This window comes from Labeo rohita, chromosome 18, assembly GCF_022985175.1.
Source record: "Labeo rohita strain BAU-BD-2019 chromosome 18, IGBB_LRoh.1.0, whole genome shotgun sequence".
Lineage (NCBI taxonomy): Eukaryota > Metazoa > Chordata > Actinopteri > Cypriniformes > Cyprinidae > Labeo > Labeo rohita.
In genome coordinates this window covers 11,122,444-11,266,622 of record NC_066886.1, presented here as the reverse complement: position 1 = coordinate 11,266,622, position 144,179 = coordinate 11,122,444, and the positions used below count along the sequence as shown (strand labels likewise).

The window sequence follows — 144,179 nt, the reverse complement described above, 5'->3', positions numbered from 1 at the left end:
ATTACTCACCCCAATGTCGACGTTCGTTCATCTTCGGAACACAAATTAAGATATTTTTGATTAAATACAAGAGCTTTCTGATGCTGCATAGACACCAACGTAACTACTTCAAGCTCAAGGCCCAGAAAGGTAGTAAGGATATTGTTAAAATAGGGCCCGTCCACACAAAGCCTCATTTTTACACTATTAATCTGTTAATGTTAGTTAATGAAAATACAGTAATTCATTGTTTGTTCATGTTGTTGTTGCTGTTATGTGACGTAGCGGTGTCTGACTAGGGTTGAGACGTGGGGTGATGACATAATCGTTTCACAAAATATACAGATTGCCTGTACACACGAAAACGCAAGGGTGTTGTTTTCAGTTTAAATAAAATAGCGGTTTCAGGCTCCCAAAATGCCGGATCCTTCTGGACGAAATGCCTATAAGATACAAAATTTTTACGTATACAGCTAAACGCGTCTCCGTGTGGGCGGGGTCCATGTGACGTCAGTGGTTCAACCCAAAATACCAACTTCATTCACCAATTTTGTTTCTTTTGTTTCAGTCTTCGACGTGCGTTCATGAGAATACCACCACGCGTGAGCTGACGTTCTGGTACTGTCTGAACATGTGTCGAAGACTGACACGGAAGAGAAGAAATTGTTGAATAAAGTTGTTATTTTTGTTTTCTATGCACACAAAAATTATTCTCATAGCTTAATAAAATTAAGGTTGAACCACTGATGTCACAAGGACTATTTTAATGATGTGGTAATTACATTGCTATCTATGCAGGGTCTCGGATTTCATCAAAAATATATTAATTCGTGTTGCGAAGATGAAAGAAGGTCTTACGTGTTTGGAACGACACAAGGGTGAGTAATTAATGACAGAATTTTCTTTTTTTGCACACATGCGCTACAAAAGTAGAAAAAAACAGCGTAAAGCCCGTTCACACCAGGAACGGTAACTTAACTTTAACTATAATAGAGTCTACACAAAGTTCTTTATCTCTGACGTCTGTGCTGCAGTTATGTCGTCCGGGACTTTAAGTTCGAGTGGATTCTGTTTGACGTTTAACGTTATTATCTAGTAACGAACGTTCTAAAAATCGTTCTTCCTACCAATCACTCACCTTCAGAACGCGTTCTGTGTATAGCTTTAGTGTTTCTCATTTCCCGCCTTCAACAGTGGAAAGCGGCAGCGCGCTGTTGAATCTCAACCGCCACAGAAAAGAAAACATACTTTACCCGAGGTTTTATTATTGTGAGTTTGCAATCTGTTTTGAATATGAAGCGGTGTACCCCAAAATAACGGCAAGGCACGTCGTTCTGACGAGCTGTTCTCGCAGGGTTCAAGAAAACATACAGCACTTCATGAAACGATTCCCGAACAAACGACTCCTTTGAGCTCTTTCTTTGAAAGAACAGTTCCAAAGATGGTTTGAATCAGTCGTATGAACCCTTCGATGATTTAATCGACGTGTCATTGTTTCGTTTGTATGTATACATTTATATGTGTGTGTGTATGTGTGTAACGTTACAGTATATACAGTGAACTAGTAAGTCAGCAGGTTGTACGACATTAGCGCCATTTTGTTGCATTGAACTATCAAACTATCAAAGCCCTGCTTTTATTCATATCAAAAAATTGATTTTTCATGATGGAACAGCTGACATAATCAGCAGTGGCCTTTCTCTTCTGCCAATCAGGTATGACTGTAGATAGAAGGTTGGAGGATGCGTTGTCGTGGCAACTGAAACCTTTCTCAGGGTTTGATAACTGCATCTAAAAGCACTGCTGAGAGCCATGATCTGCAGCATAATACAGTAATGTGCCCTAATTCCACTGAATTTGCCTCTGGTGGAGGCACTAAATTGTCTACCTGTAAGTATGTCGCCTTTTTAGGCCATCTGTGAGTGAAAGGAAGTAGGTTTGATTTTTTGTGGCGACTCCTGTGGTGACTTTGACTTTTAAAAGCGGCTGCCCTCTTTATTTGAGCTTCCTCATCTGTCTGTGGCTTTTGCTTTGTTTGCAAGCTGTTAAAGTTAAGGTCCTTCCAGAAGTTATATTTAAAGATTAAGTATAAAAGGAAAAACTGCATTTGTCAAGTGGCTTACCACAACAGCAGTGCCAAGAAGTAGGTTGTCAAGTGTTTCTGTGAAGTTTTTACACGGTTTAATTGTATGTCAGTGATTTTTTTTTTTCCTTAACCGATGAACTTCACAGTGCTCTGCAGAAGCTTGCAGCCACTGATAGCCAAAAGAAAGACACAGAGAAAAAGGCAGTACCCAAACCCTCAGAGCACAGGACCAGTCACCTGTCTCAGGCCCACCTGCTGGCTGGGGCAGTCAAAAGACGCAGGTACAAACAGGACAAACTCACCTCGTTGTGTTTATTGAAATGATTAGGTTTTATCTATTTAAACATGAGGATGCATAATCTTTTTGTATAATTATTTGTGATTCATTTTACTTTGTACAGCTCGTCTCAGTCCTCAGAGGGGAGTAAAAAGCAGAAAGCAGAGGAGTCTGTAGCCGGCAATGGCAGTCAGACAGGTGAGCAATGTAGTATAATGCTGGCTTTACATAATATAATTATGTAAAGTGAGTTTCAGATCATTATTAGATCTGTAATTATGTGGTATACTGTTTTAATTGCTTTTAAAATGTATCAGATTATATTTGATATAAAAACGTAGGGAAGTATTCATAAAAATCTCAGTGTGAAACATTTTTAAAATGTTTAAGGAGTCTAACAATGAAAGTTAAGACAGAACGCTGACTTTTATGGCAGAAATTTATGACTAAAAGAAAAAGAAAGTACAAATTTTTAATGAAGTCTCTTATGCTCATCAAGGCTGTTTGATTTATTTGATCAGAAATACAGGAAAGACAGTGATATTGTGGAATGTTATAATTTCCTAATATTGGTTTCCTATTTTAATATTTTTAAAATAGAACTTATTTCTGTGATGCAGAGCTGAATTTTCTTCAAGCAAATTATTCCAGTTTGTTGATCGTCATGATCCTTCAGAGATTGTTGTAATATGCTGATTTATTTTCAGTGTTGAAACTGTTGTGCTGCTTAATATTTTTTTGGAATCTGTGATACTTTTTTCTTTGATTATTCGATGTATAAAAAGTTTAAAACAGCATTTATTCAAAATAGAAATCTGTTCTAACAATGTAAGTCTTTACAATCACTTTTTATCCATTTAACACATCCTTGCTGAATAAAAGAAAAAAAAAAGAAAAAAATGTACTGACCCCAAACTTTTAAATAGCATTGTGTACTGTAACACAAAATTTCTATTTTGAATAAACACTGTTCTTTTTAACTTTTTATTTATCAAAGAAAACTGAAAAAAAGTATCAAAGGCCCCAAAAAAATATTAAGCAACTGCTTAAACTGCTTTCAACATTGATAATAAATCAGCATATTAGAATGATTTCTTAAGGATTATGTAACACTGAAAACGGGAGTAATGATGCTGAAAATTCAGCTTTGCAACACAGGAATAAATTATATTTTAAAATATAATAAAGTAGAAAACTTTATTTATTTATGTTATTTTAAATTGCAATAATTTTTCACAAAATTACATTTTTTTGTATTTTTGATTAAATTGATACAGACTTGATGAGCATAAGAAACTTGAAAATTAAAACTTTTTTAAAGAATGAATGCTTTTGTTCTGCAACAACGCATTACAGTTACAAAATCTTTTGTTGTTGTTTTTCAAAAAAAAAAGTTTCCACAAAAATATTAAGCAGCACAACTGCTTTTAACATTGATAATGAGAAGTGTTTTCTTGAGCACAAAATCAGCATATTAGAATAATTTCTGAAGGATCATGTGACCCTGAAAACTGTAGTAATGTCTGCTGAAAATGTAGCTTGCATCACAGGAATTTAAAATATATTAAAATAGAAAACAGTTATTTTAAATTGTAGTAATATTTCACAATATTACTGTATTTTTATTAAATAAATACTGTCTTATTGAGCATAACAGAATGCTTTCATAAATGCTAAAACATTTTACTGACCCCAAACAGTAGTGTACAATGGTTTCCCCATAGACATTCGTTATAAATGTGCACTTTTCGAGAAACTCTTGTATTTAACCTGGAATATTCCTGTACTTAAAGGAGAAGTTCACTTCCAAAACAAAAATTTACAGGTAATGTACTCACCCCCTTGTCATCCAAGATGTTTATCTCTTTCTTTCTTCAGTCGTAAAGAAATTATGTTTTTTGAGGAAAACATATCAGGATTTATCTCTATGTATGGACTTCTATGGTGCCCCCACATTTGAACTTCCAAAATGCAGTTTAAATGCAGCTTCAAAGGGCTCTAAACAATCCCAGCCGAGGGGCACCATACAAGTTTATTACATGGAAAGAAATCCTCAAATGTTTTCCTCAAAAAACATAATTTCTTTATGAGTGAAGAAAGAAAGATCTTGTTTGCCTTTGCATATTAACCTGCCGCGTTAAATGTGAAATGCATCAGAGACTGCGTGCGCTCTATGTGCGTGTATTGTTTTGTGTTCTCAGATCAGGAGGCGGCGGAGCCCAAGTCCCCCGGTGCGGGCGTGACTCGCTCGGGCGTCCTCCACCTGCCCTCGGCCGCCGTATGCGTGGGCATCCTGCCAGGGCTCGGCGCTTACTCGGGCAGCAGCGACTCAGAATCCAGCAGCGACAGCGAAGGTAGCGTGGACGAGATTGGCTCTCCCATAAAGCGCCACAGGCTCTTCAGATAGACACACTGACAGATCACACTCACTCACTATTACGCTGCCCGAGGCTTGGGTGCCGCCCCCCTCGCCTTCTCAGCGGCGCATTACCTAAAACGATTTAGCTCTAGGTATCCGTTATTTCAGTGTTTGACTTTTGGATAAGTTTGCTTGATGTTTATTAAAGGCTGTAATGTTAACTTCTATTGTGGTTGTTGATGTCTTGTGCTCTCAAAACATGACACTTCCCCCATCCTCCTCATATTACGTTCCATACAGTTTAAACCCCTGGCAGCTTAACCTGGTGACGCACCTTCCCATCTACCCACCCTTGCGGTTTCTGCAGAGCTCTAAGTGGCCAAGGGGACACTGACTGACTGACTGACAGCTGTGGATCAAGAAGACATGAAACATTTAGTCCAAATCTCAGACACCATCACAGGACAAAGCAGATGTTCTGGGCTCGTTTCAATAAGTTTAAATGCCAGTTTTACATTTGTTTGTTTGACGTTTATTTTTTAAATCAAAATGCTGCAGTGCTGCTGAATGCTGGAATTTTCATGAACTTTGTCCTGTTAGGACATGTGTGACTGTTCGCTGGAAAATAACCAGTGATGACAGAATGGAAAATAAAGGTGTTTCTCATGAATATGTGCTTTTTCTTTCTTTTTATCATTTCTTATCAATGTGAAACAGCATTCACAACCCATTTTAGTTCAGTAATGCAGGTTTCTGAGGGAAACGTAACTGAATATTCATTGAGGAAAAATTAATGGATTGTGAAAAATTTCCATAAGAGAATGGAGCCAGACTTGAATAATTTTATAGTTAATTGTGGAGAATTGCTTCTTAAAACAGGAGGCTTTTTGAGGCTGAAGGTTAATTTTGACCCTTGAAATAATCTCTTTTTCTTTTTCAAATTTAGCATTATTTTTCCTTTGTGAATGTGTATGTGATTTTTAATTGTTTATTGTGTTGACTAGGACTAAATTGCTATTTGGCCTCTGGTTAAAGGGATACCAAAAATGAAATTTAATTGTTTATTCACCCTGGTGTCACTTTAAAGCATTAAGACTTTAAATCATCTTCAAAACAGAAATTAAGATATTTTTAAAATTCTCTCATCGATTTCTCTCAAACATTTTCACACCTCACAAAGTTCATAAAGACACTGAAAATTTTAAGATACAACCCATCTGAATCAAGCCGCTTAATCCAAGTCTTTACAGATAGAAATTTCGTATATGAAGCAGCACTTATTTACCGTTTTGAATATGTTATGTTTATAACTTTATTCATTTTAAGTGGCTCATGTTGTTACGAAATTATTCACATACTGTAATACTTGGGTAAGATCATGTAACATTAGAACAGTCTTCTGTCTGTGTCGCCTTCATTTACTAACGCATGCGCATAGCAGAGGCGAAACAAGACGAGCATTTGAAGTTAAAAAGTATATAAATTGTCAATTTGTTTCAAAAATGACCGATCGTTTCGCTAAATAAGACCCTTCTTCCTCGGCTGGGATGGTTTATAGCCCTTTGAAGCTGCATTTAAAAACTGCATTTTGGAAGTTCAAACTTGGGGGCACCATTGGTACCTGAGAAGTTTTCCTCAAGAAACAATTTCTTACTGACTTAAGAAAGAAAGACATGAACATCTTGTATGACAAGGGGGTAAATTATCTGTAAATTTTCCTTCTGGAAGTGGACTTCTCTTTTAATTCACTAAATTGAACATCCAATCAGAGGACATGTTGAATCTGGCAAAATTCTCAGGTACTCTGGTTCAAAAAGGTAGGGTAATGCAAAAAACTCCATCTCATTTTCTCCTCCAACTTCGAAATCATTCGTCGTTTTACTTTTTTTGTAACGGGTGCTTGACTTTCTTTGCACATTTGTTTTGTAAACACTGGATCGGTACTTCTGCCTACGGCACGTGTGTCCTTTCCAACATGATTATGCAATACATGAAGCTGATCTAGTACAAGATGAGCATTTGTGGTTAAAAAGTACATACATTTTTATATATATATTTTTTAAATGGCAGATTGCTTCACTAGATAAGACCCTTATTCCTCAGCTGGGATCATATAGAGCCCTTTGATTTGATTTATTTTTCTTAATTTTGCTTCTTAAATGTATCTTTAATTTATGAACTTTCAGATGTTTGTAATGGAATACAAGAAAGTAAGACAAACATCTGTCCATAACATAAATGCACTCACAAAAATAATACCAGAAAAAGGAAATATGGTCTTTGAATTTTTTTGTCCTTCAATTTGTCTCATGACTTCAAATCAAAATCAAAAGTAGCACCCTGCTCAAAGTGATCAATGCAAAGTGTTCAAAGAAGCACAACATTGCTTGATCACTTGTTATTTGAAGGTGTTGTTTGTGACTCACTACCAACCTGCAGCAATTTTCACAACTAGAGCGCTAATCAGATCTAGAGCCTCAGTTCTTAAATCAGTATGTTTGTGCGACGTGTGCAGCAGTCATGATTTTCTCAAATGAAATTTATTGACCTGAGTGGAACATAAACAACCGATAAAACTGTACAAAATCAACAACACCACCTTGACCATGGCACCATACGATTAGCACTAAATACAAATCACTACATAAAGTACTCTTTATCTTTCACTTCTCTTAAAACACAGAAAATGGTAGTATAAAGTTACATTCAGCCGAATACTGTTACATGTTTTGTTATAAGACACACAGATGGCTGTTGCATTTAGATCGACGAGTCATCATATATACCGTCTATATATAAACCAATAAATAAAAACATTTACTAAAAACACTTCTGTACAGAAAAAAACATGCACTTTGTCCATTGAATTGGTCAAGGGGGGTCTGTAAACAGTTAGCAGGTTTTGGCAACATGCAGTGTGAACTCCGGGCCTCCGGCGCTTATTCCGGCATCGTGTTGCTAGGCGACAGGTTCCTCTGTTTGAAATACTGTGTGACCTGTTGCGGCAGCTCTGCCAATACGGATTTGGCTAAAGTTTCCTTCGGAGCCTGCGAGAACAACAAACACACGCAACGACATCATTGAGGATGCACATGTTGGCAGTGGCCACTTGTTAGATTGTTAAATCCACTTCCATGTAATAAAACGAAGAAACGGTAGACAGTTGGCACAGTTTCCTTCCATATTCTCTCTAAGCTAAATGAATTTTAATTTCCTCTGAATGGAGCCCAAATGAGGGAGTGCTGCCCGTTCCCTCCTGCTGTTGAGGAAATCACATGGCCCACAGACCGCCCACTCGCACTCCTACTGAAGATTCTGTTTACATTCGTGATCCAGGATTGGATTCACTTCAGAACAACAAGAAACTATCCAGAGGTCTGTGGCAACAGAAATATTGATTATATGCGTAAGCTAAAGCCTGCGGGTCAATTCATCTGCATAATATTGAGAATTTATTGCGGCTCTGGAACGACTTTTTAACCTGGCACTGAAATTACCATTTTAACAACATAGCATCATGTACCCTATGACAACACACTTACATAACTGAAGCAGTGTAGAATCGAGAGAGGAAATCAGGATAAGAAACACTCACGTTGCGAAAGTCCCTGAATGGGACAAACTGCACGATGTCTCGGACCGCCTCTTCTCCCGTGTAGGATCTGAGCGCGCTGCTGTCGCCGTCCAGAAACTCCATGGCGGTGAAATCGGCGTTGCCCACCCCGATGATAATGATGGACATGGGCAGCTTGGCGGCTTGAACTATAGCGTGACGTGTCTCGTCCATGTCGCTGATCACGCCGTCAGTAATGATGAGTAGCGTGAAGTATTGCTGCAAAAGAGGAAAGGGAAATTATAAAAGGAGTCTATGGAAGGTTACATGCTCACATGTCACTTTATTACAGTGATAAACTCTTCAAATATTGCATACACTAAATTTGATGCAGTTCCTGAAAACATCTTGTTAAATCAAATAAGTTAAAGAAGCAGAAAATTGAGTTTGCCCATGTAAAACCCACCAATGCAAAGCTAGGGTGGTTGTTAGGGTGCTGTTATACAATTGAGGCAGTTGCTAGGGTGTCTCTAAGGTATTCTGGGTGGAGTTGCTAGTGTGTGTCTTAGGTTTAAGACAGAAGGGCCATTTCTATGATTTTTTAGGTCTTGGATATGGGGTATACAACGTTGGGGTGCCCTGGGTGGTTGTTAGGGTGCTATTATACAAATGAGGTAGTTGCTAGGGTGTTGCTAAGGTATTATGGGTGGTTGCTAGGGCATTGCTATGCAGTTGCTGTCTTGGGTTTAAGTCAGAAGAGCCATTTCTATGATATGGGGTCAACAAGGCTAGGGTGCTTTGAGTAGTTGTTAAGGTGCTGTTATACAAGTATAGTAGTTGCTAGGGTGTCGCTAAGGTATTCTGGGTGGTTTCTAGGGCATTGCTATGCAGTTGCTAGGGTGTGTGTTGGGTTTAAGTCAGAAGAGCCATTTCTGTGATTTTCTAGGCCTTATATATGGGGTCAACAATGTTAGGGTGCTCTGGGTGATTGTTAGGGTGCTGTTATACAATAAAGGTAGTTGCTAAGGTGTCGCTAAGGTATTCTGGGTGCAGTTGCTAGTGTGTGTCTTAGGTTTAAGACAGAAGGGCCATTTCTATGATTTTCTAGGTTTGGATATGGGGTGATTGTTAGGGTGCTATTATACAAATGAGGTAGTTGCTAGGGTGTTGCTAAGGTATTATGAGTGGTTGCTAGGGCATTGCTATGCAGTTGCTGTCTTGGGTTTAAGTCAGAAGAGCCATTTCTATGATATGGGGTCAACAAGGCTAGGGTGCTTTGAGTGGTTGTTAGGGTGCTGTTATACAATTACAGTAGTTGCTAGGGTGTCGCTAAGGTATTCTGGGTGGTTGCTAGGCCATTGCTATGTAGTTGCTAGGGTGTGTATTAGGTTTAAGTCAGAAGAGCCATTTCTATGATTTTCTAGGCCTTATATATGGGGTCAACAATGTTAAGGTGCTCTGGGTGATTGTTAGGGTGCTGTTATACAATAAAGGTAGTTGCTAAGGTGTCGCTAAGGTATTCTGGGTGCAGTTGCTAGTGTGTGTCTTAGGTTTAAGACAGAAGGGCCATTTCTATGATTTTCTAGGTTTGGATATGAGGTAAACAATGTTGGGGTGCCCTGGGTGATTGTTAGAGTGCTATTATACAAATGAGGTAGTTGCTAGGGTGTTGCTAAGGTATTATGGGTGGTTGCATTGGGTGTTGCTATGCAGTTGCTAGGGTGTGTCTTGGCTTTAATCAGAACAGCCATTTCTATGATTTTCTAGGCCTTAGATATGGGCTCAACAATGTTAGGGTGCTCTGGGTGGTTGTTAGGGTACTATTATACATATGAGGTAGTTGCTAGGGTGTCGTTAAGGTATCCTGTGTGGTTGCTAGGGCATGGCTATGCAGTTGCTAGGGTGTGTCTTAGCTTTAAGTCAGAAGAGCCATTTCTATGGTTTTCTAGGCCTTAGATATGGGGTCAATGATGTTAGGGTGCTCTGGGTGGTTGTTAGGGTGCTGTTATACATATGAGGTAGTTGCTAGGGTGTCGTTAAGGTATCCTGTGTGGTTGCTAGGGCATGGCTATGCAGTTGCTAGGGTGTGTCTTAGCTTTAAGTCAGAAGAGCCATTTCTATGGTTTTCTAGGCCTTAGATATGGGGTCAATGATGTTAGAGTGCTCTGGGTGGTTGTTAGGGAGCTGTTATACAATTGAGATAGTTTCTAGGGTGTCGCTAAAGTATTCTGGGTGGTTTCTAGGGCATTGCTATGCACCTGCTAACATGTGTCTTGGGTTTAACAATGTTAGGGTCATCTGAGGTAGGTGCTAGGGTGTCGCTAAGGTATTCTGTGTGGTTGCTATGCAGTTACTAAAACATATGGGGTAGTTGCTAGGATATTGCTCTAATGATGCTAGCATGCTAGCTCTAATGATGCTAGCATGTTCCAATATTGTGAACATATGAGGTAGTTGCTAGGATATTGCTCTAATGATGCTAGCATGTTCCAGATGGTTGCTAGGGCATTGCTAAAGTGTTCTGGTGGTTGTTAGGACATAGCTAAAATTTTATAAGATGTTTCTTGGGTGTTGCTATGCAGATGCAAAGATGTCTTCAGGGTTTACATACCCAAGTCCCAAGTAAAAACAACATGCAGTTGCCAGTCAAAAAAAGAAATTTCTTTGATTTTCTAAGCTTGGACTTTCTGGTTGCTGGGGCATTGCTAAAGTATTTGGTTGTTGGAGTGTCCTGGGTGGTTTCTAGGGTGTTGCTACAGGGTGTTTTGGGGGTTTAATTACCAAAGTCCCAAGTAAAAATAGCCATTTCTATTCTTTTCTAGGCATTAGATATGGAGTCTACAATGCTAGGGTGTTGCTAGGGTGTTGCTAGGGCATTGCTAAGGCTTGTTTCTAGGTTGTTGCAATGCTGTTGCAAAGACATTTGGGATAATTCTTATGCTTTAATAGGGCGGTCACTAGGGTGTTTCTAAGGTGTTTGTAGTAGTTGCTAAGATGCAGCTAGGGTGTTCTAAGTGGTTGTTAAGGCATTGCTATGCGGTTGCTGTGGTGTTTGAGGGTTTATTTACCCAAGCCCAAGTAAAAAGTGCAATTTGATGATTTTCAAGGCTTGGAGTTTAAACTTGGAGTTTTTTGCCCTTTTTATCATCCACCTGGTGAAAATCGTACATATAATCACTTAGAAAACCAGAAGCTCCACGATTTGACGTTTTGAAAAACCTCTAACCCTTAATTATGAACAGTATTTAGCAAGCGCTGATAATGACAGATATTTCATCTAGCCCCAAATCCGACGGTTTACTCAAGATACAAAGACAGGGTGAAGGAAAAATAAGACATGTTGATGTGCTGAATGTCTTGTTAAAGCAGCCACACCGCCCTCCCCCCACACACAACAGGCAGACAGACGGGGAGCTGGAGTAAATGTGTGGAGGGATTTACGCTGTCACTTTCCCTTCCTCCCTCTCTCCGTGGCAGCTCCTCTCTGACAGTAACACTTAGCATGGAGCGCTGCCTGTCTCTCCAGCCCTAATTCATAGACACCATACTTCAATACTTCCTCCAGGAGTCCAGCCCTACCGCACACACAGAAAGAAGAAAGTTGGATCTGCCACAGCAGAAATTAGACATAAGAACTAGGGATTTAGAGGCTGGTGTGAAAGCTAATTGGCCTTAAATTTAGCTGGTGATGTGACCTAAATAGGCAAATAGTACAAGAAACTGTTCCACTGTGGTGAGATTAGACAGAAATCAAGTATTTACCACAGTATACACTCTTGTGGACAGCTAATCTTTGAGTCAAGTGCCTCCAAAAAGCATTGCATAATAAAACACCATTCTAAAGTGTTCCCTTGCCTGCTCTACAAAAATATTTCATCACTTATGCAGTCTATGGCTTATTAGTGGTGTTTACTTAGGCAAGCACTTTAGTTCTTTTCTAAGGGATCAGACTTACAATTTTCACACAGAGGATGACAAAAACAGGCACAGACTTTTATTAAAGGAGGGACCTGATTCAAATCTAGACAGAATTTATAGTCTTGTGGGGTGGACTCAACACCATAGCAACTACTCTTTTAAACAAATTGATCTACAATTTTCACCTGGTGAGCAATAAAATGGCAAAAAATCTCACATTTCACCAACATTCAAAAGTTTGGAGTTGGTAAGGTTTTTTAATGTTTATGAAAGTCTCTTATACTCAGCAAGGCTGCATTTGTTTAATAAAAATGCAGTAAAAGCAGTAATATTGTGAAATATTATTGCAATTTAAAAAATGTTCAGTCTTCAGTGTCACATGATCCTTTAGAAATCATTCTATATGCTGATTTGCTACTCAAACATTTCTTATTGTTATCAGTTTTAAAAAACATTTGTGCTTAATATTGTTGCGTAAACCTATGCATTTTTTTTAGGATTCTTTAAATAGAAAGTTCAAAAGAACAGCATTTATTTGATTTTTTTTTTTTGACAAATTTAATGTATCCTCATTTAATAAAATTATAATTTTAAAAAAGTCATAATTAGAGATTAGAATGCCCAGAACACCCTAGCAACCATGTAGCAATAACCCAGAGCACATTAGCATCATAGTGGCAATATAATATTTTCCTGAAAGTGCCAAAAAACAGATTATTATGGAACCCTGTTTCCACCACTGTACAAAAAAAAAAAGTTATTGTGACTTTTTATCTCACAATTCCGACTTTTTTCTCAGAATTGTGAGATATAAACTTTATAATAATATTTAATTTTTACTTTTTTCACAGAATTACATGACATAAGTTATATTTGCGAGAAATAGTCAGAATTTTGAGATATATACTTGCACTTGCAAGTTATAAAGTCAGAATCACAAGATATAAACACAATTTTGACTTTTTTTCTCAGAATTGCTTGATATAAATTCATAATTGTGAGAAATAGTCAGAATTGCAAGATATAAACTTTCAACTGCAAGTTACAGAGTCAGAATTGCAAAATATAAACTTGCAATTGTGAGTTCTAAAGTCAGAATTGCAAAATAGAAACTCATCACTGACTTTTTTTCTCAGAATAGCTTGATATAAACGTGCAATTCTAATGTTTTTTCTCAACTGTGAGATAAAAACTTCCAACTGCAAGTAATAAAGTCAGAATTGCGATATATAAACTAGCAATTTTAACATCTTTTTTCTCAATTGCGAGATATAAACTTGCAATTGCAAGTTATAAAGTCAGAATCGCAAGATACAAACTCACAGTTTTTTACTTTTTTCACAAAATTGCGTGATATAAGCTCATAATTGCGGGAAATAGTCAGAAGTGCGAGATATAAACTTGCAATTGCAAGTTAGAAAGTCATAACTGCAAGATATAAACTCACAGTTTTTTACGTTTTTCACAAAATTGCGTGATATAAGCTCATAATTGCGAGAAATAGTCAGAAGTGCGAGATATAAACTTGCATTTGCGAGTTATAAAGTCAGAATTGCAAGATATAAACTCACAATTTTTATTTATTTCTAAATATTGCATGATATAAACTTGATATAATTGCAAGAAATAGTCAGAATTGTGATATAAACTTGAAATTCTGACGTTTTTTCTCAAAATTGCATTATATAAACTCAAGTTATAAACTGCAAATTATAAAGTCAGAATTTCAAGACATAAACTCACAATTCTGAATTTTTTCACAGAATTCCATGACAAGCTCACAACTGTGAGAAATAAACTCATTTGTGACTTATAAAGTCCAATTCTGAGTTGAAAAAAGACTGATATGTTCTTAGAATTGTGAGTTTATACCTCACAATTCTGACTTAACTCTCAACTGATTGTTATAAAGGAAAAAGTCACAGATGCAAGATATAAGCTTGCAATTCTGAGGAAAAAAAAAGAGTTTTTATCTTGCAACTGTGACTTCATTTCCCAGAATTGCTATTTTATTTCTCAGAATTGTGAGTTTGTCTTGCAATTCTGACTTTATAACTCACAATTTCGAGTTTATATCTCACAATTCTGTGAAAAAAAAAAAATTCAGAATTGCAAGTTTGTATCACACACTTCTGCGTAGAAGTCAGAATTGTGAGATGAAAAAGTCACAGTTACCTTATTTTATTTTTATCCAGTGGGGGAAATGGGCTTACATAGATTATGCAAGAGATCACTGAAAATTATTATCAAGAAGGCAACAGTGGACATTTACACAAATAACATCCAAAGCCATGCCCTCTTCCCTTAGGTGTATTATGACCAAATGAACAGTACAGTCATGCATAACAGAACAAGGAACGAGGCTGTGCCCCCCCTGCCCTAACCGCCATACTGTATTGCTGAGACACTGTGGGTAACACTTCCTGTAGGCACTGTGTTAACCTTCCTAAATATACACACTCAGAACATAACGAAGTCACACAAGCTGTCTTATCACTTACCATCCAAATGACCAACATTTAACAAACTGAAACCCACAAGATACTGCAGGAAGCATGTTGACCAACAACTCTAATTCGTTCAGATTCCCTAACCTTTACACAGACACTGTTTGGACAGGCATAAACTCAGTTTAGCTGCTGGGTTACTTGCGGTACCTGCCCAGGGTCACTAACGGTGGACTGTGTATGACAGCGACCTCTTCTTCCCTGCTGTGGCCTCTGAAGTCTGGGCTTTTGATGTGCGAACAGATAGGCTCATTAGCGTCTCATTACCCAGAGCAGAGACGCTGCTAAACTGAATATTTACAGACACATAAAACTGATTGATTACCTCATAAAGTGTTCCAGTGCAAAATTCAGCAACTCTTATGAAACCACATTGAAACCTTCCTCTGGGAGTTTCTTCTTCAGCTTCAAATGGTCTGTATATATATACGTATAAAATATTCCCAGTGACCTCTTGGCCATTCAGTTGTAGTGGAAACAAATAATGACTATGGCACACTTGAGGATTTCACAAAGCCCCTTCTGCTTTAAGAAAAGCTGTGAGCCCGCAGCACTATCTTCCTCCTACTGCATTAAGACTCTATTCTTCTCTATCTCTCTTCACTACCCATTTTTATCTTTTAGAGGTGACAGGGTGCAATTAGGGATAGAAAGCGCTCTAGGCTCTCCTGAAGGAGGTTAAATAATAACTAACTATTAAGTTTTCCTTCCAGGCCTAGCATGTTTGGTTATGAAGTGTGAGTTCAGCACTGTGCTCTGCTCATGATCCACCACCAGAGGAACTGCTTACATCATCCAGGTTATAGTTTTGATTGACATGATGTTTTTTAATGAGTGCCAGGAGAGATGGAGCTATGTAAATTATGTATTCATTGCCTTTCATTGTTGTATTTTCAGTTATTTTAACCATTTAAGCAGGAGATGTGTAGAGGCTCAGTCAAATGTAGTTCATTACAGAACACATTTCATAAAAATCATGTCCAGGTCTTAATTTGCCCCAAGCTCAAATGAGAAAAATAATTGTTTTGCTGAAAGACAATGAACCCTTTTTTTTCTCAAATTCTCAGCATTTGGACACTAAGCTTGTATTATTATTATATTAAATTATTATACTAAATATGATTGTATTAAATATTACATTATTATTTTTCATTACTCCAATCAATTATACAATAAAATAATTGATAATAGTTCATAATAATAATTTATAAATTATTATAAAATAATGTTATTAATATACTTTGTAAAAATGTATAATTTTTATATTTTTAAATATATGTATTGTATTTATAATATAATATAATATAAATATAAACATTTTATCATTTTAAATATATGCATTTATATATATTTTTGCTAATACGCATATAAAAATCTGTATTTACTATATATAATATTAATAATTTATATTTTATACTATAAGTTATATTAATATTAAAATATAAATCTTACATAACAAAATTACATATATATAATGTAATTCATAAAATATAATAATTTATGATAATTTGTATCTAAACTGTTTGCATTATATTTAAAATGTAATATATAATTCATTATATTTATGTATAATATTTATAATAAGTTTTAAATATAATAATTTATTTATTATTTATGTATACTTTTTATACTATAATAGTTATATTAATATTTAAATATAAATATATAACAGTTACATAGTAATAATTTATAACAATGTAATATAATATATATATATATAATTTAGAATGTAATAATTTGACAATTTGTATCTTTTTAAATATATGTATTTTATTTAAAATATAATATGTAACATATTTATATATAATATTTTATACTATAACAGTTATATAAATTTTCTAATATTACATAATTAACTTATATAATTATAATAATACTGTAATAATACTAAATAATAAATACTGTATATATACTATATACTGTATAAATACTGTGTGTGTATATATAAATACATATATAATGTATATATACTGTGTGTGTGTGTGTGTATATATATATATATATATATATATATATATATATCATGCCATATAATATAATAATAATTTTATGTAATATTAATATATTATTCAGTTTTTTATATTTTTCTAGTTTTATTTTATTATTTATTGTATTATATTATATTATATTACAGTTTTTATATATCAAATATCAATAATGTTATATATCAAAATTATTATTCATTTTTGTTTAAAAATATTATATAATGATACATTAATCACAATGCAAAAGTGTTATTTGTAAACATAATAAAAAATAAAAAAGCTTAATTATCTTTATGCACTATATAATTTAATTGTGCTGCAGTTTGACTTGAATATGTACTTAACAGGCTTCATGCAAGTCACCTTTTAATTTTACGTAATATCTAATTTCAACTTTCATAAGGATTTCAATTCAATGTAAAAATGTTCTAATCAAACTGTGCCTTGCCATTCGGCGCTATGATGTCTGCACTTGCATTCTGTGTAGCCTTGTTCCCTCGCAACAACAAAAAAGCGTCACTCCGCTCTCCTTCTCCTCTGAAGCTGGCCTTGCTGCTGGCCTGTACACAAAACGGACCTGAGGGTGCAGCCTCATTAGTCATTAAAACCCAAGAACAACTGGGGGAAAAGAGAGAACATTTGTTCGCTGAATCATCTTCTATAAATAGCTATAATTGAAAAGGGATTTTAATGGTTGTTTTCCACTGGGTTGATAATAAGAGCGGGAGAAATTGTGCGCACTGTGCTGTTCAAAGCCCCTCAGCAGACTTTGAACTAACAACCGGAGGCACATTTTGTGAGTGGCTTATGGAGCAATTAGGCTCTGCTGAGCCAGGGTCAGTCCTATTGTCTATTACAACTGCAAACAACCACACAGGCACACCCATACTACACACACAACACCAGCTAGACTGATAACTGACTTCTGCATATACAGTCATGGGCAAAAATATCAGCACCCTTGCAGTTCTGTCAGAAAATGCAACACTTCTTGTTTTGGTATTCACGTGGTTATCATTTTTGTTTGCAATGCAACAAAAAAAACAGAGAAGAAAAGTCAAACTTGATAAAATTTCACACAGAACTCAAAAACTGACCTTTGGCGCCTTGTCAAAATGGTAGGAAATAATTGCTTTTCAAGTATGTTATGCTCCTGTAATCTGTATTTAGACACACCTGTGGCAAGTAACAGGTGTGGGCAATAATATCACACATGCAACCAGTTAAAATGGAGAAAAGTTGACTCGACCTTTTTGTTGTGTTTCACACTGAGCATGGAGAAAAGAAAGAAGTTTAAAGACTTTTCTGTGGATTTGAAAGAAAAAATTGTGGAAAAACATGGACAATCTCAAAGCTACAAGTCCATCTCCAGAGATCTTAAAGTTCCTGTGTCCACTGTGCACAATATCATCAAGAGGTTTACAGCCCATGGTACTGTAGCTAACCTCCCTGGACATGGATGGAAGAGCAAAATTAATGAAAAATTGGTGGATAAAGAACCCTGATTAACCTGATTTCCAAACAAATTCGAGCTGATCTGCAGACACAGGGTACAACAGTGTCAGCTCGCACTATCAGTCGCCATCTGAATGAAAAGGGACGCTATGGTAGGAGACCCAGGAGGACACCACTGCTGATACAAAGGCATAAAAAAGCAAGACTGGAGTTTGCCAAAACTTCTGTGACAAAACCACAATCCTTCGGACAGAACGTACTGTGGACAGATGAGACAAAAGTAGAGCTTTTCGGTAAAGGACATCATGGCACTGTTTACAGAAAAAGAAATGAGGCCTTCAAAGAAAAGAACACAGTCCCTACAATCAAACATGTGGAGGTTCAAAGATGTTTTGGGGGTTGCTTTGCTGCTTCTGGCACTGGATGCCTTAACTGTGTGAACGGCATCATGAAATCTGATGATTGCCAAATAATTTTGGGGCGCAACGTAGTGGCCAGTGTCAGAAAGCTGCGTCTCCACCAGAGGTCGCAGGTCTTCCAGCAGGTCAATGACCCAAAACACACATCAAAAAGCATTTAGAAATGACTACAAACAAAGCTCTGGAGAGTTGTGAAATGGCCAGCAATGAGTCCAGATCTGAATCCCATAGAACACCTGTGGAGAGATCTCAAAACAGCAGTTGGGAGAAGGCATCCTTCAAATCTGAATGACCTGGAGCAGGTTCCAAAAGAAGAGTGGTCCAAAATTCCAGTAGAGAGGTGTAAGAATCTCATTCAAGGTTACAGGAAGCGACTGATTTCAGTTATTTTTCCAAAGGGGGTGCTACCAAATATTAAGTTAAAGGTGCCAATAATTTTGTCCAGTGCATTTTTTGGATTCTTCTCTGTTTTCTCACAAGAAGAGATAACCTTGCCGTTTTTTTTAACACTGTTCAAAATTTTGGAGTGGATTTTTTTGGAAGAAGTCTCATATGCTCACCAAGGCTGCATTCATCTGATCAAAAATAGTTAAAACAGTAATATTTCTGAAATATTAAAATTTTAAATAACAACAAACTCACAATTGTGAGAAAAAAGAAATTACAAGATAAAAACTCGCAATTCTGACTTGTTTCTTTCAGAATTTTGTGATATAAACTCATAATTGCGAGTTACAAAGTCAGAATTGCATGATATAAACTCGCAATTGTGAGTTATAAAGTCAGAATTGCAAGATATAAACTCACAGTTCTGACTTTTTTCTCAGAATTGCGTGATATAAACACAATTATGAGTTAAAAAGTCAGGATAGCAAGATAAAAACTTGCAATTATGACTTTTTTCTCATAATTTCGTGATTTAAACTCGCAGTTGAAATATAAAGTCAGAATTGCAAGATATAAACTCACAGTTCTGACTTTTTTTTCTCAGAATTGCATGATACCATCTTAAATTGCGAGAAATATAGTCAGAATTGCAAGATAAAAACTCCTAATTCTGACTTTTTTTCTCACAAATGTGAGTTTGTATCTCACAATTCTGTAGGTTTTTTTTTTCACAAATCTGACTTTATATCTAGCAATTTTTTATTTTTTATTTAGTAGCATAGGCTTCCAAATGAAATAGCTGTGGAAACTGATACATTTTTTTCCAGGATTCTTTGATGAACAGAGTGTTCAAAACAACAGTGTTTATTTAAAAAATAATTGTAACATTATAAACATCTTTACTGTCTCTTTTCATCAATATGATTCCAAACTTTTGAACGGTACTGTAATGAATGTAAGATATGAGTGCTGAGATGGAAGGTTTGCGTTTCTAAAATTGTTTTCCTCCCACAAAGGTATTACAGCACATATGTCATGTAGATTATTTTTAAGGTACTTCTATGGTGCATGTTCTGAACTTGATACTCACCACCCCCTTTATTTCACTGTATTAAAAAAAACAGCCAGTACATTCAGTTTAACTTCTCCTTTTGTGCTCCCAAAAGAAAGAAGTCATATAATTTTGGATCAACATGAGGGGGAGTAAATGGTGATGACAGAATATTGTATGTACTTCTCCTTGAATACAATGAAGCAAACAGTCATTTTAATACTGAAAGCGTCTCTGCCACAAATAAAGTGAGACAAAATTTAAAGTATTTTGAATTTAAAACATTTCAGAAAGAAAGAAATTGGTTGACAGTTGATTAGGTTAACAATTAATTCAAAATTGCTATCTTAGAATTGGCTATAGCCAACAGGCACTTAGAGCCACATGCTTTTTTAGAAGCAAATTTTGCTCACGCTAACAGGAAGTTAACAGAGCGAGCTAAACTTCACAAGTGGAAAGCTGCAGGAACACCCTGCCTGATGAAACACAGACACATTGTGCTATCACGGAAGAGAGTGAGCCCCGCATGTGCCTTGCTCAAATATTACACATATCTAGGAAACCGAGAAGCTTTTACAGTTTCCACTCAACGTCTGAGGGAAACACAGAGTGATACTGTTCTTCCCTCAGCGGAGAGATTTGCGCAAGCAATGTGGGTGTGGATCCACTCCAGCCTTTCCTCTTAGTCTTAAAGACCAAGTTGACAAAAGTAATAGGATGTGATATGACTAATAAAGCTTTTAAATGAAGACTTGCTGTTTAGCATTGAGCTGAGACACACACATCAGTCTGTAACTTGAGGATGAGCCTTTCTGTCCATTTAATGAGTGGTCGCTAACTGTTAAACTGCTAAATAGTGACAGGAGGTAAAATGCATGAGACAGTCGTTTGTTTTTGCATTTAAAACATTTAGCAGATGCTCTCATCCAGAGGGACCTCCAAAGTGCTTTAGCTTCAGATCTGATACTGCCATGGCCAACAGATGGCAAGCGTTTCAGTTATCTGCTAAATCCATCAATTTATCAGTGTACAAGCTATCATACAATCTGAACAAGCTAAATGTACTTCTGAAACAGGTTTGGCTTACTATCCAAAGCATTAGACTGTTCCTAGTGCAAGACTAGATTAACAAACTAGACTTCCTTCCTACTTTTCCTCAAGAAAACCCATGGTCCCTGTTGAATAAACCAGCATATGCTGGTTAGGTATGTTTTGAAGCATGGCAGCTGGTTTAAGCTGGTCCTTAGTTGGTCCTTGGCTGGTCATGACCAACTAAGGACCAGTTTAAACCAGCTGCCATGCTTCAAAACATACCTAACCAGCATATGCTGGTTTTTCTCAACAGGGGTTATCTTGAATGTTCAGGAACTTACTGCTGCAGTGTCCTGTTGGAGAGCCTGGGTAGCAAAGCGGGCCACGTGGTTGATGATGGGGGCGAAGTTGGTTGGTCCATAGAAGCGGATGTGAGGCAGGCAGTTGGAATAAGCTTGAATGATCCCCTCCACACCTGCATGCACATAAAACACCTTCATAAATACTAACTTAACCTTATCTGTGGATGCTAGGGAAAATGTTTTTGAGCCTCACCTGAGCAGAAAGGGTTGGTGGGGTTAAAGTTGATTGCGAATTCATGGGATACCTGGAATATAAATAGAAAAAAGAACAATAACACTAAAGCTAAAAAAACAACAAAAACAGGGCTAATGCATTTTTAATGCGCATCAGTGGCACAACAGATGGTGATCGTGACATTTAGTATATTTATGACACATACTACTGTTTAAAAGTTTGGGGTCTGGTTTGTTGCTCAGGAAATATTTTGTATTTTTAATGTTGAAAACAGCTGTGCTGCTTAATTTCTTGTAGAAACTGTGATGCATTTTTCCAGGTTTCTTTGATTTGTAGAAAGTTTGAATAGTATTTATTTAAAAAATGAATCCTTTGACATCATAAATGTTTTTATGGTCACTTTTACTCCATTTAAAGGAACACGCCACTATTTTTGAAAATAGGCTCAACTCCCCTGGAGTTAAACAGTTGAGTTTTACCGTTTTTGAATCCATTCAGCCAATCTCCAGATCTGGCGGTAGCACTTTTAGCATAGCCTAGCATAGATCATTGAATCATTGCATCTCGCTCAAAAATGACCAAAGAGGTTCAATATTTTTCCTATTTAAAACTTGACTCTTCTGTAGTTACATTGTGTAAAAAAGTGGCAATTTTCTAGGCCAACATGGCTGTCTTTGTAAATAGTGTGTTTTTACCATAAACTTGTGCGTATTTGACAGTTTAAGCGCAATAAGACATGAAAGAGAACTTAGTTTAGTACTAACATGCTGCGTGAGAGCCGCTTTCTGTGTGTGCTCAGAAAATTTGAAGTTTAAACCAATATGGCTTTTAACGCCCAATTTCTGCACGATAGACATGATAATCAAAACCAAACAGATGTTTTTTAGCAGAGTATTCGAGGTACAAGCTGTAAAGGCACAGCCCTATTCTGGAAAAGGGGGTGGGGAGCAGCAGCTCATTTGCATTTAAAGAGACATGCGTGAAAACACTGTGTTTTTTAAAACAGGCATTTTCAAAATTATATAATAAATGATCTGTGGGGTATTTGTAACTGAAACTTCACAGACACATTCTGGGGACAGCCGAGACTTATATTACATATTTGCAAAAAAAGGTATAATAGGTCTCCTTTAAGATGTTTGTATACAATTTGATAGAGAAGATAGAGAAGAACACTATAACTGGGCGTATATAACACAGAAAAGTGGCACAGATAAGTGCTAAAAGAAACGCAATGCATGCAAAAAACAGCGTTATCTGCGGGTGCAATTCTTTCCTTGTGAAATCCCCCCCTCAGACTTCCTTGTATTCACTCCAGCGCCATGGCAACGCAGATGGGATGACAGTTGCATAATCATTGGGATATGTGAGTATTATTCATTTTCTTTATCTGCCTCTTCTCTGTCTTGCACTTCAAATTCTCGTTTTCATTTCACACTTCCGAAAGCTTTAGCAGCCTTTTGCATTCAGTTCCATTTGATTGTTTCAACTAGTATGAGATGCACAAAAATAAACATACGAAAATAAATTTACGTGGACACAAATGCACGCAGTTACGGATGCTTTTCTCACCTTCCAGTCGGGTGGGAGTTGAGCCCCAAATCCAAGTGCAGGAAACATTTTGTCCCTGTGGACATGAAGTGTGAATAAGAAGGAGTGTGATTTTATCAGACACTGCTTTTGTGGCCATATGCAGACCTTTAAATTGTGTTTTTATTAAAAACACTGTTACATACGTGTCATAGTCTTGGATGATCTGGCCTACAGCCCAGATGGCGGACAGATATTCATTGCTGCCCATTGGGTTGATATAATGCAGAGACGATGGCTCCCTGGGGTTCCCATTGGACGCTGTGAAATCGATGCCAACCTGGAGAAACACACATTCACAATGTAATACGCTAATGCGTGCCAATTGGACTGGTGTATAAAAAAATACAAGCAGCTGTTCGTACGATGCATTTCATAAGCTTTTCCCTCAGTTAGTGGGGCATCAAAGCTCATAGCTGAAGGCGATGTTGTTAACACCCAGGGAGGTTGAACCGTCAGATCCGCTCAAGCTGTGATCTGATAGCTCTGTCCTATGGCAGTCATGAACTAGGAGACATGTTCTCCGACTACATCCTTACAACAAAACATGTTTACCAATGCAGGGAGACCTGTGTCTAACCTTCACACTTGCTAGAGCACACCTAAACACTGGATGCTCACTCCCCCGAGGCTGAGAACAGATTAATGATGGGGAAGGAAAGGGAAGAGGGTGGAAATGATGGGACGAGGGGAATAGGAGGTGACAGAATGAGGGTGCCCTTTATTGTAGTCATCCTCACATTGCCCGTCATGGCCTCCGGGTGACCGAGCTGTGAAGTTTAGCGCATGAGTATAAACCGAAGTGATGTCTACTATATTTTCTCTGGAGTGGTTGTTACAACTGTTTCTTAATGAGAGTATCTGCTCTGCAGTAGATAAATATGTATTCATGGAATATACACTACGGCCCTCACACTGTATTAAAGAGAGTTTAGCTATAAATTAAAATTCTGTCATCGTCATTTTTCTGTTGAACCAATAATCCACTAATCCTCCACCATGGCACTATAAATGATGACAGAATATTCATTTTCATGTGAACTGTTTCTTTAAGAAGTACAGTTTAAATGGAGATAACACAAGGGTTTTTAACTTAAAATGAAATAACCTACAGACCTTGCCCCATTCTCTTCTCCAGACGTTTGCAATGTCCTTTGCTACAGTGATGAAAAATCCTAAAAGCCCATTCAATATAAAGAGAAAGCATCTCTTTTGAATGCTGCATTCATGAGTCTGTTTGCCCACTGTTGAACCCTGAGCTCGACTGGCTTTATAAAGATGCTGTGAGCATTTGGTAAACAGCTGTACTGAAGATGCATGAAGACTGAGAACTGAGATCACAGCTGAAGAAGATACTAGAAGAAGAAGAGCTACCAGCACACGACAAAAGCAGTAATATTTTGAAATATTTTTACTATTTAAAATATCTGCTTTCTATATAGTTTAAAATATAGTTTATTCATGTGATCAAAGCTAAATTTTCAGCATCATTACTCCAGTCTTCAGTATCACACAAACCTTAGAAATCATTCTAATATGCTGATTTGCTGTTCAAGAAACATTTATTATTATTATTAATAATAATATTTAAAACTGTTGAGTACATTTTTTTCATGATTCTTTAATGAATAGAAAGATCCAAAGATCAGAATTTATCTTAAATAAAAAGCTTAAATTATACACTATACCATTCAAAAGCTTGGAGTCAGTATATTTATATTTTTTGTCTTGGGAAAGAAATTATAGATACTAATAATTTTTTAGCAAGGAAGCTTGATCAAAAGTGATAATAAAGACATGCATAATGTTCTAAAACATTTCTATTTCAGATAAATGCCATTCTTCCAAACTTTCTACTCATCAAAGAAACCTGACAAAATTCTACTCAGCTATTTTCAAAATAATAATAATATTAAATGTTTTCTGAGCAGCAAATCAGAATATTAGAATGATTTCTGAAGCATCATGTGACTGTAGTAATGATGATAAAAATTCAGATTTAAAATCGCAGGAATAAATTACATTTTAAATCATATTTACATAAAAAACTGTGCTTTGGATCAAACTGTGCTTTGGATCAAATAAATGCAGCCTTGGTGAGCAGAAGAGACTTCTTTAATAAAAACAATTAAAATCTTACAGTTCAAAAACATGCTGAAGAAATTCAGATATTTTCCAGTGTTTTCACAAATACTGTCAACAACTTTCAAGCTTAAAGAGCATCTAAAAATAAAAATTCTAACATCATTTATTCACTCAAGAGAAGTGGTGATATCAGATTAATGAATCAATAATTCTTTTGAGTCAAGTTTTAAGTGAATCAGTTCATTAAACTTGAATAATTCTGAATGATTCATTCATGAATCAAACTGATCCGGTTCAACTCAATGACTCAATTATCCACTCACAGCAGTTAACAACTCACTTGAAGGTTGAGTGAGCTAAGAAAACGTCAGAAGAGAATAACGGTCATACGGACCACTGTTAGGATACTTTTATGATTCATAGGCTTCCTTTTCAAATCAAAAATGACCAGTTCCTGTTTACTGCAACTGAATAGAAAAGAGCATGGACAACAATCTTCAAAATGTCTTCTTTTGTGTTTGTTGCAAAAGACAAAAAACAGATTTAGAACAACATGAGAATTAATAAATGCTATTTTTGGATAAATGAATCCTTCATCAGCTGGCAACAAACATGCATGCATCATAAGGTGGCATCATGCAAACAAGATACCAAAATTGCTTTCCTTTGTTCACACAGATTCTCTTGCTCTCTCCCTCTCTCTTTTTTGCATCCCTGTGTCTCTCTGTCTTTAGTTTCAAATGAGAGACATGGACCTCTACACTGCAGCACACTGTAACTATAGCAACCTGTGAATTTCACTCACTTTCTGTATCATTTCTTACCAATCACACTGGTGAAGGCAATTGAGTCACATAAAGGAACCATATATAGAGCCTGCTCAACTGGACAGCGTACGGAAAGAAAGCTTTTAGAGTAGCGGATTGAACAAATTTGACTTTAACCATAATCCGCGCAATATTCAATGAGGTAACCCATTCAAATCTGATGTTTTAAACCCAGCTTGATTGAATTCTGTCATTGTGGGTTTCACAAATCTTTCTCAGTGACAGAATATATTTCAAAATCATCTGCATACAAATGATGTTTTTGCATTTTGCATGCACGAACCCTCCTACCCTCAAATTACTGACAAAAAAAACAGAGATTCAATTCAAGAGGTGACGTTATCATACTCACAGTAAACATGAGCTGACAGCCGCCCAGAATGTAGTCCAGAAAGGAGTAGTCTCTCGCAATCTAACAAAGGAACAACATTTTATATTCACACAGACAGATCACAAAACCACCTTTTCATATTCCACCAAGCTAAAAATTGTAAAATGGTTGTTAATGTGAGATTCAGTGAGAATAACCGAGTCATGTTGTTTTTAATGCTTAAATCCATCAGTAGAGGTGATTAAATGGTGACGGTGCAGGAGTGACAGGTGTTTGTGCTGATATTAATACACGCTATTTAAAAGGGATTTAGCACTATTAAAATAATCTGTCCTTACAGCGAAGCCACAATTAAAAGCCTTTTATTTGTAATATAAATTTAATTAAATAAGCCCAGAACATGGAAGGTGCTTTAATGTGTATACAGAACGTATTTAACACTGTGTTTTGTTGCAAATGCGTCACCATTTTCTGTTTTATTTCCTTACCTTGCATGACTTCAATATTATGACCCCAGAGTTTTTGTAGCTCTTTTTCTTCTGTTTTTTAGGATTAATGCATTCAAACTCAACCTGTAAACAGAGAACACTGTGTTATTGTCCAATGAATTACATTTTTATAATAATAATTGAATAAAGTCACTATTTTTGTTTTCTTTCCACACAAAAAGTATTTTCGTAACTTCATAAAATTACAGTTAAGCCACTGATGTCACATTTTAAGGACACTATTTTAATGATGTCCTTACTACCTTTTTGGGCCTGAACGTAGTAGTAGTTTTGCTGTCTATGCTGGGTCAGAAAGCTATCAGATTTCATCAAAAATATATTAATTTGTGTTCAGAAGATGAGCGAAGGTCTTACGGGTTTGGAACAACATGAGGGTGAGTAATTAATGACAGAATTTTCATTTTTGGGTGAGCTATGCCTTTAAGCAAATATAAAAAGATACAAGCATCAGCATCATCTGTGCATTCTAGTGTGAGCATTGGAGTGAAATGTGAACACAGAACATTCATTTACAACATGACACAAATACATCCTATCTCCTAGCTAAGGCTGTGCAACAGAATGTCAGCACCTGAAAAGGAGCGAAAGGGTGTTTATTAGTACACTAACTCTTTCAGCAGACGAACATTGACACATGTTCTGCCTAAGTGTGACTGGCGACACACAATGCCTGTTCTGGTAAACAAGGCAGCGGTAAAATAAGAGCGATTTGCATCTCAAAAGAGCCAGTTACTCTCTCTCCGTTTCTCCCTCCCACCTCTTTTCTCTTTCTCTCTCTGTCTCTCTCCCTCTCTCACTCACTAATTCTCGGCTTCATTATGCCAGATAATGAGGCATAGCTAGTACTCACATAGTATTCTGGCGCAAGAGTGGCAGGCATTAGTGTGAGCCAAGCTTTACTTCACGCATTTAGTTCCTAGTTTCTGGAAATTATGAATCTCTACAGTGTTAATTGAAGGCAAGCCCACCTCCACTCCGTTCTGTGCTTCGCTCATCTTGTTAACGCTCGTCTGAAACTCGCCGATGAAGTCGTGACCTCCGTCGTTGTCGTAATCGTAGCACAGCACCTGTGACATCACATGTTTAACGTGATTTGTGGCATGTATGAACATGTTAAAGGAAATGGATGCTGATAAACTTGTACAATTCATTCTGGGTCATCAGGAGGAGATGAGATATGAGTAAAAAAAAACTAAAGTTAAGTTATTAGTAGTTCTTAAATAGGTGTAAGATGGAGTAAAGTAATGATACAGTTTTTGTTTAGCTTGAAAGAGTTTGAATTTTTGTTTTAAGAAAAATAGCATCTTTAGAATCTTTAGATCTTAAGAAGCTGCAACCTGATTGGACGTGTACACTACCATGTAAACGTTTTAACTTTAGAAGAATGCATTTATTTGATCAAACTGTATTAGAGTGAATTATTTTAATCTACTGTTTTCTATTTTAATTAGAGCTGGTCAATGTTAAATCGTGATTAATCGCCGTTTTTGTGTACATAATAGATGTATGTGTATTTATTATGTATATATAAATACACACACACGTATATATTTAAGAAATGTTATGTTTATATATTAAATATATTTATATATAATATAAATTATGTGAATGTTATAAATATATACATGTAAATACATGTAAATATTTTCAAAATATACACTGTATGTGTGTATCTTTATATATACATGATAAATATACACAGTACACACGCATATATTATATAAACAAAAACTTTTATTTTTGATGCAAATAATCGTTTGAATTGCACTAATTTTTATATACTCTAAAATGTAATTTATTCATGTGAAGGCAAAGCAAATTTTTCAGTAGCTATTACTCCATTCTTAAGGGTCACATGATTCCTCAAAAATCATTCTAATATGTTGATTTGATTATTATCAATGTTGAAAACAGTGCTGATTAATATTTTTTCTGGATAGAAGGTTCAGTCTTAAATTTAGAATAAAATCTTTTAGAATTCAGAATAATTAGAATGGAATAATCTTTTAGAATTTATAATTCTCTTAGAATTTTTGTAGCATTATAAAAGTCTTTACATTATCAATTTGATGCATTTTTTTAATAAAGCATTTAGATTTTTTATTAAAAATCTTATTTTGAATTGCAGTCAACATGCATGATTTCTACCAATGACAAATATCTTTTTTCACCTAAAATAATAAACTAATTTGTAAAGCTACAAATCCTTTTTTGGCATTTTTATTTCATGAATATGTTTTCATGTTTTTATTAAATGACCTAGTCGAAATTCTACTGGGAATCTTCGCACACATAGATAGAGATGCACACCTTGATGTTTCTGTCCACATCTCCATTACAAAGTGAGATTAGAGGCACTGTGAATGGCTTCCATACAGGATCCAAAGTGTTCTTAATGACCTGAAGTCACACACACAAATGGTTATTATTCCCTGTCCTGATCTTCATTAAATCAATGAATACAGCCTGAAACACAAGCTTAACAGCTGATAAAACCCTAGGAACAGAAGTGTACATACATGAGAATATCAGCAACATAGTTTCTGTTTATCATCTCACCTCTGTTCTGTGAACCATCATCCATTTCCCATCATCCCCTTGTTTGTGGAATTCTAAATAGGGATCTGATTTGCCAAAAAAGTCCTGAAAAACAGGCACAAACAAAAACATCATTCTCTATCACTAAGCGCTTTTGAAAATGCTTGAATGGTTTTCACAACCTCTTAACTCACCTTTTTATCCAGCTTCCTCCCACACATGGTTAGGGTGATTATTCTGTTGTCTGATAACTCCTGGGCTGTTATCTAGACCAAGCGGGGCATATCATGATGCTCTAGTACATCCATCAATGCATATGTCTGTTATAGTGTATTATGTTGTGTCTTACTGTGATGGCCCCCTTCCCTGCTGGCTTGCCATTAGCCAGAATCAGTGGTCGATGTAGCTTCTTATTTGACACAATCTGAAACAGAACAGATGGCCCTTTAAATGCACGAGTGGAGGTGATACGGACAGCTAATTTATCATAACTAAGATAATAAAAGTGTTAATTACTTAAGATTATCTAATTACAGTGATGCGAAAAAGCATACAGCCAATTGATCTGAAAGCAAGTAAAATATAAAAATGCTACTGTACCACTCCCAGCGTGCAGGTGAACTCGCCCAGAAAGTCGTGTTCGTAAAGTTGGGAGCTGCATTTGTCCTCATCAAACATGGCAAACTTCAGCTTCTGAACCTCTTCAAAGTGGTAATCTACTTGGAATTTCACACCAAATACTGGATTCAGGTTGTTCACAGCAGTCTCTGTTCGAGCCAGCTGAAATTAGATACAAACAGAGGACGTGATTAACAGGATTTACAGCACTCATGGTGCAACTTCCTGCACTCATTTGTCTTTCAGTAGTGTAATACAAAGTAAATGCAAAATAACTTTAGCAAATAAAATAAAAAGTGAATGTAAAAGTTAAAGGGGACATAAGATGCTCGTTTTCCACAAGTTGATTCTGTAGGGTCTTTATGAAACGTATGCTGAATACTTTAGTTAAAATTCCTCAATGGTCATGTGAAACAACACCCTTTTTACCTTGTCAAAAACAGCTCTGTTCACAGCGAGCCGTTTCAGTGCATGTCTCTTTAAATGATAATGAGCTACTGCTCACTCCACCCGTTTTTTGTTTATTCGGTGGCATGTTACCATCGAAAACAAAACTAATCCACTGCGTCCTCAGTGGCTCTGATGTGGGAGAAAATGAAAACTCTTATGTTCACTTTTACATACAATTACAAAACACCTGCATTGCTTACACGACATTGTTTTCATCACAGCCGCTCGAGTGTGGAGAAAATGGCGGACAGCGTACTGGCTGAGGGCGGGAATATACGAATATAGGATAGTCCATCAGTGGTTGTGGGTGGGGCCTGAGCAGTATGACATCATACTGTTCATAAAATCAAAACGACTTGATAATTGAGACTGTTTAGGTTTTTTGGGAATTCAAAAAAAATGAGTGAATGGATTTTTATCATTGTAGGGTGATTGTGTACACAAACTGCTAAGACATTTATATGTCAACACCATGCAAACAAGTGAATTTTTCATCCAATGTCTCCTTTAAGCTAATAGATAGCTTAACATACCACGCTGGCATATTAACTTAGTAATATTATAAGTCACATCTTGCCGTAAAATCAAATCTAGAGTAAATAAATCAGAATTTTTTTTTTGTTTAAAAAATAAAGCATATTATTAGGAAAATAATGATTATTACAGATATAAATAATGATTACAGTACCACTGAACACATCATTTGTAGTTTTTTTTTTTTTTTTTTGTCCTTTTCTAATTTGTAATGTCTGTTGCTCAATATATTCTTATTACTGTAATAAAGTAATAAAATATTAGTGAAATAAATTATGAAAAAAGCATAACTTCAACAAATCACAAATGAAAGGTATCACAACAGTAAATCTTTATACACCTCTTTCTTTACTGTAAGAACAGGCGCGGCCATTTCTAAATTTTATGGGTCTGACTTCCTGTCTCATCCGCATCCAGCTATTTTTAGCTGTACAAAGCAGCTCATTCTGCTGTTTGATATTGTAAATTGTTGTGTCTTAACATATTAGTTTAATGCATTATCTTAATTATGAACACTGGTTTGAAGTGCAAATAGTTTTACCATTTACTGCACAATGTTATTCTTTTTGTTATTTCCCTATAGCGGAACATGAACTGGAAGTCTCATTCATATAATAATGGATTTTTATCATTGTAGGGTGATTGTGTACACAAACTGCTAAGACATTTATATGTCAACACCATGCAAACAAGTGAATTTTTCATTCAATGTCTCCTTTAAGCTAATAGATAGCTTAACATACCACGCTGGCATATTAACTTAGTAATATTATAAGTCACATCTTGCCGTAAAATCAAATCTAGAGTAAATAAATCAGAATTTTTTTTTTGTTTAAAAAATAAAGCATATTATTAGGAAAATAATGATTATTTCGCATTGTAGCATTATCTTTATGGCACAAATTCATAAAGTTTTATAAATTCCTGTCAGGTTAGACACCAAACTGAATTTAATATGGATGAAAACGAAGCTGTTACAGTTACAGTTACAGTGTTTAACATACCATACATTGTATGAAGGTCCAAAATGACATAACTTTTGCAACTTTTCGCAAACAATTTTTAAAACTGTTTTATGGAGTTTAATTAAAGTTTTTTTTTTTTTTTTTTGGGGGGGGGCATTTTGTCAGCTCAACAACTTGGGTTGTTAAATGCATAAATGTTACCGTACAATTACAGTACCACTGAACACATCATTTGTAGTTTTTTTTTTGTCCTTTTCTAATTTGTAATGTCTGTTGCTCAATATATTCTTATTACTGTAATAAAGTAATAAAATATTAGTGAAATAAATTATGAAAAAAGCATAACTTCAAGGTATCACAAATGAAAGGTATCACAACAGTAAATCTTTATACACCTCTTTCTTTACCGTAAGAACAGGCGCGGCCATTTCTAAATTTTATGGCTCTGACTTCCTGTCTCATCCGCATCCAGCTATTTTTAGCTGTACAAAGCAGCTCATTCTGCTGTTTGATATTGTAAATTGTTGTGTCTTAACATATTAGTTTAATGCATTATCTTAATTATGAACACTGGTTTGAAGTGCAAATAGTTTTACCATTTACTGCACAATGTTATTCTTTTTGTTATTTCCCTATAGCGGAACATGAACTGGAAGTCTCATTCATGGACTTACTTCCATGTTGAAGAAAACCATGGATACACAAAAATATATTTAATACATTATTAACAATTACAGTAATGAGAATGAAATTACTTTGCATTACCCACAATCACTACCATACTGGTGTAAGATCATAAGAACATGAATACGAGCTTGAGCAGAATCTGAGCGTTCTGAATTCCTAAACACATCATGTTCTAAAATGCATTTAACCATGCATTTTTATACTACGAACACATTCCTTTGTTTGTCCCTTGGTGTTTCCATGGTTACAGTGTGCTGTGGAAGAGTGATTTCATGTGCCGGCTTGCCCTACTGACCAGCAGCACTGGCCTGTGATGATTGGACCGGTGAGGGCACAGTCCCATAGAGACTGTACAGACACGTGTGTGCTCGCACCGCAACCTATTTTGATCCTCGGTTCATTTTTTTATTCGGCGTACAAAGAGATTAAAACCTGTTTTCCTCAGATTTTGCTTCCTACATGCCAGCTATTTTAGCTTTCTATGTTTGCAGCTTGTGCTTTTTTATCCTCAAAGATCTGTTTTCTTACAATCCCAATTCCATCTTCAATCTGCTTTCTCCATTTTATCTCTAACTATCACTAACCTGTGTTATCCGCAATAACTCCACTAATCTGTGAAGGTAAGGTGGAAAGTGAACACTTTTTATCACTTCTCACCTCCACCCAGTTGCCATCCACATCATGGAAAAGAACACAGAAGGGGTCAGACTTGGACGCCACGTCGCGGTCCAGCAGGTTGGAGCCACAGACGGAGAGCTCTACCTTTGTGACGCAGTGCTGGGGCCCAATGGCAGGACCCGCGTCGGGGCCCGAGGCCAGAGTATAGGCCATGGAGAAGGGAGTACCTCCTCTCCTAAACCCTGGGGGCAACAAAAGAGTTGTTAAATTCTCAGTATAACTTCTCAGTTATACTTTGCAAATATACTCATTTGCAAAGTATTACTCATTCAGTAAAAAACCTGCATAGACAGCAATGCAACTAACAAGTTCAAGGCCCCGAAAGGTAGTGAGAACATCATTAAAACAGTCAATGTGACATCAGTGGCTCAACCTTAATTTTAGTAGTTGTGTTTCTTTCTTTGCAAGGTCAGGAAGCTCTCGGATTTGATCAAAAATATCTTAATTTGTGTTTTAAAGATTAACGAAGGTCTTACAGGTTTGGAACGACATGAGAGTGAGTAATCAGTAACAGAATTTTCATTTTTAGGTGAACTATCCCTGCAAAAAAAACAGATTTTTAGACTTATTTCATATGTCAGGCTTTGCAAGGTTATAAAAAGGACAATCTGAAAAGGTAAAACAGACAAAAGGCATATTTATTTATTATTAGCACACATTTTAAACTGGAACCTTGTCAAGAAATGACTTATACTGTACATCATTGTTTGACCTTTTCTCACAAAAATGACTGGGCCACATGTGTGAGACTGGGATGCTTGGGTTCATGGTCCCCTGACTAACTCATCCTCAGAAACATGTAAACAACCTATGATTTCCACACGCATCAGAGCCCGTAGACACACGCGCGCACACAGAACATGAGCGTCACACCAGGACATGAGGAATACAGCGAGGGCTCTTGTTGCTTAGATACTGATGTACCACTATCTCTTTCTGTGTTAATGTCACAAACCACAATTAGGCTGTGACCACCATAGACAAAGCATGATGGAAAATGACTTCACAGAATCACAATGCATCATCATTAGCATTACAACTTATCATGTAAACAAGAGGAAGTCAATCGGAGTCAATCCGATTAGGAACTGTGTATAATTTCCAGTGGTACTGATGTCAACTTGTCAACTTTTAAAAATCTGGGTTACAGTGAGGTACTTGCTGTACAGTGGAAGTAAATAGGGTAAATTCTTAAATATTAAAATACTGTTTAACACAATAACAAACAATATGTGTAAATATTATTATAGTGTGAAATTTAGCTTACTAACCTTTTCTATGTAAAGTTATATTCATTTTGACTTTGTCACCATGGTATAACTAGGGCTCTATGATTTCCGCGATGTGGAAAATGTACACGGAATCGCAGAATCCTTTTATAAAAATGGAATTAGCTGTATGAAGTCACGGAAATTGCCCAGTGTGGGATGAATAAATCAAAAGTAGGTCAGTACACTTACATCAAAACGCGATATAGACTAGTGTCTGTGAATATAAAGCGCAAACCTTGAATCTTGCATGCTCTGCGTGTCTCTGTGTTTTTAGCCTCAGCCGCATTAATATATGAACACATGAACGCGCAAACATAATCTCTAGAACTGCTCTGAAAGTCACTTCATGAGCATTTTACCACTTCTTTTGAGAAAAACTATCCTCATATCATATACAAACAGAAACTTAAAGGTCTTTACAGCAACCCGTCAAAATAAAAGTTGGGTTTAACTTGAAGAAACTGTGACAGAAATGTATGATTTAATGTAATACTACTACTACTAATAATAATAAAATTAAACATTATTTTTTAAGGAATATTTACTAGAAAAGTAAGAATTTTTTACCAGAAAAATAAACACACAACACAGTATTTCCGGAGAAAAAAAAAAGAAAAAATAAAATAAGAAGAAATTAATTCTTTTATAAAATCAATTAATTAGACATGCTTTTGTTTATTAAAATTTAATGAAACCATTAAAATGAAATAAAACATAGGGCTTTAAAAATGAAATTTCATAGGGCTTTAAAATGTCATTTTTTTTAAACTTTCACTAAATTCCTGTTCAACTTTGTTCAATTGTGTTCAAATGTTTCATGATTTAAACTAAGCAGACATGTTTTTGATTAAGCAGACATTTTTTATTAATATTTTTAATTTAACCATTAAAATATAAAAGGAAAAAAAAAAAACAGAAACCAGAAAAATTAAAACAGATTTCATAGTGCCTCTTACATAACAAAGCCATTAAATTTAAAAGGACTTTGGTGATTTAAACTTAAACAATACACAAATTTTGACGGAAGAATTAATGTATGTGTTTTTCTGCATTTATAAGATTCACATTTCATCTTACAAAACTCTACCCCATCCATTTACATTGTAAATGCCTCACTGTAACCTCAAAGTTTGATTCTGAGAAAATTAGGGCCAAAAAATAATAATTTTGGACAAACTTGTTACACTAAATTATAAATGACAGAAATGTTTTCTGATCAGTTACTAAATTAGACGAAAACTCACCCGAGTTTCCATCCCAAAACGGCATCTTTGTAACCTCTAGGATTGTTCGGATTCTAACTGAACTCTGTATCTAAATAAGCATTATATAGTGCAGCGGTGTTGCTAACCATTCCCAGAATAATCACATATTCCACACGACTGTGATGTCATGGAAAACAGGATACACAGTCTCAAAAGTGTACGCTTAAATCTTACTCAAGAACACGCACACCCAGATGAGACACGTGTAATTCATGCAATGTCAAAACACACTCCACAAATGAGTAATCCTCCACCTAACCTTGCTTCCTAGTTTAATCGTTGTTTGGGAATATGTCCATAAAATCATTCAGTGTCTTATCCCGCCCATTTTGAGGTCAAAATGGCAACACGTATCCGACAAGACTTAACCTAAGTGATCATCAACTCAGCACTTCATTACTTATCTCCAAGGTTCATTGCCAGATAGCACATAGCTACACATTAGTGAGTGGAAAACAAGTGGATGGCTGTAATCAAATATGGAGTATACTGTTATGATCTTATTAACCATTGAAATGATAGTATTGTTACATGCAATGATGTAGTCATAAAAAAATTGCAGCCATATTTCATTGTCGTACCATAAAAAACAGCATAAACATTTATACTATATATATATATATATATATATATATATTTTTGTTTTTTTTTTGCATGCAACAATAAGCCAAATGCTAAAAAAGATGACTACTGCTAAAATAATTTTTTTCCAAAATAATAATGATTTTATTTGACGTCCTGTGTTTGTGTGCATAAACACAAGAACATAAACCACCAAAAATCAAACATCTAGAGACTTTCCATTTAAGGGACTTTAACAATTGCGACATAATTACATCATTTCCCCGTCATACTGTTGTGCTTTATCTCCATGGTACAATTAAAAAGTGTTCAAACTAGCAGCAAAGAGCAAGATTTAAAGCATCTGATATCAATTCACACTTTAATTTGCTTTTTAATGTCAAACGGTGCAGTATATACTCTGCTGTTAATATTAACAGCAAGTCTGATGTTTTTCGTGAATAATTTGTTTAACTCTAGTTAGCTGGGTTATGTGCTCAACTACTGAAAATCAAGAAAATATTTTTAAAAAGTCCACAATGTGACCACTATTCAAACACCTATGCATCTCAATGCTGCAGTTTAAGCATCACTTTTTTGCTCAAGCGTCAAACCACATTTTCACTCAAATATTACAAAGCGCAACATCCTGTTGACTCTATGATAAGGTGTTGAGACATACAGTGTTGAAAAGTTTATAATGGCTGACTGTAAAACAACATGAATGGACGTTGTGGTGGTTTACGTGCAGTTAAATATTGTCCAACTGCAAAAAAAAACAAGTGGGTCAATGAACGCGGAATGACTTTTTGCCTTGATCTATATTCAGAATTACTTTAAAATGAAATCACAATACAATTCACACCTCCCTTTTATGATAAGCACATTTTTAATGTGCTTGCATTGATATTTTTTGTCAAGCATGAAGTCAAAAATAGGTGGTGTAGTTTTTCAGAGATTTAGAATAAAATCTAAATGCATAGGTAGTTTTATTATTATTTCTTTAAAACAAACCACCAAGTTTGTTTAAAAAAAAATGATTAGCATTTTAAAAATGCATATATACCAACATGTCTTCAAGGTGCAGGAAAAGTAGCACTTTATGCTTAGTTACACCACTTGACAGTTTTTAATTTATTAAATCCACAATTTTTAGTTTACACAACATTCAGGTAAACAGGACGAGTTCTTGACATTGAATGGATGGTCCTTTTAACCTGAATTCATCCTTTATTGATGACATATCTAAAAACTTAGCACGTAGGGCAAGTGTATTTATAAAAGATTTCTCATTTGTATCATTTTAAACACGATTATATGACGCAATTATCTTAAAACGTCCAGAGGTCTCGTTGCTTGTTGTGATGCTTTGGTTAACGCAGAATTGTTTTGGCTCAGTTTGTTGTTTTCTTAATCGTCCACGCCGGAACTCTTTATGCTAATGTTACTTCCTTTCAGACGTTAACATGTAACAAACCCTGCATGTTTGTGAATGGGAGTGATTACTTCATGAAGTCACTGTATAACTCAATAATAACTCACCTTTCGAAGCTTTCGCGCAATACGCAGCCTACTTTCCCCTCAGCGTCTTCTGTCGTTATTTCTAGTGCTGGTGGCAGCAACTCTGCGTTTCAGAAAGATGGTTTGTTGGCATTATCCAGCAAAAAAGGTGCCAGTGTATGATATATTAGAAGGTAAACGCCGTTTAAGAAGAAAGCGCTTCGCTGTGGTTAAAGCGCGAACAGACTCAATAGTGGAGCCAACAGTTGTGTAGTTTTCACAGCTCTGAACTCCGCCCGTGTCCACATCTGTCATTACATTTCCATGAGCTAGTCTCTCTTCTGAGCCGTGCCACCATCGAAAAGAGGTTTAAAAGAAAGGGAAGAACAGCAGTGAAAGTAACACACTTGCGTTTCATACATTTCATTTGCGCCTGTTGTAGCAGGGTGGGAATGCGAACGCATTGTTCTGAAGAACTTGTGAGGAAAATATTTTATAGAAATTAAATTAAACATATGCACTGTCTACTGTTTTATTCAAGCTAATTTAACCAATGTTGGTATTAAAAAAAAAAAAAAAAAAAAAAAAAAGCAGTGCAACAGATACTTGAATTGATATGCTCTTATCGTCATTATTGTTGACAGCTATAAACTGGACGTATGGACGTAAAATGTGTTGTTTGTCTTCTTCTTCTTGATTATGTTGTACATCGTGACATCATAGGGCATGTGTGATTTAATACAGATGAACAGAATTTTCTGATAAAACACTGAAGAGAACATCGGTTCACATCGGTACAAGATTTACCGTGTTGCTTTACTGCCATCTAGCAGAAATGCTGTATCGTACAAGAGAACGATATTTTTGATATATATTTGTAATTTTTCAGTGACAGACTACCATAATCTACCTGCCATTTCGAAATATTTTAACAAAATATATTATTTTTAATAATAATAATAATAATAATATATTAAAAATAATAATTAAAAAAATATATAAATAATGATTTATAATATTAATTTATTGTTAATATTATTAATTAATAATACATAGCATTAATTTAATTAAATAATATTAATCATATTATTATTATTTTTAGACACTATAACTCACTATATCAGCCTAAATGTTTTTTGTGTCTCTATCTATATTCTGATTTGAGATTAAATAACAGAATAACTATAAAAAAGGATTTTTATGATGAATTACTTTTATTTAAATTTAAAGTGCACGTAACAACCTACCTTCCATTTTGATATATTTTAAATATATTATTTAAATAAATGTATTAATATAATAATAAATATAAGAATGATTTAATAATAATATCAATAATAAAATAAGACTAATGATTTAATAATAAAAATAATATATAAACAATATTATTATTCATAATATTAATTTGTTAATTTATTTCATAAATAATATTATTAATTAATAATTAATGCATAATATTAATTTAATTAAATAGTATCATTATTATTGTTATTAAAGACACTATAACTCACTATATCTGCCTAAATGTTGTTTTTTTGTCTATCTATATTTCAATTTGAGATGTGATTATTACATTAAAATATAAATAATAATAAAACATTTTTGTTAACTTATAATTAATAAAGAATATTAGTATTTAATAACTGATACATAATATTAATTGTATTATTTCTTTTTCTTCTTATTATTATTAAAGACACTGTAACTTACTATATCGGCCTAAATATTTTTTGTGTTTCTATCTTTATTTTCATTTGAGATGTGATTAAATAACAGAATAACTATTGTCCAAAATATCATAAAAATGGATTTTTATAACAAATTACCTTTATTTAAATGTAAAGTGCACATAAAAACAATCTACCTGCCATTTTGATATGTATTTTAATTAAATATATTCTTTTAATAAAACGAATGATAATTATTATTATTAAAATTAATAAATAATATTTTAATGAATAACTGATATATATAATATTAATTAAATTAAATAATAATAATAATCATTATTATTATTAAAGAAACTATAACTCACAATATAGGCCTAAATATTTTTTGTGTTTCTATCTATATTCTAATTTGAGATGTGATTAAATAACATAATAACTATTGTCCAAAATATCATTAAAAAAAAGCATTGTATGGTGAATTATCTTTATTTAAATTTAAAGTGCACATAAAAAACTGTACCTGAATAGAAAGCAAATTTATCAGTGCAACTGTCAGAAAGGATGTTTGTGCATTTACCAGCAAGACAAGCAGTGAGCCAAAGTAAAGCACATCACAAAATATAACGTAAAAAAAAAAAATAAAACAACGTATAGCTAAAAGCTGAACAGATCAAGTAAAATACGGCCATAAATACGTAATTTAAAGGAGAACACAACATGGTGGTGGTTCAGGGTTGATCAGTGCATAAATGCCTCTAATGGAAGTCAGTGTATAAGCAAAAAGCATGACTGTGCTGAACTTTACAAGAAAGCTGTCTGCTTCAGTGTGCTTATTAGTCACATTTTCATTGTTACTAATTTTTGCAATGTAGAAAATCCACAGAAAATGTAAATCTCTTGTAAACCTAATGCAGTTGGCTTTTTTGTGCCATAGCATGTGTTGCCTGCTCTTCCTCTGTTTTGACCAGAGCCTACTGTTTCCATTAGATGGTCATTAAATGATTCAAGTCCCTGAACAGCTGGAAACTGTGATGTCTGGTGTAATGAATTGCTCTAATGAGGTAATGTGTTCTCCGATTAAATAACTCAACCTCAAAATCCAATAATAGCACTACAACAATATTATTTACAACATAAAAAATGAAAGAGAAAATGATTTGAAAACATAAATCATTAAACTGATGAAAAATTCAGTCTTTGATCTTTCAGATTCTCATCATCTTTGGCAATTGGGTTCCTCCAGAGTCTGTGTAAAAGACAAAGAAGCTCAGCTCTTTATGTGCATGTCATGCAGTTCTACTAGTTGATTTTATTACTCACGAATCTGATCAAGAGTGTATGTGTTAGTCTTACCTTATTACTTCAATGAAGGGGCATAATGGGAGGCATTTGGCTATCACTGTGGCTCCTGCTGTGCTTATATTATTGGCCTCCAGGCTGCAATCATTAGTTTTAATAACATCAGCATATTGTAATCACACTAATAGCTAAACCTTCATGGCAAGCGCTCAAGTACTTACTCAAGTCTTCTCAGCTTTGTACATAAGGGTAGAATCTCAGCCAGTGTCTGTGCCAGGCTGTCACTGCATCCATTCCATGACAAGCTGATGAAAACATTAATTCATAAACTAATGGCTTTGCAATCACACACAAACACAGGAACTGACTGGGTCCATGTATTTATCAGTCAAACTGCAACGTTAAAAGAAGTCTGAAATGTCTTATCCCACCTGATGTCCTCTATGGATGGACAGTTTTTGAGGGATGAGGCCACACCAACCAGATCTGAACTCCCAATCGATGTCAAACTGACAGACAAGAAGTTACACTGGTTTATGCAGCAATATATAATAACCAGTCATGTTACATACCTTTCAAATGACTGCATTTATTTAAACAAAAATGCAAAACAAAAGCAGTAACATTGTGAAGTGTTATTACAATTTATACAACAGTTCTTCATGGTTCTTGAATCTGATTGGCTGAGAGGAGTGTGATATTCAAGTGATATCAGAGCTCCAACTGTTTCACCGTTCGTATCACTCCGCTTGCGGTATTTTTAATGGCGAGTGTCATGGTGGACACCAAAATCCACTGTGATTTTATAAGTAATACTGTTTTTGTGTCATGCAATGGATTTTTTAGGCGAGAATGTACTTGTTTAGGCTTTAAATATGTGCTTTGTTAATAAAGATAATGTATATTTGAAAATTTGATTCAATGTTTTCAGAGCTCCAAGGCGTCAGCGGGCATTCAGTGCTCATGAACCCGCCGAGAGCAGCCTTACCTCACCCAGATCTTCTGGAATTTGCCGCTAGCTCTGATGTCTCTATAGTGGTTAATAGGGGTGTAACGATACATGTATTCGTACCGAACCGTCACGGTACGGACATGAAGGCTTGAGTATACTTTAAGGTTTTGTACTTCAGTCACGTTCCAAGGGTGACACAGAGGCGGACGCGCTTGTTTGGTTCACTGTATTTTATTTTGATAAAGTACCAACTGCGCTGTTAAGTTAGCAGTGCTGGAACTAATTTTTGTGTGTATTTGTCCTCGTTTTGTGTGTGTGTGTGTGTGTATGTGTGCGCCGGTGCGATCACTTCAGCTGTTTCCTTATACCAACAGAATCAAATTAAACCACTCCATTTATTGCCTTATTAATAGGGATGCACGATATTATCGGACTGATATCGGAATCGGCCGATAATGACTTTAAATGTAAATATCGGCATCGGCCAGATATGAAAAATTATGCCTATATGTCTTGCCGATAAGATGAATATGTTAACTCACATGTGCTAAGGGTGTGCTAGGGATTAGATCATGTCAGCAGTGTGGCTCATTCTTGAAGCAAAGTTTTGACTGAATGAGTAGATTCACTGTTTTGGATCGCTGCATTTAAACTGAGAATGCACATACAGAATGATGCATAGCAATAGCACGTGCAGTGGCAGCAGTGGCTATAGGAGAAAGCGCGCCGTTGTTATATATGGGATCATTTACTGTTGCCTGTTTCATATTTAGTCACTAGATCGCTAAATGCACATTTTAAATGGTTTTATGGCGCTCTTTGTTGTATTTTGAAACCCAATGGCTATGTTTGCACATAACATGATCTGCATTTAAAATAAAAAGTAATTACGGCGCGCGGTCAGTGAATTCTCTTTCTCCGGCGGCGCAACGGCAAAACACACTGTTGCTCATATGAAACATTTTTCGTGAATATTATGACACAAGTGAGGTACAAAGCATTCTTTATAAGTTAAATAATTGGTTAGCAGGGAAATGTTAGTAGCAACCATGCTTTTGGATTCATGCCGTTCGAGCCAATACATTTAAAGCCATGAGCTGCTATGTGTCCTGTTGTCCCGGTTGGTCACGAATTGCCACAAACTTAATAATATTTGTAGTTTCTTTTCACAAATCATCACCGTCTTACCCTTTAATTTCGCAGGGTTTTTTTCTTGTCATTTACTTTTAATCCATGTTGTCGTATCTTTTATGGTGGTAAACTGCGGGTGGGAAATAAAAGATTTCGTGGCAATAAATTAAGAATTCGTTAATACGACTTTTTAATTCGTTCCCTTATTTTACAAATTAATAAATTAATAAATCGTAGGAACGAATTAACAAGTTGTAGGAAATAATTATGTCCTGTTCGTGTCCCGCAACCCTGTCAAAGCACAGTGCACGGTATAAAATTATAGAAATTATAATTAAACATGACTTAGTGGCTACATTTCTATTACTTACTTTCCATGTTGAATGCCTTTGTATTGCAGGGCTCTAGTCTAGACTGATCAAAACTGTCACATTTTGAATTTTTTTTTTTAATGTGCAAGTTAAAATTTGACGTGGTCGCATTTGTGCGAGTGCCCGCTCTGCAGTGCTGAAGCGTCTGCTCCATACAACGGGAGTTACAGAGTTACAAAGCCGTTGCATATTCAGGATTTCACTGATGACGCTAAGAGTAGTTTTCGTTGTGAGGGCTTGGGGAGTAGAGCCTGGTTTGTATTTGTAGTGTCAGCACGAGCAAGGTGGTGAAGGCAAAAATGACGCGACTATTCTGGAAACGATGGCGGACGGAGGATTTGGTTTTCGAGTAAAAGACCGCTTGTTAAACCGGAGAAGGTAAACATGTTTGTCTTCTTGTGCAAAAAAACAAACAAACAAACAAACAAACAAACAAAAACTGTGTACTGTTTTGCCAGTTGGTCACGAATTGCGACATAACTTAATAATATTTTTATTTTCCCAAATCCTCACCGTCTAGGTTTATTTTCTTGTCATTCACTTTTAATCCATGTTTTTGTATCTCTTACTGTGATAAATTGCCAGTGGGAAATAAAATATTTCGTGTGAATAAATTAACAATTCGTTAATACTACATATGAATTTGTTCCCTCATTTTACAAATTAATAAATTAATAAATCGTAGGAACGAATTAAGAAGTTGTAGCAATGAATTATGTCCTGTTCATGTCCCGCAAAGCACCCTCACAGTCACCCAGGGGTGCGTTTCCCAAAACCAACTATGGTCGCAAGTTCCGTCGTTACCAATAGAGTTCAATGGATCTAACCACCAAAGTTAGCTAACGATGCTTTTGGGAAACGCACCCCAGTTTAGTTCTACTTTTCTGTTTTCGTTTTGAAATGTATTCAGATTGCGAATTCGAAGTTGGCTTATAACATAGCAAAAGTGATCTCAATTCACAAAATTCAGATCATAAATAATGCTAGCCTACTGATGAAAAAGAAGGGATTGAATGTAAACCACTCATTACTATTTATTTAATCCTAACAAATAAGTTATTGTTAAAAACTAACTTTCCAAACAAAATGATACATATCGGTATCGGCCAAAATGAGATGAAAAAATATCGACATATCGGATATCGGCAAAAATCCAATATCGCGCATCTCTACTTATTAATAATGCAAAACTGTAAAAGGTATACTTTTATTTGTGTACATCCACAATGAAAACAATACGTGATTTTGTAAAATAAAGAAAACAAATAGGATGCAGCTTTCTGCCATTTGATTTTCCTTTCTGTGAACAAATTAAGCATGTCACAAAAATGAACTGAACCTCAGCATATATAGGCTACATCACGTGTTGCACAGTTTTTTTCCTTGTTTATCTGTTAACTAAATCAAGTATGTTTCAAGTATTTATTCTTTGTACGCATGTACTGCACATTTTATATATATAACATTATAATTTAATATAATATTCAGTATTTCACATGTAGGTCGGAAAAAGTTGTAATTTGTAGTTCTCTGTTTAAAATAAATGAAAAGAATCTAGCATAGTAGATTTGTTGCTTTTTCCCGCTGTACCGAAATCGTATCGATTTGTGACCCCCGAACCGAGGTATGTACCGAAATGTGACATCTGTGTACCGTTACACCCTACTGGTTAAACATGAGATGTAACTTGTTTTGGGTTAATCTAAGGGACAACCTTTGTTCTCATTAATCTATTATTTGTTCCAGAGCAAATCATTTTGGCTGAGGGCAAAATCTCATCACGTTATATTTTATGTCAATTTAATGCTGTATATTAGAGCGCTGCTTTTGTATTTTTGACTGAACTGCCTAGCAGCTTTTATGATGGCTGTTGTTTATTAAATATTATTATTTAATTAAAAATACTTTATATAAACAATAGTATATGATAATAGCATTTAGTATTCGAAAATGGTGTGTGTGTTTGTGATGGTGATTTTAGTTTATTTATTATTCCACCATTAGATAATGAGATGGTTTTTATAAGTGAATCGGCAAAATAGACTTTTATTTTGAAAGAGACTGAAATGGTTGTAAACAAGGAAGTTATTTTCACTTTTAACAACAGCTTGAAAGACGCAGCCAACAAATGCACTGAGTAGTGCTGTCATCAGAAATCACCTTTAATGGATGAAAGGATACTACGTCAAAGATATCGCTTTCCACAGCGGACATTCAAACTAATGTTTTATGCTGAATATGAGCAAAGACTATAGAATACGCAACACATGTCAATCGTACAGCTATGAATTGGGAAAAATGCAATGCTCATTATGGCCACAAAGCCCCGCCTTCAGAATAAATGAGCCATTTGCTAATCGGTAAAGTCACGCATGACTGCAGCTGTTGTTGGAGCAAATGAAACAACATTTACGGTACAGTTGGTGAACAGTTTTGGTGAATTTGATGTTTGCCCATTCAAAGAGATAGGAGATCCACTTCAAAGATGCCTTATCTTAAAGGGACTTTGATATGAGTTGAAGAGCTGAAGAATGTATCAGATGCAGGTAATCACACTCGCTCAGTCCATCTCTGATGTTTTATAGTGTCGTTATTGAATTAGTAATGGAAGCTTGGGCTCAGCTGTTAAACTGTCAACTTGAGATTTAGTAGTTCTGCACAAAAGGGGGTTTTTAAAGACAATCCGTTTTTGTTTCTTATGTATTTAAACACTCGTGCCATCAAACTGTTGTATAAATGTAGTATCACACCCGTAGGTGTGCGATATGGCTGTATATCGCACTGCTACTCATGTGATATTGCTCATTTAAGATGAATTTTTAGCAGCAATTACTTTTGACAATTACGCCACTTCATATATGTGGCTCTGTAATGTATCTAGTGTCTTACTGTAGTATTTTTAGTGCCTTCATGCTCATCAGACCATCACAAAGAGCCAAGGATCCTTGTGGGCCAAGCTGATTCTCTGACAAACTAAATAAAAACAAAAACAATTTTATTCCCTGTCAGTGACATTTTTTTAAAGAATTCTGTTATTACTCACTGTGAAAAGACAACAATGCACAAGACTTACTTGAGTTCTGAAAGTTGGGGCAGCAACGGAAGGACTTGAGCTAGTTTAGCAGCACTGGACAGGCCAAGCTGGTTTTTGGACAGCCTGTGAAAACAAAATAATGAAGAATGGTCAGCTATTGATTTTGCAACATCACATGTTGATAAAATAAAATAAATGTTTTACTGTAGTTTCTGAAGAAGTCTGCAGTGAGATAGTGCCATCAGTAGCTTCTCTCCTGCCTGGTCAGTCACATTGTTGTCAGACAGACTGCAAAAATTTCATCAAGGAAAATTAATAATGATGCAGTGATTCAGATGATGTTAATGTAATAATAAATCTAGACAAAAACACTACTGTCCAAGAGTTTGGGGTCAGTATGTCTTTTTAAAGTTTTTAAAGAATATATTATTATTTAATTGTGTCCACTAGAGGGAGCACTAACATAATATAAGTTGCTCAGTCACATGTAAGGAATAATCTTATTCTCAATGCAGCTGCCATACCTTAGTTTTACTAGTTCAGTCCATGAAGGAATGCATTTCACAAGCTCATGAATACCACTGTCTCCCATTCGCCAGCTTTCCAACCTGTAAACAGCATAGAAATTTTCACATACACTACCAGTCAAAAGTTTTTGAACAGTAAGATTTATAACATACAATTTTGAAATATTTTTACTCTTTAAAATAACTTTTTTCTATTTGAATATTTTTTAAGATGTTATTTATTCATGTGATCAAAGCTAAATTTTCAGCAAAATTACTCCAGTCTTTAGTGTCACATAATCCTTCAGAAATCATTCTAATATGCTGATTTACTGTTCAAGAAACATTATTATTATTATTATTATCATCAATATTTTGATGAATGGAAAGATCCAAGATTAGCATTTATCTGAATAGAGGAGGAAATTATAAAAATTACTTTGATTAGCAAGGATGCTTTAAATTGATCATAAGTGATGATAAAGACATTTATGTTACAAAAGATTTTTATTTCAGATAAAAACTGTTCTTAATAATATGTTTTTAAGCAGCAAATCAGAATATTAGAATGATTTCTGAAGGATCATGTGACTGGAGTAATGATAAAATTTCAGCTTTGAAATCACAGGAATAAATTACATTTTATAATATATATTTAAATAGAAAACAATTTTTTAAATAATAAATTATTTCAAAATTTGACTGTAATTTGGATCAAATAAATGCAGGCTTGGTGAGCAGAAGAGGCTTCTTTAAAAAACATTTGAAAATTTACTGTTCAAAAACTTAGTACTGTATTACCAAACACTTAGCATTTGTGTACATCTGCTTTTTACTGACTGGAATACTTACTCAATCTCTTCCATCTGTCTAAAACTCTTAAAAGAGGCCAGAAGACAGAGTATGCCAGTGCCATTCACAAATGTCTCTGATGTCACCACTCTAATGTTGTTCAAGCTGAGGAAAACAACCAACCAAAGTAGGTAAGAAAAAACTGAATGGGCTCTTTTCAGTTTATTAAGTATTTGCTAATCTACCAATGGACATTTCAGGGTGTAAAAGCCTTACCTGAGCCTCCTAAGTGAGGTCAAACGGCTGAAGCCTTGAGCTAGGATGGTTACACCCTCCTCATCGAGCACCACAGAGTCCAGTCTATGATTGAGAGCATTATATTGAATATAATATATCTTGTCCAGTGTTTGAAAGCTGAGACTATAACATGTGTTACCGTATCTCTGCCAGCGAGAGGCACTGCATCAGACCTCTGACCAGGTCACGTCCTCTAGCTTCTGTCCAACCAGAGCACTGAGACAGACTGGACAAAAAGACATGGGACAATTAGCATTGTTGCATTCTGCTACACTGAGAAATAATGAAGAAAATCAAATACTTACTTGATCAGCTCTAGATTTGGCACACTTTGAAGTGCTCTGCCAAGTACTGCAGCACCACGGTCACTTAAAACAAGCTGGGACAAACTGGAAGACCAGAGGCAAATGTTGAAATTATGGGAAGGAAATGCAATTACACAAAATTATTCTCTGTAAAGATGCAACGTTAAACTTTATTTGGATAAAAGGGTAATGAGGAAGACAACACACCCCAGACTCTCAAATGTTGTAGTGTCTGGTAATGCTTCAGCAAGTGTTTCCACCTCATCCTCAGCTGCTCCTTTCAAATCAAGACTATAAAAACAATACTTATTATAACACCAAGAATGTTGCATGCACTGTGTATAGGTGTTTATACAACTTCAGACAGTTTTAAGTCTCAGGGGCTTATTTCTTTTCAAACAAACACAATCTCTTTACCATGCATTATATTTAATGTAGATTTTATTAAAGTAAAAATGTTACATGTGAAATTACAATTATTAAATGTTTCAAAAGGATTTCTATCAATTAAAAAAAAAAATCAGTTGCGGCATCATTTCTACCAGCTTGAGAAAAAATATTAGACACATGATAAATAATATAAAACAAGATCAATCACAATTGTCAATCAAATTAAGCAAATAGTATGAAAAAATTGATTTAACTGTGTATATTTAGAATACGCAGATGCTATGAATTTACCCCCAGCAACAAAAAAAGTTGGACATTTTATTACAAAATTTTTTTTTACAAAGTTTTTAAAAAGTTTTTGAACTGTAAGATTTTGATTTTTTAAAGAAGTATCTTTAAAAAATCTCACCAAGCCTGTATTTATTTAATCACCGCACAGTAACAGCGACATTTTGAAATATTTTTACTATTTAAAATAACTAATTTTCTTAAAATAATTCCCACCACTATTATTTTTATGACAATATTTATTTTATTTTATATTATTTTTATTCTTTTAAATAGTATTTTATTTAAAATGTGTAAATGACACAGTGTAGCAAAATTACGTAACTGTTCTGTGATGCATGTTCACCGCTAGACATTATGTAAAATGTTTTAAAAGAAACACCCATACATGTAAAACAATCTTCTTAATTATGATACACTTACGTGAGGTTCCTGAGATTCTGCAAAAATGGAATTACAGCAGAAAAAAAATCTGCACATTTTCTGTCCACTTTGAGCTGGGAAAACCTGGACATAAAATGGAGTAAGTACAATTCATACTGAAAAAAAAAACATGGTTGCACTTTATTTTACAGTATGTACTTACAGTGTACCTACCTAAGAAATTTCTGGTAATATAAGGTAACTACAAGGTAGGGTTAGATTTAAGGGAAGGTTCAGGGTTAGTACCTAGTTATTGTAATTACTATAATAAGTACATAGTATGTACATGAGGAACAGGACTGTAAAATAAAGTGCTACCACAAACATCTAATACACCAAAATCAGCATAAACTCTCATTGGCGTACCTTAAATCCTGTAAGGCATTACATTTCTGAATGGGAAGTGTCAGAGCAGCGAGATGCTGTCCTTCTATGTCACAGTCATCAAAGCTAAAGAATATGACAAAAGTTTTGTTGAACATCAAATACAGAAAATATAACACAACATACAACATACAACAAAAAGCACAAAACACACAACAAGCTTAAAATCAAACAAAAAAACACACACACACCTGATGGACTGCAAAGCAGGTGAGAATTTTTCAGAATGAGCTCTGTCAGAAAGAAAGAAAAAAGCAAATTAGTTCTGCGTAGGTAATATTGTAAACTAAATTTACTCACAATATTTACAGCATTCCAGTCATAAGTAGCATGGGTATATTTATAACAATAGCCAAAAATACATTGTATGGGTCAAAATTATCAATTTTTTTAAATGCCAAAAATCATTAGGATATTAAGATCATGTTCCATGAAGACATTTTGCAAATTTCCTACCATAAATATATCAAAACTTAATTTTTGATTAGTAATATGCATTATTTGGACAACTTCAAAGGCAATTTTCTCAGTATTTTGATTTTTTTTTGCACCCTCTAATTTCAGATTTTCAAATGGTTGTATCTCAGCCAAATATTGTCCTATCATAACAAACCATACATCAGTGAAAAGCTTATTTATTGCAAAAAAAAAAGACCCTTATGACTGGTTTTGTGGTTTTGTGGGTCACATACAGAATAATTAAACTTACACAAAAGTGGAGCTGAGACCGGAATTGCCCTCTGTAATGATGTTTATGGATGCACGTCTGACCCTGCAAATATTGGGTAAAAGATGTTTTTTTTTTATCTCTATAGCAATATTTTCCTCTAAATGTTTCATCACTTGGCAAAACATTATCAAGATGTAAAGTTAAATCTGCAAGGCAACTGAAGGTGTGAGTTGGGATGAAATGAGAGTAACGTTGCCACACAGGAAATCATTTGGTATAAACCCCCAACCAACATACAACTATTACACAGATGCATTTTGGTTACAAGTGACTTCAAAGAACAGGTCAAATGTTAATACTATTAATATCACGGTTTCTGTCACTACATGTGCAAACATTTCCAGTTTTGTACACCTGTTACTACAAACATTGTGGTGTACTGGCAGGGTTGTAATAAATGGTGCTTTCATAACAGCCATAAAGCAATCAGGGGTCACAAGATGTGTGTTGACTGTGGGTCAAGAACTGCACCTGATTTCTTTGATGTGTGGCTGCAGAGTTAAGCATTTGGCAACAAGACTGACGACAGCACTTCCTGTCAGCCACGGCTCTTCAATCCTAATAAAAACATTCCAAACACATTAATATCCTCACTTTGTATCTGCTACATAAAAGTAGCAATTGATCAAAGAAATGATTACCATGATTACATCTGTCCTTTGTTGTTTCTTCAGCTTAAAGGGTTAGTTTACCCAAACCACTGATGTCACATGGACTGTTTGAACAATATCCTTGCTACCTTTCTGGGCCTTGAGCGAGATTGCGTTGCTGTCTATTCAGGGTCAGAAAGCTCTCGGATTTAATAAAAAATATCTTAATTTGTGTTTTGAAGATGAACGAGGGTCTTACGGGTTTGGAACGACATGAGGATGAGTAATGACAGATTTTTCATTTTTGGGTGAACTATCACTTGAAGGCATTTAGAACCTTAAAGATTTCTTTGGAAAATAAACTCATTAAAACAATCTGTATACTAACAACAGTGTATAAACATGTCTTAAAGGTGAATTGTCATTTTCCCCACATATCCACTACAGTGTAATTTCCAACAAATCTCAAATCATGTATTGTATTCAACATTTTGTGTTGGAATAAATGAAATAGGTCTTGCTAAGGCTAATTTAACAGCTAGCATTTTATATATATGTATTAAATAAAATAATTACATTCAATTACACTTTTTACCTAATTTGCCGAAACTTGATTTGTGCTTTATTTTCTATTTTTCATTTTTTATATCACTGTTGTTTCAGGCAAGGCTGTTTCTTTGGTAAACAAATGCACTAACCTTTGCAAAACTTTAATTAGGCAACAATGTTAGTCATGATGCAAATGATGGATGAAAGATGGTCATAATTTGTGTAAAACTGATGCAAATCGATTTACATAATAAATACTGAAACTGTTTATTACACTCTTTGTTTAGGTTATTATTTTATTACTTACATTATTTTTGCAATTTACACTGGCATTCAAAAACTTGGGATCAGTAAGATTTTTTATGTTTTTTAATGAAGTTGCTTATGCTCATAAAAGTTCCATTTATTTGATAAAAAATGCAGAAAAAGCCATTTTATGAAATAGTATTGCAATTAAAAATAATACTTTCAATTTTAATATACTTTTAGAATATAATTTATTTCTGTGATGCAAAGCTGAATTTTCAGCATCATTACTCCAAATACATACATAATAAATATATTAAAAATATATACAAATAAGCAGGACAACCGTTTCTAATATTGATAATAAATCAGCACATTAGAATGATTTCTGTAGGATCATGTGACACTGAAGACTAGAGTAATGATGCTGAAAATTCAGCTTTGCATCAGGAAAAAAATCTATTGCAATAATATTTCACATTACTTTTTCTTCTAGTTTTTATAAAATAAATGCAGCCTTGATGAGCAGAAAAGACGTCTATAAAAAACATTAAAAATCTAACTGATCCCAAACTTTTGAACGGCAGTGTAAATATTTATAATATTTTTATAGTGGAATTTCCTATTTCCTATTCCTTTCACTTGATAGTCTGGGTTTGAAACAAGAGTAAAAAAAATAAAACCTACAAAGAAATACATATTACAAAGTTTAAAATGCCAGATGTTGCAGAAACACTCCTAAATTAACAGATTCTTACCTGATGTCTCTGGGTTGGTGACAGCTGCCAAATTGTTTAACAAAATACTCAATCTGCTCAGAACTCAGACAATTGTTTCCTAGTCTGAGAGGAATAGAAAAATGTGCATTAAAAATGTGCCAAACATGCCGTTTTAAAAATACTGAAGATAATAGATAATAAGCCATTGAGATCAATCCTTAAAAATGAACAATCTTTGTAAAATCTTACTTGACAGTTTGGATTGTGGAGAGCTCAACCAGGCTGTCCAGTAAAAGGCCTTGACTTTGCAGTGAATTAGAGGACAATCTAAAGAATAGAGGAACAGTCAAACAGTCATGAAACCTGAAAACATATTTTTTAGATGTTAACAGATATGCACAGTTTGCACATCCCTGAAAACACAGATAGTACTCATTATCTTTGTTAATAAGGGGATGAATCTATAAGATGCTCAAATACTCACTCTAATGTAAGTAGCCTAGGGCATCTGTTCAGTATTTCCACAAGCTTCTTCAAATGTATGACCTCAAAACTGCAATCCCTTAGCCTGTAGATAAGACAGCTGTAAGAGGAAGCTAAACACCACACTACTTTCACTTTTGACTTGAGTGAATAAATCATGCTATAATTCGCGTGACTCTCTGATTGTTTTTTTTTCGACTGTGACACCACACGTGTATTCTTGGAAATTACCTAAGAGTTTTGCCATTGACATGCTCCTGCACAAACTTAATCAGAGACTGATCTTCCACTCCAAGACTAAACGAGAAAAGCATATACCTTCAGACTTAAACAGTCAATCCAGTAAACACACATTTAATGCATAAGCCAATCATTGTTCATGTCAGTGAAAAGTGTAAGGAATGAATAGAAGTGATAGTGTTTTAGCCTTTACCTGACTTCAACAGCAACAACCTTCTCACAGGTGTTCATTGAGTTGACCAAATGTAGTGCCCCTATTTGAGTTATTCGGTTGCCGGTGAGGCTGTAAATTAGCACAGCAAGTAAACTTTACAAGGTAAATTAATCCATAATTTCATTACAAGCACAATCTTCTTACTAAACTCTTACCTCACTGAGCTGGAGATCTTTAGTTTGGGCAAATAGTCAACAAAACATTTCACCCCATCATCACGGAGAAGGTTATGAGACAAACTACAGTGGAGGAAGGTGATAATAATTAACTTTTTGTAATTACAGGATAGTAAAATGTCCCGACTTTTATTAAGATGAGAAAATGGAGGTAAAAGAACAAAGGAACACTCACTCCAATTCAGATAAGCGAGGACAGTTCTCCAGTATCTTTGAGAGCTTCTCAACACTGCTTTTGCACAGTTTATACTCTGTGAGCCTGATAACATCACAAAGAGAGTCAAAACCTCCAGTTTCCAAAAGCACTAGAGCCACAAAATTAATTGCAGCATTCGGTTTAAGATGTACTGCATCAAAGGCAGTCTTATTTTATTTTATTTTATTTTTTTCTTCCCGTAAAGGTGGCTGTGGCCATTTGTAAATTTTATGGGTTTGGCTTCTGGTCTCATTCGCGTCCAGCTATTTTTAGCTGTATAAAACAGCTCATTTTGTCTTACCATATTATTTTAATGGTTTCGGGTTTCTTTTTAACTTCAGTTGAAGTTTTAGTCATTTTTTATGTGCTTTTGTCATTTTTTTACTTTTTGTTTTTTGCCATAATCATGCCACCACTATATTAATCGTGAGTAGGGCTGCACGATTCAGGAAAAATCACAATTTTTTTTGTTTCAAATAGAGATCACGATTCTCCTACGATTCTGAACTAAGCAAAATAACACGTAATTTACCTAGAAGCTGTGATAAAATTTAACTGCCTCATTCTATAGTTTTTTTTTAAATGTTCTGAATGAATGATTCAATGACTTGCTCATACATTCACTTGTTCCATTATTGAATGAATGTTTTTTGTGTTTGAATGAATCTCTTGAACTAATGATTCAATGACAAATACATTGTTATTTGAAGTGTCAATTTAAAGGATAAGTTTACTTCCAGAACAAAAATTTACAGATAATGTATTCACCCTTGTCATCCAAGATGTTCATGTCTTTCTTTCTTCAGTCGTAAAGAAATTATGTTTTTTGAGGAAAACATTTCAGGATTTCTCTCCATATACTGGAGTTCTATGGTGCCCCCAAGTTTGAACTTCCAAAATGCAGTTTAAATGCAGTTTCAAAGGGCTCTTAATGATCCCAACCAAAAAAGAAGGGTCTTATCTAGCGAAATGATTATTTTCTAAAAAAAATCAACCATTTATATACTTTTTAACCTCAACTGCTCGTCATGTCTAGCTCTGCGTGAACTCTCTGTATTCCGGTTAATGATAGTTAGGGTATGTTTTCTCTCCAACTTCAACATTGTCCTACATTGTTGCAGAAGTACCAATCCAGTGTTTACAAAGTGAACATACAAAGAAGATCAAACGCCCTTTACAAACAAAAGGTAAAACAGTGATGTAGGATGATTTTGAAGTTGGAGAAGAAAATGAGATGGGAGTTTTTCGACATACCCTAACTGTCTTAAACCGGAATACACAGAGTTCATGCAGAGCTAGACGAGCATTTGAGGTTAAAAATATATATAAACTGTAATTTTTTTTAGAAGATGAGGCCCTTCTTCCTCAGCTGGGATCATTTAGAGCCCTTTGAAGCCGCATTTAAACTGCATTTTGGAAGTTTAAACTCGGGGGCACCATAGAAGTCCACTATATTGAGAGAAATCCTGAAATGTTTTCCTCAAAAAACGTAATTTCTTTACGACTGAAAACAGAAAGACATGAACATCTTGGAAGACAAGTGGGGGTGAGTAAACTATCTAAAAATATTTGTTCTGGAAGTGAACTTCTCCTTTAAAGCAAAAATTACTTTCACAAGATGATTTGCCCCATTTTGATCGCTACCATAGACATCAGTGTTTATATTCGAAATATAAACTTTTATCCCAGTATTTCTGTGATAATATAAATGTTTGTAAGACAGAAATAATACTGTGTGATTAAAGGAGAAGTCCACTTCCAGAACAACAATTTACATATAATTTACTCACCCCCTTGTCATCCAAGATTTTCAATGTCTTTCTTTCTTCAGTCGTAAAGAAATTATGTTTTTTGAGGAAAACATTTCAGCATTTTTGTTTATATAATGGACTGCTATGGTGCCCCGATTATGAACTTCCAAAATGCAGTTTAAATGCGGCTTTAAACGGTTCCAAATGCAGTTGTAAATGATCCTAGCCGAGGAAGAAGGATCTTTTCTAGCGCAACGATCGGTTATTTTCATTTTAAAAAATACAATTTATATACTTTTTAATGCCAAACGCTTGTCTTGTCTTACTCTGGTCGGACTGTTTTTGTTCCGGTTTGTGACAGTTAGGGTATGTCGAAAAACTCCCATCTCATGTTCTCCCTCAACTTCGAAATCACCCTATATCGTTGTTTTACCTTTTTTGTGTTTGATCTTCTTTGCATGTTCACGTTGCAAAGACTGGGTCGGAACTTCTGCAGGGAGGTAGAATGATTTTGAAATGATTTTTGAAGTTGAGGGAGAAAATACGATTGGAGTTTTTCGACATACCCTAACTGTCTTGAGCCAGAATACACAGAGTTCATGGAGAGAAAGGCAAGATGAGCGTTTGAGATTAAAAAGTATTTAAATTGTATTTTTTCATGAAAATTCTTTCTTCTTCCTCGGCTGGAATCATTTACAACCGCATTTGGGATCGTTTGAAGCCGCATTTAAACTGCCTTTTGAAAAATTCAAAATCGGGGCACCATATCAGTCCATTATATGGAGAAAAATGCAGAAATGTTTTCCTCAAAAAACTATTTCTTTATGACTGAAGAAAGAAAGACATGAACATCTTGGATGACAAGGGGGTGAGTACATTATATGTGAATCTTTGTTTCGGAAATGGACTTAACTTGGCTAACACAGATCTGAATGTTCCGATATGACTTTTCATACGTTTAATAGACACAGACGAATCGTTGTCATTTAGAAATGATATCACTTGGGTGTTTGAATCAAGATTGTGATTTTTTAACAATTTTTTTTAACAATCATGCAGATCTAATGGTGAGCAAACAGAACATACTTGCAAATTGCTGCCTCTGCTTTTTCAGGAACAAACTTGATGAATGCTTCTGCCTGGTGCCTGGGAATCATGTTAAAAGCAAGTTTAAATATTCAAATATTCGATATTCGTGATATTAAAAGTCTTTTAAAAAACGTAACCCTAGTTAAATATCTGACATAAACTGAAATAAGATACCTCAGTTCTACAGCCGTGACACGCTGGCAGTCAGCAAGAGATCTGACCAATAACAAAGCCCCATTTGTAGACAGGTCAACATGACTTAAACTGGAAAACAAGGACATCGTTGATAAATAGTCATATCAGGTAATTTATGATAGAGATAAACCGCAACTGTACTGCAGGAACCACTTACTTCAGTAGCTGAAGAGAAGACATTTCAGGAAGAATCAGCATCAACTTCTCGACAGACTCATTTGATAATTTTAGATGGGAGAACCTGTAACACAAACAAACAATGAGGACTAGCTAAATACAGATAATACAAGTAGCATCTGTTTTGTCTACCCTAAATATTCACAAAAGGTCTACTCACTCAATGTCCAGTAGGTTTTCACATTTTACCAGTTGCTTACACAGCTTGGTCATGTAGACAGGTTTGATATCACTGTGGGTTAAACTGGAAAGACAAAAGCACATAAATTACTCTCAATTGTAATGTAGAAACATTAATTTTCCATGAAGCTTGCAACACTGTTATACAATAAACATAGGTAATAGAGATGTACCTGAGTTTTTTATGCAAATGTACCCGGGTTACATTTGGAGCCAGCTGTCTTGAATTATGTCTGCATTCATAAAGCACATTTGTTATTTGAAACCAACATTTACGTATTCAACATTTTATATATTAAGCAGAAATGTTTGCAACTGTTTCAGTACCGTCTGCTGGTGTCAAACCAAAGAGCCAACTGTTTCTTTCCATTTTCACTGGTGAGAAAAAGCACAGCATTTTCAGACAGGCAGTCAAACTGTCATTAACTCAATAATGCTGCATCCAGTATAAATACCTTGCATCCACTCTCTTCAGGTTCTTCTGGTTACAGAGGGCAGAAGCAAGCATCACCACTCCATCCATATCAACACCATTTTCTCCAACTCTGTGTGAGTGTTCAGAAAAAAACATACATACGTTGAAAACAGGAATGCACTACAACAACATGAGGAAGTTATTTTGCTATTTAAAAAAAAAAAAAAAGTGTGTCACTGGCAAAATGTCAAAACCAAATGACGTTGCAAAGAAAACATTGACCTACTTGATCTCCTGAATCATTCCAAGTTTAGGCAGAAGATCCAGAATCTTCTTTAGGCCCTTGTTACCAAGTGAGTTTTTGGACAAACTGAGAGATGAGAAAAACATGTTGCATTAGAAGAACTGTGGAGGTGTCAACTGAATCTGCTAAAATGTAATTGACTTTTGAAGTGAAGAAGGTGAGATTTATGATGCATTTCAATACTTACTCTAAAAGGGTTATGTGGGAGAAGCCCCTGAGTTTATTACACAGGCTGACGACATTAGATACATTGATGTTAGACTGCTTTATCCTATAAAGAAACAATTAAACAGGTTATTCCTGTCGGTTCAGCATGTTTGTTTTGGAAAATTTTACCAAATGAAACAATGGTAGTGACATGGCAGGTAATTTCATTTTTAAAAAGCTAGAACACAAAGGTGCATCATTCAACTGCTGGAGGAAAAACATGGTTATGTAAAGTGTTTAAATGTAATTGTGGTATTATTACACACTGTCAGAACATCTGTGAATGGCCTTTCATATTTTATTCTTGATTAAAATAGCTTGGACCCTAGACCACAAAACCAGTCTTAAGTAGCAAAGGTATATTTGTAGCAACAGTCAACAATACATTGTATGGGTCAAAATTCTTGATTTTTCTTTTATGCCAAAAATCATTAAGATATTAAGTAAAGATCATGTTCCATGAAGATATTTTTCAAATTTCCTACTGTAAATATATCAGATCTTAATTTAATTAGTAATATGCATTGCTAAGGACAACTTTCTCAAGATTTTCTCAATATTTTTGCACCCTCAGATTGCAGATATTCAAATTGTTGTATCTAAGTCAAATATTGTCTTGTCCTAACAAACCATACATCAATGGAAAGCTTTCAGATGAGGCATAAATAAATTTATGACTGGTTTTGTGATCCAGGGTCTGCCCTCTAACTCTCCTGAAATGCTGCCCAGGGCTGAACACTTGGACTTTATAGACGCCACCTTATCAAACAAAACAAGATGAAAGCATGGCTCATTCAATATTTTATAAATCTACCCCAATAAAGTCTAAAGTTCAGTATTAACTTTAAGGACTTTGTAACTAAGGATTAATTTGTTTTCCTTTGTCTAAAAAGAAATAACACATTAAAGGATTCAGTACTTACGTTACACTCTTTGGCTCTTCTTTGTTATTTAAGTCTGTGTTTTCACTAAAGAAGAGAAAGTGAGAAAAAATATTGATATTTATTGTATTTGGATGACCACCAATCTGTGCAGTCACTTTAGATTGTACTCAATCTGGGTATAAGCTACAGACTTACCACCAAATTAAAATAAAGCCCATGCACATTATCTATCATCTAACATCTACTTTACTTGATCGCTTTACACAGCGAGCATTACACAGCAGTACCTAGTTAAATGCAGAATGCATAGACAAAGTAACCACAACAGATGCGCAAACAGGAAATCAGAAATATAAAATACACGTTTTGGATTACTGGGGGTTTACCCACCCTGTAACTCGTCTAATAGCGTTCTAACACATTGGTCAACACTCACCAGACTGTGTCAGAGCTTTGTGAGAAGAAAAGGCTGATCTCTTTATTGGCCCTGTATAGAATGAAACAACTGTAAACACCACTTGGAAATCCCTTAAAAACCATGCACAAAACTACACAAGGTTAAAGAAAATACAACGTAGAGTACAATAAATACAGGTCAAAATGTAGAAAATTCAATATTCTTTAAACTTAATAGTATATTAAAGCACCCATGAAATGTAAAAAAAAAATTGGCTTTTAATATAAATACATTAGCCTCAAGGTTATCTGTAAGTTAGTGAGCTCCAAAACAATGACAAAATTTGCATTTACAAAATAAAAGCATTCAAATCTTAGAGACTCTAACTTCTTCCAATAAGGATCAGCGATTTTGATGACATCACCCTGCACTTCAGCTTCTCATAAAACTTTTTATCCAATTAAATGCACTATAGAACTCAAAGCACCCTGCCCCATACACTATAAATACACGCATTGGCTTCAGCTGAAATCGGTCATTTGTTCACAGAATTTGTATTTTTGGAACAGTAAATGGGTACTATATGGGGGATAGGGAACGATTCAGACAGTGCAAATATGCATTCTGTTTGGGCGAAGTCTGGTTTCGCTTTGTGTCACACGAACCACTGCAGTTCACACACAGTCTGCTGTGATCCAGAGGCTCGATGGCACAGAGTGGCGTACGCCACAAAACATATCGGACACATTTGAATTCTACACAGAATGCTATTTTATATGTAGATAATGTAATATGAATTGAAGATCGTGGCACGTCAAATGCGGCTATACCGAGCTCAGCGGTTCTGGCCCAAGCTGTGATATCAACGAAAACCTTGGGGGCGGGACTGCTGGATATGTTCCGCCCTGTCTTCCTGTTTCAGTTGAAATTACGTCAACACACAGAATAATGGTGCGTTTCAAAGCACTTCAGTGAACCTTTAAAATTATGATTTTAAACAGATATTAAGTCACAACTTAATATCACTCAAGAATCAAGGATCTAAATTGTATGGAAAACGTTTTCCTTTTTCATTAAAAATGTATTTGACAAGCCAACAAATCAACATACTCAACACGGACTTCCTGAACAGAAGGGCAGGCAGCCATTCTCTCAATGAGTGTGATAATTCCATCTGTGGAGATGCTGTTCTTCCCCATCCTGAATACAAGTGTAAGAATGCAGACTTAATATATACTTTTATTGATTTTTTTAAGCAGCAAATATCGAAATAAATGAAAAAAGTTAAAGGGGTCATCGGATGCCCATTTTCCACAAGTTGATATGATTATTTAGGGTCTTAATGAAAAGCCTATAATATAGTTTGGTTAAAAATTCTCAATGGTTGTGTAAAACAACACCCTTTTTACCTTGTCACAATGAGCTCTGCAAAAATCATCCCATTCTGAGGGATTGTTCCTTTAAATTCTAATGAGCTCTGAGTGACGAGCTCTGAGAGATTGTTTACTTTAGCTGCATATAGCGTGTTATGAGGAAAGGTGATTGCAGAGATTCATAAAAAAAATCCTTATACTCACTTCTGCTGTATGTGAAGCTGGATCACAAATGATTTGTGCAAACATAGATGCATTTATGTAGATCGGGAGGCGCATTCCCTTAACAAACAAAGGTAATCCACTGCATCTTTAGTGGCTCAGATGTCGGGAGTAAATGACGACCACTGTGTTTATTATTACATCCAGCAACACAACACCTCAATCGCTCAATCAGAGATATTCTTGTCTAACTTACATCCCTGCTCCGGCATCGAAACAATGGAGGTCGGACTGTTACAGCTGATCTGAGGTAAGACGCTCATGTCAATCAACTATCTGTGTGACGCCACAGGCATGTGAGTATGGCTTGATTTGAAAAAGGGGATATTATTTTTACAGATTAATTAAAAACCACTGCATGGATTTTTATCATTATAGGGTAGATGTGTACATACACTGCCAACACACATTAATGTTCAAACAACATGTAAAAGTCAACTTTGCATCCGATGACCCTTTTGAAATCCAAAACACACTACTTACAAAACAGAGGAGATGTTGGGCAGTTTGGATAGTGTTTCTGCAATCTCTCTTATGCCTTCATCTTTCAAAGAGTTATCACTGACACTGTTAGATAAACAGAACACATCGAATGACACAGACGGAAATGCGTGACAGATCATTAAAACCACTTACTATAACCTTTTTAGAAACAAGCGGAAACAAACGATGCGTTCCAATTTAAAAAATAAACAGAATACTTTAAAGCAATCATGTCAGGCCAAATCACTAGATTGCTTGAAATTTCAATCTAGGAAATGCATGCCTTAAATCATATTACTTTAGGTGTGTGATGTTTGGACAGTCCTCCAAAGCCCTGGCAAGTTTAGCAGCTCCAACATCAGTAAGACCTCCACTGATAAAACTGTAAATCATAGGCAAAAATTAACCAATGGAAAATACACTGCAAGGCAATATTGGGACAAAACGCATAAAGGACATTTTGCTGCATCAAAGACTTACTCCAATTGCCGCAAAGCCTGGAGTTTACACAGGATACCACACAAAGCCTCTGCAAACTTGTCATCATATTTCCGGCTACGGAAACTTGAATAAAAAAATGCATTTAACAAATTCAATACATCAATATGACCAGATTTACGACTACAGCATAAAACATGTGCTTTCACCAAAATCATGTATTACTGTTAAAATTATGTCAGAAACCCCTAAACTTATAATTATTTTGACATTATTATGGCTGATGTTTGAAAAATGGTTGATATTGAAAATCTATACTATTTTGTACAGCTGAAATCAAAAGTTTACATACACCTTGCAGAATCTAATCACTCTTATTTTGGCAAAATAATTAACATTTTGCATATGTATAGTGTGTGTAAACGTTTGACTTCAACTATAAATTTAAAATAAAACATCATTTTTTAATGAAAGTTCAGGCAGACGTATGAAAAATGGATATACATTTTGAGATTTGCTAAAGATCAGATTTAACTGTGTTTTTTAAATGTTAGTGTTTTAAAAGATTAACTTAAGCGTGCATTAGAGAATTGCCAAGGTTATCAAAATATAAAAACAGGAGAAATGAGCATACACAATTAAAAATCCAATATTGACCAGTGTTATCTGATACAGGTATATTAACAGTCGGCTATCAGCAAGAATCAATATGGTATCACTATATCACGCGTCAACACTTATAGTCCATGGGATAGTCCACCCAAAAATTTAAATTCCGTCATTAATAACTCACCCTCATGTCCTTCCAAACCAGACCTTCATTCATCTTCAAAACACAAATTAAGATATTTTTGATTAAATCTGAGCGCTTCATAACATTACGGTTGAACCACTGATGTCACATGGACTATTTTCACAATGTCCTTACAACATTTCTGGGACTTGAATGTGTCAGTTGTGCTGCTGTCTATGCAGGGTCAGAAAGCTCTCAGATTTCATTAAAAATATCTTAATTTGTGTTCCGAAGATGAACGAAGGTCTTACAGGTTTGGAACGACATGAAAGTGAGTGATTAATGACAGAATTTTCTTTTTTGGGTGAACTGTTCCTTTAAAGCTGCCATGTGGGCTCCAATTTACTACACATAAAGCATTTGTTTATAAAGAAGAATTTTACAGAAACTCACATGAGATGATCCACAGTCTTAAAACTAGGGAGGATTTCCAAACAATCCAGGTCAATTGAACAGCCACCGAAGTCCAGACATACATTCTGATCAGCAGCCGCTGTTACAAATGCCAAGGAATCCATGTCAACAGTGTTGAGTCTGATATTTCGCATTTCAAACTGTGGTCTTGAACCAATAGCCCTTGCCAACTTAGCATCTCGTGTCTCATAAGCACATCGACACAGCTCCACAATTTTGGGGCCTGTTTGACTGGTACTTCCTGAGAAACCTAGCAAAACATTACGGACGGCTGCTTGCCGCTTTTGTACCCAAGCTTTGGTGCTTTCGGCTCCTTTAAGTTGGATCAAACTGTACGTGCAGGCCTCCGCCGCAAGCCCACATACGTAAAGATGGAGAGAGTCTGTAAAGACAGTTTTTGGATCAATCTTGGTGGTCCAGCGGGTTTTCAAGTTAAGCTTCTTCTTAAGTTGACTCTCAGTGATGCTCTGACTGGTCATGAGGTGGAGAGCAGCGAGAAACTCCTGCATTGTAAGGTGCATGAAGGTGAAACCACGACCTGAAGATCCATCCTCAAAAGTCAGTTTCACACAAGACAGTATTCCACTTTTGATGCCAAAATTCTGGAGTTCTGGAGACACATCTGTATCCATGAAGACTATAGTGCTTTCATCAAGTCCTTTGAGGGCTAACTGGCTCATCTCATCAATTTTTGTTCTGTGTCTCTGCAGTGGAGATGTACCAGACACCACACCTTCATCAATGCGTTTGAGGAACGCCAAGAGGATCTGCATGTAGATTTGGGTTAAGGACGTTGGTAGCTGTAGATGAGTTCCATCACTGGAGAACAGATGATCCATACATACACAGCAAATATGACAGAGTCCAGGTATGTGAGACATCGACAAGAGGTGTCGGTTGTCCATTAACAAGTTTACAGCCTTCTTTTTGAGTTCATCTCCTTTTTTATGGAAGTACTGCTCTGCGTATTCCTTCACACCCAATCGGTCAAACCCTTGAAGCTCACAGGTTATGAAACCAGGGCTTCCAAACATGTCAGTCACATCTCGTGGTCTGCAGGTGACCAAAACAGTGCAACCTTGAAGAAATTTACGATTGCACAGTCCTGAGAGGAGATCTGTCATTGGGAGAAGTTTGCTTGGGTCAATGTTGCTCTCCAGCCTTTCAGGATGCGTAAGCTTGGCACGAAACTCATCATACCCGTCGATTATGAAGCAGACCTTCTCAGGTTTGGAGAGGATGAATTCAAACACTGCATCGCTTTGCTCCTTGTCATCACCACAAGCAGGGTAGTACAGAAAGAGCAGCTCTTTCAAGGACAGGTTACGTGAGATAAGATTAAGCTGCCGGAACTCCAGCAGGAACAGCAGGTCAATAGACGGGAAGGAGCCTTCAGCCCAGCTACGGCCGAGGCAGTGCACCAGTAGTGTCTTACCAGATCCAGCCTGGCCCAGCAGCATGACAACCCTGCTGGTGGTTTTCAAAAGAGACTCAACAGACACTTTATGCTCTGATTCTTCACCTTCATGGTTGTCTAGAGAGGCTTGAGGCTGGATGTTCCTGTCTTTCCCTCGTGGAAGGTTCCTGTGTCTTAAATACACCCATGTGTCATCCAGACGGATGTCTTTTACTACAGCTTGTGCCACTGACTTGTGTTTTTGCAGCACCATGTCTTTAAGAGCATCTGTGTAGCTCTGTAAATGATCTAGGTAAGAAAATCAAAGCATTATTAAGATTTATCATAAAATTAACTTTTTAACAACTTTTTAACTTTTTAACAACTTTTTAAAACTTTTTAACAGTTTATACAAAAGCCTCAAAAAAGACTTTTGGCACATTTAAAATCTATACATGTTACTATTTTAAAAATAAAATATTAAGCCATGTGCCATCTGCAAAAATACAATAGCAGACATTTTCTAAAAACTAATTTTTCATTTTCTCCACTTTGCTCACTCCCTTGTCATCTAAGATGTTCATGTCTTTCTTTCCTCAGTCGTAAAAAAAAAATTGTTTTTTGAGGAAAACATTTCAGACTTCTATGGTGCCCCGAGTTTGAACTTCTAAAATGCAGTTTAAATGCAACTTCAAAGGGCTCTAAACAATCCCAGCCGAAGAAGAAGGGTCTTAACTAGCGAAACGATTTGTTATTTAAAAAAAACAAAAATGACCATTTATACACTTTCTAGCTCTGCGTGAACTCAGTGTATTCTGGTTCAAGACAGTTAGGGTATGCTGAAAAACTCCTATCTAGGGATGGGCGATATCTTATCGTTTGCAATATTCTGGTAAAAATTTTCCCACGATAAGAATTAATCATCCTGGGATAATAACGATAAAGTCTACAGTAGCACGTGTGCGATACAGTTTTGCATGTGAGTGAGTCTGTTTACAAACCTGTTGTGCATCAAAGATATCATTTATTGACATGCTTTTTCTCTAAATCAACTTCATAACATAGTCAAGTGTTCAAAATAACCTTTTGTGATCAGACGTGGATTTATATCACAGAATGAGGCAGAAATCATACTATTTTATAGTATTATAAAAGCTATGTCGTTTAGCATTGCATTATAAATATACTTTATCCTTATAAAAAAACCCAAGATTGCTTGAAGAACACAAACAAACCATATATTGCAGCAAACGTATGTTTATTGTCAAGTTTCCTCAGTTAAAATTTCTCTATCTGCATTCTATTCAGCTACAGCGATAACTGGATTAGAGGTTCATGGAGTGTTATCAGTACTATTACTTCTGCTATAAAGTAAAAGTAGAGTTTCTGCGCAAGGACGCCCTCCGGCTTCCAGTAAATTAAACAGACAAAACTTTGTAGGTGTCAACTCAGTTATGCTCTATTTTGGGTAAAAATAGGAAAGATAATACTTTTCTTTAAAGAAACAGGATTCCCTGCTTTATCGTCATTGATATCATTATCGCAATAATACCAGAAATTATCGTGATAAATTTTTAAGCCGATATCGCCCACTCCTACTCCCATCTCATTTTCTTCTCCAAAATCAAAATTGTCCTACATCACTGCAGAAGTACCGACCCAATGTTTACAAAGTGAACATGCAAAGATCAAACACCCTTTACAAAAAAAGCTAAAACAGCGATGCAGGATGATTTTAAAGTTGGAGAAGAAAATGAGCTGGGAGTTTTTCGAACTACCCTAAATGTCATGAACCAGAGTTCACGCTGAGCTAGACAACATGAGCATTTGAGGTTAAAAAGTATATAAATTGTAATTTTTGTTGAGAAAATAACCAATCGTTTTGCTAGATAAGACCCTTATTCCTTGGCTGGGAACATTAGAGCCCTTTGAAGCTGCGTTTAAACTGCATTTCGGAAATTTAAACTCAGGGGCACCATAGAAGTCCACTATTTGGAGAGAAATCCTGAAATGTTTTCCTCAAAAAAATAATAATAATTTCTTTACAACTGAAGAGAGAAAGACATGAACATCTTGGATGACAAGGGGGTGAGTAAATTATCTGTAAATTTCTGTTCTGGAAGTGAACTTCTCCTTTAAAGGGGACATCAGATGTGTATTTTTCACAAGTTGGTATGATCCTTTTGGGTCTTCATGAAATGTCCGCAACATGCTTTAATTAAAATTCCTCAAATGTCATGTAAAACACCCTTTTTCTCTTATCAAAAACAGCTCTCAGTTCACAGCGACCCCTTTCGGTGCTTGTCTCTTTAAATGATAAAGTGCTACTGCTCACCCCGCCCCTCTCTTCTGTTTTTTTGTGTAATTGGTGACGTTACCATCAAAAAATAAATGAATTCAATGCGTCCAACTACAAAATGTTGTTGCTACAGCTCCTCGAGCGTGGAGAAAATAGCGGACTGCTGACACAGACAGTCCGTCAGCGGTCGTGGACCGCTGTTACTTTGGAAATGTTACTTTGGAAATGTAATAGGTTACAAATTACAAGTTACTTGATTTAAAATGTAATAAGTAGTGTAACTTTTTAATTACTTTAATAAAGTAATGTAACATTACTTTTAATTACTTTTTGATTACTTTTCTAAATTTCTAATATTTTCAACCGTTAATCATTTTGAAACATTTAAACCAGGCAGAATTAACCTTACAGTAGCACTCAACACTGATTACTGTCAGACTTTATCACTTGAATTAAGATTATAATAAGTAAGGGATAACATACAACTTTATTTTGCGATAACAACTGGCTGGATGTACATTATCCCACTTACTACACAGCTGCTTGATAGATTATTTAGATGTTTCGTGTCAAAGTAATTAGACACGAAACACTGATCTGAGTTGAAATATCTGAACGGAAAGCTTCCATAAAAAAATCAGTTGCTAGCAAACGGCAAGTTCAAACTAGACATTTTAGGGATACAGTGCAGTCATACCACTTTTCTTACACAACATTTCACCACATAAATAATTAAGTAGTAGTACTAGTTTGTTAGTTATCTTAAAATCCATTACAGTGTACAAAAAAAATGGCAGCAGCTGCGTTTGTATGAAACAATAGAGCGAGTCCACAATACCAGGATGACAGAATTAAGAAATTGTCTACATAATATTGAATTAAGCTTTAATATTTTATTAGCTAACCAAACGCAAAGCTATCAAGCATATAGCACTGACCTAAGTTGCCCCGACTGAGTCTGAGTTATTAGTTTTTACCAGTTGTTATCAGGGAATAACATACCTTGGAATGTCATGACTGACCAATCAGAATTTAATTTAAAGCACAGCCACCACAAATTCAGACTTTTTTTTAACTTATTTTTTAAGTATTAATTTTTCTTATTTTTAAAGAGAGGGATCAGCAAAGGGCCTCAAGACGGGAATCAAAACTAACTACGAGGCTATTGGCACCAACGCCCCAAATTCAGACTTAACAGCTCTTATTTACTTTGAGATCATTGCGAGGTTAAATACAGATTTGAAATCATAACAAGAAATTGCTTAATAGCTATGATACTGGGTTTGAAATCAAATGTTTGCATAGTTATGACAGAAGACACTAGCATCTAACAATGCCCTGGAAAAAACAATCTTAAAAAATAGTTTATGCATAAACCCAAATAGGAAATAAAACAGTTATCAAATTAGCATGTGTCCTATTCTGTGTCCTAAACTCCTGAAACATTCGTGTCTCATTTTAGAGCACTCAATGAAATTTATGAAAGAGGTCAATTGAATCTGTAAGTGGGGGTGGGTGTGTGAAAAAATTCAGATGTAATCCCCTTTGTAATCACTGGCATTTTTCAAAAGTAACTAATTTAATTACACATTTTTTTCTCAGTAACTGTAACTAATTACAATTACATTTATTTTGTAATTAAATTACTTAATTCTGTTACATGTAACTAGTTACTCCCCAACACTGCCCATTAACACAGCTTGAAAAAGATTTCTCTGAAAAGTGTGTTTAAGCTATAATTCTTAAACCACTTGGTTGGATATTTTGCTATATATTGATTCCAAAGATAGTTTTAAATATGGCATAAGTGTTCTAAAGATGAAGAAATTCTAAGGATGATTAAGTATTATAATACTATCATTGTCAATATTAACATTAATCTCAAAGTTCAGTTTTCAAATTAACTTTCGATTTGTCTACTGCTCTTGCTGGGTTTAGAAACCACATTGTGGAGCAACATTGCAGCAGAAGTAATGCTACAGTTTTTTTTTTTATCAGCAGACCTTTTTATCAAATTAAAAATGTAAATATGTTAACTATTTTTTTAGGATCAAAATAAAAAATTATACAAATGCAGCATTCTCGTTGAATAGCCAATGGGTCGCAATCATCCAAGTCAAAGTAAATTTAACAGTTGGGTCGCTCAGAGAGACTGCTTTCACAATGAATCAAAATTCAAAATGGGTGTGTCCCTTTAAGAATAAAACATACCTAGCCTTGGACGCTTCACATGTGGTGAAGGTGAAGATTGATCGGTCTCACATGTATGATTGCAGTTTGCTCCTTAAAAGCATAGAAAATAAAAAACGGCCTGAATAATTATAACCAAGGAATAATATCCGTATTTGACAAAACATCTCCTTTTTTAATGTCTACAGGACACTTTCACTTTCACTTCAAAGCTTATATTAAAAAATTGTGTCGAGATGAAATTGTAAACCTATCATAATATAAACTGTACAGAATGTGTTGTTAAATTAAATTGTGATTAAGACTAAAATTACATGTATGCTTTAATCTGAATTGTAAATACATACAATATGCTATGAGCTACAGTATATCTCAAAGGTTTAACTAAAAAAAAGTTCAGAACATGACTTACCATGTGTGTAACCTGCTATGGACACCAGTGTTGTTTCAAGAAGAAAGGGAATGTTTTCACTGTACTGATATACAGTGGAGAGAAACTGAGTACATAAGTTTCGGTCTGAATTCCTAAAGTATTCTACAATGGCGGAGACACGGTCTCTGTTGTTGGTCAGTGACTGTATCTGATCCAATCTTTTAGGTTCCACTAAGGCAAAGATCCGATCCAGAACATCACTGTTTTGTCTGCAGAGCAATTCCACCAGTTCGCTACCCGCCTGGTCCACCTGTGTCCGGACGTCCACCGGCCAGTCCATCCTCTCCATCCTCATCCATTAGCTGGGGAGAAGAATGTGTTAATTTTAAGTTAAATTTAACTTTTTAGTTCGAACAAAACATTCACGACACTACATTTAATAGTGTTGAGTGCTGATTTACACGAAGACAAAGCATCAGGTTTATAATGTCGGTGCACGTAGTCTAACAACACATCCTTTGTTTGGCAATGCTAAAAGCATGTGCTTTCCTACAAGTCAATGATGCAAACTGAAGAAACTGATTACTCCTAATACTAACAAGACAAAATGATACAGTAACTACAGTTTTGTTTAAACTAAAGAGAAAATATAAAGTTAGTTGAGTTAGCTAGAGACAAGCTATGCCAAATTATTGTTCACAAGTTATTCTGTAGCAAATGTTTCAGCACTTGTTATCACTTAGACTATATTCCAAAGTAATGTTTTGGGGAAAAAAAACAGTATGTGGCTCATGCAAAGGTTTTGCTGAAAAGGTTTCTGTCTATGCAATTAATTCCTTAAATATAATCAAATAAAGAGCTGTTTTAGTCCATACGTAGCAGCTCCTGCCCATTTATTGACCAGCAGGAAACGACAATCCCACTGCAGTCCAAGATAGCAGTTGTGTGAAGGCTGAGCTAATGAATGACACAACGTGCCAACAACGTGCTTTGTTCAACATATGAACTCGAAGACATTTAAAGTTCTTCATGTTTATAAAATGAATTTATATGACGCACTTACCGCTGGTGGCATAACGCATCAGTCCAGTTTAATGGAGCAAAATGAAACTAAAGTATCCCTCCGGTTTGGTTTCGTTTTCTTCTTTCTGCGTAATAAATACGGATCCTGCAGTGAGACAGACGTTGCGCGCTTACTATTGAACCGAACCCGCCAAACGGCGCTAACTGCGTCATATAACGTAAAGTGTGTTTATGTATATATATATATATATATAAATATCCATCTATCGACGACTGAGCATGTTTTATTTTTCGAATAATTTTCTATATAATTAACAACCGAAAGCGCTTTATAACGAATTCACAGATTTTAAAATTAAGGAAACATACATTTGAATTCAATAAATTTAGCGTTTTTGTTGTTAATTAAAACTACCGTGGTTATACAGCGGCACAATCGATTTTAAAGCGTCCGTGACGCTTAAAAACACCGTTATTTGAAGTTCTTCAGGAACGTTTGTCGTTAAAATGCAAAATGAGAGAGGGCATTTGAGGACAGAGTGAAATGTCATGTTGTGGTGCACAGAAGCCGCCTAGTGGTAAATAAATCAAATTTTGGAAAAGTGGTTTGTATACTATTAAAATTAATTTTAGTGAAGAGAAGATAAAATGTTTTAGTATTACGTCAACATACCCTTACGAGAACTAACCAGTGGTTATTATAGTTAAACTATGGTAACCACAAATTAACCATGGTCTTGCTACACAAACCGTAGTTTAACCATGGTATTTGTAGTAAAAACATAGTTATATGTAAGGGTTAAGGGATAGCTCGCCTAACTCAAATCGCACATGGGTCGCATTCCACATCTTGGGCTTTATTCTCCTGGCAACAGCGCTACTTATTAAAAGAACTTAACTTAAATTAGCAACAGAAATTAAAAGTAAAACCATCGCACCCGCACACATGCGCTACTCGTGGCATACAGCTGCTGACTGTGCACAGAACAGAACTCAGGACGTTAAAGGAGCCACAACATTTTCACCCGTTACATATACAAATAGTAAACAATGCGCCAAAAAAACATGGTTACTATTTTACTATAATAAAACCATTGTAAATTTTAATACACTTGAAAACAATAAATGCAGCGTTTATGTTGTTAATTAAAAACATCTTAGTTATACTGATTCAGTAAGCAGCACAACTGATTTTTAAAGCGTCCGTGACGCGTCAAAAACATCTTTATATAACGTTTTTCAGTGGCGTTTGTCATTAAAATGCGTTTTAAGTCGTGAGAAAGTGCATTTGAGGACACGGTTGTTGATATGTATAGAATGTTTATAGTCTGCACACTGACGCCGCTTTGTGGTGATATCAAATCATTGACATCAGTATGTAGTCAGGGGGAATTTGTATGCAATTTCATTTAATTTAATTACAATAGATTATAATAGAAGTCAGATAAAAGCAACTAATGCTTAGTTTTCATTTTTTTGAGTTTTAAAATGTAACTTAAAAAAAGGCAGCCTATGACATTTGAAAGAAAAAACAGGTTTAACCAGAAATGTGAAACACATAATTATGTGACAGAATCAGGAAACGTTTAATTATGGTAATACAATCTCTACATTGCATGGAAGTCATGAGATCATATAACTGAAGGACATAAAACTACATCATTGTGATTCACAATTGCATATGTACAACATTTTGAACACTGAACAGCTAAACAAAACATCAAAGCTCTTTACATACAGCCATACTGGCAGTTATGATATAGTCATTCATATTTTCATGTTTATGAGATATAAGTGTTTTTTGTGTGAGAAATAGTACATTTATGAGAACAAGATTGTCAATTCAGCGTCTTTTTGAGGAATTCCACCAGCAGATGGTGTGGAAATCCAAAATCCAGCTGGACTATCACATATCCCTGTACATGCACAAAGAAATAAAACAACAATGTAACCATTCAAAGTGTTGAAATGATTTTTTGACACTGTGCTATATCATATAGTGTGATGTCTATGATGACTGTTACAGAGACAGTCCACCCAAAAATGAAAATTCTGTCATCAATTACTCAACCTCATGTCGTTCCAAACTTGTAAAACCTTCGTTCATCTTCAGAACACAAATTAAGATATTTTTATGAAATCTGAGAGCTTTCTGACCCTGCATAGACAGTAATTTGTGTTCTGAAGATGAACGAAGGTCTTACAGGTTTGGGTGAGTAACTGATTCATTTTTGGGTGAACTATCCTTTTGAATACAGATTGGTAGTTATGATTGATAATATTCTGATAGTGTAATATACTCACATCCTGAGGTATAACTTCAGGATTGATGAGGTCAAAGAGACTGAGTCCCTGTTCATCCATCAAAGCGGTTAAGTCTGGCTCCAGGTCTGAAAGGAGAGATCAAATATGAAGAAAAAACATAAAATTGACATGCTCACTGCTTGGCTATGGTGGCCACACTTACATGATATGACTTTGGGGATTCCCATTTTTTCCACAGCCTCCTGAAGATAACTTCTCAAGCTCTCCTCCATCTTTGAGGAGATAATATATAATTTATGAATAAAAATACATTTTAAATAATAAAAAAGAAATATAATATAATTGATTTTATTCTCACCTCAGTGGGTCCTTCTGATGTGGAATTTTTTGTTATATGAATACTATGATGGTCACAAAACAGGAAAAAAAAAAAAACTTTAAATCAGGCACTGAAATTTGAATTTTTTTAATGTACACTACCAGCCAAAAGTTTTTGAACAGTAAGATTTTTAATGTTTTTAAAGAAGTCCCTTCTGCTCACCTGCATTTATTTGATCCAAAGTACAGCAAAAGCAGTACAATTCTGAAGTATTGTATTATTTAAAATAACTGTTTTCTATTTGAATTTATTTAAAAATGCAGTTTATTCCTGTTATTTCAAAGCTAAATTTTTAGCATCATTACTCCAGTCACACAATCCTTCAGAAATCATTCTAATATTCTGATTTGCTGCTCAAAAAACATTATTTATTATTATGCTGAAAACAGCTGAATAGAATTTTTTCAGGTTTCTTTGATGAATAAAAAGTTCAGAACAGCATTTATCTGAAATAGAAATCTTTCGTAACATTATACATGTCTTTACCATCACTTTTAATCAATTTAAAGCATCCTTGCTAAATAAAAGTTTATAATGTTACACTAGATTTTTATTTCAGATAAATGCTGATCTTTGGATCTTATTCATCAAAGAATCTTCAAAAAAATGTTTCTTGAACAGCACATCAGAATATTTGAATGATTTCTGAAGAATCGTGACACTGAAGACTGCAGTAATGATGCTGAAAATTTAGCTTTGATCACAGAAATAAATTACATTTTAAAACATATTCAAATAGAATATTTTAAATAGTAAAAATATTTTAAAGTTTTACTGTTGGCTTGGTGAGCAGAAAAGACTTCTTTAAAAAATAAAAACATTAAAAATCTTACTGTTCAAAAACTTTTGACTGGTAGTGTAATTCTGTAGAATTCATCTTTTTACAAACTTACCGCTCTGCAGTGGCCTTCAGAAATAGTTTCTTCTCTGCATATGAGGCATTCACAACAACTGTCACATCCTATAATCACAGAACCCATAAAAATAATTTATTATTTATAAAACTCCAAAGACAAGTTATGAAGTGCATCTATCTATCATCTCATGTGCTCCTGATGTGTTTTAGCTTACTGTCTCAAAATAAAGTGCTGGCATGTCTTGACCGTCCAATAAGAGTTCGACTCCTGCCACAGCTCTGACAGATGTGCCCACTGTGGTGGTCCACAAGTGTGGAACTGACACACTCCTTGCCTTTAACATCGGACCCTCAGAGGACAGCCACTGAAGAGTAGGGAAAAAACCATCACAAACCATCCCACAAACACACAGGTGCAGTCCTAGTTAAATGACAGTTTAAATGCAAACATTTATTTGCATGTCATTTCCTCCCCTTTCTGCGGTTTGAATATTATAATGAGTGTTGCCGCACCTTGCTCAACAATTCAGGCCTGGCTGAGGACAGTTCTGTCTGAAACAGTTCCTGCAACACACAGACAAATGCAAGAGAATAAGCCTCAAAACAATTCATATAGCTTTATATGAGGATTATTATAGTTAACTAAAACTAAAATAATAATAATAAAAAAAAAACGCATTACTTAAAATAACAAAAAAAAAACAGATATCTATCTATCTATATATCTATATCTATATAAAAAAACCGGCACCCTTGCAATTCTGTCAGAAAATGCAACACTTCTCTCAGAAAATTGTTTCAATTGCAAGTGTTTTGGTATTCATGTGCTTATTGTTTTTGTTTGCACTGCAATAACACAAAACAAAACAGAGAAGAAAAGTCAAACTTGATCAAATTTCAACACGGAACTCGAAAATGGACCGGACAAAATTATGGCACCTTGTCAAAATTGTAAGAAATAATTGCTTTTCAAGCATGTGATGCTCCTGTAATTTGTATTTAGACACACATGTGGCCAGTAACAGGTGTGGGCAATATAGTAATCACACTTGCAACCAGTTAAAACTGAGAAAAGTTGACTCAACCTTTGTGTTGTGTGTCACAATGAGCATGGAGAAAAGAAAGAAGAGTAAAGAGTTGTCTGTGGATTTGAGAGAAAAAATTGTGGAAAAACATGGACAATCTCAAGGCTACAAGTCCATCTCCAGAGATCTTAATGTTCCTGTGTCCACTGTGCACAATATCATAAAGTGGTTTACAGCCTACAGCACTGTAGCTAACCTCCCTGGACATGGATGGAAGAGCAAAATTAATTAAAAATTGCAACGAAGAATTGTTCGAATGGTGGATAAAGAACCCAGATTAACTTCCAAACAAATTCAAGCTGATCTGCAGACATCAGTCGCCATCTGAATGAAAAGGGACGCTATGGTAGGAGAGCCGGGGGGACACCACTGCTGACACAAAGGCATAAAAAAGCAAGACTGGAGTTTGCAAAAACGTATGTGACTTTTTGGTAAAGGACATCATGGCACTGTTTACAGAAAAAGTAATGAGGCCTTCAAAGAAAAGAACACAGTCCCTACAGTCAAACATGGTGGAGGTTCAAAGATGTATTGGGGTTGCTTTGCTGCTTCTGGCACTGGTTGCCTTAACTGTGTGAACGGTATCATAAAATCTGATGATTACCAAAGAACGTTGAGTGGCAACGTAGTGGCCAGTTTCAGAAAGCGACGTCTCCACCAGAGGTAACAGGTCTTCCAGTGGGACAATGACCCAAAACACACTTCAAAAACACTCAGAAATGACTACAAACAAAGCTCTGGAGAGTTCTGAATTGACCAGCAATGAGTCCAGATCTGAATCCCATAGAACACCTGTGGAGAGATCTCAAAACAGCAGTTGGGAGAAGGCATCCTTCAAATCTGAATGACCTGGAGCAGTTTGCAAAAGAAGAGTGGTCCAAAATTCCAGTAGAGAGGTGCAAGAAACTCATTCATGGTTACAGGAAGCGACTGATCTGAGTTATTTTTCAAAGGGGGTGCTACCAAATATATTCTAAATATTTATTCCAATAATTCTGTCCAGTAAATTTTTTGGGTTTTGTGTGGAATTGTATCAGATTTTACTTTTTTTTTTTTTTTTTTTTTTTTTTCTTGTTCCAATGCAAACAAAAAATAAACATTTGAGTACTAAAAACATTTGCAACTGCAACAATTTTCTGTGAGAAGGGTCGCATTTTATGACAGAATTGCAAGGGTGCCGATATTTTTGGCCATGACTGTATATATATATGTTTGTTTCTCTTCACTTTTGTATGTAGATGCAATTGCAATATGTTCACTTGTTCTTCAAAAGCACCACCTACAGTTAAAAAGAAACATATTACACCTAGACAAATCACAAAAAACTAATATAAATGGTCTAATTGTATCATACCGTGAGTTCTGTTCCAGAGATATTGCGAATAAATCGTCCATCATGGTGTGCAGCGCTCATTAGCGAGTCTAGAAGCCCATCAGCAAGCCAGAAGTGCAGCATACGGTTCTCAGTTAGTTGGGATGGGTTAAACACAGATGTGCTGAGGTCTGATTTTGTATTATTGTAAATAACCAAACCCTGTACATCAGAAAAACAACAGTAACCACATCAAAGAATTTGAAAAATGGATTTGCATTTGTCTGAATGCAGTTTTTAAATATGCTATCTTTATAATCAGACCTTATGGTATGATTCAATATAATTAGATTTGATGATGGGAGAAGAAGTCACAGAGATATCCACACCAATTTCACCATCACTAAGAAACTGTTCTGCTCGGAGACAGAGAGAGGTTACGTTAGCACAGACCAGAAGCAACCACAAACCACTTAAGGCAGTTATACAAAGCTGTGAATTTTACCTGCTTGCTCTTGTATGAAGTCTGCTAGTATGTTAGCCACATTGTTTATTTCCTTGCAGATCTGCAGATCGAAAGGAAACCCAAACATTCTAATGTTCTGTTTTTTCACAGTATGTTTATTTAAATAGAATCACCATTTATATACACTCACCTGTGACTTCACCACTAACTTCACAGTGAAAGTCACAATATCTGTGAACATTCTTTTCAGCCAGCCAGGCCTGCACACAGTTAGAATGAGAGTCATTTCAAAGCTCTAGCAAATGAGCAAGCGCATACGGGTGGAAAATATGACAACTGATCTACAGGAAGTGTTTTTTATTTATAGGAAGACAATTGACTTTGACCTAGATATAAATCAAAACCTATGTTATAAAAAGGTCAATTAAAAATGTTGAACTCACTCTCTGTCTCCTTGCAGAAGCAGCTTCAGTTTGTGAAATGTAAGGTAACAGTCTGATGTGTCTGCAGCCACTTTGCCTTTTCCACAGTCTGACACACAAATACATATTTTTTTTAGATAATAGTGGAGCCAATTTCAAGATGTCAAACAAATTAAGATTCACTCACATAGTTTTGGATTAATGACCAAGTCAATTTGTGAATCAACTTCAAAATCCACTGACTGTTTCAGGTCAAGTCTGTGTAAAAAATAATATGGCAATGTTACTTTGATGCAAACTGACATTGGTTTTACTGTTATGGTAAAAAAAAAAAAAAAAATATATATATATATATATATAGCACACGTTGTCTCATAAAGCATTAGAGGCACAAATTCCATGTTAAAACTATATTTAAGAAGGTCACAATTTGGACATTTATACAACATAACTTCTCTCATTACATGTTCTCAATTTTTAAAAAATGTTTAGTTTAACCAATTTACCTAAACAGATCAAATAAATATTTTCTTACCAAGTTAAACAGCAATTAAGCTTGACAATATTTACAAATTAGCATTTGTGCTTAACAAGGTAGTTTAAATTGATTGACAGCTACTGTAGATCGAATGACAATTTGAAAATCTGGTAGTTAGACTATTTGAATTTTGGTTTTATTTATATATTTATTTATTTATTTATTTATTGTATTATTTTTGGACACTAGTTTTTGATGTGTGTTTAATGCATATTTTTCAAAAATTGCAATAAATAAAAAAATATCTCTAAAGGCCAAGCACTACTTTTCAAAAACTATTTGTTGACTATTTGTTTACCATTTTGATTGAATAAATAAATAACATAATTGTGTTGCTGTAACTGAAATACACTGCCAGTCAAAAGTTTTTGAACAGTAAGATTTTCAATGTTTTTTTTAAAGAAGTTAATATTATTATGTTGCACACAGCTGAGTATAATTTTTTTCAGGTTTCTTTGATGAATAGAAAGTTCAAAAGAACAGCATTTATCTGAAATAGAAATTTTTTTGTAACATTAAATGTCTTTATCATCACTTTTGGTCAATTTAAAGCATCCTTGCTAAATAAAAGTATTAATTTCTATAATTTCTTTCCCCCCCCCCAAAAAAAAATATACTAACCAAGCTTTTTTTTTTGGTATCGTGTATAATGTCACAAAAGCTTTTTATTTAAGATAAATGCTGATTTTGGATCTTTCTATTCTTCAAAGAATCCTGAAAAAATGTACTCAACTGTTGTAAATATTTATAATAATAATGATAAAAATGTTTCTTTAACAGCACATCAGCATATTAGAATGATTTCTGACGGATCATGTGACAGGAGAAATTATGCTAAAAATCAGCTTTGAAAACACAGGAATAAATTACATTTTAAAATATATTAAAAAAGAAAACAGTTCTTTTAAATAGTAAAAATATTCAGAATTGTACTGTTTTTGCTGTACTTTGGATCAAATAAAAGCAGGCTTGGTGAGCAGAAGAGACTACTTTAAAAACATTATAAATCTTACGGTTCAAAAACTTTTGACTGGTTCATAAGTTCATAAGTTCGTACTATACCAGACAAAAGATCATAACTTCATTACCCATATGTAGAGCACGTGGTTAAACCACAGCTGTGTTATTGCAGTAACCTGACCCTGATTTGTGGTAATAAATAGAAACACTCACAGCCAGCTGCCATATCCATAGTTCATAGTCCCTTTGAATACAGCAGACACGTTTGAAATGGAGATCCCAACTCCTTCATTCTCCCTTAGCTCAAACTCACTCTTTCCAATGGAAAGGTTATGGATCTCTAAGCTGTGGGTGATGTGAAAAGAAGAGCGTGATAAGATACAAGATGTAACACAGACGTGAACACATAGCATGTAAACAAATTCAGTAGTTCCTTACTTGTGGAATCCATATTTCACCGTCCCAAATCCTATTGATCGCTTTCCCTCGACGGTGGGATACCTGGCATGCTGAAAAGCGGCCTGGATCACTTCAGTAGTCTTTTCATTCACTGAGAAATCAAAGAAAGGGGATATTTATTCTCAAGTTCAGTGTTTCCCAGACTCAGGAGAGAAGAGAGTTGATGAGAAGCTAATAATTAAATAATTAAAACATAAAACAATAAAATTCATTAATTTTAAATCGAAAAACAATCAAAACAAAACACTTACTAAAATGTGTTTACATGAATATTTTATTCATTAATCAGCATCAGTACTCAGTACTATGTGACTGAGTTATTAAATGATTGAAATATTAGATTAAAATCTTCACTTCAAGTAAATATTTTAGGTTAAATAAGTTCACTGACAAAAAAAAAATTAAAAATCCATGCTCAAGTTTTTACTTGTAGAACTTGTTATAGTTGTTATATTCTAGGTGTTGTAAGTGATCACTTGATTATTGTTTTTCATAATTTTATTGACATTTTAGCTTATATGCAATCATTTGTATGCACTTAAATAGCCCTGCAATGTTTTATATTTCACAATCTTTACATATGTCATAAATATTATGTGCTTTATATGAAAAACTAACTTTAGAAGTTTAAATTGTACATTTACATTGTTTTAGATGGACTTTAATTTAATGGACTGTGTATTTTTATTAACCTCATGCTTGGTATTGACTAAAAACCCTAGCCAGGTTATTATACTAATAATTTGCACTTTAGCTGCTTTGAATGAATTATGTTGCGATGAACATCAAAACATACTCGGTTACAAGAAATGTACGACTAGATAGTACAGCAATCAATGAGAGCATACTTACAAACTACAGCGGCAGGATAGGTAAGCCTGCAAACTGCTCCTGTAAACTTGTAGGCAGCGGGAGGATCCAGACAACACCTATTACTGTTGACCAGAGCAAGAACCAGAAGCACCACTGCACTCCTCTCCATCTTAAAGTCTAAAAAACAGACTAGCCTCTGTCTTTTACAATTATTCGGGATTCTCTTTCAAAAGGGCTCTGTTTCCATTCAGCAAGTATCTGAGGGGGAGGGACACATCCAGAGGTAGCCTCAGAGGATGGGGGGGGTGGACAGGCCCTGTAATGTCTGATTTGCCATGTCTCTTTTCTGGAGAAAAAGAGAGAGAACATGCAACTGCCCCTGGGGTCAACTAGCATATGTTGCTCAAGGTTACTGGAGGACAGTAAACAGTACACAGGGACATTTTTTGTGTTTTTCCGAGCATTCTGCTGTACAGAACAAATAAAAGATACAGCCACAGGACAGAGTGGACAGGAGCAGGCCAAAGTCCATGTAGGTGAACAAGCTCACCAGGAGGTGTAAAGTGCAGACAGAGTATCCTTTATTTACTGTTCTGGAGTAGTCCACAGGAAGTAGCTTTTGTAAAGGAACATGATGCTGACAAGCTACACAAAACAAGGTCTGACGCTTACCACATAGGAGTCCGTAAATAGATCATTCGCAAAGACCCGCCCCCTTGGTTACAAAAATACATCGCAGAACACAGAGAAACAATGACAGACAAAAGAACAGGTTACGTTTGCTGTGAAACAAAGTCTCAGTTCAAGCGGTATGTGAACCGATTATTTCTTCCTCTTTATTAAACATGAGTAGACATCATTAGGTATTTTGAAGGGTCAGAGTGCATTGAGATACACATTTGTGACCCGGGACTACAAAACCAGTCATAAGTAGCATGGCCACGGGTATATTTGTAGCAGTAGCCAACAATACACTGTGAGCCAAAATTATCACTTTTTAGGTTTTTAGATATTAGGTAAAGATCATGTTCCATTAGGATATTTTGTAAATTTCCTACCATAAATATATCAAAACTTAATTTTTGATTAGTAATATGCATTGCTAAGAACCAAATATTGTCCTATCCTAACAAACCATACATCAATGGAAAGCTTATTTATTTAACTTTTTATATGATGTATAAATTTCAATTTCAAAAAATTGACCCTTAAGACTGGTTTTGCAGTCCAAGGCAGGGTTGCCAACTTCTAAGTTCAGCTTGGAGTGAGATTTTTTGTTTGTTTGTTTTGGAGTGGGGGGTTGGGTTGGGGGGAGGAGTGGCAATCTCAATTCTATATCTATTTATATGTATATACTGTACATATAAGGGGATAAAAATGCAGCTGAACGTTTTTTTTTTAAGCACCATTTAAACTTGGTTTAAGTATTTGCTTGCATTCATTGCGTGAAAAGGATGTAAGTTATTAACTTCTTAAATTTCACATTTAAAAATATAGTGTTTAATCATTTCTAAATATTTATTCAAATGAAAAACTTAAAAATAAGTATGCAGGTATGACCTGCAATATTCTAGATACATGTATATTTAGTAAAATCCATACAGGTACCTAGTGGGTAAACCATGGCATTACAAATGAAAATGATTTTTTTTTTTTTTCTGACCACAAAATGACTATAATTTGTCTCTTTGCTTTGGAATTTAAAACCATTTTCTCTATTTAACCTTAAATACTACACTAATTATAATATAAGTAATAGAAATATAAAAAATAATATATATATATATATTTTAAGTCATTAATGGACCATAATTATTGGACAAACAGTATTTAGTACTAAATGATCTCCTTAAAATATTACAAATTATTGAACTAAAATATAGAACATTTATTTAACTTAAAAATAGTTAAGCTGTATGGTCACATTATAAGTAAGCAATACCTGAGGGTTAAATACAAGAAAATCATATTAACCCTTACGAAAATTAACCATGGTTTTATTATAATAAAAGTGTAGTAACCATGTTTGGTGCATTGATTACCATTTGTATAACCATAGTTATACTATAAATACCATGGTTAAACTATGCTTAGTGTAGCAAGATCATGGTTAATTTGTGGTTACCATGGTTTAACTATAGGAACCATGTTTTTTTGGTTCTATTTGTAGTAAAACCATGTTCAGTTTTCGTAAGGGTTGCCTCCATCACTCTCCCGAATAAAATTATACTGTAAATGTTATTGATGTAAAAATCAATGCATAATATGCTGTAATGTTTACCAAAAATTGCTGCAAATACCTGTACAGTGAAGCTGTCGTCTCTATCCTTAAATATAATTAAAACGGTAGAGAAAACAAAAGCTACACAAACAGAATTCAACACATTTATATCATACTTTTCAAAGAATTAAGTGAGATTGAAACAGAAAGTAAGTGTGTTTAATTGTTCATTTTCTGGTACAAAGAGGCTTATCTTAATAATGTTATAAAACAAAGCTGTTTTTACATGAAATGAAATGACAGATGCTACAGTGTTGATAAATACCAGATCAAAAACATATTTTTAAGTCTCTCCGAACTATTACTCTTAATTTCTGTTCTCAGGTTGCAGGTACCAAAGTGCAGTTCCTTCATGTAAAGAAGATGCTAAATCACTCGCCTTCGTTTTATCCCGAGGTCAACAAACCAACTCTTCGGTGCTCATTGAATTGCAAATTCTGCTTACAATACTTGAACGCATACCAAACCTCCTTCATAAATATTAACATTACTCATCTCACAGGTGGAGCACAATTAAAAAAATAACATGTAAGCACATTTTACTTGCATAAACACCATTAGCTTCAAAGTGCCACAAATGCATTCTCCCAAGCACCCTCCATCTATTCATGCACTTAGAACAAAATCAATATATGGCCTTCGTTGTCCATTTTACTAGAACCTTAATAGGATAATCCCATGAGTTTAATCCTTGGATCACTCATCGTAGAGCACTTCAAGAAAATGAAGCCCTGTTGACTGGAGCCTATATAAGAGGATCAGGCCAGGAGACCCATATCATTGATTCCAGCCATTGCGGTTATCTAAAGTGCTGTGCAAAAAATGTCCAGCAGTATTTACAACTTCAAGTCCGAGAGCATCTCTATACACAATGTGCAACCATTGGTCACATAGCCAAAGGACTGGAAAGTGCTACCGTTTCTAGGACTTGTAGCCGTCGTTTATAATGGAGTTCAATTTTGTCCGACATTTTCTGGATCAGTTTGCAACGCCCTGTGGAGCCTCAGGTATCAGAGAAGCAAAAAAGGCTTTGAAAAACACCCAGGCTGTCCATAGGATGGGTGGTCTAACTTGCGGAACAGGCACTGCCGTCAAGGGGGGTTCAACATCACCGGCACCCTCCACTTCAGCAGGGGGCGGCACCTTCAAGACAAAATGAGAATAAATAAGCACATTCATGCCTTAAGTAATACTCATTCTCTTGCATTTGCAAAAACAAAAAACTATGACTCACAGGTTCTGGATGTCTGTCCTCATTTTGGTTTTGTTGGTTCTGAACGACCTCTGGTGCTGGCTGATTGTGAGGCCTGGCTTGGGGTCTCCGTCTAAAAGGAAACCAGCCTGCTGTGTGTCTGAAAGACAGAAAAAGACCATTAGAATAGTTACAAAAAGGCATTCAGGCCTTCATGGACTTCATTTACATTAAAATGACACCACTTAGTTTAAAATAGCCTATTGTTAGTACCTCAACTCTACTCATTTATACATTACTAACTAAGGAGACGTGGCCTAGACTGTTTTTATGGCAAGTTGGGTCAAGTTTGTGACATGGAGGAGATAAAAATCACACTGCACACCCTCAGATCAAGCTAATGATTGCTGAAGTGCTACGCACTAGACTGCAGTGCAGTCAAACTTCCACGTTTGCGGAGATAAAGTATCAGAAGTTCATTTTTAGCCAGTCTGAAACCCTTAGTTATAACAGCTGGAGATTAACAAAATGAATCCCAGAAGGCAGATGATCAGAGAACTCTGTGTCCTTCTGCTCATTTCTGCTTGCATAAACTACTCATTCCTTTCAAATTGCTCAGGAATGCATGTGAGTGAGTTTGTACGCTGACAAAATAACTCAGAGCTTGATGTTACATAACTGTAACATTTACAGGAAGCCATTTACAGACACCACACCTACATTCTTCCAACGACGTGGACAAAACAATATATTAAAACACTTATACAGAGGTATCTGATCTATTATTCAGTGGGGCCACAACACAAAACATACAGCAAAACCAAATAGTCTAAATCCTGACTGAATTACTCTTAAGAGGTGCTTCATTTTTGTGAAATCACAAATGTACAGCACAACCAGTTTAGTCCAGTTCCCTAAACAAATGATTCTTACGAACTGGTTCTTTTATAGGGAATCACAAACATACAGCACGTCCAGTGCAGTCCAATTCCCCAGCAAATGACTCTTTAAACTGGTTCTTTTTTTAGGGAATCACAAATATACAGCACATCCAGTGCAGTCCAATTCCCCAGCAAATGACTCTTTAAACTGGTTCTTTTATAGGAAATCAAAATCATACAGCACAACCTGTGCAGTCCAATTCCCCACCAAAATGACTCTTATGAATTGGTTCTTTTTTTAGGAAATCACAAACATAGAGCACATCCAGTATAGTCCAATTCCCAGCAAATGACTCTTATGAACTGGTTCTTTTTTAGGAAATCACAAACATAGAGCACAACCTGTGCAGTCCAATTCCCAGCAAATGACTCTTGTGAACTGGTTCTTTTTTTTAGGAAATCACAAACATAAAGCACAACCAGCACAGTCCAGTTCCCCAACAAATGACTCTTATGAACTGGTTCTTTTTTTTAGGGAATCACAAGTATACAACACAACCAGTGCAGTCCAGTTCCCCAGGAAATGACTCTTATGAACTGGTTCTTTTTTATAGAAAATCACAAACATACAGTGTGACCAGTGTAGTCCAAATCCTCAGCAAATGACCCTTATGAACTGGTTCTTTTTCAGGAAATCTCAAACATACAGCACAACCATTGCAGTCCAATTCCTCAGCAAATGACTCTTATGAACTGGTTCTTTTTTAGGAAATCACAAACATACAGCACATTCAGTGCAGTTCAATTCCCTAAAAATGATTCTTATGAACTAATTCTTTTCAGAGAATTAAAACCATACAGCATGACCAGTGTAGTCCATTTTTCAAACAAATGACTCTTGTTCATTTTTAGGAAATCACAAACATACAGCACAACCTGTGCAGGCCAATTCCCAAACAAATGAACTAGTTCTTTTTAGGAATCAAAAACACACAGCGCAACCACTGTAACCGAAAACCCAAAAAATAACTCATAAACCTGAGTTACTGAATATTTGGCGCTTGGTGTAGACTTACAGGTACATAATAATCAGGCTGCTCATGACCAGGACGAAGCGGCTCACGCTGGAATAGAAGTACACAATGCTCAAGAAGACACCCAATCGGGATGCGGTGTACACCCAATCCAGCCAATCCCGGTTCATGTCCTCCTCGTCTTCCATCACAGGCCCACCCTGGGCATTCATTCGCAGATTCTGATTGGCTCCCTCTGGGTTGATGAATGCAGGACCTGGGGCATTCTGATTGGCCGGCATGTCGTTGATAGGGCCTTGATTGGGTAAAGCTGCAGGTACAGTAGCTTGATGAGGAGCAACAGGGAGTGAAGAAGCAGGGGCGGCCACTGGAGCGGATGCAGCGGCTGCCATGGCAGCGTGACTGAAATACACATCACAACATTTGCCAGCAGTTAGGGAAATATTACTTCTGTTTAGTAATAACACAGTTAAAGCAAATTGTGCAGCCCTCTACTATAGTTTGTCTATGTAGGGTGTACTCACTATTGCATGTAGTACTGGCGTGCATACATCTGCTGCAACCACAGAAGCTGTTGTGGACTGTAAAGGGAGTATGTTGGAAAGGCTGGGTGGGTCATCGCTGCAGTTGCAGGCCTGCAAACGAAGGCAAACGTTTAATTAACTAGTACAAAACACTACACACAATTTACACATTAACATTCATACACTTTTTATACTGCACTGGATTTTAATTTGAAGTAAAAAGACAGGAACTCACGTAGACGTGTTAGCGCTAGTGCCAGGCCAGGCGGGATGACCTCGCTGTCTAAGGCCATCTGTGGAGGGTACAGGGGTCACAGATGGTCCTGGAGACACTGAGCTTTGGCTAGCACTTAGTGGAGAGGGCTGGGAACTCTGCTGCTGTGCCGATGTCATCTACACCAAAGATTTGAGAAGGAAACATATTTGATTTTTGAGTAGGAAGACCAGAACAGATGCAAAAGACACTATGAAACTTCATTAGAAAATGACAGCAGCGTTTATGCAAACAAGGATGCAGAAAGGAACAGGAAATAAGCAGCTGTGATATCTCCACCCATCTGAAACAAGCACAGCCTTCCTGTAAGCTGATCAAATATACTGCCTTGAAGCTAAAATCAGGATGTGAAACTATTAATAAAGTGAATGTCTGTTTTTACATGCATTACTAAGAAGTCTGCAACATGCTGAAAGCCTAAAATAAATAGTAGATGAGAATAACATACCTTGGGTCTCGCTCCAAGTTGAGCAGCAGGCTGGGGTCTCACAGCACACACCAGGTGAAGAGTGGGCTTGGTCTCTGAAGGAGCCTGTAGAAAAAAACATTTTTTTTTTTTTTTTTGGCCAGAAGCATGTGGTAAAAAGCTTTTTAAGGTGGCAAAGACATTAACAAAGGGAGCCGTCATTTGTGAAAGAGAAAGATTTGACAGATCATCACGTAAATCATGTGACTGTCGTATTGTTTTGATTTCCGTGCAAATCTGTGTCACTCTTTGATAGCATGCAAGTCTATCAGCTGACAGGTTTTTTTCAACACGTAACAATAAATGTCCTACTTTCAAATAAAAATCTTACATGAAAGTGTCACTTCTCTAAACAGGTTTGAAATCGAACCGACTACACCACATGGTAAGAGGATCAGAATGAGGATACATAAGACCTGTCTGTGGATCCACACAATTTACTTTGGTTTTTGTTTTGCTTTGACAATGAAAATAAAAGCAATGTTGTGCCAACAACATTTCAGTATACCTGAATTCATACACATCAGGGGTTTTTTTCTAACCTTGAATTACGTTCCCGGGACACAAATGCTTTATTGCTATTGTAAATGCAGCCAAAAGTGACAATCAATCCAAAAAAAGGGTGCATGATTATTTTTGAATGGTGCTACTGGTTTACCTCATTTTAATTTTATTTAATAATTTAATTTAATAAATCCTATATGTCTAAGAAATGAATAGCATCATTTGTTTAATGATAAAATAAATAATATATTATTCTAACATACAATAAATTATATATATTTCATATATAATTTACTGCATATAATATTTATATTTTTTAAACATTTAAAAATTATATTTCTAATCAAATTAAAATGATAAGATCATTGTAGATACACAATTCTCTGTTTGTTTTTAAGAAATTAATTGATTTTTTTATATAAAAATGTAAATAAGTAAACTAACAGCTAAAAGGCAAATGTTTATTAGTAATTCATTGTTGAAAGCAGGTAAAGATAAAATACTGCAGCAAGTAAACAAGTATAAGATATTTCGTCATTGCAAACAATGTTTACAGGTCTGTTGTTTAAGTCAATGCTGAAATAAACAGAAAGTATCCCCACAGATGGTAAAGACCCTCACCTTTGAGAAAACATCTCTCAGGAGCAGGTTGTCCTGAAGCAGCTTGCCTGAGTAAATGAGTCTTTGGTCTTTCTCAGCCTGTGAAAATGAGTTCAAATGTCAAACATGGCCTAGAAAGTCAGTTTGCACCATGGTATTTACTCTATGTTCGTGAGAAGTAAAGATTTTTAGAGAAAATGCATTCTGTTTCCACACGTCCCTACTGAATTTTCGTCCATGTGATGCAAATAGCGACACGGTAGAGGAATGATGTCATAAATTACTAATGAACTAACAATATGAAAGCAGTCTAGACTTATGGTGTGGAAACTTATCTTGTTTATATAGGTCAAATGATTGACAGTCAGTTATGTCCTACAGCAGCGTTCAGCCATACTGGCTTTGTGTTGTCTGTTGAGGAATGCTGACGGCTCGCTACATGTAAACCGATATCTTTAAGATAAGAAACCAATCCAAACCTACCGGGTTGGTGGGATAAACCTTGGAGAGGTGACATTTGAGATCTTTCACGGTCCAGTCCACCCGAACTCCCTCGATTAGCTGATCGCCGTGAAACTGATTAGGCGTTTTAATGACCAGCGAGATCGTCTCTATATCCGAGACCTGAGAATTTTCCATTTTCTTTCTTAGTCAAGCCAACTAAAAATATATTAAGAAACGCATAAATTTTCGAAGGCTTCGCGACTCGAACAGTCAACGGGACAAAACACGATAGTGAAAGATAGAAAGGCTCCTTCCTGATTCAAGAAGTTTCGGGCTGGTCATAAACCCGTGAAGTATTTGCGTGTGTTGTTTCCAAACACACTGTGGCCGCCTGTGATTGGCTGAGAGGAGCTCATGTTCAGACGTGGAACCTGTCCTGAAGCCCCACGCACTGCGCATGCGCACTAAGAAAAAGCCTTTGGACTTTTTTTTAGGTTTGCTGTAAATGTTGTGATTGCATCAGATGGCTATTATGACAGTGTCCTATGGTGTTACAGTTTTACAGTAATATTAGGGGATGTTTCATGCTTCTAATGTGGGTTATAAGGCACTTTTCACGAATACGGTAGTCTTTGTTGTCCCAAGGCGTTTTAGAGGCTCAAATCCCATGTTTTTTTGGTGTTGAGAACTATTAGCTAAACTGTTATGTAACAGTTACATTAAAGTAGCTAGTTTACACACATAAAATGTATGCTTTCTCCTTAAAATGATGATTTTGGTCTGTCCCACCACCTTTTTGTTCCAGAAAGAGTGGGTGCGGCCATTTGTAAATTTTATGGGTCTGGCTCATGGTCTCTCATCCGCGTCCAGCTGTTTTTAGCTGTACAAAACAGCTTGTTTTGCTGCTTAATACTGCAAATTGGTGTGTTTTACCATATTATTAAGTTGGCTTAAATTTGGGAAAAATCCCATAGACTTACATTGACGGAATGTTCAAATGAGCCAACACTTTTCAAATTCCAACTGTCAAAACTCCCAGAATCCTTTGAGACTCAATCAAACTTCCCTTGTATGTACTGTATTTCTAATCCATTGAAACTCATTGAAACTCATCTATCTATCTATCTAACCATTACTATCTGTCAATGCCTAGCAACCAGAATCATGCTAGTAACTTGCTAATCATGCAAGCAAAATGCTAGTAACTTGCTAATCATTCTAATAACATGATAACGACATGCTAATCACGCTACAATCATGTTAGCGACATGCTACTAACTTGCTAATCTAGCTAGAAACATGCTAGCAACTTGCTAATCATGCTAGTAACTTGCTAATCATGCTAACAACATGCTATTAACTTGCTAATTATGTTAGCACCATGCTATTAGAATGCTAGTAACTTGCTAATAATCCTATAAGCATGCTAACAACATGCTAGTACCCTGCTAATCATTATAACATCATGCTAGTCACATGTTAATCATGTTAATAACATGCTAACAACATTATATCTATCTATCTATCTATCTCTGACAGACTGTATTGCCTTCAAAACATCTAAACGTTAACCTTTTAAAACTACTTTAGAATTCAAACTATTTCAGACTGAAACCATCAAACTTAAAACTTTTTAAAACTTCTTAAACTTTTTAAACTTTATAAACTTTTTTAAACTTTTTAAAATTTTCTGTTCCGGCTTTCTCAAGCCAACTTAAAGTTTGTCTTGACATTGAAATTATGAACACTGGTTTTTAGTGCAAACAGTTTTACTGTTTACCGCACGTTGTTATTCTTCAGTTTTTTTTGCTGTAGGGTGTTTTCATGACACGTCATCAATCGGCCATATTGGCGGCACTGAACGTAAACAATGCCACTGAACTGAATGAAACTCACATATTTTGCTGAGTATTACTGCTGAAAATTATCAATTATTGTCATGTTTTGGGCTGTACTAATTGGTAAGACTATAAAAAACATTTGGAGTACTACAGACCGCCAAAAGTTATAACAAATCAAGGAGAAGAGTACAAAAAACTGTCTGATGAACAAAAGGCATTTGTGGTTGGCCAAACTGAACCAGGATTTCCAGGACACAAATCTTCGGACAACATTCGTGTTTGTTCTTATCATTTCCAATCAGGTAGGTGAAATAGGCTAGAGTCTTAATTAATACTGCTTGTATGTATCTTTACCTCCATTAACTTTATATTGTCAAAATATTGCGCCCTTTCCTGCTTACTACTGTAAGTCCTTCTCTATATGATTTAACTGCTTCCACATTTTATTTCCATGGTTTAGACAGCATAATTTGGCAGAGCAATAGGTTCAGTAGTACATTAACCGTGCAATCCATTCAGCTTTTTATATCCGAGTATTGCCAGTATGGCCGAAAATTGTGACTTAAGTGCAAACCCTCTGTCGCGGCTAATGAACCGGAAGTCTCACCCAAAGGTTTCCGTCCACGTTAATGAAATAAAACTGAGTTGATTTTGATTAATTGCAGGTTAAACATATCATTTCAATGACTAAACAAATTATTTAGGGTTACCTAAGTGCCATAAAGTAAAATAAGAGTGTGAGAATTAACAGATGCAGTACATAAGTAGTAATTTATTAAATATATTCAGTAATATTGCCATTAAAAAGGAAAAAATCTATACATATGCAAATCGTTCAATCACTGAACTAAGATAATCAGAATAAATAAAGATTCTTGTAACTTAATTTGTGGTTTTGAGAGGAAATTGTTTGAATACAGTCTTTTGTTTGAATTATTACTTCTGGAGAAAGCACATAATATATAAATCAGCAAAAATGAATATTTTTGAATATATAGACCTACCAATTATAACAAACACCCTATTAACATCAAAACAAGTATGAAACACAATATGAAAGTATGTAAATCTGTCATCATTTTAACATGTCATTAACAAGAGTTTCTTTTCATCTGACGTATGTGTGTGAACAGTTATGTCAGGAAAAGGTGGTGTTCACTGGCAGTACATCGTCAGCACATTCTCCTGATTGCCTCGGACAAGAAGAACTGGAGGTCGAAGGTCACGTGACACAATCTCTAGCCAAGCCATGTAAAGGGGACTGGGACATGTCTCTCTTCGCCCCACGGGCATCGTTCTGCCAAACAAAACAATACAAAAAAATTACAGGTGATGTCAGAAACTCAGAACTTGAACTGGTTGATCACAGTTTTTATGTTATCTAAATGACACCATGGCACCACATCCTGTATGAATAACACTTACACAATGATCAGTGCAGCATCTCTTGAGTAATCTTGAATAACTTCATTCAGGCGTATTTGTCGGAGGGACTGCAGAAACATGAGACAAAAATGTTTTAAAAGATGATGCATGGTTTACAAAGAAAGCAGGCTACGTATTTGAACACCATCATTTGAAAAACCTTAGTTCTGAACGTTTCCATTTCCTCATCAGTCACCATCCAGGAGAATTCCTTTGTGGTCTCATCAGCTTCTTGACCATCCTTTTGGACTGAACTTATTCTGTATGGTGCTATGAGATCTTCAAACCTTTTAATGCTGTTGCAGTAATTTGGGGACAGAAATACAGATTAGTTTTCATAAGAATATACTTTCTATTAGTTTATTAGGTAAGTGCAGAAAGTTTATAACATGAGTAGAATGAATCAAAAACTATACTGCTCAGATTGTGGTTTTCCATTGATGTCCGGAAGAACCTGAATATCATGGAAACCCAGACGGAACCTGCTGATTAGAGCTTTGAGCCTGTAAATCGACAAATGCAAGCACTTCTTAATGAACTTCGGAATTTTGAGAACCAGTTAAATACATTAAGTAAAAATACATTAAATAAATTAAAATATTTAGATATGTATTTTTTAAAATATATTTTAATTAACATGTATAGTTTTGTATAGGTATATATTAATGAATAAAATAAATAAAAATATTTTATTAATATATTGTATGTATTATATAAAATATTAGTAAACAATTATGTCGATATACCATTAAAATTAAACACATACATATACACACTATTGTTCAAAAAATATATAATAAATTATGCATTAAATTTGCATTCATTTATCAAATGGGAGGAAAGACTTTTACTTTGTAAAAATGCTGTTCTTTTGAACTTTAAGTTCATCAGAGAAAAAAAATGCATTATAGTTTTGACAAATATATTAAGCAGCACTGTTTTCAATATTGATAATAATAAGAAATATTTCTTGAGCACCAAATCAGCATATGAGAATGATTTCTAAAGGATCATGTGATGTAAAACCAGAGTAATGACTGCTGAAAATTCAGCTTTGCTATCACAAGAATGAATTACATTTTAAAATAGATTACAATAGAAAATAATTATTTTAAATTGTACTATTATATATGCACAATATTACTGTTTTTACTTTATTTTTGATTAAAAAATGTAGCCTTGGTGAGCATAAGAGACTTCTCTTAAAACATTTTTTGGTTGCATATATGTGACCCTGGATCACAAAACCAGTCATAAGATTAGATATAGATTTAAGGATTTTTTTAATAAGCTGAATAAATAAGCTTTCCATTGATGTATGGTTTGTTAGGATAGGACAATATTTGGTCGAGATACAACTATTTTAAAACCTGGAATCTGAGGGTGCAAACAAATTAAAATATTGAGAAAATTGCCTTTAAAGTTGTCCAAATAACGTTCTTAACGTATATTACTAATCAAAAATTAAGTTTTCATATATTTACAGTAGGAATTTTACAAAATATCTTCATGGAACATCCTAATGATTTTTGCCATAAAAGAAAAATCTATAATTTTGACCCATACAATGTATTTTTGGCTATTGCTACAAATATACCCCGCGACTTAAGACTGGTTTTGTGGTCCAGGGTCACATATGCACATGTAATATGTGTAATTTGGACATAGTATTATAAAGTATTACCACTAAAAGTATCAAAATTAAGGTTATGCATACTCTTGTTTCTGCTCATCAACCTGTTGAGCTTCACCTCCAACAAACACCCTCACTTTGCATCTGCCCCAGCGCTTCTTGCGGGTCAGGAGGTACGGCAGTAACAGTGTCAGACCTGGCAACACAATCAATTGTAACACATGTTTTTCCCACTATAAATTCTTAAAAAAAAAAAAAAAATAGTACATTATTTGTATATCAGTGTAACTCACCGCCATCATCAGAGAGCCAGTACACATCAATGTACTTCTTTCCCTGTCTAGTCTGAAATACAGTGGTCGGCTGGGTTGCAGCCATTAGTTCCTCAGGGTCCACTGCAACACAGGACATACAAATGTTTTGGCTAAAAGATAAACAGCCATGAATACATTGAGTATTTAAAAGTTTGGATACACACGTGATATATCAATTGTGGCTGGTGTAGCAGTTGAGGTTCTTGTGTCAAGTCCTTGTTCAGTAGATGTCTCAAAACCTAAATTCACTACAGTGAAAGGAAATTATTTTTAGAAGGAATAATTAAATGCACATAAGTAGAAAACTGTCAGAAATTTTTGAAACAGTCCATACCTTGTGCTTGCATTGTTCGACTTATGTCAAGACCCTCCTTCATCCGAAGAACACATACACCATATTGCAGGTCAAATGCATTGCTAAAAACATATAGACGAAACGGTCACACGCTTTGACTTTTCTTATTAGAAATCAACACTGAGGTAATTGCTTGATATACATACTGCAAAATTCCAATATAGTTGTCAATGTTGCTTGGTTGAGCTTTACGCCAGTTTTTCTTAAATCCCATCACCAGAACATTAGGCTTCATCCGACCCAAACCCGTACTCTGCAATAGAAACAAATTACAAACAGACACATTTTGGTGGTACACTTTTATCAGAAACTGAAAAGTAAAATAAATTATGTTTGTTTTAGGTTATGGGACATGGGTGACCTGCAGCAACATCTGTACGCCGACACGAAGGTCATCAGCCACTACAGTGTGATAGAAGGACTTTATGCGGCGCTTGTCAAGCCATTTTAAATGAGTGCTGATTTTGGCCGAATCTCCTCCGCCAGGTGAGGGTCCACCCTGTCAATAACACACAGTCAGTCATAGACAGAAAAAGTTGTTCAGAGATGTTAAGGATTATTAAAACTGAGAATACTGATAGTGATTAGAATAATATTTTAAAAGCAAAAGTCATGAAGATTGTTGTGAAACAGGTAAAAACAGTTATTGTTACATAATTAAAAACGGATTTGGACTTGTTTAGCTGCTGAAAACCTTGGACAGACAGGAAAAATGTCCTTGACATTTTGGACAAAAATGTCCAAAAAACAATCAAATTAAAAACACAATTTTTTAAAGTCAAATGTAAATTCATGTCATGTCTATGCATAGACTCACTCCTATGACATTTGCACATATCATCAAGCTTTGGTTCTTGGTGAAGGTGCTGATGAAATCCACTAGGGAAGGACGCATACAGGGAGGCCCAGTGAGGACCAAACACTGTGGCCTGAGAAAAAGAACAGATGGAAAAAGTAGGACACAGGAAGAAACGACGACAATGGATAAGCGAGAATAGAAAAAGAGAGGAGGTGAACACAAATGGAACATTTGTGGAGCTAAATGGAAAAATGAAAGGTACATAATTGCTGGACATCATTTTAATTACCTGTAATTTTTAATATGGTCTTCCACTTGGTTAAGACCTACACACTGAGACAGTGCCATGTTATATGAGCTGGCTTGCATTGATGAACCCCAGTTGACATCTGAAATGTACAAAACAAACAATAGTTTGCGATTAAAGCTTGGCAGTATTATTCAGGTCAAGCTGAAATGCTCGATGGAATAATACGAGCTTCATGAGACAAATTATTTCTGACAAAGACTCGTGCCCACAAGCTATAAAGAGTGTAGGTGTCTTACCGGGTTTCTTATACAGCACATATCCCAGCAGGAAGATGACTATGCCGATGGCTATAAGAGCAGCCCACCAGGTTAGGAGAAACATGATGATCACAGACACCACTGCTCCGAGCAAAGACAACCACTTGCTATAAAATCGAAAAGTTGGACGCCAGCCTGCTCACACACAAGGAAAATGAGAAAAGCTTCAGTGAGCGTCAATATGAATATGGCTATTTTGAGACCTGGGAGTTTACAGCAGCATGCAGCTTAATGAGAATACAAATGGCTGAAATAAAGTATTAAATTAGTTCCGCAAAACATATTTTGTTTGCATTTCTGACGTTATCACACAAGAAAACACCCCTGCGGTGGTTACAGCATGCACCATTAAACTGATTAGCAAACCACCATTAAAAAAAAACTAATATTGCTTTATAAACTGTTAGCTTTACTGATAGTGGCTTGATGTAACTCACCTGGAGAGTTAGTGATGGAGGCATGGAAGCAGCTGAAGTTGATGAGGGCGTAGGAGCAGAGGAAGAAGTTGGAGATGATTGGAGCAATAGTGTTCAGCTCAGCTGAAATATATACGTTAGAACATTTGTAAGTCAGAAAATTGCTCTTTTGTGAGAGCATTCAAAACTTGCATGGGTGCATTTTGATGTTTGGTGGTTTACCAATAAGAATGAAGCATATAGCGATGACGTAGGCTAGCAGATAGCTTCTCAGTGGTTCATTGTTCTTCCCATAACCCTTCCCGAAAAATCCAATGCCTGGATATAGCTTGTCCTTGCAAAGGCACTATGAAGAGACAAGAGATGGAAGGAAACAAGAAGGGCAATGGATGGGAGTTATGTAAGAAGAGTGTTTAAATTAGTAAATAACACTGAAGATTGTTTTGCACTCTATAATGGAGGGATGAAGATGTTCATGGGCTCATTTATTACCTGGAAAACCTTAGGAGCAGATACCAGACAGGCCAGGGCTGAGGAAAGAGTGGCTCCAAATATGCCAGCAGAAATCAGAGGGGCACACGCTGACACCATGCTCATACTCTGAAGAGATATATGACAGAAGAACATATAATTTCTATATAATTTATAAATAACATATAATGACCCTCTGGTATTCCTCACTTATCATTTCATGAACCATGCATAAACAATGTTTTTGTATTAAAAATTTTGAGAACATTTTTTAAGAACATTTTTATTTGTATGTATTTTTCAAGGTGGCAAATTTATAAGAAATCATTCGAAGGACCAACCCTAACCCCACCCTTAAATTTACACCTCACAAAAATTGTACAAAATCGCACAAGTAAGGACGTATGAATTTGTACCAATTAGCCACCTCGTAAAATACGTAAGATGGCAAATTTGTAAGAGTTCGTATGAAGGACCAACCCTAACCCACCCCTAACTTACCCCTCACAAAAATCGTACAAAATCGCACAAGTGAGGTCTTATGAATTTGTACAAATTAGCCACCTCATAAAATACGTACAAATTGCCATGAGATTGGGTTGGAAATACTATTAAATGTTGTACATATTTTTTGTATTTGTATTTTTCAAGACGGCAAATTCGTAAGAATTCGTATGAAGGATCAACCCTAAGTCCACCCCTAAACTTACCTCTCACAGAAATCGTGCAAAATCGCACAAGTGAGGTCTTATGAATTTGTACGAATTAGACACCTCGTAGAATTTGTAAGATGGCAAATTCGTAAGAATTCGTATGAAGGACCAATCCTAAGCCTGCCCCTAAATTTACCCCTCACAGAAACTGTACAAAATCGCATGAGGGAGGTCATACGAATTTGTACCAATCAGCCACCTTGTAAAATACGTACAAATTGGTTGTGAGATAGTGTTGGTATTTCGTATTATGACAGTCATTTTTTCACCTTAAATATCATAAATGTGTCTATATTTATAATGTCCACACCTGCTACAGTCGGAGGCTAATGAGAACAGTTCATGTTTAGGGGCTGGAATAATGTGTTATACAATATGTAGGAGACATATTTTACATGTTTTCAGTGACATGTTTGTTGACAACCCTACTCAGTGACCATTTAGACATAATGGTCACCTGGTAATAATTGCTGAGTCCAAAGGGGCAGGTCCTGTTGGTCATACACTCAGTGAAGTTCCAGCCGTAGTTGCAGCCCACTCCCAAACACTCCCCAGACAAAGACGACACGGTGTCATTTATATAGCCAGAAGCATCACGCAAAACACAGGAACCTGGAGTGCATTTAAAGAAAACAACACGGAAATAACACAGTTGTAAGTGTGATACAATGGCCGTCATTTGCAATTTCATACAATTTGACCATTTTAAAAAGATAGTTCACCCAAATATGAAAATTCTGTCATCCTCATGTCTTTACAAACCTGTAAGACCATCTTCAGAACACAAATTAAGATATTTTTTTATTAAATCTGACTATTTTAACTCTTTACTACCTTTCTGGGCCTTAAACATGGTAGTTTCATTGCTGTGAAGGGTCAGAACCCTCTCAGATTTCATCAAAAATCTTAATTTGTGTTGAAAATGAATGAAGGGTCGTATGGGTTTGGAACGACATGAGGGTGAGTAATCAATGACAGAATTTTCATTTTTGGGTGAACTATTCCTTTAACAAGACATATATAAAAGACTTTTTCTTTTCTATTACTCACCAATAGTAGCTGAGATAATGAGATATGACACAGTGGTCCAAAATATGGCCAACATTGTACCACGAGGTATAGCAACATTTGGATCCTATGGGAGGTTGTGTGTGAAAACAATAGACAGAAAAACAAGCTTTTAGAGATTTGAGTTCCCACAAACAAAAATCTTTTTATTGGAAGAAACATCACTAAGACCGGGAGCTCAACTTGCCTTCAGATCTCCAGAGATATTAGCCCCCGCAAGGATGCCTGTAGCCGAGGGGAAGAAGATGGAAAACATGCCAAAGAAACTGCCCTCCGGTCCGCGCCAGCCGGGCACAAAGTTTGCCGCAAAAATATCAGCTATTGGGCACAAATTGAGAGACTTTATGAGGAACATATGGTAGCGTAATCTGACTAGCAATGAGAAAATGAGGATAAAGTGTTATTACTAGCACATTTGTTCGACATATTGACTGCATTGCTCCCTGACCTCGGTAGCTGAAAAATCCTTTGGCTTGCTTCTGTGGAGTGGCTGGAATGATGGTTCCCACAATGTAACTGGCAAAGGAGATCATGATCACCAAGAAGAACAAGACCTGGGCCTGGAAGAAAAATAAAACCAGTGTAAACTATTAGGAGCTGAACCAGACAAAACTGCTTAAAAATCGCTGAGCTGTTTGAGAAACGTACCTTGGACTCCCATTCCATTCCAGCCATTGAGATGGCCAGCAGGCAGGTGACAGTAATCACTCCAATGATACGAATATCATTTAGTTTGTCTACCATGCTAACATCAGTCTCCTGATGGGCATCAGAAAAAAAAAAAAACATTTGGTCAAAAACATGGATAACAGTCAATTACATTGTTAAAAAAAAAAAAAAAAAAAAAAAAAAACACAATTTGTTGAGTCAACCTAAAATAATTTGCTACCCTGCTGCCTTAAAATTTTTAAGTTCAGTTAACTCAAATAAGTTTATTCAACTTAAAATGTTAAGTTGTACTAAGTGACAACTTAGACATTTGAGTTGACTAAACAAAAAATTTTGTTTGTTAAACTTAAAAGTTGGGTACACTGTAAAAAACAATTTGCTGATTCAACTTAAAATAATTTGTTACCCAGCTGCCCTAAAATTTTAAGTTCAGTCAACTCAAAAAGTTTAGTCAACTTAAAATGTTAAGTTGTACTAAGTGACAACTTAGATATTTGAGTTCATTCAACTTAAAATTTGAAGGCAGCTGGGTAACAAACCCAGCTTTTAAGTTTAACAAATCAAATTGTTTGTTTAGTCAACTCAAATATCTAAGTTTTCACTTAGTAAAACTTAACATTTGAAGTTGACTTAACTTATTTGAGTTGGCTGAACTTAAAATTTTAAGTCTGCAGGGTAACAAATTATTTTAAGTTGACTCAACAAATTGTTTTTTGTTTTTTACAGTGTAAGTTACCCAGCTGCCTTATAATTTTAAGTTGAATCAACTCAAATATCTAAGTTGTCACTTAGTACAACTTAACATTTCAAGTTTACTAAACTTCAAAATTGAGTTGACTGAACTTAAAACTTTAAGGCAGCCGGGTAGCAAATAATTTTAAGTTGACTCAACAAATTGTTTTTTACAGTGTAAAGGAATAGTTTAATCAAAAATGAAAATCGCTCCTGTTGTTTTAAACTCATAAACTTCTGTGAGACACAAAAGTAAATACACTGTAAAAAAAAAACAACTTAAAAAAGTAAGTGTTCATGCTGCCTTAAAATTTTAAGTTTACTCAACTCAAATGTCCATGTTTTCATGTAGTACAACTTAACATTTCATGTTGACTAAAAAAAATTTTTAAGGCAGCACGAACACTTACTTTTTAAGTTGAAACAACTTTTTTTTTTTTTTTTTACAGTGTACAGTTCACAATTCCTCCTTCTGTGTTCCATGGAAGGAATAGTAAATTATGGCAGTTCGTTAAAAATTCTTCTGTAATTTTTAGTGTTTTCTGGAATACTAGTGCATATCACTCACCTGCATGAGTGCCTGTACTGTTTCAGCAAAGCCCACAGTGTGCATGGCTACAGCTACTGCATTAGCAAAAGCAAATATAAGCCCAATCGAACCTCCTAGTTCTGGACCCAAACTACGAGAGATCAGAAAATATGTTCCGCCTGGAGAGACAAATACAAAGAACACAAAAATATCACTGCTGATATATCTGATGGTTATTAAATTATAAGACTAGGCAATATAATGGCTTCTTCAATCATGTCAAATCTACTCAGCATATACACGTATCGTTTATCTTTACCTCCTTTAACCTTTCCATTAGTGGCAATGGCTGATGTGGACAAGCCAGTGATGCCCGTTATAGAGGAGGAAACCAAAATTATAATCCAAGTCAGACCTTTAAAGTGAAGAGGAACATGTTAATTTGAATAGAAATGCTTGTGTAAGCACCAGTATACATCACAGTGATATGTAACTTAATAGCCCCAAGGAGTTTTACAAAAATCAAGTGGGAATTTAGCAGTAAAACAAACAAATAGATCAAGACATATAACAACAGAGATTGACATACCAATCCCAGCCTGAGATGTGATCCAGGGAAGCCTCAGGTACAGAATAACACCCCAGATATTCAGCATACAGCGAATCTACAGGGAGTGACAGAATATGTTACTCAAACAGAATCCATTCAGAACTTGGTTCAGATGTTTGGAGTATATTTGTACCCAAAGACATACTTGAAAAAATAAAAGTATGTAAAGCAATATTAAATATGTGTTTTGAGATTGTCACACCACAGAAAAATGTTGTCAACCCCTCAGCCGATTTTGAATGACAAAAAAGTCTGCCAAGTAAATAAGTTAACAAAATCTTGAAAACAATAGGCAGCAGTCTGCCGAAACCACGCCCACTCGCAAGAAAGCTGCTGTCTCTCTCATTTGTCAAATACAAATAAATTGAATAAAGGAGCTGTTTTGTAAATGATTGCAATCAGGTAATATGCATTTACATGAAAAAAGACATAGCTAGCCAGCAAACTGCAGGCTGTAGTAACTAACAGTAATGACAGTAACATATGATATAACGGGCGAACCACTAATGCTAATGTGCTCTTGTTATTACAGTGTTACGCTCAGTGGCTCCATTGCATCATCGAGATATGAATTCAGGCCCACCCAAAAATCCTAAACACAAAAATTATGAAAAACTGTTTAATTAACTCCACCTATCAGTACTACACAATTCACCGTCTTTGTAACGTGTTTTCAGCAATACATTTCTAACATTTAGAATGTGTTTAGAAACAATTATCTGAATGGCCTTTTTCACAGCCTTAAAAGATGTACTTTTAACATTTTTTAATTTTTTAATTATATGATGCGTAATATGAAATATATATAGTCATGTCTTACATATCTTTATTATAGCTTACATATATAAGGAATAGCACAAAATAGCACAGTAGTACCAAAAAAACAAACAAACAAATGAACAAAAACATTTTCCAGGGCTTGTTAGGTTTAAAAAGTTAAAACAAAAGATATAAAGAATTATTTGGGCACTTTTGGAGTGTCAGATTTTAGTTGAACATATTCATAATGTGAACTTGAGGAGATCTGACTTCATATATGACCCTGGACCAGGACCACAAAAACAGTCTTAAGTAGCATGGGTTGTATTTGTGTTTGTAGTAATAGCCAAAAATACATTGTGTGGGTCAAAACGATACATTTTTCTTTTATGCTAAAAATCATTAGGATATTAAGTAGAGATCATGTTCCATAAAGATAATTTTTTAATATATCAAAACTTAATTATTGATTAGTAATGTGCATTGCTAAGAACTTTATTGAGACAATTTAAAGGTGATTTTCTCAATATTTAGATTTTTTTGCACCCTTGGATTACAGATCAAATAGTTGTATCTAAATATTGTCCTATCATAACAAACCACACATCAATGGAAAGCTTATTTATATGGATTTCAGATGATGCATAAATCTCAATGTTTCAAAAAATTGACCCTTATGACTGGTTTTGTGGTCCATGTTGTCATATTTTCAAAAAAAGGGCTTAAAATGTTTTTGAGAAAGGTTTAAGTTTTTGTTGATGCCACATTTTAATAGAATTACATTCATATATTTTCAAGTGTAGCCTCAAGTACATTTTGGCATCACTGGATTTTAATATAATTTACACATCTGGTGTGGTTTTTTATGGCGATCTTAAATATTCCTACCATGACTCCCTGAGCCCATCCGAAGCGGGTCGGTTCTGGAGGAGGTTCTGTGGGTTCATCTTCATCTGGACTCTGTTTGTCCACATTTGTCTCCTCATACAGAGGAGGTGGAGAAGGGTCGTCCTGAGAGAAAACTTAAATGAGCTAGTGGAAAACATGACTGAGGATCCTTTATTAGTATGTATTTAAAATATATTTTATCCTGTTAACTCCAAGTTTATCAACATTTTGTTTTGATCTCCTTGACATTCTTCAGCATTGTTATTTGGGAAATTTCTAAGGAAAAAAATTAGTTTTATGTCATTCCTACCTGTGGGTTGGAGTGAAGCTGAAAGAGAGAAGGTCTCGACTTCTTTGCTCTCCCAAAAACCTCAGTGTTGGTATAGAAGTCATAACTCGGCGGAGTATCCAACGTGTCATATCCAGAAAAGACGCCAGAGCTTCGGGAGGCCACGCTGTCGGTATCATAACTGCTACATCCCCCCAAACTGAATTTGCGGTCATCTCCATTGCTCAGCGAAGAGACTGAGAAAGGGCTTCTGGCGGATGTGAGGTTCATCCCGTCATTGGCCTGCAGTACCTCCAACACAATTGAATCAACAGCCGTCTGAGTAAAGCGAGGGCTTGGTTTGAGGGGTTATATTATACCTGAGCCGGAAGGAACCGTTTATCGATGTATAATTATTGTGAGAACATATTCAGGAGCTTTTGTAACGGTCATTAATTCTCAATCGTTGCTGCAGGGCCTTTTGCTTGTACTGGGGCTTGTAAACATCATCAGTACATGTAATGACTCAGATCTCAGGTCAGATATCCTTGACACTGGCTCTCAAGGACAGCTGGAGGTTTTGAGAGTCCTGTATCATGCATTAGAAACAATATATTATGAATTTATTTTGGGGGAAAAACGTAGTCGGCTTATTTATTTTATTAGGTAAATTTAGTCATTTATTTATGGTTTTTTTTTTATCTGATAGCAATCAGGACAATAGCTTCTAAATATTTGGTTGAGATACAAATGAGCAACAGTGTTTCTTACATGTACTGACTTTAGTCATACCAGTAAATTATGAATAATTACATGCAACTAACCCTAAACCAAACCCTAATATGAGCACATGTTGTTAATTAACATTATTCAGTGGTTAAATGTATAATTACAGTATAACAAGACCTTAAAATAAAGTGTAATGAGAATTAGTATTGACAGAGACTTATTTGTCTTATCAGAGACTTATCAGAGAATTTTCCAACCCATAGTGACCTTCATTTTAGCCACTTTAACCCGCCAGCAGCTCATAGTCGTTCCAGCCGACAGGCTTTTTTGCCTTAAGCGTCGACTGATCATTGCAGAAACAGTTCCTCATTAACTAAAAGACCGATGTCCGCCAATGCATGTGACCCAGGGAGCAGCGTCGGGTTAAGTAATTATTTCTGAAGAAATTGGCCTGGAAGCCCCAAAGGTGGAGCCTTTTCAGTGTAATTAGTGCAGATCCTACAAACGTACCCACAGGTGCTCTCTTTTGAAGCAGATTTTTGATTAAATTTCTATTATTAGACACAGAGAGCTTAAAGAGAAAACCAGCTACTAAATGGCCATTTTGAAATCCTCAGGCTGCCTGAGGGGAGCTGTCAGAACAAGGAGTTGAAGACTGTACAAAGTGGTTTAAATTGAAATTGCAATGAGTCTACTGTAGGAAACACGGCCAGATTTTAATATTACAGAAAATCGTTCTTAATTACATCAAAGGATAGATTTAATCTAATAAAACCATTTGTAATGTTTAACAACTGCTCATATATAAAATACGATGGACACTTCTCTTACAATTTTGTAATGAAGAAATATCAATTAAGAAAAATAATGCAAAACAAATATATACACACACACTACTGTTCAAGACTTGGGGGTCAGTCATTTTTTTTTTTTTTTGAAAGAAATAATACTTTTATTCAGTAAGATGCATTAAATTGATCAAAATTGACACTAAAGACTTATATTGTTATAAAAGGTTTCTGTTTCAAATCTATTTCTGTTTTTACATTCTGTAGACAGCTGATTATACTGATTATAATGGGTTTTATTGTCTTTTGTCACGTCACGTAGCGAATATTGGTTTACATGTAACTTTAGTTTACTCGTTTTTCATGTCACTCACATAAATGCAAACTTTAAAAAAAAAAGCATTTTCTGATACAACCAGGCCTGTCAAACTTGACGTGTCAATAAGCTATTTGCTGATTGGTTTGTGCAACAACACGTCATGCAAATATTGCAATCGATTTGAAATTTTTCAACTTGTGCAGAAGGTCATATAGTTCAAAAACACATTAATTTTAACTTCAACAACATGTAACAACATGTAACCTATTTAACGCGTATTATAAAAACAAATCACGTTTTTGAACCACTTGGCCTTCCATATAAGGCGTATTTCTCACAGTTGCGGCAATCGCGTCGCCCAATGCCTATTTGATACTCTTCACAGACAGCTTGATTGACAGGCGATCTGACCAATCATAACGCAGAATCCACTATTCTGTCCGACAAACAAATTAGACGGGAGAGTAGACTAAATTCTGTGGACTTAAACTTTGTGTGCGTTGACGTCTTTCTGATGTTCATTCATGTTTTTTTCGTACTTTAAGTGAAGAAGAAAAGATGATTGGTTTACATGTCATTGATCTAATAAGGCAGTGATCTGTCACACATTAAAGAGCCAAAAAATGGTATTTATTGTTGGAATTTCTTAAAAAAACAACATTTTAAACCTGAGACCTTGTTTCATACCAGAAGAAACCTGCTCTGTCTTGTTTGTTGGTATGTTATCAGTTTCCTTTTTTGTACGCATTGTATTTTTCACTCCGTTAGAACATGATATGTAGTGTGAGAGCTGCATTGTTTGTCGGACACAGTAACAGTAACTAAGGAGAGCAGGTTTTTGCAAAGGGTCCATTACGAGATATAGAGTCACAATTGGGAGACACTGTATAAAGTTGCAATTAGGTGTGAAAGAAATAATTAAGAGGCAAAGTAGTAATAGACTCGCAACTGCGAGACATACAGTAGCAATTGACAGATATAAAGTGCAACTGAGAAATAAATATATTGTGAGACATTAAATTGCAATTGGTAGATATAAAGAAATAAAATTGCAGCAGTTATAAAGTTGCAATTGGGAAATATAAAGTTGCAGCAATTATATAATCAAAACTGGAAGATAAAAATTTGTAATTGTGAGATGTGAAGTTGCAATTAGAAGATGCAAAGTCATAATAAAGAAATACAAAGCCTCAACTGTGAAATATTACGTTGCACTTGGGAGATAAAAAGGCATTATTGGGAAATTTAAAGTCATAATTGTGAAATATAAATTATGTAGTGACATATGAAGTTGGGATTATGATTAGTTATGGGAAATAAGGTCACAATATAAAAAACACGTGTTTTTGAACCATTATGAGGCGTATTTGACGCGTTCGCGGCAATCGCGTCGCCCAACTCGCGTCATTCGCGTCGCCCGGCGCGAATTCGCGTCCATTCGCGTCTTTGCATTGACTTAGTATGTACTGTAATCTACTCGCGCGAATAATTAAAAATGAATGCTTTAATTCAGCAAGGATCAAAAGTGACAGTGATGGCTTTCTAACCAAGTATTTATATTTCAAATAAATACGGTTCTTTTGAACTTTCTACTTTTACTAGATTCCTAAGAAATAATCGTTCAATATATATAAATAAGCAAGCAAGCAGCACAACAACAATGATAATAATAAGAAATGTTTCTTGAGCACCAAATTATCATATTTGATTTCTGGATGATCGTGACACTAAAGACTGCTGCTAGAAATTCAGCTTTGTCATCACAGGAAAAAAAAAAAAAACATTTTAAACAATATTAAAATAGAAAACAATAGAAAACAATATTTAAAAATGAGAAACTTCATCTTAGTTGTACATCTTAGTTCTTTATTTTTAAAGAACCACTCCCGTACTTTTAGTGAGGATGATACATTACTGTACATATGTACATAGAAGTAAAGTGAAAGAGACGGATGATCTTAGGTAGAGCTCCTTTGTTGGCAGCGGTGTGGTGCCACCCTGGTGTTGTGAAATAGCCGGGTTATCGCGGACGTGTGACATCGGCCTGATTCACAACACCAGCTGCAGCACACACACCTCACACACCAGTCCATGAGGTGTGAAGATGCATCTTCTCCCTCCAGGTCTTCTTCTCCAGGATTCAAACCAAACAGAGTTCCTATTTGACACGCGTCAGTTAAGGATCTTCGCAAAAGAGCTTTTGCACAAAGGGTGAAATAAAGTTGAAATAGCCTGACTGTTGTGAATCCAGTACCTTGAATTTAGGACAGTGCACTCTAATATTAATGCAGCAGCTCCAGATGCTAACGGTTAAAAATGCAAAGCAGAGCTTAGAGGGAGCTGGAGCAGACACTGCAGCCGGCCGTGACAAAGCCAACACGTCCATCTGTGTGCTCTACGGGCATTTCCTCCATAACCCACCATCTGCTGAGAGAATCAATGTCACACAGACACATTCCTGCTCTCGCAACTCTCTGAAAGGGCTCTGAACACTCCCTGTCGGCCACTTGTTTGTACAGTAGGTTTGTGTTACACAACATATATTTTAATGAATAAAGTATGAGCCAACAAAAACAGAAGCAAGAAATATACAGGGTTCCCACATGTTTGGTTAAATCATTTCCATTACCTTTGTTATATTTAGACTGATTTGTGATGAGTTAATCTTGTGAAGTAATTTAAACGATTTAACAGAAAAGGCTTAGTTAACATGAACTAGCAATGAAGAATACTTCCAAAGCATTTATTAGTGTTAATTTCATTATTAAAATCTAAATTTGTCTGTTAATATTATTTAATGGAAGTTGTATTTTTTTTTATAAACTAATATTAACAAAGATGAATAAAAACTATAACAAATGTATTGCTTAGTGTTAGTTAATGAAATAATTAGGATTTGCGCAGATACTGTAAAATTAAATTCCAGGACTGCAATCAGAGATCTCACTTATCAAACAATGTCTTCTCTTTCCAATTAAAACCAGAGTTAATTTGATATATATTTTTTTTATTTTAAAGGATTTGTATTTGCATATAATTTCATTTTTTGGTTTTGTGTTCATAACCGTAAAAAAAAAAAAAAAAAAAAAAAAAAAAAGAAAAGATTTGTGAAACCACTCCGAAATCCTGATCCGAAACAAATGATTCGCAAACAACGCTCTTAAGTCCCGAACTGAATCAAATGATTCACAAACCTGCACTGAAGTCTCGATCTGAATTAAATGGTTCGAGAACCTGCACCGAAGTCTGGATCTGAATCAAATGATTCGTGATCCGCGCTCCGAAGTTCGAAACAACGAATCATTTTGCGACGTAGTAGTTTAACTGATTTGGCGTTTCGAAAAACTCCGTTTTACCCATCTCCACCTGCTTTTTGAAATTGTTACAGCCAATGTCGAAATGTCGAATTTGTGAAACCACTCCAAAATCCTGATCCAAAACAAATAATTCATGATCAACACTTTAAAGTCCCAAACTGAATCAAAAGATTCACAAACCTGCAACAAAGCCCCGATCTAAATCAAGTGATTCACAATACACGAAGGTCCAATCTAAATCAAATGTTTCGCAATCCGCGATCCGATTGGAGCGCTTCATGCAATAGTTAAACTGATTAGGCATTTCGGAAAAACTCAGTTTCACCCATCACTATGTGCTTTTTTAAATCGTTACAGCCAATGCCAAAATGTCGAAATTGTGAAATGACTCTTAAATCCTTAAAACACTAAAGTCTCAAACTGAATCAAATGATTAGTAAACCTGCACCAAAGTCCCGATCTAAATCAAATTATTTGCGATATGCAAAGTTCCAATCTAAACCTAATGATTTTGCGAACCTGCTTCGAAGTCCCGATCTGAATCAAATGATTCGTGATCTGAAGTCCCGATCTGAATCAAATGATTTGCGATACGTGATCCAATTGGAGCGCTTCGAAACAGTGAATCCTTTTTCAACACAATAGTTTAACTGATTTGCCATTTTGAAAAACTCAGTTTCACCCATCACTACATGCCTTTTTAAATCGTTACAGCCAATGCCAAACGTCAAATTTGTGAAACCACTCTGAAATCCTGATCCAAAACGAATGATTCACGATCAACACTCTGAATCAAATGATTCGCAAACCTGCGCCAAAGTCCCAATCTAAATAGAATGATTCACGCTCCGCGCTTCGAAGTTAAGTTCTAAATCTAATTATTTTGTTTTTTTACTACTTTTATTAATTGAAATAAGTGGAAAAGGTATTTTGTTTTTTGAATTGCTTGAATCTTACGTGAAAAGATATATAACAAATTAAACACTTATTTGATAGATACATTGTCTTTCAATAATTCAAGCACTTTTCAAGTACCTCTTCACGAATATTGATACTTTCAAGGGTTTTCTAGGCCTTAAAATTCAAAAAGTCAAATTCAGGTACTTTAAGCACCTTGTTCAAACTCTGATTAACTAATAAGAAATCATTATAAATTTCCTCTTAAAAGAAAGATTCGCTGATAAATCACTGTAGTTTGTGAGTTTTACACTACACAAGCTCTATCCGTAACAATGTGCAGTCAATAAAACATTTCAGAACTCATAACTGATAAAACATATCGGCACTATAGAAATCTTTGACTTCTATTCAATTTCAATGCCTTTTCCAGCCCAGGAAGGTTTTTCTGTGAGAACCCTGTATATATAGTATACCGATTGTCGGTTGGCACCGAATTCACCAGTGATATCACTGTTGATAATATAATAAAGAATATAATTGTCATAAGATGCGCACTTTGTTTGATTGCACTGGATTTCATATTGGATTTCATAAGGGATAAACTGTAATAGCGTATTTGATTTGTTTCATATAGCCTTTATATGAGACTAAGGCTTTTAAAATGAAATTGATATGCAACTGAAATGTAATCAAATAAAAGAAAATGCAGGACAAAACAAATCAAATCAAACAATGTAATGTCAAATTAAAAAACAGAAAACATGGGGTTTATAATAAAAGAAACAAAATGTAAACAAAACTGAACTGAATTTCATTTTTTTTTTTTTTATTTCAAATAATGGAAAAAAACACAAATATAAGTTGACGAAAGTAATGATGGAATGAGGACAATGAGCGACAGCTGCTAGAGAAGTGTTAAGTGGGGAGTTTCAGTTCATTAGGACCTCCATCTGAACCAGTCTGGCATTGGTATCTCCAGCCATCCGATACGGAATCATTCCCGCAAACGTGATCAGAGCCCGGGCTTTACTGCGCAGCAGCTGCAGAGAAAGTAGACAAACAATCACATTTAACATGTATCATCACAGTTTGTGTCCAATGTCCAGTAAAATGGTTTTATCTCAGAAAATATGTCTTACCATGTCTCTGTCCTCAAGAGTACGCTGAGGTCTTCCTGGCGTACCGGCTACAGCCCCCTTTAAACGCTTGTACTGTGTGAACAGGATATTCATTGTGGCCAGCAGAACCTCTGACAAATTATGTCTTATCTGTGGAAAGATTAGGACACAATGGAGAGAATGTCATATGAATAAAAGCCTGGAATTTGGTCAACTCAACCAAAAAGCAAAGATTTGAAAGGACATAGTAATTTGGGGTCACCTAAAATGAGACAATAACAGCACAAAGTAGTTCATTTATGCTAATGCTTTCAGATCTTACCTCATCGCTGAAGTTTCTGAAGGCTGCAACCCGCTCCTCAACACTGTCCTGACTTAAGGGAACCAGCTTTAGCCTCTCAATCACCTGACACAGAATTGCACAAAAATAAGATTAATGCCTGGCGCCATGTGCCTAAGGTTAGTTGGGGTCTTACAAGTGACTTACATCGTAGGCTCGGTCTATGTGTCCAGCGTGGTACTCGTCAAAGAACGTCATGAGGTCCAGAAGCAGGTAGAATGTGCTGTCCACAGACTTCTCTCCAGCTACACCATTAGTACGGTACCTGTGCTCAGTGAAATACAAGATACCATTTAGTGTTCAATGAAACTACATGAATCTAAGACCAAAAAAACCTTTTCTTTCTTTGCCTCAACTGTTTGATGTTTTCTACCGTTCAAGAAAAAGAAAAAAAAAAATCTGAAAAAAAGATTTGCGAAACTGCTCCAAAATCCTGGAAACAAATGATTCGCCATACGCACTTCGAAATCCCGAACTGAATCAAATGATTCACGATACGCATTCTGAAGTTCCGATCTAAAGCAAAAGATTTACGAACCTGCTCCAAAGTTCTGATCTAAATCAAATGACTCACAATCCAAGCTCTGAAATCCTGATCTGAATAATGATTCGCAAACCATAATTTCAGATCAGCACTCGGAGCGTGGAGTGCAAATCATTTGACTTGCATCGTAACTTTGCATATCGCTAATCATTTGATTTGAATCATTCAATTCACAAAATAATTCACAAACCCGTTCTGATCTAAATCAAATGATCTGATACATGCTCCGAAGTCCCAATCTAAATTAAACGATATGCGATACACAAAGTTACGTTCTAAGTCAAATTTGTGATCTGCGTTCCAAAGTTCCGATCTAAAGCAAAAGATTTGTGAACGTGCTCCAAAGTTCCGATCTAAATTAAATGACTCACGATCCAGGCTCTGAAGTCCCAATCTGAATAATGATTAGTGAACCATCATTTCAGATCAGGAATCGGAGCACGGAGTGCGGAGCGCAATTTGAATTAGACTTGAACTTCAAATCGTGTGTCATGAATCATTTGATTTGAATCATTCAATTCACAACATAATTCAAAAACCTGTTCCGATCTAAATCAAATGATTTGTGATACGCGCTCCGAAGTTCCAATCTAAAGCAAAAGATTCACAAACCTGCTCCAAAGTTCTAAGCTAAATCAAATGACACACAATCCATGCTCTAAAGTCCCGATCTGAATAATGATTCGCGAACCATAATTTCAGATCAGGACTCGGAGCACGGACTGCAAATCACTTGACTTAGATCGTAACTTGGCGTATCAAGAATCATTTGATTTAGGTCGGGATTTCAAATTGTGTATCGCGAATCATTAGATTTTAATCATTCAATTTGTAAAATGATTCATGAACCTGTTCCCATCTAAATCAAATGATGTGATGCGCAATTTGAAGTCCCAAACTGTAACACATGATTTGTGCTACCTGACTGGAATGCTTCGAAATGGACAATCATTTTGCGACACATTGGTTTAACTGATTTAGAGTTTAGAAAAGCTCTGTTTCATCACTACATGCTTGTTAAAATCATTCCAAGTGATGTTGAAATTAAAAAAATGAATGGCTCTTTTATTGTGATCTGGCTTTTGCTAGTGAATCGCTTGAAATGAATAATCAAAGTCACGAGGCAACATCGTAAATGACTCACTCAATTGATTCGGTTCCTCTTCTTTTTTTTTTTTTCATCTTTAGCCATGTTTACACGACGCTGTCCATACTCCTACCAACTTAACTCACTAGTTTTATGACATTAATTGAAATAATAAGCGAAAAAAGCATTTTTTTTTAATTGAGTGAATTTTGTGTGAAAAGATACATGCTTGTTGAAAAACACTTATTTCATAAGAACATTGTCTTTCAATAATTTAAGCACTTTTCAAGTACCTCTTCAGGGGTATTGCTATTTTCAAGGGCTTTCCAGGCCTTAAATTTCAAAAAGACACATTCGAGCACTTCAAGCACCCTGTATGAAAAGTAGTAATAGACTTGCAACTGCGAGATATACAGTCACTATTGACAGATATAAATTGCAACTGAGAAATAAAAACATCTTGAGATATGAGATTGCAATTGGTAGATATAGTTTCAATTGTCAGATACAAATTTGCAACTGCAAGAAATAAAACTGCAGCAGATATAAAGTTGCAACAACAATTATATAATCACAACTGGAAGATATAAATTCGCAATTGTGAGATGTGAAGTTGCAATTAGAAAAGGCCAAGTCATAATTGAGAAATAAAGAGTCTTAACTGTGATATATTAAATCTTATTTGGGAGATATAAAGGCACAATTTGGTGAATAATAAAGTTACATTGTGAAATATAAAGTTGCAATTATGAGATGAAGTTCCGTAGTTAGAAATAAAGTTGGGATTATATGATCAATTATGAGAAATAAAGTCAGGAGTGACCCATCACAGGGAGTCTGATGGACAGGCAATCTGACCAATCATAATGTGAATCTGTCATTTTGTCCGACAAAGAAACCATACAGGAGAGTAGATTAACGTTGGTGGACCTGAACTTGAAAAATGCGAACTGTGAACTGAGGCGCTACAGAAGGGTCTAGTGTTAGATAATTTTTTTTTTTCATACTTCAGGCAGAAAAGGGCTTCCATTATTTATAGAGGTCAGTGTTCAAAATGCTCACCGTTCGGCAATAGCCACTGCCATGTTTTTGAGTCGCTCTTTGTTGGACTGGGGCTCGCTGACTTGCGCGATAACTGGACTCAATAATTTATTCATCAGCTCCAGAACCTTATCTGGATTCTGGTTCAGGAAAGAAAAGATGTTTTAGGCACACTCATCAGCAGACTAATAAACCTAACAGCATGCACAACATATTTACCTTGGCTAACTCATACAGTTTGACGGCCTCCTCAAACAACCCTTTGTTCTCTGCCTCCGAGGCCACCTTGGTAATGATGACCCGCGTGTCTCCGGCAAACTTGTCAATCACGCCGGGCTGAAGGGATTCAAACAAACACTTCTTAGAGATGAGGAAGACTGAATGCACAATGGTGTTGTCAAATTGCTTTGAGCATAAAAGGCCAGACTGTGTTGAGACAACGGCACATTCTACAAGGCTGAACGAATAAAAATTAGTTAGCGTGAAAGAACAGTGGGACGTTCGCTTCTGCTAGTCAGGTGATATTACAACAAAAGCCTCCAACATACCTTCCTGCTTCCATCTTTTTCGAGTCTTCCAAGAAGCATATCGAACTACAAGAAGAAAGTTAAGTATTGACAAATTATGTAACGATAATAGCAATTAGTATGCAGAAACGCTTCCTCCATTGAGCTCGCACACGTTTCTTACCTCCCGACTCTCGATGACTAGCTCGCTGACGCAGCGCATGAACATGTTTTCTCCTTGACTGTCCTTCTCATTCCTGTAGCCAATGTAAGAACAATGGTTGTGAGTTTTCACTCAGTCAAGTATAGCAATTATACCATTTGTAGCACAAAAGCACTCGGGCCTGCAAAGGAACGTTTTCGTTTTCCAATACGCATGTGAACCCTGAGATAAAAGACCTTTAGAAGATCAAGCGTTTCCTTTTTGTAATGGTGCCTGTGAGGTCTCTTAAAACAATGGGTCGAGTTAACATCGAATTCAATGTGCATGGAACAGGTTTAATTATTCATGGATCATTCGTGGAAGGTACTGAGTTATTCATGACACATTAATCTCTTCCCAGAGAGGGATTTCGCTCAGTATTTTCAGAGAAAAAGACATGACTTACAGTTCAGCCACTGATCAAACAGAAACCTGATTTTAGAACAGGTCTGGTGTGGTGAAATATAGATTTGCTCAATAGCTGTTCAACGTGACTGATCTGAGATCAGCTCTTTCAGTGTGTTACCCTAAATGACCCAATAGCATCAGCTGGGGTTACCTGAGGAAGTAGAAGTACTGCAGGGCCTCTCGTGGGTCTGTGGACTCAAATTTGCGGGTGTAGAGCATAAGCAGCCTGATGAAGTTGAGCCGTCGCACCATTGGAGGATCTCCAGCTTCTTGACTCACTGAGAAGAGAACAAAAGCCTCTTTAGAACAAAACCAAATATACTTTTTAATGATTACTCTCATTGATTAAAACTTACAGAGTTGTGCGCTCTGGCCCGATGATTTGAGCAGCAGTTTGAGCTCGTACAGCACCAGAGCTACATGAACGGCATGGCTGCGCAGACGTTCCACTCGGAAGAGGAACGCTATGGCTGCCTCAAACTGTGCAGTCAGGAAAAGCACCTGGAAGTACAGGAATGGCTGGTGGCTGGCCGAGAAATGGGACTCACCTGTGGAAAAAAAAAAATCTAATAAAGCCACACACCTTGGGATAATCCTAAACCACTTACGGAACAATATAAACCACATATTGGGAATGTGCACATGCAAATGCAGCCAGTAAGGATTTGTAACTTAAGGAATTTGAATGCTTCCTTAAGCGAGTAATAGGTTCCACATAAATCTTCCTCAGCTGTGAAGTGCTTAAATAGGCTGTTTCATTTCCATTTGCATGAGTTGAAATAATCCCCTCTCATTTAAATTGCCGTTAAAACTGACGTCTTAAAGCGCATTGAAAAGACCTGCTGCGACTTTGCATGGAGCGTAATGGCAGCGCAGCTGGGAGTGAAGAAGCCTTATCAGCAATAGAGGGAGTCTTTAATGTGGTGTACTGCAGGAGTGCCGGCGAGATAAGACTGACTCATCAGCCAGGTGGAAGAAACTAAGCGGATGCCTTTTTAAAATTGGGCGAGGAGAAGTTTAAGCCATGAGAAAACAGCACAATGACATACACTTTTATCTGGGCTAGGCACACTGGCAGAGACTGAATAGGGGGGGGTTTGCATACTGACTAACTTCCTAGTCTTTCAAATGCCCATTTAAATCTCTTCCTTTAGGACTGCAGTGAATCTAAAGATAAGTGGGATGATTTATTGGCTGTATGGAATAATTTGACCTGAGTTTCACTCATAGAGAGAGACCACTTGTTTTATAGAGTTGAGATTTGAGAGATACATATGGGCCATTCTACAGAATTGGTCCAAGGGCAGAGTTGAAAACATCTTGAAAATTTTTTTTCTTTTTCCAAATGCTTTTTATGTATGCAAATTGTATAATATCCAAGGTACACATTTCTAGTAATTGTCATATTGTATTTCTAGTAATTGTATTTCACATTTCTAGTAATTCTCATATTGTATTTTCAAGTTTTGGAATATTTGTCCTCTCCCCAAATTTGTCATAAATATATATTTTTTTTGCTAAAAAACCCATAACAATTACATTTTTAACAATATTTCAAATGTAATTTATGTGATTTGTTGTATTTTGAATTTAATTTTTTTGTGTAAAAGGCAAAACGTTGATCATACTGATTTCAAAGTTAAGAATTCATTAGTTTGAATATACATTTAACATCTTGGTTGATAATTCAGTATACTTTAGTTTTAACAAAACATCCCATGTTTCAGTCATGAGAGCACATTTTTTGGTAGTGGCAGTACTGCTTTGATAGCAACCACATCACATTACAAAATTTTAACTCACATACTAAAACACTACTAAAACATACTAAAATTGCATAACTGTTTATTTCCCCCAAATATGAGGATTATGTGTTCCCTTTTGTCACTACCAAAACAATGACGTTTCGGTCGTGACTGTTTCGGCAGTGACAATACTATGGGATAACACCCAAAAATTTTAGATACTTTTGATTGCTAATCAGCACATGGTTAACTAGCACAGTTCTGACCAGTGGTACACATATAAAAACTAAATGTTATAAAATAACTCCAAAAAAAAGTGTTTAATTGCAGAAAAAAGCTGTTCGGTTTTTCAGACTTTTCAAACATTTACCTCAAAATGATGAGACCTATCTACTCTCACCTTATAGCTATGAGAGAGGGGGACACAGGAATATTTCCTGATCATAAATTTATGGGTCAAATTAAAATCAGTCTCAGCCAGTAGACTAATATTTTAAATATTATTGTGGGTTTCAAAGGACAGAAGGATCTTAATAAACATCTAAGGTTTGAATACTTGAATACTTGAATGCTTTTTAAGTGTGTTTTTCGGTTGTGGGACAGCAGTTTGCATCAATTCTGTAAAATGGCCCATATACATCAGGATTGGAAATTACAAGAGCTTGTGGCAAAAATGCCACCAAAATGAACAAAAACGCCCCAAAAATTCAAGACAAAGACGCTAAAATTACCCCTGCACAATTAAACAATGTATTACAGCTGTGGCGATTAAACTGAAATAAGCAAATAAATGGAAAGTGTCAATTCATGGAACTACATTTAGATTCGCTCACACAGCATCAGATTGCTTTTACACGTTGTTTTGTGCAGCATTGAGCCTTATAACCAATCAAACGCGTTGCTGCTGAACCTAGGAATGCAGTGGCCAATCAGAGGCGCTCAGATTAGTCAGCGCTGAAAACGCCAGAGCTGTTGTTGATTGCGCACACTCACAAATGCACTCATCATAAACAACACAGTGCAGATATGATGTAAATAAAACATTAATTTTATAGCTTCAGTGATTATAATGGGAGTTTCTGCATAACTTGTGCTAGACTTGCTAGACTGACATGTTTTTCTGTGAAGCCAGAATGTGACGTGCCCAAAATGAAACAAAAACGTTTTAAATTGTTTTCCATAACGATATTAATAATCATTATTACAACATAAAGAATAATTATGATGATTTTTGTCATAATATTGCAGCCCCATGAGCTCCTGTTTTTTACATGTATAATTTAGATACAATTTTAAACAGTACATTGTTATTGACAACAGTTTAAAAATATTGATTACAGTAACTGGGTATATTTAAAGGAGCAGTTCATATCCAGAACAAAAACTTACAGATACACCCTTTCAAACACCTTTACTTTGTAAAGGTAAAACAACGATGTAAGATGATTTTGACATTCAAAATTAGGGGCACCAATAAAGTCCAATATGTGGAGAAAAATCCTGAAATGTTTTCTTCAAAAAACAATTTATTTACTACTGAAGAAAGAAAGACATGAACATCTTGGATGACAAGAGGGTGAGTACATTATCTGTAAATTTTTGTTCTGGAAGTTAACTGCTCCTTTAAGCATTTGACACTAAAGACAACATAGTATGGTTTTTATAATAGTAAGTTGATCATAAAAATTGCCCTCAAAAATGTAAAAAAATGGCACTGGAAATCAATTCCAGGGGGGCAAATATTGCCCCTTAATGAAAATGTTAATTTATGACCCTCTATATATAGACTGAGTCTCACCATAGTCTTCAAGTAGCTGTTTCTGAAGTTGGGCCAGAGTCATTCTGTCCTGAGGAGAACTGCTGCCATCCTCATCAAAACACACTTGATTCAGCTGGTAGTGGACAAAGAACATGGCTCAAAACATTTGTAAAAAAATATTAACTATAAAGTAAATTATCTGTCACTATATCTGACCTTGAGCCAAAGGTAGTCTTCTGTCTTGTCAGCGACCTCTCCATGATTGTCGCCGATGTCGCATTTGCCAATGAGACAGTAGACCGCGCGCTTGTAGGGGTCGGCACTGTTCCTCAACACACGTCGGTAATGAAGTCGTAGTTTATTTTCTGTGGCAGGAGACAAACTGAGAAGAACAACGCAGTTGAATAAACATATACTGAATCCTAAAACCGATTTACTGAATTATTCCGCTTTAAGCTAAACTTATGCATGAGAGACAAAAAGGGAGCAAGCTGGGTCAAATGCACAAGAGAGAAGTAGTTACCAAAAACAGAGGAGAAATAGCCCACTTAGGATGTGATCTAGTTTTTGAGATGTGCGTATGTGCGTTCTCACCGTCGGTCGGGGCTGTTCATGTACTCCTGAAACCAGATCTTAAAGTCGCCCAGCTGATGCTGTGCCCTGTTCACCACCTGCATGGCGGCAGACAGGTCTCCGCAACGCAGGCAGAAATAGATCAGAGCCCACACTGAATGTCCCTCCACCTCGCCGTCCTGTTACACACATACACACGCAGCAGGGTTTATCCTTGGGTCACACTGTGTCCATTTACCCCCTTTTTACTTTCAAGTCTGGAATAAGCAGCTTATTGGCCCATGCGGGGAGAATCCACTGCTGTTATCTAAACTACGGCGAGCCATGCTCCGCGCAGCTCACTCGAGAGGATCTGCAGTAAAGGCATCTAGACTGTATGATGTAGTGCTGCCTGTGCTGTGTGGTGTGGACACGTTCTGCTGCAGTACCTGCATGCCTGGCAGCGGGGTCGGCAGCTTGATGTTCAGGAAGCTGCATACGAGCTGATAAGTGCCAGGAACTCCGCCCAACTGAGCCTGGTGCAGATTCCCAAATACGGTGACCATAGTGTAATTTTTATAGCTGCAGAAGAGAGACACAAACAGTACATTTTTCTAATGTATAAAAGTATATACTGGATTCACTAACTATCTGACTAGTGAATTTAAATGTTTTCCTCATTATCCTATTAGAGACAATAGTAACACTTTAAAATAAGGTTCATTAAATTCTTAGTTCTATGAAGTAAGAATGAACAATCCTTCTACAGCATTTATTAAGCTTAGGTTATGTTAATTTCAGCATTTATTAAAATCACAACTTGTGTTTAACATTATTTAATGCACTGTGAACTAACATGAACAATGAACGACTGCATTTTTTGTTAACTAACATTAATAAAGATTAATAAAAAGTGTAATGTATTGTTCATTGTTCATTCATGTTAGTTAATACAGTAACTAATGTTAAGAAATGACACCTTATTGTATCAAATTTTAATCTACATAAAAGCAAAATCTAACCCATTAAATATTTTAGCAGAGCATAGAATCGACATTCACAAATTTTTATTTTTATTTTTAATTTCCATAATATTTCCAAGTTTTTCATGATCATGGGAACCCTAAATATACACTACCATTCAAAAATGTGCAAGAACGTGTGGCAAGAAAAAAAACATATAATAACATAAATATAAAAGTATAAAAAAAATATTAAAGCTGTTCTTTTGAACTTTCTATTCATTAAAGAATCCTAACAAAATATATCTCAGTTTTCGCAAATATATTAAGCACCACAACGGTTTTTTTATCATTAACAATAATGATGCAATTTTGTAATATTAAGAAATGTTTATTAAGCAGCAAATTAGCTTATTAAAATAATTTCAGTAACACTTTATTTTAAGATGTCCTTGTTACACACAGTACAAGTACTTACTATTATAATAACAATTAATTCTGCATAATTACATGCAAGTAACCCTAGGCCAAAGCCTAATCCTAACCATATAGTAAGTACATATAGTTAATTAATATTATTCAGTACTTAAATGTATAATAACACTGTAACAAGGACACCTTCAAATAAGGTGTAGCCATAATTTCTAAAGAACCATGTGACACAGAAGACTGGAATAACGGCTGCTGATAATTCTGCTTTTCTATGTCACCAAATATTATTTTAAAATATACTAAAATTGCTGTTAAACTGCATTTTTAAATTATTTTAAACAAATAAATACAGCATTGGTGAGCATAAGAGACTTCAAAAACATTTTTTTAAATTTTATGGTCCCAAACTTTTGAATGTCAGTATAACTTCAGAATCGTAAAAACTATTTCCACAATAAACTGGAAGTAAATTGTAAAACGCTACACTAAAACAATAATATTTATTCAAATAATAATTAGGTCATTACTAATAATGGTCTAATCTGTTAAAAAAAAAAACACTGACAATCAAAATGGGTCCCCGATCCACTTTATTTTTCCCGTAAGAAGAACATTTTATGGGTCTGGCTTCAGGTCTCATCCAGCTATTTTTAGCTGTACTAAACAGCCCATTTCGCTGCTTGATATGAATTGGTGTGTTTTACCATATTATTTTAACGTATTATCTTAATTATGAACACACTTGTTTGTAGTGCAAACAGTTTTACCCTTTATAGCACGCTGTTATTCTTCTCGTTATTTGTCTATAGTGGCTAATGAATCAGAAGTCTCTCCTATAGGCTTACGTCCACGTTGAAGAATAAGGTGGATATCATTAAAAATCATTTTCGCCTGGTAATTTCAATATTGCTACTTCCATACTTAAAGCTACTTTATGTCAATATTATCTTTCTAAACAAAGAAAAACCTGAATCTCACCTGTTCTCCAGGAACTGCAGGGCTTGTCTGACGAAGGCCATCTGCATGTCCACAGACACTCGACTTTTCAGCGTGTCCTTTGCTGGCACCAACAGAACGTCAGTCATCTGCTTCACCATGAGCCACATGTCTGACACATTCTGCAAACCCATGCACAAAAAAAACTTTACAGCATCGCTATTAAAGCAGTCGCTCCCCTACATTACTGAGACAAAAAGCACATACCTTATCATCCAGGCTTTCAGCTACTGAGGCACAGAGATCTCCCAGGTTGGGTTGAAGATGCCCATTTACTATCTTTTCATTGAAGACATAGATCTAAACGAACGAGGAAAAAATGCAAATTGAGATTGAAGGTCAAAGACTGATTGCTGTGTACTCCATAGATGGATCCACTATTATCCGGAGGTGAAATGTAGGATGATGAAAAACAAAATAAAAAGGATGAAAATGTTTAGGAGGTCTTCGAAAAACAGCACAAAGATCAGGAAGATGACTCCGCAGGCGATGTGACGACACATGATTAAAAGAAAAGGACAAAGGCAATAAAAAAAGAGATCAAAAAGAGAACAAAGAAAGAGAGAGTGAGAGACGGCCCTCCCTTTTATGGATAGATTTGGAGCTTACCCATCATGCTTCTTTCTAGCCAATCAATGTTTTCGATCAATCAAGCTAGGCTCACAAAACACATTTATTCTCATGTCTAGTTAACTGACTGAGAGAAAAGCAAAGCTTAACAAAAAGTAAAGGTATTCTGAGTTACTAAGCTTTTTTTTTTTTTTTTTTTTTTTTTAAAAAAGATGCTTTATAACTAGGATTGCATGATTTATTTGCGTCCAGTTTGATGTTGTCCAGTTCCTTCTCTATGTGATGTTTAAAAAGTACTTTCTTCTGGAAATTATAGCATTTTGATGATTGAGCTCAAGCATATATAATTCTGAACTAAAGCTTTAATTCATTTTTTAGTGATTAAAATTAGATTTTTTATTATTTCTTTAAATTATCCATTAATAAAATATATTACAGGCGTACTTTATACTTACACTACCAGTCAAACATTTTTTGAACATTAAGATTTCTAATGTTTTTTAAAGACATCTCTTCTGCTCACCAAGGCTGCATTTATTTGATGCAAAATACAGCAAATATTATGAAATATTTTTACTATTTAAAATAATTGCTTTCTATTTTAATACATTTAAAAATGTAATTTATTCCTGCGATCATGCTGATTTGCTGTTCAAGAAAGATTTTTTATTACTATTATCATCAATATTTAAAGCAGTATATATAAATATTATATATTTTATATATAAATATATATAAAAGTGTATATATATATATATATATATATATTTTTTTTTATTATATAATTATAATATAATAATAATTATAATAATAATTATATTATATAATTTTATTTTATTTATTTATTTTTATATTTATTATAAAAAAATTGGGGGGGGGAAAGAAATGATTGAAATTAATACTTTTATTGACCAACAATGCTTTCATTTAATCAAAAGTGATGATAAAGCCATTTATAATATTACAAAAGCTTTCTATTTCAGATAAATGCTGTTTCTATTGATGGATCTAAGGAACCGTTTAAAAAAAAAAAAAAAAAAAAAAAAAAAAAAAAAAATTCTACTCAGCTGTTTTCAAGATAATAATAATAATAATAATAATAATAAAAAATGTTTTTTGAGCAGCAAATCTTACTGTTCAAAAACGTTTGACTGGTACCGTATACACACATACAAATAAAAGAATGTATAGAATGTTCTATAAATATATTTATTATTTATAGGTATTTTAATTTTTCTTTTTCTTTATATGTGTGTTTATGTTGTATACGTATGGCTTTCTACAAACCTGTCGGCTGTAGGCAACTTCCACACTGTCCAGTGCGCTGCGTCCTGGAACTCCGACCTCACTCACGAAACTGGGCTGTGGGGCACATAGCAACCGTCGTTAAGGCACCGACAAGGACGTCTACACAACAAGACCATATTAATATTCTCTACGTGTGTAGGTGTGCATATGTGCGCCTGTAAAAGCGTGGGTTTGACAAGTGCACAAGCTGCGTTTATCTCGGAGAGTTGTTTTAATCTAAATGCAGCGACCAATGTAGCGTGAAGCTATTGTGAAGAACATAACTCACGCTTGAGAGCACACAGCTCAGTATTGTGAATACACACAGAGAGAGAGAGAGAGAGATGGAAAAACTGTCTCTGTCTTAAATTGTATACACGGGCATGAATTTATCTCTTTTATAGAAAAATGCCACAGAGTACTGAGAAAAGATTTGACATGGATAAAGCATATGGTGCTTTAATTGAAATTATTTCAACACATTCACGCACACACTCCACAGTAACAAATTCCATGAACAGCCTGGCAAGAAAGCCACTGAGGCGTTGTGGTTTGTGTGACTGTGTGGCGGGGAGGGGGTGACCCAGGCTGGTGGTACAAGGAAGAGTGAGCTCCTGGCATAGGAAGTGAACAGCAGGTCACACATGGAAAATTTAACTGCTGTTTAATAATTAAAGCAGCAGGACAGCAGTCAAAAATCTCCTGGAGCACACAAACATACGTGCACTTGTGTCTAAATTCACACAAACGTGACATTCTTCTTGAATCCTTTCAAGGAAAATAAAAGGAAAGACAAAAGCATATTCTGAGGACTCGCCTTCTCAAAAAGACTGTCATTGTTTGCTGCAGACAGACTATTGTTCCACTTGAGGACATAAAAGTGAGACATGCGTTTTTTTGGGGTATATATTATTTAGAAGAGAGGTGGTTGTCATCTTCAATGTTTGATGTTTTCTACATCCTTCCCTCTTACTCACCTCTCCATTTTATGACAGCAGAGATGTGAGCAATGCTCACAGAGCCTTTATTTTATGAATAATACCCTCTAAAAGCAGCCAATGTCATCCCATCTTACTGTCACATGACTGATTTTTTTTCTTTTGTATGCTGTGAGCATATAAATATATAAAAGATTTAAAGCTAAAATATATAATATAAATTAAAAAAAATCTAAGTTTCTCTCTCAAAGGTGTTTGAACAGTAAGATTTCTTTTTTTTCTTTTAAAGAAGTCTCTTTTGCTCACCAAACCTGCATTTATTTGATACAAAGTACAGCAAAAACAGTAACATTTTGAAATATTTTTACTATTTAAAATAAATGTTTTCTATTTAAATATATTTAAAAATGTAATTTATTCCTGTGATTTCAAAGCTGAATTTTTAGCATCATTCCACAAGTTACATGATCCTTTAGAAATCATTCTAACATTCTGATTTGCTGCTCAAATTTTATTATGTTGAAAACAGCTGAGTAGAATTTTTTCAGGTTTCTTTGATAAATAGAAATTTCAGAAAATCAGCATTTATCTAAAATAGAAATCGTTTGTAACATTATAAACATCTTTCTCGTTACTTTTGATAATTTAAAGCATTCTTACTAGATAAAAATATTACTTTCTATAACTGCATTCTCAAAAAAATTAAAAAAAAGATACTGACCCCAAGCTTTTGAATGATATAGTGTGTAACGTTAAATGCTAAATTTATCAGATAAATGCTGATCTTTGGATCTTTCTATTCATCAAAAAATCCTGGGGAAAAAAAATATTGTTTTAATATTTTAATAATATTACACGAACAGCAAATCAGCATATTAGAATGATTTCTGAAGGATCATGTGACACTGAAGACTGAAGTAATGATGCTGAAAAATTAGCTTTGAGCTTTGAGAGAAAACAATTATTTTAAATAATAAGGATATTTCAAATCGTTACTGTTTTGCTGTACTTTGGATCAAATAAATGCAGGCTTGGTGAGCAGAAGAGAAGATTAAAAATCTTAATGTTCAAACATTTTTGATTGGTAGTATATGTATTAATATGCTCAAAGCATACAAGAGGGTATGTAACATAATATGTATTAAATCTAAAATAAAATCTAATATTTTAAAGTCTAAATCTGTATATATGCAAATATAAAAGTAAAAATATATATATATCTTTTTAATAATCCATTTGGTGATGCTAGTAGTGCATAAATTACTTTAAGGCCAACTGGATGTTATCTTTATGTAACGATTTGATTTGTCATCTTTTCATAATTATTAAAAGACAATCATGTCTAAATGTCCTTTTCTGAAAAGAACTACAAGAAAAGCTTTTGCCAGATAAGATTTCACTGACGCTTAGATCCAGGCCAAACGTAGCCACAGGCTGGGTGTATCACGCCAACAGATCTGAACAAGCTCCTTAGATGCTAAATGAGAACATTTGTACTTCACGGATATGCCACGTGTGAAGTACAGTGAGTGTGTGCTATTGCATATCATTCAAGGGAGTTATATCATATCTATCTTGTGTGTGTATTGTGTTTCATGTGGCGTGTTGTTCCTCAAACCTCCACTTCCTGGCTGAAGTCCAGCGCATCCTCTCCAGCTCCCAGCAGGGTGTGCAACACTCTCTGCTTCACCTGCTCCCACTGCACCAACATAGAGTCTCTGTGGTACTCCTCCGCCAGCAGAAATGTCTGTGAGAAAGAGAAAGTGAAATAGAGTGGACAAGATACAAATCACACACAAAAAACGCGACAAATGAGAGTAAATCGAGTTGAAGCTACAAAGCCTTCAGCGAATATATAGGTTACCCAACATGTGACGCATTAAAAATAGCTAGCGGAGTAAGAAGGGAGCAGCCTGGATCTGGGAAGCATGCTGTGCACAATAAGCGCTAACGGGCACCGCTATCTTCACCCCTCCCCCACTCCCACCTCCGAGGGACAAGGAACGAGAGCTGGGCCTGGGGAGACTCAAACTGGGTCTGGCCCGCTAAAGCCTGGATGCGTGGAGAGGCCACGCTAATGGAACTGTGCCGCTATCTGGGTCTGTCTTCACGCCTACTACCGATTTAGCCCGTACCCTGATTGAATCCGAAGACCTTTCGTCTATTTTACTCGGTCCCGGCGGATCGACGTGTGATAATTGCGAGCGTTCTAATTAAAAAGGCTTCTGAACTCTGGAGGAAGAGATTTTGGAATAGAGCGTAATGACGGAGGGAGTGAGATATTATCAGCACGACGTGCTGAAGTTAATGTGAATCAGGTAAAATTTCAAGAGGAAAAGACGCTCAGGGGCTTTTTGTTTTTAGGGAGGAAAACAATAGCGTATGGTTTTATAAGCACTTCAGGAACTAAGAGTACTCAAGATGATTCTGCTGGGCTCAAAAACACATTAATCATCCAGCAATTTACTTCATTCTCACTTAGGGTCTTAAATAACCTCAAAAACCTAAATGCATGTAAAAATTGGTTTTGGAGAGTAGAGTGAATAAATTACTCGCCAGTTGGACGGTAACTTTATTAGAAACTGCAGTTTAAATTTTAAGAACGATTGTTCCTAAATGTTTGACACATGCTGATGTAAGTGATGTGCAAGATTCAAATAAAAATGGTCTGCTAAAGAAAACTTTAGGACGTTAAGTCTAGTTTTTGCCCAGGTCTCTATGCGGCGTCAGATATGTGACCCTGGACCACAAAAACCACCCATAAATAGCATGGGTATATTTGTAGCAATAGCAAAAAATACATTGTATGGGTAAAAATTATACCAAAAATAAATATATCAAAACCTATTTTTTTCCATGAAGTAATATTCTTCATTTGGACAAATTTAAAGGCGATTTTCTCAATATTTTGATTTTTTTGCACCCTCAGATTTCAAATTTTCAAATAATTGTATCTCAGCCAAATGTTGTCCTATTATTTATTCAGGTTTCAGATGATGTATAAATCTCAATTTTAAAAAATTGACCCTTATGACTGGTTTTGTGGTCCAGGGTCACAAAACCAGTCTTTAGTAGCATGGGTTTATTTGTAGCAAAAGCCAAAAATACACTGAATGGGTCAAAATTATCGATTTTTCATTTATGCCAAAAATCATTAGGATATTTAGCAAAGATCATGTTCTATGAATATATTTTTTTGTAAATGTCCTCCAAACTTTTTTTTTGTAAATATGCATTCTGATAATATATTTGGACAACTTTAAATGATTTTCTCAATATTTTGATATTTTTTTTTATCCCAAATGTTGTCCTATCCTAACAAACCATACATCAATGGAAAGCTTATTTAGTCTGCTTTCAGACAATGTACGAACTCAATTTTAAAAAACTGACCCTTATGACTGGTTTTGTGGTCCAGAGTCACATGTGGAATATTGCTTAGATTAAAACCACAAAAATAAAAATATGAGGAAATAAATCATGACGAGTTGTCACTTTTTTCTGACAGGTACCATTATAGATGGTGACTGGCTGTTTGTCACAACCATGACAAATAAATAAACATAATTTGATGGCCACTGTACTTACTGTGTTTATATTATATTTCAAAACACTTTTGCCTCTATTGAAATGGGATACAGGTAAGGTTAGGGATGGGTTTGGTGGTATGGGTAGGTTTAGGGGTGGGTTAAGGTATAAGGGTTGGGTCAACAGATGTAATTTCATGCATGTATTTTTTAAAAATATCAGTACAATGTATGTACACAATAAGTACATTGTAACAAATGATTAATTTAAACCTTAGTACGTAGTAGTTAATACCACCTAATATAAAGTGGGACTGTTAAAAAAAAAAAAAACAAAAGGTGCACCAAAAAGTTGATTTTGACCCTGCCTGTGAGGGAAATAAGTTTTACTGCACTGCTTGAGGACTCAAAACTTGTCACATACAGGCCATCTGTGTTGTGAGGGTAACACCTCTTCTTTGGTGAGCAAATTATCCTCTGTCCATCTCTTTGCTGACATTCCTCCTCCTGAGAGGTTTGATGACAAGACGGAGTGGATAGATGGGATACTGACCTGGCAGAGAGCAGCTCTCTGCTGAGAGATGGATAATAACAGGTGAAAGGGCCTGTTTTTACCTCACTGACAGTGGCTGAAGAGGCAACAAGGGGAAAAGGGGATTTGACCTAAAACCGAAGGAGCTACAACCTCTCAGAAGGAGTCTGTTTTAAAAGAGCTGTCAGATGAAATAAAATATCTGGGCGATACGGGATGTAGCTGCGCCGAAGTTTAATCTTGTTAAAAATCCCGTTCCTTTACACTGGACAAAAAGACATGGTTTGATCGACATAGCAAATGCATGGATGTAAAAGGATATAGAGAGGTAAAGGAAGATGCTCACCCTGCGGCGTGATTCCTCGATGGCTGACAGCAGTGCATTGTCTCTCTCGTTCTTCAGAAAGCCCTGGAACAAGAGACACGGCATGGAGGTTAAACGTACTGCAACCTACTTTCCCCTTCTCTGCATGCAGAGCACACGCCCTCTCTCCCTTTCTCTCTCCTTCCCTCCATACTTCCTCCAAGATGCAAACGCCACAGGCCAGAGATGGAGAATTGCCATCATTATCAAAATCGTTGCTAAAAATGCGCTTAGAATCGACCCTGTGCGAGATCGCTCGCCCAAAATGGCTGCTCTCGACTGGTCAGAGCTGGATAAGCAAAGCTTTGGTTCACTACCTTCTCAAGTGTACTAAAAGTACTGCGCATTTAAGAAACCCCGCATTCATGCAAACGCATGAACCGCAATCCCACACACAGAAGTCAATGGACGGGTATGGAAAAATGTTGTTCAAACTGCTTGGTTTCCACCCATCTATACCAGACTAGAATGTTACCAACTAGAAATCATAAAGCCAACAGCTGCTTATATCTAATTATGGGCCATCATCATCTAAAACGTCATCCTTGTTCGATCACAGATGGAGGACGCACACATCAGTAGCCTCCAAGGATGCACAAGCTACATTTTCTGACTGGATGCAGAGTGTGCAGCTCGAGCAACCTGTATGGATGCACTAGGAGTGATCGTACTTGATGTACAGCTGGGTAACGAACGCTCACACACACCCGCATTCGTTTTGATTAAACACAGAACAGAAAGATCCAGCAGCTGATCCTGAGGACAGAGAAGTCACTGGAATGACGTGCAACACACACACATTGAGTGGGGGCTGGGATAGGGAGTGGTACTAATGGAAGGAGAAGCTGGTTCTGATGGGTTTGGAGGATCATCAGACCGCTGAAAAGCCAATTTTCGAAGAATGGGGAGAAATGCGACCTCTGAACTGGAACCTGCAACCATTGCTTTTATTATTACAACAAGGATGAGTCAAAAAAGCATCAGACACATTTTCAAGGTTTGATTTTTACACAATGCGGTCATGTCGTGAAAAAGACACCACACGTTTGACACCGATTTGAGACATTTTCTTGAATTCATCAATAAAGTCATTCGATATTAGAAATTTAGTCACCAATCACCATTCACACACTCTTCATGATCGAGTTGAAGCCTGCCCTCCCTTCCCCCCCGATGACTCCCTGCTCCTTTCCTTCCCCCTCCGAGATTGCACGACCCCCATCACCCCATCCACACTCTGACTGACAGCTGTAAATGAGGATTGATTTATTCTGATTCGGGCAACGCAACGTCCAAATGACGCATCCGAACGAAAGAGCCGAGCTGATGAATACGGAGATGGAAAGTGGGTGGGTGGGGGGAGTTTAAGGTGTGGGAGCAGCCAACATTTCATACTTAGCAGTACTATTTCTTGCTCAGTCACCGTGCCTCCAACCGCTAGCTACAGGACAGCGCCCCCTTTAGGCATCTACGCTCAAGTGCATCAAGTACCCAAGAGCCACTAGCTGACAAAAGGAACATTTTACATGGATGCATTTGGGTCATGCTTTAACCAAGAGCATGCCATCACATAAGGCATTTTTAGCATTATTAGTCACATCGAATGTAAAAAAAAAAAAAATCTGATGTGCAATTCAATGCACATTTTTAGGTCACAGTGAAATAAATGCGTGACTACAGGCTGGCATTAAAGCAGCTAGACAAAGTGCAGATCACATAGGTTGAAAGGGGAGGTTACCGTATCCCATACAATTAAGCTCCATGTATTCTGGAAGATTCAAGGCGCAGTGAATATTGAACGAATTTGATTTGGATAAAAACGGCGCATCACGACGAGCAAAAGACGTCATTATTATAGGAAGCACATACATGTTCAGTAAAGACATTGTAATGAATGCAACATATAGAATTCATACATACATCTTGAAATCAGGTATAATGCATTTTTAGCAACATATAGCAGCAAATATGACATCGAATGCACACATCGAATGCAAGCTGTACAAAAGACATGCATGCAAGCAAGCATGAACTGAACCCACAGCATTTAATTTAACTATCTATACATCCATCTCTATTTCCTTTCCTTTACTTCTGAACAATGAACAGGAGTGAAGGAACCCCACCCTAACCCCACCACTTCCTGTGTGACAGACAAGTCTTCATCCTCCTCCTCCTCCTCGCCATCTTCATCGTCCCTTCGGAGAAGGCGACGGTCTTGTCTTCTGGGCTAAACCGACTGACCGAGGCATACGTACTATAAGCGAGCCTGTCGAATGCATGTGCGTGTAGGTGATACTTACTTATGCTCTGGTTTAACCTGCTGGGAGGTGAAAGTGTCTTGGAGAAGATTGCCCGTGCCATCTCCGTCTTCCTCGTCTTGCAGCAGTGGGCCAGTGCATTTTTAGGGCGTTTCTGACCTCCTTCACCAGAGGCCCACACTGTCTCTGCCACATGCACTCTTCTTTACCTTAAGGCGGCCCAGTGGTCTGAACCTAGATATGAGCCACGAGCAGGGTTACTGTGGGCTGCTTTATTGTCGGAGGCGGAGCGTACCAAGTCGGCCCAGAGACATGGGGGGAAACTGAGGAGAAGTCATTATTCAACCTGATCCATGCGCTTGTTCACCATCAGTCGTCCACCCCTCCTCCTCATCTCTCCTCCAGCATCCCTGCCAGCCTCCTCTTTCACTCTCACTCATTTCTTCCTTTTTTTAAACATCTCTGCATCCTTCCTTTTTCCTCTTCTGCTAGCGCAATGCAATTATGTTAATGGATTCCCCCCCCACACACACTCTCCTGATGGCTTTCGACATCCTGTCCAGAAACTGGGCTAATAATCCTCTTAAGAGTCATGTTTAGTTAATGAGCAGAGTGCACTGACCAGAGATCAGACTCCACATGTAGAGCTATTTACACTTATCCTGCACCTACCGTTGTGTGTGCTTAGATAACACGCTCTGGTGCGAAGATATGGTGCGGGAAAGATGGAAGAAAGCGGAATTGAGAGTTGAGATGCATCGCCCGCTTCTGCGCCATTTTGCTCGGGTAGTGCATCTCCTTCTTACAGTCCATCATTTAAAGCGTTCGCTTTTTCATCTACAGGATATAAGCACCTAAGGCATTCATGCCTTTGTTCGTCTTAGTGTTGTGATGTTAAAATTAAACATTTTATTTAGCTTTTATAAAGGCAGAACATGTGGGTTGCAGAAGGCTGCACGTTTTCCCACACACGCGAACGCAGAAGGCGAGAGAAAGGCAGGAGACTACGCCTCATCAGCAGCGTGCATTTCCTTTGTCTTCAGGCAGGCAGCTCGGCAGCCTTATGGAGCACGCACAATATACAATTTACACACACTCTGCCACCACCTCGCAGGGTCGATGCACATCTGGATGTCTCGGCGCATTGTAACGGTGCAATTCTGAGCACGGCACCTGCAGCATCTTTGTTTTATTCAGCAGCGGGTTTAATGCGATTTCGAACATCTTTTCAATGGGAGATTGAGACGGCAGAGATACATAACGAGAATGAAGATGATAAATGGAAGAGCAGTTACACAAGTTCAACAAAAGGGAGATATTAAATCTCATAGCCCTTAGAGTCAATCAGAGTTGTTCTGAAAATGCTAAAGAGATTTTCAGCCACACACACACACATACACATTCGGGCAGGGAGGGAGGTGAGGAAAGTGCCAGGCAGTAAGTGCACTTCCAGTAAGAGCCGAGCCGCACTCTGGCAGGCCCACCACAAAAATATGTCTGACAAAAAAGACGATGGAGAGGAGGGGGAGGGATAGAGACAGTGAGAAAGAGAAGGAGAGAAGAGATAAGCAGACGAAAAGATGGGTGGGGGTAGACGGCTTCGAACCTTCAAGAAGCCAAAACCAAGTGGATCATTACACGACTTGATGAGTCAACAGCCTATTCACTACCTGCGTCGATAACATTCAGACAAATGAAAACACTCTGTCTTTTACAGTTAAAAGTAACTGGGGACATCATCCAGTTGCTACCAACACAGACACATTCTGCTGAACGCCGCTTGTACAGTTTGATGGGTGTGGCTGTGTGATCATCCAGAACATTAAACTCCTCTAACACATCTTTTGATTCTGAAAACAGCAAAAAATGCTGTAAAAAGACCACAACTGATGTAAGACAAAGCTTCAAAATGTCAAAGATGGTGGGCAGCACTTTGACACAGTTCCCAGTTTGAGTACCGACTTGTGGTCCTTTCCAATCCTGCACCTTATTTCACTTTCTGTCTCCTCTGCACTGTATTATCCAAATTAAGTAAATGACAAAAAAAAAGGATTTTTGGCTACGTTCACACTGTGAGCCTTAGTGCTCAATTTTTGCTCACATTAGATTTTTTTTGTATAGCTAATCGCATTTTTTTTTTTTTTAATGTGGCCAATATCAGATTTCCAGTGTGAATAGATCATGCTTCTGAACTGACAAACAGGGTTGCCAGGTTTTCACAACAAAATCTGCCCAACTGCTTCTTAAAACTAATCCAAAACTAGCCCAATAGCGTTCAAGGGGGTAAATATCGCATTAGTGGGGACGCTTCAACCCACGGAGTTGAAAAACAACCCACGGCAACAGTGAGAAAGTAACCCAATTCTGTGAAAACTGTAAACTGGCAACACTTGCGCAGTGCGCTGTCATATGGAAGTAAACACGGAGGACAAAAAGTAAGCGATTATGCATTTATTTATTGTATGATCTGCTGCAGAAGCCAGCGAAATAATGCAAAGTCAATATGAAAAATAAAGACTAGGATGTAACAGAGCAGAGTTTTTAAACATTTATTAACATGATACAAACCCTCATTTTGCTTGTATGTAGAGTTGTCACTGTAATGCGTATGAGTTCTGACATATCACTGTACATCCACTAACTACCTTTCGCAAAAGTCTTGATAACTTTGGGTATGTAAAATCTTTCAAGTGACTCTCACGTGCATGACAAATGTTGATCTAGAGTGAAGTAAAAATCACATTAATTCCGATATGACCGTTCACACAGAGGTTGCATTGCAAATCATCCGACCTGGCTGAAATAGCACAAATCGGAACTGAAACGGTCAGGTCTCATGTGGTTTGTGCTGTTCACACTGTCATGAGAAAAACAGATCTGAGTCACATGTGAACAAAACAATTTGCTTTTGGATTTGGGCCACATTTGCCTGCAATGTGAAGCAGCCTTGTGGCTTTTCCCATGCAGTCTATAGACATGGTCAGCACTGAAAACACAGATTTGGATAATCACCAGTTTAGATCAATGTTTCCCAACCTTATGTACACCACAGCCCTTCAGTAAGACATAAAGTGGCCCTTCAGTAAGACTCACAGTACCTCTTCATCACCACAAAAACACCAAAGTTCTCCTTTTTTTAAATTCATATTATACTGGACATCATTTAGCAATAGCATTAATATTGTTAAAATGGGATTTATTACGATGACTTTAAAACGATCGATACTGTGGCTAAATAACAGACTCATCAAGTAGCTTCCTTTCAAATGAAAGCACACTGAGAAATAAGAAATAGCATATTTCAAGACAAGTACAGAGCACAGTTTCAAAAATCTATCTCTTTATTTAAGATTAACTGATGAACATTTTGACAGTTTTTTTGATGTGTCATTCTTCATTCATCGAATTAACAAAGCAAAACTGATATCTGATAACCCAATACGGATTAATGCGGTACCAAATGTCTACTGCCACATAACAAATGGCTAAAAGGTAAATCTAAAAATCATTCACAACATTTTCACAGCAGAAATCATTAAAGACCATGTTAGTCGTGATCTTACGACATCTGATGATGGATGAGACTACAGACCACACTAAATGGCATCACAAGAGCAGTTAAGCCAAAAGGCTTTAGTTTATGTCAAATCCACTTAAACATTCAAGTGATATATTACTTCCTGTGATGTTGCGTAAACACATTTAGGTCACTACTTTACAGCATTAAAATGTATACACAAGGGAAATATAAACATATTTCCCACTTAGGCAGTAAAACCTCTCTGGATAGGCGAATTTAAGCATAGTACAATTGGCGCAAACATGGACAAAAAGCCACAAGATGACTCCAGCTTTAATTTCATGTGGTTTGCCAGCTCATTGTTGACTTCACTGCCGATTCCTGGCTCTAGTGAGCTCACTATAATTTATAAAACCTGAGGTATCACAATGCAGTCACCATAAACACCACTCCTTTGTCCCTCTCTGAATGCTTTATTTGTCTTTCACCGCTTTGTGTATCATAATAGCAATGCATGAATTTATATACCTGAATCTAAAAATCCTCTGATATCAGCAGCATCCACAGGGGGGCGTAGTAACCACTGTTATTGTTACTGAAGGCATGAACATCATTCAGTTCAAATTCCATTTTTCATTTACATATTAAGTTCTTTTAATTTACAATGGCAGCTGTCAGCAAAAACACTAAAACCTTAAGCTGTGTAATTTCAAGTTCAAGGGCGGCATAATGCTTTCCCTGACTCACGTTTTGCCACGTCACGTACATTGTCCATCAGGCCTGTAATACTCTCACAGAAGCACTTAGGACTGAATTCAATAGCTACCCATTCCCACACCAAAGTCACACTTTAGCAGACTTACATATTATAATCCAATTCACAGCATGCACTATATAATTTCTAAAAGCTGTGCACTTAAACTGCCTTCATAAATGCCCAAATCGCAATAAACAACAGGAAATACAGTATAGTACACACAAGAAAAGCTGCACTAAGAAGCAAAGATATATGAATGGCAGAAAAACCTGTTGCCATTAAGATAAACGCATACACATGGATTGAGAACCATTAGACGCAGACTGTCTTTTAAGCTCTAAAGGCAAAAGCATAGTGCTAATTATAAATGGGCTGAGTGTAGAGATTGTTTAAAATGTTTATTTGGCTTCTACTGAGGCTGTAATGCAGGATGTCTCATCAAATTATTAAGACGACGCTGCAGAGTGCATCACTAACGGAGAAGCAATAACAAATGCTAAAGGTTCAGGGTCAGTATTTATTTACTTATTTCTTTAAGGAAATTAATTCTTTAAATGTGCAACGATGCATTAATTAAAAGTGACAGTAACACATTCTTAATGTTTCACACAAATGTAGTTCTTTTGAACTTTGTATTAATCAAAGGATACTGAAAAAGTATCATGGTTTCCACAAAAATATTAAAAAAGGAGAGCAATTTCAACAATCATAATAATGTTAATAAATGTTTTGAGCACCAAATCAGCATATTAAAATGATTGTGACACTAAATTCTGAGGAAATGTTGACTAAAAATTCAGCTGCTATCACAGGAATAAATTGCATTTAAAAAATATATTTAAAGAGAAAACAATTATTTTAAACTGTAATATTATTTCTTTTTTTTAACTGTATTTATGATCAAATAAAGCAGGGGTGCTCAACCCTGGTCCTGGAGATTGACCTTTCTTCAGCTCCAACCCTGACTAAACACACCTGAACCAGCTAATTAGGATCTGAAGGATCACTTGATAATTACAGACAGGTGTGTTTGATTAGGGTTGGAACTAAACTCTGCAGAAAAGTCCATCTCCAGGAACAGGGTTGGGCACCCCTGAAATAAAGGCTGCCTTGGTGAACAACTTCTTTCAAAAACAAGAAATATCAGCCCCAAACTTTTGAATAGTAGTGTATGTTAAGTCATCATTAAGTCAAAAGCCGAACTTGTTTTTAAAAATGTTTGTTGCAAAAGATAATCTAAATAATTAAGAATATTAATTATTGAATATTAGAATTTACATTTCAAAAATAGTATAATTTTAAAGCACTTCCGAAAAACAAAATCAACAAGATATCACAGATATCAAAGTTTAACTTGCAGACAATACAGCAAAGAAACGAGTCAACGTTTAAATGTATTTAAAATAAAAAAAATCATGTATTAGACGTAGCACCTGTTTTTCTATCAAAGATTCTATCAAAAATGAAAGATTTAACTCCATCACAATGCAATATTCAAGTGCTTTTGCATGGCATTTTCAATAAATGGCTTGTTTATACTTATTCCAGATTCATTCATTTATAAATAGATTTGCAGCAGAAAAAGATCAGTTCTGAACTACGCCCAAACCATTAAAATTAAACCACAAGAAGAACAAATATAGTGTCATTGAAAGGATTAATATTTTTTTCTTATTTTTATTTGTATTATATTTATTTTTCTGAAAATAAATGAATACCTTAATTCAGCAAGAATTACATTTAATAAAAAGTTATAGCAAAGACTTTCATTTCAAATAAATGCTGTGTAAGAAAAAGTTTCTATTCATTGAAGAATCCTGAAAAAAATGAAAATAACTGAAAAATGCCATTTGAGCACCAAACCATATTAGAATGACTTCTGAAAGATCATGTGACACTGAAAACAGTAGTAATAGCTGCTGAAAATTCAGCTTTGTCATCATAGAAATAAATTTGAATTAATAAACAAAACAGAAAAATGTTATTTTATATTGTAGTATTTCACAATATTGCTCTGTAATGCAATATAGTGCTTAATAACATAGTGTTATATAATATTTTACTGTATTTTTCATCAAACAAATGAAGGTTTAGTAAGCATAAGATAATTCTTTTTAAAATGCTTAAAAATCCTACCAACCCCAAACTTTTGAATGCAGTGTACGTAAGTTCTTTTTAATGGAAGTGTACATCCAGATTATTAGAGCACTTTGATATCAACAGATACTACAGTTCAAACAACTACTGCAGTGGCTAAATATATGTGACCCTGGACCACAAAACCAGTCATAAGTGTACATTTCTCAAAATTGAGATTTCTACATTGTCTGAAAGCTTAATAAATAAGCTTCCCATTGATGTATGGTTTGTTAGAATAGGAATCATAATAGGAAAAATCAGAATATTGAGAAAATCACCTTTAAAGCTGTCAAAAAGAAGTTCATAGCAATGCATATTACTAATCAGAAATTACATTTTGATATATTTATGGAAGGAAATTTACAAAATATCTTCACGGAACATGATCTTTACTTAAAATTTTAATGATTTTTGGCATAAAAGAAAAATCGATAAATTTGACCCATCCAATGTATTTTTGGCTATTGCTACAAATGCACCTGTGCAACATAAGACTGGTTTTGTGGTCCAGGGTCACATATGACATTAAACAGCTGCATCTCAATGAATGCAGTGAGGAGACAAAGTATGAAATGCACCCAAGTAAAACATGCACTAACCTGAATATCAGTGTCTTTGACTGGCTCAAGAGGCTCAAATGTAGTGGCAGCGCTGAGACTCTCAAGACGCTGGGAGATATGGAAGATGTCAAGACCCCGAGAGCCCAAGAGGATGGAGCTGGGAAATAAAAGAAAATTCAGATGTGCACAGCATGTTGACCCAAACGACTTTACATAAATATACTAATATATCAATCTAAAAACTTACGCTTTTACGTCAGCTGTGTCTTGAGAGGTTCTGGTGAGAGTGCGGGAACGTAGTCGCTCTCCTGCCTGCTGGATCTCCTGTAGGTTTCGCTCAACATGGGGCAGCTCAGAAACGGCCTCAGTCTCTGCTGCAAGCTGTTCTGCCTGCTGCAGGAGCTCCCCAAAGCCCTCAGTATCCATGTGTAGCACCTGTTCCACCTGACAGCAACACAAGAGTGTCTGTGTTACATGGTGATATGCACATAACCTGCAATCAGTATGTAACTCGCAGCAAATTATTCCTTACTACAGCTCTTGGCATTAAAATAAACTTATTACATTGATAAACCTACAGTTTGAAGGACATTCCAATTTCCTTTATTACGATTGTATAGTAGTAACAGTGTAATTTTCACTGAAATTACATATTATTATTATTATGTTAACTTTAGGATGTCAGAGACATGATTAACTACAATAAATAAACTGTATCATCACGTACTCATTCTATTTTTATTAAACAGAACATATAATAACACACACATTGTTAGCACTGAGTTGAATGAATGTTAGCTGAAACAACAGTAGTGACTAGAAACGACTGTCACTTGCTAGCGAGCTAACATGACATGAGGTGCTGTCGGCAAACGCGCCCAAACAGACACCTGTCAAATGAGACTTCGGTTAACTCGCTATTTATTAAGTAATTAATTAACACATACGTAACAACCCACCTCTCTTAACGTAATTCCTTATAGCAGCTATAATAGGATAATTTCCAAGTTAGCCGCTATGCTAAACGCAACCCCCTCGTGAACTCCCGGGTTCCATTGAAAGCGCGCTGATTGGTTCAAACTAGTTTTTCCCAGCAGCACACGCGACTCGATAGAACTTTATTCACAACTTTCTGTTTACAATAGTTTATATATGAGTGATCAGGTCAGACACGATTTCTGTAAAATTACTTGGAAAAACAGCGTATGTTTGGTCATTCCCTCAGAATTTTTTCCTAACAAATAAAGTTAAAGAAATATTCTATAAAATAATTCACTGATTTTATCCTGTCAAGCAGTTTTGGCAGAAATTGACATCTTTGACGTCTTGTTCTTTCTGTGAAATTTCTGAATCTGTAGCTCATTTGTGCTTTCGTTCAGTCCTTTTGGAATAATGTTAATGCTTTGATTGTCCAAAATGTTTTTTATGGTTTCTCTTTGTGTTATAGACACATTCTTTTTTGGGTTTTATGCTAAAGATCAGAATTTATTTGTATAAACCTCCTGTAATTTATTGGAAAGTTTTATGTCCGTAAATGTAAATATACTAAATGTAAGCCCCACATCTTCAAACAAGAACTGAAGTTGTATTTAAATACAATTTCAACATCTGTTAACAAGAAAGCTATAAAAACATCTAGAATTTGTGCCATGTTTAATATTCTTCCTTAATATACTTGTATTTCTATTTGTATGCCCTTTCTTCTTCTTCTTCTTCTTTTTGGACTTTCTTAAGAATTTTGTCTATTATATTGCTCTTTCTGTTAACTTTTAATCCATAATTAGTTTATTATTGAAAGACTGTTTTGGTTTTTAACTTTGATGAAAGGTTTTGATCCACTTCAAATGCTGACTACTGTATATTCCGAGTTCCCACGGTCATGGAAAACTGGAAGTTTGGGAAATGGGAAAGAAAAAAAAATTATCAACAAGTGAAATTCATTGACACACCCAGCCATAGAAAGAGATTATTCTCTTTTAATACAATAGCCAATAAAGTCCTTTCTGTCATTCTGTGTAATTATAATATAATCAGATGTATTATTCTTTGCATTATTCTTTCATTTTATCTTCCCCATCATTGTGGTGGTATTTTTCACATTAAAACTCAGTTTGTTAGAAATTAGTCAGTTAGAAACTCAAAACAAGGTGGGTTTGTTTTAAGCCATTATGCTACGACAACTGGACACAAATTCCAGATTCACCAATAGTCACCACACTTGAATCCAGACTAAAAACACATCTATTTAGTTCTCAATTTATTGAATGAGTACTGTGGTGTTTTCTCCTCATCTTATATAGGCGATCATGTACAGCTTCTCAGTTTGCAGCAGTTACTTTAAAAATCTTTTCATGTGAAGCACTTTGTTACCACTTTGTTACCCAGGGGGCTACTATCCTCCAACCTCAATTAAACAGACCTTAACCAGCTAATCAAGGTCTTACTAGGAATAACTTGCAGGCAGGTTGTTTGAGGCAAGTTGGAGCAAAACTTCCTGCACTTTTGTATTAAATGTGCTTTATTTAAAAAATAATTTGAATTACTAAAAAGAACTTTACAACCACTGGGAAGAGCCAACCTTTTGTCTATATAAGAAATAAGAAAATATGTTCACAACACAATTTATTTTTCCCCATCACTGTGGTTGTATTTTTCATATTAAAAGTGTTGTTTAGGTAGAAGTCAGGAAGAAACTTCAAACAAGGTGGGTCTGTTTTTAGCCATTATATTATGCTATATACACGATTTGGTCAGTTACCCGGATGCACAACAATATTGGTGATACTCAAATGTGAACAACAGCATGGATTGACTGGATTGATCTAAACCACATAAAAAATGTGTGGAAGTTGCTAAATCATAAAAAGAAGGACATATAATCAGGAAAATAGGTGGTAAAGGCACATACAAGCAGTATCAGTTAAGATATTAGCCTAATATTTCACCTACCTGACCAGAAATGATGTGTTTGAAGAACAAACACAAATGTTGTCAAGATTCTTGCCCTGGAAATCCTGGTTCAGTTTGGCCAACCACAAATGCCTTTTGTTCCTCTGACGTTTTTTTGCACTCTTCTCCTTGATTTGTTATAACTTTTGGCAGTCTATAGTACTCCAAATGTTTTCCCCGATCCAACCAATTAGTACAGCCCAAAACATGACAATACTTGACCATTTTCAGCAGGAATAATCAGCTAAATGTGCAAGTTTTGTTTAGTTCAGTAGCGTTGTTTACGCTCAGTGCCGCCAATATGGCCGAGTGATGATGCATTGTGAAAACACTCTATAGTCACCACGCTTAAATCCAGACTAAAAACATGCCTATTTAGCTCTGCATTTATTGAATGAGTACTGTGGTGTATCCTGATAATTGCACGGTCATTTTATGTAGGCTATTATGTACATCTTCCCAGTTTGCAGCAGTGATTTTAAAAATCTTTTCATGTGAAACACTTTGTTACCCCTTGTGCAGGAGTGTCCAATCCTGTTCCCAGAGGGCCGCTGTCCTGCAGTTTAATTCCAACCCCAATTAAACACACCTTAATCAGTTAATCAAAGTTTTACTAGGAATAACTTGCAGGCAGGATTATTAAGGCAAGTTTGAGCAAAACATCCTCCATTTGTGTATTAAATGTGCTTTATAAATAAAACTTGCATTACTAAATAGCACTTTGCAAACACTTGGAAAAACCAGATTGTTAGGAAGAAGTCAGTTAGAAACTAACAACAAGGTCTGTTTTAGCCATTATGCTTGGTTACTTGTGCTGGGGTGACCAATCCTGTTCCTGGAGGGCCTAAAGTTGTCCAAATTAAGTTTTTAGCAATGCATATTACTAATCAAAATATATATGACGTATTTAAAGTAGGAAATTTACAAAAAAATTTCATGTTACATGATCTTTATTTAATATCTTGATTTTGGGCATAAAAGAAAAATCAATAATTTTGACCCAGTGTATTGTTTGCTGTTGCTACAAATATACTTGTGCTACTTATGACTGGTTTTGTGGTCCACGATCACATATATCATGCAGCCTGCCCATGTTGGCATCTCATTTAACTAACAAATATATTATACCAGAAAATATGGACATAAGCCATGTTCCAGATTCACCAATAGTTACCACACTTAAATCCAGACTAAAACAAACAGATTTAGCTCTGCATTTATTGAATGAGTACTGTACCCTACTTATTGCACTGTCATGTTATATAGGCTATTATGTACATCTTCCCAGTTTGCAGCAGTGACTTTAAATCTTTCATGTGAAGCACTTGGTTACCACTTGTGCTGGGGTGTCAAATCCTGTTTCTGGAGGGCCACTGTCCAACTAAACACACCCAAACCAGCTAATTAAGGTCTTACTACTAATACTAGAAACCTGCAGCAGATTTTAAGGCAAGTTAGAGCAAAACTCCCTGCACTTGTGTAGTAAATGTGCTTTTTATATGAAACCGGCATTACTAAACACTTTGAAACCCCTGGCATTAAGCAGCATGGGTATATTTGTAGCAATAGCCAACAATACATTGTACAATTCAAAATTATCAGTTTTTCTTTTATGCCAAAAATCATTAGGTTAAGTAAAGATCATGTTCCATTAAGATATTTTGTACATTTCCTATCATAAACCTAGAAGTAATAATATGCATTGCAATGAACTTCTTTTGGACAACTTTGAAGGCAATTTTCTCAATGTTTAGTTTTTTTTTTGCACCCTGAAACTTCAGTTGCATCTCAGTCAAATGTTGTTCATCCTAACAAACCATGCATCAATGGAAAGCTTATTGATTCAGCTTTCAGATCATGTACAAATCTTAAATTTCACATACTGAGTGAAATCCAGGGTCACATATAGTGGAGTTCACAGTACAAGAAAGGTGAAATAAAGCCACACACACCAATAGCTGCTGACATTTATATATTGTAAACGAAGCACAAATCAAAAATACTCAGTTGTCTTTTCGTAACAAACATTTTGTCTCATTTGTAGCAGTACAAATCAGTGCATTGATTTCCATTTAACAGTTGAACAATTTTGCAACATTAAACACTCAAGATTCAGTGAGAACAACCAGAGGTCATTTATTATCTTGTAAAAAGACAACATTCATGCCATGCAAAAAAAAAACGAAGACGCGCAGCACAGAACAACAAGTTCACACTGTTGTAGAAAAACCATCATGTTGACCTCCTCATTGACAGCAGCTGGAGCCGCAGGAATTGCCCTTACACACGCAGCCGGAGGCGCACTTGCTGCAGCCTGATGGGCAGCAGGGACAGCAGCCTTTGGAGGGAAAAAAAAAAAAAAAAAAAAAAAAAAAAAAAAAAATTAGCGACCTGATTAAAGCATAAGTAACTTAATATTGGGCTGTAGTAGTTTACGTACTCTTCTTGCAGGTTGTACACTGGCAATTAGTGCACTTGCAGGTGGCACCACAGCTACAAGTTCCAGCTACACATGGAGAGAGAAAAAAAAAAAAAAAAAATTTAATTTAATTAAAATAGCATGTTTAGGACACTTATAACAACTCTTTAGCAAATGGATCTCAAAGCACATACACAAAAAGTTAATTTGCATTATTACAAAAGTCAAGAGATAAAACACTTACTCTTGGAGCAATCACAAGGATCCATTTTTCCTCAGGAGTATCTTGAAAAAAGCCGAAAGTCCCTTTGAAACCTCGCTTCACTCAGTTTGTGAATGAGTAGATGTTGAAGGTACCAGTGGATTAGATGTGCGCTGTATTTATACCGTTCTCGCTGCTCACAGACCGAGTGCAAAAGCCCGCCCGCTCCAGCCTGCACACGATGATTCATTAATGAAACTGGGTGCAAACTATCAAACAATCAAGAATGGCCATTCCCATCCTGTCACACCAATGTGTTATTTATACGATTATATAACTACATTTTCCACTCCGCTGGCTGAATATTGAAGTGTTTGTGTGATTATATAAGTCGATGTTTTTATTTTCTTTTTTGGAAAGTGAAAGATGTTCTTGTTTTAAATAGCAGCTAATAAACTACTTTGTAAGAATTAAGGAACCACTTTGTCAGACCTGCTTAGTTTTTGAGCGCGTTTAATTTAGCGCGTTTTAGATTGTTGTAAGAAGGTAAAGTAATAGCACTTTATTAAATATTAAAATAAACACTTATGTGAGCATGAATAAGTTATCATTTAAACAAATACAGGCTAATCAAGGGAATTTTTAGAAGATGTTCTTTCAATTTTAGAACGTTTTATTCTTTCCCGTGTTTGTTTGTCAACAAGTTCGTGTCTTTTTGCACACGGCACTAAAGTGAAACTAACGCTGACGTGCGTGTGAGAGACAGCACGTGCTTCCCCTGTCTGCACTCGGCGAAGATGCTGGCGAGAGTACAGTAAACAGAAGAACTGATTTGCACTCGTTTACTCACTCGCTGTTGACCGGCGGTACTTTTCCATTGACATTCCACTTCATTATAGCTGAAAAAGTAACGAGTGCACGGTGTCTTTGAATTTTGGGGGTCAAGATAAATCATTCATTAAAATCCCAAACAAATGCGCATTTAGAACACAATGTTCACTCAACAAGTGGATGTCTTATGATACTGTGAAATGCCGAATTAATAAATATGTCATTTTAATGATTTGTTATAGCCACTGTTGAGCAAGTTATTAAAACGCAGCTAAACAACAACTGTACCGAAATGGAATGTAAAGATAAGAAATGTAAATTTAAAAAGCAATGTTTTAATATATAATTTCAATAAATTGTTGTTAAACAACCACTTCAAAAATTATTCATTCAAGATTTATTCACCCAAATTACTAAGAACACTGCTTGATTGAAAATATTGCCAGAAAAATGTAAGTTATAGTGTTGTAGTATTTATAAATAACCCATAGCGAAAAAGAAATGCGCTTCCAAATCATACTTACAGTGCTGTATTTTTATAGTAATTTTGTAGTTATTATAGCCTACTAAAATTGTTCTTTAGCACTTCTTAAGTGTGCTATATTGGGACAGCATGAATATGAACTAAAATGTGCTTTTAACATACTATCTCTGTATTAAAAATGTATTTAGTTACTACTAGTACACTTGAACACATTACATACAGTTGTCAGTAGAAGTCAAAAATGTATGTAGTATTGACCTAGATAAGATATTTCACATAAAATGCATTTAAATAGTCCACAAGAGAAAATAATTGTTGAATTTATAAAAATCATTCCGTTCAGAAGTTTATGCTTGATTCTTAATACTGTGTTGTTACTGAATGATCCACAGCTTTAGTGATAGTTGTTCATGAGTCCCTTGTTTGTCCTGAACAGTTAAACTGCCCACTGTTCTTCAGAAAAATCCTTCAGGTCCCATAAATTCTTTGGTTTTTCAGCATTTTTGTGTATTTGAATTCTTTCCAACAATAACTGTATGATTTTGAGATGCATCTTTTCACACTGAGGACAACTGAGAGACTCATATGCAACTATTAAAGATGGTTCAAATGCTCCCTGATGCTCCAGAAGGAAAAACAATGCATTAATGGAATGAATGAATGGAATGAAGATGTGCACATTTTTCTTATTTTGCCTAAATATCGAATTTTGTTCATTTAGTGCTGCCCTTCAGAAGCTA

General features: G+C 35.7%; 8 protein-coding genes across 11 annotated transcripts in view; 1 reads left to right on the top strand and 7 right to left on the bottom strand.

Moving 5' to 3' along the window:
* Window positions 1-5,371, top strand: part of psme3ip1 (proteasome activator subunit 3 interacting protein 1) — a 7,973-nt gene extending 2,602 nt beyond the window's left edge. For 2 of the 3 annotated variants that reach the window (XM_051135760.1, XM_051135759.1), the window contains exons 6-8: window positions 2,211-2,346; window positions 2,467-2,540; window positions 4,544-5,371. In XM_051135760.1, coding sequence (XP_050991717.1) covers window positions 2,211-2,346; window positions 2,467-2,540; window positions 4,544-4,749 — 416 coding nt within the window. In that variant the 3' untranslated portion in view covers window positions 4,750-5,371. The remainder of the gene's footprint in view (window positions 1-2,210; window positions 2,347-2,466; window positions 2,541-4,543) is intronic. The other variant, XM_051135761.1, reaches the window with a different exon arrangement.
* A 1,851-nt stretch (window positions 5,372-7,222) lies between these two features.
* cpne2 (copine II) lies at window positions 7,223-38,397 on the bottom strand. 2 transcript variants are annotated; one of them, XM_051134895.1, is made up of 16 exons: window positions 37,997-38,397; window positions 33,337-33,539; window positions 30,026-30,205; window positions 29,775-29,849; window positions 29,620-29,691; window positions 29,447-29,530; window positions 29,198-29,287; window positions 27,856-27,954; window positions 26,867-26,950; window positions 26,400-26,459; window positions 23,282-23,415; window positions 23,118-23,172; window positions 21,564-21,615; window positions 21,350-21,483; window positions 8,297-8,533; window positions 7,223-7,748 (listed from the first exon to the last, which is right to left on the bottom strand). In XM_051134895.1, the coding sequence occupies exons 2-16, from the start codon at window positions 33,508-33,510 to the stop codon at window positions 7,641-7,643; spliced, it is 1,638 nt and encodes a 545-aa protein (XP_050990852.1). In that variant the 5' UTR covers window positions 33,511-33,539; window positions 37,997-38,397; the 3' UTR covers window positions 7,223-7,640. The 2 variants fall into 2 exon arrangements, with proteins under 2 accessions (XP_050990852.1, XP_050990851.1); XM_051134894.1 differs by lacking the exon at window positions 37,997-38,397 and adding an exon at window positions 35,873-35,994.
* Window positions 38,398-40,094: 1,697 nt separating this feature from the next.
* Window positions 40,095-71,044, bottom strand: nlrc5 (NLR family, CARD domain containing 5). The gene is made up of 43 exons (XM_051135247.1): window positions 70,583-71,044; window positions 69,559-69,881; window positions 63,241-64,966; window positions 62,097-62,180; window positions 61,915-61,998; window positions 61,617-61,700; window positions 60,649-60,738; window positions 59,578-59,628; window positions 59,181-59,225; window positions 58,238-58,321; window positions 58,033-58,116; window positions 57,787-57,876; window positions 57,659-57,706; window positions 57,505-57,564; window positions 57,312-57,395; window positions 57,132-57,215; window positions 56,954-57,043; window positions 56,777-56,836; window positions 53,919-54,002; window positions 53,723-53,806; window positions 53,547-53,636; window positions 53,345-53,410; window positions 53,115-53,198; window positions 52,880-52,957; window positions 52,670-52,753; window positions 50,998-51,084; window positions 50,506-50,568; window positions 49,988-50,029; window positions 49,779-49,862; window positions 49,413-49,496; window positions 48,519-48,602; window positions 48,312-48,395; window positions 48,146-48,232; window positions 47,986-48,069; window positions 47,770-47,874; window positions 46,936-47,019; window positions 46,616-46,699; window positions 46,451-46,534; window positions 46,267-46,350; window positions 41,355-41,432; window positions 41,145-41,228; window positions 40,978-41,061; window positions 40,095-40,870 (listed from the first exon to the last, which is right to left on the bottom strand). The coding sequence occupies exons 2-43, from the start codon at window positions 69,872-69,874 to the stop codon at window positions 40,798-40,800; spliced, it is 5,193 nt and encodes a 1,730-aa protein (XP_050991204.1). The 5' UTR covers window positions 69,875-69,881; window positions 70,583-71,044; the 3' UTR covers window positions 40,095-40,797.
* A 1,060-nt stretch (window positions 71,045-72,104) lies between these two features.
* cetp (cholesteryl ester transfer protein, plasma) lies at window positions 72,105-80,416 on the bottom strand. The gene is made up of 16 exons (XM_051135878.1): window positions 80,137-80,416; window positions 79,264-79,375; window positions 79,039-79,170; window positions 77,515-77,585; window positions 77,349-77,436; window positions 77,096-77,165; window positions 76,945-77,005; window positions 76,764-76,855; window positions 76,482-76,661; window positions 74,556-74,606; window positions 74,258-74,407; window positions 74,080-74,147; window positions 73,166-73,208; window positions 73,010-73,079; window positions 72,847-72,932; window positions 72,105-72,458 (listed from the first exon to the last, which is right to left on the bottom strand). Exons 1-16 carry the CDS (start codon window positions 80,264-80,266, stop codon window positions 72,381-72,383), a joined length of 1,482 nt encoding a protein of 493 aa, XP_050991835.1. The 5' UTR covers window positions 80,267-80,416; the 3' UTR covers window positions 72,105-72,380.
* Window positions 80,417-82,515: 2,099 nt separating this feature from the next.
* herpud1 (homocysteine-inducible, endoplasmic reticulum stress-inducible, ubiquitin-like domain member 1) lies at window positions 82,516-88,678 on the bottom strand. The gene is made up of 8 exons (XM_051135482.1): window positions 88,337-88,678; window positions 87,875-87,952; window positions 86,732-86,815; window positions 86,245-86,402; window positions 86,010-86,120; window positions 85,528-85,887; window positions 83,613-83,730; window positions 82,516-83,521 (listed from the first exon to the last, which is right to left on the bottom strand). Exons 1-8 carry the CDS (start codon window positions 88,490-88,492, stop codon window positions 83,357-83,359), a joined length of 1,230 nt encoding a protein of 409 aa, XP_050991439.1. The 5' UTR covers window positions 88,493-88,678; the 3' UTR covers window positions 82,516-83,356.
* A 2,212-nt stretch (window positions 88,679-90,890) lies between these two features.
* slc12a3 (solute carrier family 12 member 3) lies at window positions 90,891-102,720 on the bottom strand. The gene is made up of 26 exons (XM_051135433.1): window positions 102,397-102,720; window positions 102,087-102,209; window positions 100,419-100,494; window positions 100,149-100,244; window positions 99,869-100,008; window positions 98,548-98,658; window positions 98,348-98,459; window positions 98,087-98,217; window positions 97,882-97,966; window positions 97,289-97,443; window positions 96,140-96,247; window positions 95,870-95,993; window positions 95,669-95,770; window positions 95,211-95,366; window positions 94,954-95,053; window positions 94,683-94,794; window positions 94,227-94,364; window positions 94,012-94,118; window positions 93,845-93,927; window positions 93,675-93,758; window positions 93,490-93,591; window positions 93,281-93,392; window positions 91,980-92,066; window positions 91,724-91,859; window positions 91,564-91,631; window positions 90,891-91,435 (listed from the first exon to the last, which is right to left on the bottom strand). The coding sequence occupies exons 1-26, from the start codon at window positions 102,643-102,645 to the stop codon at window positions 91,294-91,296; spliced, it is 3,039 nt and encodes a 1,012-aa protein (XP_050991390.1). The 5' UTR covers window positions 102,646-102,720; the 3' UTR covers window positions 90,891-91,293.
* A 3,315-nt stretch (window positions 102,721-106,035) lies between these two features.
* Window positions 106,036-137,645, bottom strand: nup93 (nucleoporin 93). Its single transcript, XM_051135312.1, has 22 exons — window positions 137,514-137,645; window positions 136,802-136,998; window positions 136,594-136,711; window positions 127,300-127,362; window positions 124,513-124,641; window positions 121,957-122,031; window positions 120,307-120,399; window positions 120,082-120,221; window positions 118,159-118,291; window positions 117,752-117,909; window positions 117,374-117,539; window positions 117,197-117,290; window positions 114,010-114,201; window positions 113,805-113,931; window positions 113,228-113,300; window positions 113,086-113,130; window positions 112,757-112,873; window positions 112,559-112,677; window positions 110,013-110,130; window positions 109,848-109,931; window positions 109,547-109,675; window positions 106,036-109,447 (listed from the first exon to the last, which is right to left on the bottom strand). Exons 2-22 carry the CDS (start codon window positions 136,978-136,980, stop codon window positions 109,337-109,339), a joined length of 2,463 nt encoding a protein of 820 aa, XP_050991269.1. The 5' UTR covers window positions 136,981-136,998; window positions 137,514-137,645; the 3' UTR covers window positions 106,036-109,336.
* Window positions 137,646-141,462: 3,817 nt separating this feature from the next.
* On the bottom strand, window positions 141,463-142,331 carry mt2 (metallothionein 2). The gene is made up of 3 exons (XM_051135697.1): window positions 142,167-142,331; window positions 141,944-142,009; window positions 141,463-141,841 (listed from the first exon to the last, which is right to left on the bottom strand). Exons 1-3 carry the CDS (start codon window positions 142,189-142,191, stop codon window positions 141,750-141,752), a joined length of 183 nt encoding a protein of 60 aa, XP_050991654.1. The 5' UTR covers window positions 142,192-142,331; the 3' UTR covers window positions 141,463-141,749.
* Window positions 142,332-144,179: the final 1,848 nt, after the last annotated feature.

Coding starts and splice junctions, on each gene's coding strand:
- cpne2 (XM_051134894.1), bottom strand. CDS start 35,897: ATGCCGTTTTGGGATGGAAACTCGG. Junction 26,460..26,866: donor TAATATTGAAGTCATGCAAG/GTAAGGAAATAA, acceptor TTCCTTTGTTAG/ATTGCGAGAGACTACTCCTT. Junction 8,534..21,349: donor TCCAACAGGACACTGCAGCA/GTAAGTTCCTGA, acceptor CCTCTTTTGCAG/CAATACTTCACGCTACTCAT.
- nlrc5 (XM_051135247.1), bottom strand. CDS start 69,874: ATGAGGATGGAGAGGATGGACTGGCCGGTGGACGTCCGGACACAGGTG. Junction 56,837..56,953: donor GTCACGGCTGTAGAACTGAG/GTATCTTATTTC, acceptor CATGATTCCCAG/GCACCAGGCAGAAGCATTCA. Junction 49,863..49,987: donor CCTGCTTTGCAGTCCATCAG/GTGTGTGTGTGT, acceptor CATATTCTTTAG/CTTTGATGACTGTGACATAG.
- cetp (XM_051135878.1), bottom strand. CDS start 80,266: ATGGAGAGGAGTGCAGTGGTGCTTCTGGTTCTTGCTCTGGTCAACAGT. Junction 77,586..79,038: donor TATGGATATGGCAGCTGGCT/GTGAGTGTTTCT, acceptor TTTTTTACACAG/ACTTGACCTGAAACAGTCAG. Junction 72,933..73,009: donor AATCCCCAAAGTCATATCAT/GTAAGTGTGGCC, acceptor CTCTCCTTTCAG/ACCTGGAGCCAGACTTAACC.
- herpud1 (XM_051135482.1), bottom strand. CDS start 88,492: ATGGAAAATTCTCAGGTCTCGGATATAGAGACGATCTCGCTGGTCATT. Junction 86,403..86,731: donor AACTTGGAGCGAGACCCAAG/GTATGTTATTCT, acceptor TCTTTGGTGTAG/ATGACATCGGCACAGCAGCA. Junction 86,121..86,244: donor ACTAGCGCTAACACGTCTAC/GTGAGTTCCTGT, acceptor CTTCGTTTGCAG/GCCTGCAACTGCAGCGATGA.
- slc12a3 (XM_051135433.1), bottom strand. CDS start 102,645: ATGAACCTCACATCCGCCAGAAGCCCTTTCTCAGTCTCTTCGCTGAGC. Junction 97,967..98,086: donor ATATCTCTGGAGATCTGAAG/GCAAGTTGAGCT, acceptor AACCTCCCATAG/GATCCAAATGTTGCTATACC. Junction 91,860..91,979: donor GGAAAACCACAATCTGAGCA/GTATAGTTTTTG, acceptor TTACTGCAACAG/CATTAAAAGGTTTGAAGATC.
- nup93 (XM_051135312.1), bottom strand. CDS start 136,980: ATGGATACTGAGGGCTTTGGGGAGCTCCTGCAGCAGGCAGAACAGCTT. Junction 112,678..112,756: donor AACTGTATGAGTTAGCCAAG/GTAAATATGTTG, acceptor TTCCTGAACCAG/AATCCAGATAAGGTTCTGGA. Junction 109,932..110,012: donor ACATAGACCGAGCCTACGAT/GTAAGTCACTTG, acceptor ATTCTGTGTCAG/GTGATTGAGAGGCTAAAGCT.
- mt2 (XM_051135697.1), bottom strand. CDS start 142,191: ATGGATCCTTGTGATTGCTCCAAGA. Junction 142,010..142,166: donor TCCTTGTGATTGCTCCAAGA/GTAAGTGTTTTA, acceptor CTCCATGTGTAG/CTGGAACTTGTAGCTGTGGT. Junction 141,842..141,943: donor GTGTACAACCTGCAAGAAGA/GTACGTAAACTA, acceptor TTCCCTCCAAAG/GCTGCTGTCCCTGCTGCCCA.